This window comes from Anguilla anguilla, chromosome 12, assembly GCF_013347855.1.
Source record: "Anguilla anguilla isolate fAngAng1 chromosome 12, fAngAng1.pri, whole genome shotgun sequence".
Classification (NCBI taxonomy): Eukaryota; Metazoa; Chordata; class Actinopteri; order Anguilliformes; family Anguillidae; genus Anguilla; species Anguilla anguilla.
This window is the reverse complement of record NC_049212.1, coordinates 18,431,306-18,574,887: the sequence shown is the minus strand read 5'-3', so window position 1 is coordinate 18,574,887 and position 143,582 is coordinate 18,431,306. Positions and strand designations below refer to the sequence as shown.

The 143,582-nt window shown below is 41.4% G+C and overlaps 8 protein-coding genes and 2 long non-coding RNA genes across 14 annotated transcripts; 5 read left to right on the top strand and 5 right to left on the bottom strand.

The window, feature by feature from the left end:
- Nucleotides 1-8,625: 8,625 nt before the first annotated feature.
- On the top strand, nucleotides 8,626-12,431 carry LOC118209348 (extracellular calcium-sensing receptor-like). Its single transcript, XM_035384593.1, has 6 exons — nucleotides 8,626-8,862; nucleotides 9,082-9,367; nucleotides 9,686-10,495; nucleotides 10,605-10,832; nucleotides 11,077-11,200; nucleotides 11,362-12,431. Exons 1-6 carry the CDS (start codon nucleotides 8,648-8,650, stop codon nucleotides 12,270-12,272), a joined length of 2,574 nt encoding a protein of 857 aa, XP_035240484.1. The 5' UTR covers nucleotides 8,626-8,647; the 3' UTR covers nucleotides 12,273-12,431.
- Nucleotides 12,432-14,596: 2,165 nt separating this feature from the next.
- Nucleotides 14,597-20,560, bottom strand: LOC118209326 (extracellular calcium-sensing receptor-like). The gene is made up of 6 exons (XM_035384561.1): nucleotides 20,315-20,560; nucleotides 19,783-20,074; nucleotides 18,704-19,525; nucleotides 17,175-17,402; nucleotides 16,275-16,398; nucleotides 14,597-15,774 (listed from the first exon to the last, which is right to left on the bottom strand). Exons 1-6 carry the CDS (start codon nucleotides 20,530-20,532, stop codon nucleotides 14,882-14,884), a joined length of 2,577 nt encoding a protein of 858 aa, XP_035240452.1. The 5' UTR covers nucleotides 20,533-20,560; the 3' UTR covers nucleotides 14,597-14,881.
- Nucleotides 20,561-23,884: 3,324 nt separating this feature from the next.
- On the bottom strand, nucleotides 23,885-29,553 carry LOC118208950 (extracellular calcium-sensing receptor-like). The gene is made up of 6 exons (XM_035383963.1): nucleotides 29,414-29,553; nucleotides 28,847-29,138; nucleotides 27,766-28,587; nucleotides 26,437-26,664; nucleotides 25,935-26,058; nucleotides 23,885-24,867 (listed from the first exon to the last, which is right to left on the bottom strand). Exons 2-6 carry the CDS (start codon nucleotides 29,102-29,104, stop codon nucleotides 23,975-23,977), a joined length of 2,325 nt encoding a protein of 774 aa, XP_035239854.1. The 5' UTR covers nucleotides 29,105-29,138; nucleotides 29,414-29,553; the 3' UTR covers nucleotides 23,885-23,974.
- Nucleotides 29,554-33,213: 3,660 nt separating this feature from the next.
- On the bottom strand, nucleotides 33,214-51,785 carry LOC118209945. Its single transcript, XM_035385676.1, has 13 exons — nucleotides 51,536-51,785; nucleotides 50,975-51,266; nucleotides 49,913-50,734; nucleotides 48,611-48,829; nucleotides 47,648-47,771; nucleotides 46,280-47,163; nucleotides 41,486-41,564; nucleotides 40,939-41,215; nucleotides 40,374-40,665; nucleotides 39,296-40,117; nucleotides 37,561-37,788; nucleotides 35,418-35,541; nucleotides 33,214-34,432 (listed from the first exon to the last, which is right to left on the bottom strand). The coding sequence occupies exons 1-13, from the start codon at nucleotides 51,751-51,753 to the stop codon at nucleotides 33,540-33,542; spliced, it is 5,274 nt and encodes a 1,757-aa protein (XP_035241567.1). The 5' UTR covers nucleotides 51,754-51,785; the 3' UTR covers nucleotides 33,214-33,539.
- A 26,788-nt stretch (nucleotides 51,786-78,573) lies between these two features.
- On the top strand, nucleotides 78,574-95,204 carry LOC118209013 (extracellular calcium-sensing receptor). 2 transcript variants are annotated; one of them, XM_035384095.1, is made up of 9 exons: nucleotides 78,574-80,183; nucleotides 80,428-80,713; nucleotides 81,319-82,170; nucleotides 82,412-82,639; nucleotides 82,973-83,096; nucleotides 83,690-84,162; nucleotides 89,451-89,574; nucleotides 89,708-89,759; nucleotides 94,731-95,204. In XM_035384095.1, the coding sequence occupies exons 1-9, from the start codon at nucleotides 79,963-79,965 to the stop codon at nucleotides 94,771-94,773; spliced, it is 2,403 nt and encodes an 800-aa protein (XP_035239986.1). In that variant the 5' UTR covers nucleotides 78,574-79,962; the 3' UTR covers nucleotides 94,774-95,204. The 2 variants fall into 2 exon arrangements, with proteins under 2 accessions (XP_035239986.1, XP_035239985.1); XM_035384094.1 differs by having other exon boundaries at nucleotides 83,690-84,593; nucleotides 94,731-94,771.
- Nucleotides 95,202-101,585, bottom strand: LOC118209014 (extracellular calcium-sensing receptor-like). Its single transcript, XM_035384096.1, has 6 exons — nucleotides 101,250-101,585; nucleotides 100,644-100,935; nucleotides 99,564-100,382; nucleotides 98,347-98,574; nucleotides 97,013-97,136; nucleotides 95,202-96,473 (listed from the first exon to the last, which is right to left on the bottom strand). Exons 1-6 carry the CDS (start codon nucleotides 101,456-101,458, stop codon nucleotides 95,581-95,583), a joined length of 2,565 nt encoding a protein of 854 aa, XP_035239987.1. The 5' UTR covers nucleotides 101,459-101,585; the 3' UTR covers nucleotides 95,202-95,580.
- LOC118209015 lies at nucleotides 96,348-99,653 on the top strand. Its single transcript, XR_004761661.1, has 3 exons — nucleotides 96,348-96,415; nucleotides 96,952-97,045; nucleotides 99,571-99,653. It is a non-coding gene; the product is annotated as an uncharacterized LOC118209015 (long non-coding RNA).
- A 2,436-nt stretch (nucleotides 101,586-104,021) lies between the features above and the next one.
- Nucleotides 104,022-105,891, top strand: LOC118210322 (sarcoplasmic/endoplasmic reticulum calcium ATPase regulator DWORF-like). Its single transcript, XM_035386408.1, has 4 exons — nucleotides 104,022-104,225; nucleotides 105,291-105,391; nucleotides 105,529-105,586; nucleotides 105,715-105,891. The coding sequence occupies exons 1-2, from the start codon at nucleotides 104,213-104,215 to the stop codon at nucleotides 105,389-105,391; spliced, it is 114 nt and encodes a 37-aa protein (XP_035242299.1). The 5' UTR covers nucleotides 104,022-104,212; the 3' UTR covers nucleotides 105,529-105,586; nucleotides 105,715-105,891.
- A 9,036-nt stretch (nucleotides 105,892-114,927) lies between these two features.
- On the bottom strand, nucleotides 114,928-137,874 carry LOC118210400 (neprilysin-like). 4 transcript variants are annotated; one of them, XM_035386549.1, is made up of 24 exons: nucleotides 137,224-137,874; nucleotides 134,490-134,660; nucleotides 133,745-133,780; nucleotides 133,285-133,446; nucleotides 127,919-127,999; nucleotides 126,723-126,818; nucleotides 126,526-126,644; nucleotides 126,288-126,353; nucleotides 125,081-125,215; nucleotides 124,345-124,446; nucleotides 123,915-124,051; nucleotides 123,533-123,626; nucleotides 123,145-123,273; nucleotides 122,134-122,232; nucleotides 121,849-121,926; nucleotides 121,458-121,561; nucleotides 120,171-120,229; nucleotides 119,763-119,882; nucleotides 118,805-118,938; nucleotides 118,343-118,408; nucleotides 116,989-117,084; nucleotides 116,781-116,857; nucleotides 116,423-116,541; nucleotides 114,928-116,118 (listed from the first exon to the last, which is right to left on the bottom strand). In XM_035386549.1, the coding sequence occupies exons 1-23, from the start codon at nucleotides 137,264-137,266 to the stop codon at nucleotides 116,442-116,444; spliced, it is 2,304 nt and encodes a 767-aa protein (XP_035242440.1). In that variant the 5' UTR covers nucleotides 137,267-137,874; the 3' UTR covers nucleotides 114,928-116,118; nucleotides 116,423-116,441. The 4 variants fall into 4 exon arrangements, with proteins under 4 accessions (XP_035242440.1, XP_035242441.1, XP_035242439.1 ...); XM_035386550.1 differs by having other exon boundaries at nucleotides 114,928-115,512; XM_035386548.1 differs by having other exon boundaries at nucleotides 114,928-116,541; nucleotides 137,224-137,873.
- Nucleotides 135,025-143,108, top strand: LOC118210401. Its single transcript, XR_004761854.1, has 3 exons — nucleotides 135,025-135,153; nucleotides 135,300-135,390; nucleotides 142,989-143,108. It is a non-coding gene; the product is annotated as an uncharacterized LOC118210401 (long non-coding RNA).
- Nucleotides 143,109-143,582: the final 474 nt, after the last annotated feature.

Genomic DNA, 143,582 nt, shown 5'->3' with positions numbered 1-143,582 from the left:
CACAGATCGCTGTTGATTAAAATGTCACCTCAGGCAAGTCCATAATAACATGTCCCAATGGTGGTGTAGCTGAGGTCACACAAAAAAAAAAAAGCACTATGGGGATCCTGGGGCATTTATTTTTATGCCTGACTTGTGACAATAGTGTTAAACACCCACTGCGATGATGTCACCAGAAAAATTATTAGGTTCACATACTTACAATTTAGTTTCTGTTTTCTTCAGATCGGTTATCATTCTAAATGAGAGAAGCTGAAATAGTACATTAGGTTAGGGGTGTCAAAATAAGGTTCTGGAGGGCCACAGTGCCTGCATATATTTGTGATTTTCTTTTAACAAATAGCCAATTAAGGCCTTAAAACTAAGGTGTGTGGATTCTTCAGCAATTGCTGATTTAAATGAATCACGAGTGCTGAAAAACGCAGAAAACCAGGAGACACTGCAGCCCCCCAGTCCGGTTTCTGACAACGCTGTATGGGATTGAATTGTGCATGATCTGTAGGTGTGACTATGTAACAGGGTCACATGCAAAAGTAAATGCAATTTTTTGGAAAAAAGCTTTGCTGGGTTTTAGAACAGACTGAGTTGGGAGACAGAAGGGCAGATGAATTCAACACACCTGTCATATTATTTCTTATTAATATTGCATATATGTTGATGAAATAAAAAGCGTTTAATATAAGTGCATACATTTACCATGACATAACATTTTAAACACAAATTAATTTGAAGTACGTCAGATTGTCTCTTTGGTCTAAATGGCCCTTTTTTACATTTTTCTATAATGTAAAGTATTCTTTGCTGTTTACTTCAAATAATTTTAAAGACAAAAAGTGACATTTCCAAACATTTTGCGACTAGGAAAGGATATTAATGTAAGCCAATCATTTTCATATTAGAAAAATGACGCAGTTCTGTGGATTAAAGGCTTTCCTCTGGACTCAACTAACACTCTTAGGTCTTACCAGCCCAACCTGCAGCACTGTAGACAGCACCGGCAGGATACAGCGGTTTTAAATCATTCAGTTTGGTTACTACACCTGCCAGCACTTAACCTGAGTGGTTGCCAGCCCTGTATAGGCCTTGCGACCTCACCCCGGGGGGAGAGCTGGGCTTCCATCTCACAAGGGCTAACTATGTTATTCTGACTCTCCCTACAGACTCGGACGTGCCCCTCCTCATGACCTGAACCCAGGTCCCAGAGACACACTGTCCGATCCCTGCCTACTCTCGCCACCTTCACAGGCACTTTTTATCTGTGACCAGCAGTTCTATAGCTGTGTCTGTCGGTGGATTTTTTGGTTGGTCGGTCCACAAAAAGTGTCCAACCCCGTAGCGGCCACAGTTTTCCCCAGGAGGCTGAAATTTGGCATGGACGTTGGTCATGACCGGAAGGTACAGCTGAGTAACTTTCAGGCCAATTGACCAAGAGGGGGCGTGGCCTATCACAAAAAGGCTCATAACTGCAGAATGGATTCACAGATTTGCACAAGATTTTATGGAAAGGTTGGTCATGAACCAAAGAAGAGGTCACATGTTTGTGCGAGGGTGTGTGCGTGGATGCATGCACACATGGATGCATGCGCGTGTGCGGTCGCAGATATTGCGGATTTGCACTTGTTCTACACTGTTTGCCTCCTTTGTGCCACGTTCCCGTAGCAGTACACTACAGTGGTGGAGAATGCGGGTGCGGTACTGGCATAGAGCAATAGAAAAGTTAAAGGCTGTGTTATATTACTCTACTTTTTCTGACATTTTCCCATGGGCAGTGGAATGGAGGATCCAGAAGAGTGGGTGGGCCTGCAAGCACCCTTCCTGGCGGGGGACGCACAACAGGTGTACTATGACCTAACTCCAGCCGATGTTCACAACTATGAACATCTGAAATAGAAAATCCTCAGCCACGCTAGCCTGTTGGCCACGGCTGCTGCCCAGCAGTTCCATACCTGGGCATACCAACCTTTGGTGTCCACTTGCAGCTAACTAGCGGCCCTCACCCATCTGGGAAATCGGTGGCTCCAACCGGAGCTGTTGCTGGGGTGGGCCATCGTCGACCAAATCATAGCAGACCGGTTTGCCCATTCGCTCCCCTACGAGGCATCAAACACTTGTGGGGCAGCCAAGCCCAGCAACCTGGTCATGCTGGTGGAACGTGTGGAAAATGCTGGAGATGCTGCAGGTGGGTGCCCTGAATCCCGGCAAAGCGGCGGTGACCGACAGGTCCAATGGTCAGACCCACTGGACCACCACCCTATGCTGGATCGTCCCTGGGCCGCCACCACTGCGCTACCTGGAGCCGTATGCCCACCATGGCAGAGTTCCTCACAGTGTGACTCTTGGCAGACACTCAGCAATGCACCCAAGCCTACAGATCCCAGGACATATGGCACCCCAGGCAGGACACAGTCGGCGGTGCTTGGCCGCTAACCTGGTCAACCCAGACTAACCTAGTTCAGCCGTGCAGTGCCCTGTTACCATCCGGGAGAAGACCGTGAAGGCCCTGCTGGATACTAGGAGTGTTGTGACCCTGGTGCAGCCCCACCTAGTTCCCGTCCAGGCTGGCAGAATGAAGCTTCTCCCTCTAGTGTGCGTCTATGATGATATCTACTGGGTCCCTACGGTGACACTGCCCATCCATCAGCCACTGGGGCATTGGAAGGTCACCACGGGCATGGTCTGAGACCCACCAGTACCCTTAATCCTTGGCAAAATTGTCTGGGGTTCGACCAGCTGTATCGAGCGGCCCAGGCAGCTGGTCGGACTCGACCCCTGCGAGGAAGAAAACCCTGCCGAAGACTAGGACCGAGGAACTGGAACCCTATGGGGTCTGGCTGGGAGAACCGGTGGCCGCCGAGGAGGACACCGCAGGGGACGGTGCGTGGGGGGAAGATGGAGAAGGTGACCCTTTCTAGATCTCTCATCTCTGCACCCTTGGGGTAATTCGCTATTCCCTTCCATATAATGCCTCCCTGTCACAAGCCATGTCTACACTGAGACCCTAATGTTGGAATGACTTGTCATGATAGTTAGGACATCGTAATCATAAACCATCTTCTGACTCAGACTGAAGAACCGAACCTCATCGGGCGTCCAGCAGAGAATGCATTCCCAGAGGCGCTCAAATACAATAAAAGCACTGCAGGCAGAGACAACACAACTGGCCTGATTAAGATAATGAGCAATAACTGGGCAGATTAGCAGTCAACCCCAGCTGGACGTGCCTGTAAATGAGGTCACAGGTTTTGGACAATGACATTAATGGCTGATGACTAAAGTGTGTCACCTCACCTGGCATCACATTTTTTGTAGACATATATTTTATACAACTAGCCTGGCAACACTTATGAATATGCTTAAATTTAATATAAACTAATGCATTGATTATCTCACAAACATAACATTTTTCAGTCCAGTCTATGTGCCCTACAAGCTGAAGTGGCAGTAATGCTTTCCCACATCCCAGCAATGGCATTCTCATACTGGCACAGACATATTTGATGCCTCTCAAAGGCCAACTGCTCTTCCTCATGCCATATCCTCTCCATCACCTTCCTTTCACAGAAGCTTGCTTTCTGGGGCAGAGTTCACACAAGTCAACATGAAACCCTAGGACACAGCTTTAATTTTGAATGTGTGGAGGGGCATGTGTTAAGTTAGTGTATTGTACCTTCCTCTATGAAGAAAAATGTAAGTTTGTTGCTAAAAGCTAATAACATGATCAAATGCACCTCCATCCCCAAGTCACTGAACCCACATCCCCCTCTCCCAGTTTCACGTTCACTAGAGATGAGGGCCCCCACTCAACAACTCACCTCCAACCCCCTCGTCTCCCACTCTCACTCCTGCCCTTGAACTTCTGAGCTGTGAGTGCATACTTTTTCATCAAATGTTTTGTTTTACCAAAGTTATGTTAGTCATTATAAATATATTACATGGGAAACATACTCATATTATGATACCTCAATCATGATGGATGTGCTTTGATATAATTTTGATAGGACAGCAAGATAGGACCTGTCATGAACACACGAGATCTATTTTCCTCCTTCCCAAATGACGTGTTGTTTTGCAGATGATAGCTAAGGGACAGAGGTGCTACAGCCTGTGGCTATGCAATGTTGTTTTTATTCGTGAATAGCTGCACCTGCCCCACTCCAGGGCCAATCCCCCCACCCATATAGACAGTATATTAATTATGATGCAACAACACAGCAGAGGTTGCGTCTCCTGCATACCCATTGCACAGAAGTCATTACTTAAGGGAGAAACAGTTACCTGTCTCCACATGCCAAACGGAGTCTACTGCACCTGAGCACAGCCCCCCTGGTCAATTGGACCCTCCTGCCCATCAAGTCTTTTTACGCTTTACCAGGTTCACAAATTGCTGTTAATTAAAATGTCACTTCAGGCAAACCCATAATTACATATGTCCCAATGGTGGTGTAGCTGAAGTCACATTTAAAAAAAAACACCATGGGGATCCTGGGCTATTTATTTTTATGCCTGACTTGTGACAGTAGTGCTAACCGCCGTATGATGTGATGTCATCAAAAAAAATCCTTTGGTTATTGTACCTCCCACTTGTTCTCTGTTTTCTTCAGATCAGTTTTCATTCTAAATGAGAGACACCCGAATCGTACATGGGTGTCAAAATCAGGTTTTGGAGAGCCATAGTGCCTGCACGTACTTGCGGTTTCCTTCTAATCAACATTTAAGGCCTTCAGACCAAGCTATGTAGATTCTTCAACAATAGCTGACTTCAGTGAAACGCTGGTGCTGAAAAACACTGAAAACCAGCAAACACTACAACCCTCCAGGACCAGAATCTGACATCCATGTATGAAATTGAATGAGACATAACCTTGGCAAGATTATGGAACAGATAATGTTCCACATTATCTTTGTGAACAATTATGTTTATAATTTAATTGTTGTTTTGAAAATAATTCAATAGTTGGCTATCTAGCAAGCAGGGATAACATGCGTGCTTGACAATGGAAAAACAATATGCCCAAAGGGCCATGGAAGGATATTTCAGTTTCAACTGATTAAAAATCAGTCAATAAAAATAAAGATAAAAGTAACTAATATATAGTCATTGTTGGTAACCGTTGTATAAACGGAATAAACCATTCCGGGTTGTCCTGTTTGGGGAAAATAATGTATGGGAGACCAGGGCTGGGTGTGCCCTGAGGTCGGTTGTTCCTTGCTGTTTTCACCCAAGGAAAAACAACCTAAAGTGCTGTAGATCCTTTTTTACTCCTTTTGTAACATCTCCTTCTGGGTCACAACACAAGTGGCAGAACATACAATGAGTATATCCTTCTTTTGGCGAAACGTCCAAATTTACGAGGGTAAATATATATATATATATATATATATATATATATATATATATATTACGTCATTGCTATTTTTCAACGACTATCCTGTGTTTAGTTGTGAATTAATTGTAACATATCTTATTTTAAATGGTAATCTGCGGACTATCAGTAGAGTGTGAGATTGATTGTCAGAGTTTTAAGCACAAACTAAAATAAGTTTTTTTAAAAACTTAGCTGGGAAGACGGGGTCAGTTGTGCTGAGGGCACAACTGACCTCGACTCTATTAAAAGTTTTCACAGCATTGTCACTTAACATACAAGTTTGTTTTAAACAAACTATAATCAGTCTACTAATTTAATGTCTCACAATAAATTCCATTAAATGTTCACGATTGGTGCTGGCTAACTGGCTTTGTTTAAGTCTAATGAACAATTAAAAATATATATATATATTGATATGCAACAAATAGTTTTATTTGAAGCATATTTGTCAGAGCCCGGTAAAGATGCTTGCAGACAGTATGCCAGCAGCAAGTTACTGAGAAGAAACTGAAACCTGACACCACAATATTTTGAATGCAAATTAGTCGTATTCAACGGTTTTTACTGGTAGTGGTAAAAAAAATAAAATAAAGAAAACGTGTCTGAACATGTGCAAGTGCAATGATTTTAAAATGGTAATAAAACACGTTTTGTTTGGGGCACAATTGACCCCACCTATGGGCACAACCGACATATTGTCCACCATATTATTTATTGTTTTAATACACAAAATACACAAAAAAGTCTATCTGTCCACAAAGGAAAACAGTCAGCAATAGGGATGGAGATTTTCAAATATTTCACAGATCAAGGGATGGCATAATGTGCTCAATTTCAAATAAATTTTGTGCCATGGGGAAAAATCTATCTTGGCTGGGCGGCACCACTAGTTGTATAGAAAATACAGGGACACATAACAACGCACATCAGTACCCAAGTTTATTGCGTCAATAAACACGGTTATTGTCAGATATGACACAAATAATTTTATTTTTAATTCACAAATGTTCACCCACAAAACCAATACAAAATGGCTTGGCTGAATTCTGATTGGCTGGGACATTTGCATTATTTCTCAGTAAATGCCTAACTATGACATAGCTCTTGCAAAAGTTCAGAAAAAAATAATTCTAAATGAATGTGCATCGGTCTGACTCAATAGATGAAGTGGAAATTTGTGAGAGCAAGCAAACCAAGTTACAATATTATACTTGCAACAGCGTCAGCTTAATGCCCACGAATAAGTGTATAGAGGGAAGTTAGTCTAGTCACAGCTTGACTATGTTTGTAGTTTAGCATCTGTTTTGAATGTAATTCAGTAGTTGTCTAACAAGCTATTCATCATAAAAAATATGCCGTGAAACCATTTTGACTTAATACCCACCTGATTTTCAACATTAGGTAACCCAGTGAGATATTTTACAAGAAAGAAGCGTTCATTCCTAAGTGGTAGCCTATAGGGCATGAGATATTTGCTAGAATATTTAAGTAGGCTAATGTTTCCTTCGCAATAGAATGGCATATTTTGAAATTCATATTTTCATTACAATTGCCGGACGTAGTAAAACCGTTTTGGTGGGTTTCCATCAGATAGATGCCCCTATGGGATTAATACGAACAAGTGATGTAGCCTACCATGGAACACTGGCAGCACTAGATTCGACAGAGCCCAGGAAGTCCATGGTTTTGGTTCCCCTTTTCAAAACAGAACCATATGGTGGAGCATTGATAAACCTTCTCTTTTTCCACCTAAACTGTCCTCTAAAAGATATTTTTAAAAGCATTTGAGGCAGTAAATAGGCATGCTGACATTGATTGCAGAGGTCTGAGGCAAGGGTGTAGAGCATAAATATGCAATTTTTTTGTCCACAAACTATAAGTAACAGGACACTGAAATTAAGTAACTTTTATCCCAGAATAGGGTTATGCTTGCAACATATCTCATCCTACCATCTTCATCAGAGATGATGAACATGATTGAGATGATTGAGATAAAATATTCTATATCATAATATTACATTTGTTCCCTCTATCTATCCTTCAGTTTAAAATAGGTGATTTGTTTTTCCACTGAATGTGAATAACTACTGTACTTTACACACATTTACACACATTGCATTTATAGTTTGACAATGAATGCCACATTTTGCAACAATTTATTTCTGGCATAAATATGATATGTAATGAATGTAATATCAGCATAAAATTAAAATGATGAAATAATCAGTATTAAACAAGTTCTAATAATTTCAAAAATTGAGCAGTCTAATGAATCTAACAGAAATATGCACTTCCTTGTAAAGTATTATTCTACATGAATTCATAATATTAATGCAAATAAACCCCCTTTTTGTTTCAATTGCATTTCGACAGATCTACAGACTCTGGGAAACAACAACAAAAAGTATTTTTAAAAGTATTATTAAAATATATAATGATTGCTACAAATAGCAAGGAATACTTGCAATATTTAGCCCTCAATTGTCAGTGCAAAATGGAATGAATGGAGCTGTAGATAGGAATGAATTATAACTGCTCTGAGCTCTGTGGGGTCCCAGGGAGGTGCAGGTGCAGTCTCAGGGTAGCATTAGGGGAGATGAGTCACTCATAGGGCTGAAGCAGCAGCGCTGTACTGGCTGTCTCTACAGCAGCCACACATTGCCTGCAGCACTGCTATAATGAGCTGTTCCCAAACATGAGCATCACTTATCACACAAAGCACCCCTTAATGACTCATTAATCCACAGATTTAGTTACACTACTGAGAGTCTTTTTCTGCTCTGTGCAGCAGGCAAGGAGAGAGCCAGCTCTGGACTTGAACGTAAAGCACTCCATTTGTGCATTTAAAAAAATAAAATAAAATGTAATTGCCTCAACTCCATGTTTTTGTGTGACTCCACAAAAATGTTCAATATTTTTAAAAATCTTTCCACTCAGGAAATCACATGACATGTCTGCTGTTAGGATGTCATGTACTCTCAGGTGAATGACCCTGTTTTTTTCGTTAGATGAGAATGGCTCCACTTTGGCCCAGTCAGGCAGAAGCCTTTCATAGTAAAAATAGCACACGTCTCCTTCTATTAGCATCTTGTGTGCAGAAGTGAGTGGATTTTGTTATTGCTATTTGCAGTTACACATCCGACTGCTCCATCTCCACTACCCCCCCCCCCACATCATCCCACCCCAGGGAGTGGGGCTGGGCTCATGGCCATCACTATAAAGAGGAGCTCCTGCAGAGTCTGCTGGGTGAGCAGGGTGGTGGTGATGCACGCTCGGTGAGAATGCGAATTTGGGGCATGTGCGTGCTGTCCTTAGCCCTCCTCTCCGCCTCCCAGCAGCAGCTGCAAACCTGCCATCCCATCTCTGCACAGGACCCCCTCCCAGCCCTGGTGGGGGAGGGTGACATCACTCTCGGGGGGCTCTTCTCCCTCCATGACTCAGTGCTGGAACCTGACCTGTCTTTCACCTCTGAGCCTGACCCCACACGCTGTGCCGAGTGAGTGAGAGACCCTGTCTGCTGTGATTAGGGAACACTCCTCCGGCTCTAGCTTGGGTGTCTGGGTGTCATGTGGTTTCTTTGAGGGTTGAATGAAGGCAGAAATGCATGGATGCGGGTAGTGTGAATAGAAGCTCTTGGCTGCATTTAAGGTACTTTTACTTCCTCCAGGATGTTACATGTATGATCAGTGCACCCTGGTATCTTTCCTGTCCTCAGGTTTAACTTCAGAACCTTCAGGTGGATGCAGACCATGATTTTTGCCATAGAAGAGATCAACAGAGATGGTCATCTGCTCTCAAATGTGACTCTGGGGTACAAGATCTACGACTCCTGTAGCACACCCTTTCATGCCCTCCGGGCAGCTATGATCCTCTTGAGTCAGCAGGATGAGGGCAGCACAGAGCCACACTGCAGGGCACAGCTGCCCGTTGTCATAGGTGACGGTGGCTCCACTCTGTCTCTAGTTGTGGCACGCTTCCTGGGAATTTTTCATGTCCCACAGGTAAGCAACAACCGGTGCTTTTAAAAAGCCTTAGTTCTGATTCTTGCTGTTTTATAAATCTGCATTGTTTTGCCTCACTTCATGTAGCATACAGTCATTTACCCCTGGGTGTAAAAAATTTAGTTCAATTCATGATTTGAAAAGCATGGCACATGCTTTCTGTAAGATAATATAGCCTGTGTTATTTTGACTGTTGACTGTTGAGACTGGTGCCTTGTGCAATTTTGAGGCTGCTTCTGTAAGTTGAGTCTGCTGTTATGTGTGCAATTTTGAGGTGAGGGTGTTGCTGGCTTATCAGGTCTCTTTTAACTTTTCAAGGTGAGCTACTTCTCCAGCTGTGCGTGTCTGAGCAACAAGGATGAGTTCCCTGCCTTTCTGAGGACTATGCCCAGTGACTTCTTCCAGGTCGATGCCCTCGCTCTATTGGTGCGTCACTTTGGCTGGACCTGGGTGGGCTCGGTAGCCGGGGATGATGCCTATGGCCGTCAGGGGGTCCAGATTTTCAACACGGAGGTGAAAAAGCTGGAGGCTTGCGTGGCCTTCAATGAGATCATCCCCAAAAATCATGAGGCAGTTCGGATGTCCCGCATCGTGGAGCGGATCCGGCTCTCAGGGGCCCGGGTTGTGCTAGTGTTCGCCCTGGAGCAGGATGCAGGGGCACTGTTCAGGGAGGTGCTGAGACAGAACCTGACAGGAATCCAGTGGCTGGCCAGTGAGGCCTGGATCACCGCTGCTGTGCTGTCTAGCCCGCGCTTCCACCCCATACTGCAGGGCTCGGTGGGGTTCGCCATCCGCAGGGCCGACATCACAGGGCTGCAGCCTTTCCTGCTGCGCCTGCACCCTTCCACGTTCGAGGATGACCCCTTCTTCCCCGAGTTCTGGGAGGAAACATTTGGGTGCTCCTTAAAAGCAGGCAGGGGTAACAAGCCTCCCTGCACAGGCACAGAGCAGCTTACCAGCACACAGAACATCTACACCGATGTCACACAGCTCAGAATTTCCTACAATGTTTACAAGGCGGTGTATGCCATCGCTCATGCCCTGGACTCCATGTTTAAATGTGAACCAGGCAAGGGCCCTTTCCCTGGCTGGTCTTGTCCTGACACTGCTAATATACAACCGTGGCAGGTAAAGCCACATTTTATCTTTATTTATCATTAATTGTTTCTCATTAAATGTAGGTTTCCCCCACATTTCTGGCAGTGAGTCTCCAAAAACATTCACTCTTTTCTCACAGCTTCTACACTACTTAAAGCAGGTGAAGTTTACCAGCAAGTTTGGAGAGGAGACAAAGTTTGATGAGAATGGTGACCCTGTGGCGATGTACGATCTGATAAACTGGCAGATCACAGTGAATGGAACAGTGGAATTTGTCACCGTGGGTAGATTTGATGGCACACTGTCCCTCAGTAATAAACTAGAAATTTATGAGGAAATCATTGTCTGGAATGGACAACAGAAACAAGTAAGCATCTAAAATTCCTGACAAACACAAAATATACGTTTTCAGTAACCTTTAAAATGTTTTTTCAATTATATATGTGTTTCCTGCAAATGGGTTTTGGTCATATGTGTATGACTGTAAGCAAGGTTTGCAGCTTTTGATGTTTCGGGCTTTCTGGCAGGAATCCATGAAATCTTGTCCTCAGTGGTGTTTTGTGTGCTGCACTACCCTGACTAGCACAGCCCGTATGCGCTCTGTCCTGCAGGTCCCTCAGTCTGTCTGCAGCAAGAGCTGCCTCCCTGGAACCCGCAAAGCCATCAAGCCTCAATTCCCTGCCTGCTGCTTTGACTGTGTTGCTTGCACAGCTGGGGAAATCAGTAATCAGACAGGTGAGAGCTTTCCTTTATCCTCCTCTGAAATACTTCTTTGCAAGCAGGACAGACAGCAGTTGCTGTGGTTGGCTGAATGTAAATGTAAAGCACAATGTCTGAACCCACTGTGCATAGAAAATCTATGCATGTCATCCATTTTTCTTTTTTTTTTCAACCAGATGCCATAGAGTGTCTGAAATGCCTACCGGAGTTCTGGTCCAACACAAGAAGGGACGAGTGTGTTCCAAAGCAGATCGAGTACCTGTCATACAGGGACACGATGGGCATCGCTCTGCTCGCCGTGGCCCTACTGGGTGTGTGCTGCACGGTTGTCGTGGCCTTCATATTTGTCCGCCACAGGACCACGCCGATTGTCAGAGCCAACAACTCCGAGCTGAGCTTCCTGATCCTCTGCTCTCTGGTGCTCTGCTTCCTGTGCGCACTCGCCTTCATCGGCCAGCCCACCACCTGGTCCTGCATGCTGCGCCACAGCATCTTCGGCATCGCCTTTGTCCTCTGCATCTCTTGCATTCTGGGCAAGACCATTGTGGTGCTTATTGCCTTCCGGGCCACCCTCCCAGGAAGCAAGGTCATGCAATTGTTCAGCCCGAAGCGGCAGAGAGCCATCATCTTCTCGTGCACCCTGATGCAGGTGCTCATCTGCAGCCTGTGGCTGGCTTTGTCCCCCCCATCCCCACAGAGGCTGCTGATGCGTGAGAGCGCTCGCATCGTCCTCCTGTGTAACGTGGGCTCAGCCCTGGCATTCTCCCTGGTGTTGGGCTACATTGGCCTTCTCTCCTGCGTCTGCTTCCTGCTGGCCTTTTTAGCCAGGAAACTCCCAGGAAACTTTAACGAGGCCAAGCTCATCACCTTCAGCATGCTCATCTTCTTCGCCGTCTGGATCGCGTTCATCCCCGCCTATGTCAGCTCCCCGGGGAAGTACACCACGGCCACAGAGATTTTCGCCATCTTAGCATCCAGCTTCGGACTACTGGCCTGTCTGTTTTTTCCCAAATGTTACATAATACTGCTCAAACCAGAGAAAAACACCCGGAAGCATCTTATGCCCAAGTCTGAAAAACATTATTAAATGTGTAACTCCTGCATATTAAATATAGGCTTTTTATTCAATATTGCAACGTTGTGAAATATTGACTTTCTCTTACTGAAATACTGATTAGTACTGTCACTGTCATATTCAAAAATAATTTCATATATTTCAGTTTCAGAATAAAATGTTTAAAACCCACATTTATCTAATTTTTGTTTATAATCTGTTTTTTATAATGAAAATTTGTTGCTGCAGTGAAACATGATACCTGTCAGAGAAATATAAAATTTCCCCCATTTGTTTTAGTGAGCACTAATAGTTTGGCAAGTGATGATAATTGTACAAAGGCTGGTAATTATAGCAAGCAATTACAGAATATCTGTGAAATGCATACTAGAATATTACTGCAACAGAACATGTGGATTATGTAGATTATACTATTATGTTACAGGATTTTCAGGATGCGTACACTTCAGGCATAATAAAGTAAATTCACATTTTATGTAACATTCCTAATGTGCAACACTGCCATGAATCCACAGGAGGGGGCAGTTGTACTGACAGAAATTTAACTGAATCAAAGACCAATACAGAATGCAGTCTCCCTTTCTCATTAATACACACAACTTACTGAATTACACCTGTATAAACAAGCCATGTTGCATTGTAAATAATGTGCATCTATTTTTTTTACAGTCCACTTATTACACCCTTACAATTTACCTGAACTCACTCCTAATCCTTTCCACCTTGACTGAAAGCAGACTGACTATGCGTTGTTGTGTCATTCTTGTGTTTACTATGTGCAGTAGTTATTTCCCATATACAATACTGAAAAAATCAATATAAGTACTTCTTTGGTAATAAAACACATGACCAAAGAAGTACTTAGTTAATAATTACAATATTAACTCATTTTAAAAAAAAAAGGACTCTGCTGTAGCGGTAAGAAGAAGGGGGCCCTTGAACAGCCAGAGTGGTGCAGTCAAAAAGTTCAGGTCCTCAGCGTGCTCTAATTTCTCCCCTGTCGGAAGTCAGGTCACCTTCACTGGAGAAGCACTGGGTCCCACAGGGTCAACAAAAAAGCCCAGCTGTTGTTTGCTAATTTAAATCTCATACCACATGAAAACAACATCATGTTTTGGCTTACACAGAAAACCCACACTAATAAACAACCCTGTCCTGTTTTTTTCTATTCATGCTGCATGTCACTTGTTTATTAGCTGACACTACTGCTGTGTTTTGTCTGCTTGTAATGTTTTGTAGTGGTTAAAAAAAAGATCACAAAAAGAACCTTTTGAACTTTTGAACAGTCACTGCTGTTTGATACAAAAGTAAGAGAAAAAGAGAGGTAGCCCGAGTCCACATGTAAAGAAAGGACAAATAATGGTGTATTCTAATTACGCACATTGTTTAGCTCAAAACAGCTAATGCTCTCTCTTTCACACACACAGACGTATAGCTTAGGTATAGCTGTACTTTAAAACAAATGCCTGAAGATGTAATCCGTCCAATTTCGTAAAAACAGGGGTACATGGTGAACAGGTATCTGCTGCCTGTCCATGCCGGTTACAGCTCTGCTAGACATAACGGTCTAGTGTTGTTCTCGTGTTAATTTAGAACTTTAGAATGATTGACTTACTCACACTTGGAGAGTAATTTCTAAACTGGCCTGGTTTAGAAATTAGCATTGTGTCTTCCCATGTTAAGTCTATGGACAGTTCATCGTCATTAAACTCTAAAGTGATTGCAAAGGTAAATCTGTGGATGGCTTCAGACTACATTGTATGGGGAGAGTCATTGCATATCTCCTCCTAGTTTGAGGCAAATTAAAAGTATTCTGTTCCACTAAAGCACTCCCGCCAGTGGTTCACCCTCTTTACTATCTTGGCAGTTTGACTAGACTGTGCTGCTTTGCTCACAATGGGGTATTTCAGTGATAATCAGTGAAGCGATTATTTCCCCTCCAGGAATGATACCATGATGAAGACCCACAAGGCCTCTGATAAAACTATCTGATTAAAGTCCATTGAGAAATGAAAATGTGAATCTCAGAGAGGGACGAGGGGTGGAGGGTTTTGGGGGGGTGGAGTTGTGTCCTGACGGTGACTGAATTTACATGTGTGGGGTGTAATCACAATGATGCTGAGGTGAGTGGGGATCACACTCAGAGAAAACAAAGTTTGTACCCTGCTGTTTCTATTCTGTGATGATAGAATGACAAGGGAAAGAAATGTGAGAAGCTTCCAGGTGAAAAAAAAAGAAAATAATTGATGGTTTGGCTTGTGAAAGATGCTTTATTTTATCAGTTCAGTTTCTGTAATTATTTATTCAATTATTTATTATTGAATATTCAACATTTCATATTGTAATAATTGAATGGTTTATGTGGTTTAGTGATTTCATATTTTTGGTTACAAGACAACTATGTTTAGGGAAGGACAAAGATACACAGGACAATAGAACATCTTCAGATGTATTACTACTCTCTTAATTTTCTGCATTAACTTAATATAGGGTTTTAATGCCTTCCAGCTTCAGCTCTGGAAGGTAAATACTCCAGTAACCCAACATCTAAACAGAAGCAGATAAATATTCTCACTTGAATGTTTCTCACACACACTAATGTAATCTAAGGTTTATGACATTTATTTAGCCATCATCTTTTTCTTGGTATTCTTGTCTGGTCTCAGTAGGATAATATAACACTTGGGAGCAAAGATGCAGAGGAGTAGTCCATAGCTGGAGGCCAGGATGGCGAATATCTCCACAGCGACCGTGTATTTTCCTGGGGAGCTGACATAGGCTGGGACAAAGGTGATCCAGACAGCGCAGAAGATGAGCATGCTGAAGATGATGAACTTGGCTTCATTGAAGTTGTCTGGGAGCTTCCTGGCTAAAAAGGCCAGCAGGAAGCAGATGGCCGCCAGCAGGCCGATGTAGCCCAGGACACAGGCAAATCCAGCCACTGAGCCCACATCACACTTCAGGACGATTCTGGCAGCCCTTCCCTGTATCTCCGCTGGGATGGGTGGTGACAGAACCAGCCACAGCACACAGATGAGCACCTGGACAGAGGTGCAGAGGGAGATGGCCAGTCTCTGCTGCACCGGGCCAAAGTACCGCATGATGTTGCTGCCAGGGACTGAGGCACGGAAGGCCACCAGCACCACCACCGTCCTGCTGAGGACACAGGAAATGCAGAGCACAAAGCTGATCCCAAACAGCGTGTGGCGCAACATACAGGACCAGAGAGAGGGGCGACCAATGAAGGCCAGTGCACACAGGAAGCAGAGAGAGAGTGACAGCAGCAGCAGGAAACTCAGCTCTGCATTGTTGGCCCTAACGAGGGGCGTGTCCTGGTGGAAAAAGAAGGTTGTAATGACACAGCCTGTGAGGACCACCCCAGAAACTGAAAGAGCAGCAAGAATGATCCCCATGGTCTCCTGGAAGGACAGGAACTCCACCTCTTTTGGAATGCAGGTTGTTCGAGCAGCATTCGACCAGAATCGATCTGGGCACTTCAGGCACTCTGTTGAACCTTAAAAATTATGCAAACACACATCTAAGGTACCAACAAAATCCACATGGATGTTTACAATAACATATATTGAGAGGCATTACAAATGGAATTTTTTGTTTTGTTTTATTTTTAGCTTCAGCTATTCAACAAAACCGTGAGAATTTAACAGAAACTGATACAATGGTAATTTTTGTACAATGAAACATGCTTTTCATGGATTTATTGACATAATTGTACTAAATAACAGCAAGACACACAGATGGCCAGTCCTCGCTGACAGGTTGTTAGCACTGTTTCTGAGCACACCACTGCCTGGCTACAGTACATTTCACAAAAAGTTGTCCACCCAGGATAAAACAAATAGACTATAATCAGGTTAAAGTTGCCCTTGTTAAATAAAAATTGCAACCGTAAACATTAAAGCTTCTCAGTATCATATCATCTTTGTTTTGTGCAAGCGTTGAAAATGATGGTGCTTGCTCTTCATCATGGTTAAAAGAGAAAATGGTTAATAGTACCAGTGGTGTTGCTGATCTCTCCTTCTGCACATGGTAAGCAGTCAAAGCAGCAGATGGGCTTTCCTTTCTGCACAGCCTTCCGAGTGCCTGGGGGACAGGGCATGCTGCAGATGGACACAGGCACCTGGATTCATCCAAGACAGCATACAGAGCATCCCTCTAACTTCATTCTAACATACTGTATTCTTGCATGCACAAAATGACCTGTTGACGCTTAACATTCTCAGTATTTTATTTGTGTACCATGTATTTAACATGTGCGCCCCACCATTTCTTAGTAACATCTCACCAATGCAGTGAAAATTCACAAAATCGGTTCAAAAACAATTTTTGTAATGTTACAAATATTTGTAATAGCACTACTGTGCTGTGACATAAACACACACACACACACATACGCACAGCATTTGTCCAGCAGTCTGTCACTATGCCACAATGTGTACTGGACACACCACACTACTAGGCTATATGTGTGTTGCAGGGAACTATTTACTGTTGATTTTGTTATTTCGGGACAGTTCAGGTGTTAATATCTTGTACTAGACCTCTACTAGTCTGTAGAGATGTGTGCTTTATTTGGCCTTTCCTGTTTTTGAAAAATGCAATACTGAACTTTCCCAGAAACCCGCCCCCCTGCTGAGCATGCTTGCACCGTGCAGTGTTGCTGAAAACCTTTAACCCAGAGACCCAGCAGTGTAATGAAAGAGCAATGTTGTCCCTCAGAACCGCCAATGCCGTCTTCATGTGTGTTGTCAGTCAGTGGGCTCTAGGCTGCACTTGTTATTACAGAAATAAAATAACCTATATTTAGAACGTGAATGATAAGTATTCCAGTCCAAAACTTATACAGAAGGCACCCTGGCTAAATTTATGGCATACTGAATTCACAGTTCACTTTACCTCATTCTGGCCACCACCCCAGATGACTCTTTTCTCATCGATGTCAAACTTGCGGGGAGATCTATCCACAGAGTCAAACTGTCCGACCGTGACAAACTCCATCATCCCCTGTGCCCCCACTTGCCAGTTAATGATGTCAAAAGCGGCCAGTGGTTCACCATTTTCATCATAGTGTGTAGCCTCACCCACAGGTGTTGTGAAGTTGATGGTGCGAAGGTAATGGAGAATCTTAACAGAAAGGGAACAGGATTTTCAATGTTTAACAAAATCAAACATGGTGAGATGAAAAATAAAAACTGTTCAATTTAAAATAAATGCCTGGCACTTCAACTGAAATCTTGAAGCGGCAGACTGTACAATGAAATTTATACTGCATAAAAAGCTAACACTAAATACAGAATGCATTGTAATAATTAATATTCATGTCTGTGAAGAGGATACTAAAAACTTTATGCACAAACGTTTACAGCCTTAGAAATAAATCTGAACAATAAATGTGAACCATAAAATGCAAACTAAATGTGATGATAAAATACTTAAACTTAATGTATATTAAAATGTATGTACAGATAATCGATAATGTTACTAGCATAAGTTGTATTGTAATTATTTTTCAATAGTGTTGGATAAAGTCGTAAACAACATCAGTTAATATATCTTTAAACTGCTGGAAATATTTCATAGATAGATTGATGAGACACTGAAAATCAAGCATCCGTTCAGGATGAGCATATACTATTAGGCAAATTAATAACTATATTACACACAAAGACAAACGCACACACAAACAAAACAAAAGCAAGATAATCAAAAATTAATTGCCATTTTATGAATGCAGAAATTGAGTAATACACCAATTTATTAAGTATAATACACAGTTTTATTGTTTTAAACCAAGAATAGTAACCCTCGAAGTAATTTCCCTTGATTAACTGGCAGCAAAACCTATGTCAGACTGAAAAATTAACAAATTCTGGCAAACATGTTATTCAAAGACTACTAAAAGGCCTTTATACATTATGTAGAGTGTTCATAAATGCATCTATTTTGGAAAAACATTTACTCTACTTGTATCCATGAATAATATTAACATGGGCTGTTAAATGCATGATCAGGAATCAACTTGTAAATGGACTGCATTTATATAGCGCTTTTATCCAAAGTGCTTTACAATTGATGCCTCGCATTCACCAGAGCAATTAGGGGTTAGGTGTCTTGCTCAGGGAGGGACATGCCCAGGGCGGGGGATCGAACCGGCAACCCTCCGACTGCCAAACAACCGCTCTTACCTCCTGAGCTATGTCGCCCCCCAGTATATATGAAGTATATATGAAATTATTTACAACTGCTTATTAATTCATGTAACACATTTATTTGTAATTGTAAGTTTTAGGGAAAGTAATGATTATCAAACAGTGAGTATGCTTTTAACAAATCCCTCATTCATAAACTATTAATAGACATTATTTCATTTTGCTCAATGTGCTATCAAATCCTGATACTTGGTATGTTTTGGAGCTTACACATACCTGCCAGGGCTGGAGGTTGGTGACATCTGGACACCCCCCATTTTCAAAGGGGCCATCTCCTGGTTGGCAGGACAGCATGTTCTGAATGGCATGTGCGATGGCATACACAGCCTTGTACACATTGTAAGTGGTCCTCAACTGAGAGACGTCAGTATAAATGTTCTCAACATCGTCCAAGTTCTCAGACCCTGTGCATTGGGGCCTGGCTGAAAGAGAGAGCGTGGGGTCACTTCTCAAAGAGCATCCAAACGTTGTCTCCCAGAATTCCTGCACAAAGGGGTCAGAGGGCAAATCTTTGGGCCGGACCCCAGTGAGAAAAGACCTGAGACCCTGAATGTTTCTCTTCTGCAAGTCAATTGCTATAGTGCCATGCAGTAAGGGCAGGATTGTTGGAGAGGAGTTGATACTGGAGGTACTCCATAACTCTGAGGCAATCCACTGCTTCTCAGTCATGTTCTGTCTCACTACCTCCATAAGCAGGGCATTCATGTCTGTGCAACTGGCAAAAATGATGATGACTTTGGCTGTGGAATGCCTGAGTGTTTCCACAATGCGCGGGATACTCTTCTCCAAGTTGACCTTGGGGATGACCTCAGAAAAGGCCACACACACCTCTGAGTTCTGCAGCTCCTCCAGCAGAAGCTGGACACCAGACCTGCCGTAGTCATCATCTCCCATCACGATGCCCACCCAGGTCCAGCCAAAGAGGCGCAGCATGCGTGCAATGGCCCGGGCCTTAAAAGTGTCGTTTGGTACAGTGCGGAAGAAGGTGGGGTACATTTGGCGGTCTCCAAGGCAAGCGCATGTTGCAGCATAGCTCACCTGGGGAGCACACAGATCACACACCAGCCTGTCAGCTTAATGCTGCTCCTGACACATCCAGTTTATCTCCAGGAAACATTAAACAAAACAAATGCAGCGTCATGCTATATCAATAAAAAAACAGGAGAGACTTATTTGAAAATGCATCTATTCTTAATCACTGTCTCTGAGCACATTGGGCATTAGGAAGAATAGGAGTAATAATGGTTTTCCTTAATGATCACTGATTATTATTGCTGTGCTGTTCCATTGCGCACCATGGGGATGTCGAAGCCTCTCAGTGTACGAGCGATCACAATTGATCCAGAGGAGCGGGTATCACCGACGATGACAGGCACCTTGGGAGTGCGGCCGCACCTAGAGCTCGTAACAACAGGGTCCTTCCCGGTTACCAGCCCCAACGCAGCGCTTAACACTGTCCTCTCTGCGAGACAAGTGTCAGCCAGGGCATACCCCAGGGTGAGATTGGGCAGCAGCTGGGGGTTTCTGTTTATCTCTTCCACTGCAAAGATCATGCTCTGCAGCCAACGGTATGAACGAAATTCAAAACTGAAAGCAAGAGAGAAAGAGAAATGGGAATGAACTGGATGAATGAAAGGCAGCACTAGAAAGTTAGACATTCATATTCACTAATAGATGCTGCCATTATAAACCTATGTAGATGTGAATGTATAAAGACATGCAGAAACAAACACATGCACACACTGTATGTAAATAAAGTATTCACTGGTATATACAAGGAGATATTCACAGAAAGACACAGGAAGATATTCAGAGTTATGTACTCACTTCTGACACTGCAAAGGTGCTGCTCGTTGTGTGAAGTCCAGGTTTGGCTCAGGTGGCTGTAAATGAATAGGAAACAGTCCTCCAATGATCACATCACCCTCCTTATATACACTCTGAGAGTGCATTGTCTCCTGAAGCCTACAGGTGGACTCTGCCAACCCACATATTACTCCAACGTCCATCGACACCCACAGCCATAACCAGGTGTAAACACCCATCTCTTTCAGCAGAGTTGGGAGGGACAGGGATATGTCTGAGCTCTCACACAGAAAAAGAGGGAGGCTTCCTTATGTAGGGTTCAGTCTACCCACTGCGGAAAAAAAACAAAGTAAAAAAGCATGTAATGTAAGTGCAGTAATTGTGTAAACCCTGATGGAGCCCAGTTAATGGTTGGGGCCTCGACGCAAAGGGAAAAAACTAAACCACCTTGTTTTTTATCTGTAGGTAATCATTTCAGAAGACCCTGGAGTCTGGTACTGACACTGACTCTCTAATGTGCTCTGAGTGCTGTTTGTCTTCAACATGTTTTTCCACAGCAGGCCCCTCACCTCTCCACTGCGTTTGCTTACAGAAATTCCTCTTTAAGTGTCTGAGTCATGGATAGGATGGTGAAGTCCAGTAACTGGAAGAGGGATGTCATGAAAACAAACCCAGAAAAATGAGTGTTACAGACATATTAACTGTTCAGTTGGGTTTAACTTAAATGGATTAGGTTCACTAAAATTGGTGTTTTGATGTAAAGGTGTATACCTGAAGGCAAAATGTGTGTGTGTGTGTTTGTTTGTGTGTGTGTGTGTGTGTGCGTGCGTGTGTGTGTGTGTTTGTTTGTGTGTGTGTGTGCCCCATGATAAATCATCGCTCTTAGTCTGAGTACAGTGGGCAGATTGCAGGCAGCGGTGCAGCTCCCACATGGCTACTCAATGGAGAGGGGAGAGAGAGACCCATCTGGAGGGCCCGGTCCTAGACAAATGTTGAGAATGGGCCCTGGACCCCTTCCAGCTGAGCCCTGTCCCACCTGGGACATACATACACTCTTACATGAACACATATCCATACTCTCTGAGATACACACAAACACACACACCCTGACAGGCTGAGACATATACTGTCAGACACTGAGTCTTATACAAACACCTGTACACACTGGGACTTGCACACACATCCTTATACACTGACAACAACTGACACCCTTACGCACTCAGACATAATTGGACATCCTTATCCACTGAGTCAAACACACACATACGTACACATTGAGAGGCACATGTACACAGGGACACACATCCGCTCTTAAAAGACACACCATTATACGCTAAACATATGCACATGGAAACACATGTCCTTATACAGACAAGCATTGAGCTTTACTCGCACACACTGTTCTCGTATCGTATCGTATCGTTCTCCAAATGCTTAAAATTTCCCCAGGACCACTCTCCTGTGTCCCAGACTATTTCTCTCAGTTCTGTTGTCTGTGTCTGTCTTTTTCTGGAACACAGGTGTAGTGTGTTGGAATTTCATGTTGCACACACGCGCTTATCGCGGTGTAGGAAGTCGATTGCAGTGGTGATTGAGCCAACGCTAGTTCCACACGCTCTAGCTATGTACGCTGTATTCCGTTACTTGACTAATCAACACTGCACAATGGCACTGTCCAGTTAAAACCATGAAAAAGATGAGCTGAGCTAAAAAAAAACTAGAGTCAGCCTTGGAATTCATTTTCTTTGGTGGCGTCAGCTGAAGTTCACCAAGGGGATGAAAAGCTAGGCGGAGTTGGCCTGTTCTGTAAGACCTGTAAGTGACGTTACTTTTAGCTAGTTAGTCTACCTTACGTGGCTAGATTAATTAGATACAGCATACATACTATCTAGCTAAAATTACATGTAGCAAACTTCACTAAAAAAGCTGCTAACAACTTTGAAAAGGCTACAGACAACTTCATGAAGAAGTTATTCACTTAACAAGTATATTAGCTAGCTATCTAGACATATGGCCTGCTAACTTATTCCACTCACGATTCCGTGTTTATATCCCAATACTAACTGATTGTCCAGGGGGTATTTCAGGAGGCAGGATTACTGAGTTAGCTGGATAACTGTGTGGAGTAAAACGCAGAACAGCTCTTTTTCAGTCCATGTTCAAGATTTAGGAGGGTTTTGAGTTTGAGTCTTCCTCTCCCATTGCAGCATGCAGTGCTCCTTAGCAACATACCGGTGATATGAAGGCAACTAAATTGTTGCGGAATTCTGTTTATTTTTCATAAATGTGAGAAAGACATGAATAACACTCAATGCTGTGCAGTACACCCTACCCTTGGTGCTTAGCTCCTGACAACTCTGCTGTCGCTTGGAGCTATATATATATATATATATATATATATATATATATATATATATATATACACACATACTCAGGTCCATAAATATTTGGACATTGACAAAGTTATCGTTATTTTAGCTGTCTACCACAGCATATTGGAGTTTAATTAAATAATGAATATGAGCTCAAAGTGCAGACCTTCCGCATTAATTTGCAGGTATTTACATCCAAATCGGGTGAACGGTGTAGGAATTACAGCAATTTTTATATGTGGCCCCCCCTTTTCAATGGACCAAATGTAATTGGACAATTGGCTGCTCAGCTGTTCCATGGCCAGGTGTGTGTTATTCCCTCATTATTTCATTTACAAGTACGCAGATAAAAGGTGTAGAATTGATTTCACGTGTGGCATTTGCATTTACAATCTTAATTATACTGAATATTTGCTATATTTAGCCCTCAATTGTTACTCAGTTCAAAAATGAATTAAAGAAGCTATAGGTACATGTGCACTGTCTATTACAACTCTCCTCAGAGCTCTGTGGGGTCCAAGGGTGGTGCAGGTACAGTTTCAGGGTAGCATTAGGGGAGAGTCACTCAGCAGCCTGAAGTAGCAGCGCTGTACTGGATGTCTCCCTCAGTGGTGACTGTTTCCCTTCTAGGGCTGATACTATGATGAAGACCCACAAGGCCACTGGACAAACTCACACTTCTGTCTGGAGCCTGCAGCGTGGAAATTCTATTAAGAAAAGTCTATTAAGCAATGCAAATGTGAATCTCAGAGAGGGACTGAGAGATGTGATGGTGACTGAATTTAAATGTTGGGGTGGAATCACAATGCTGCTCAGATGAGAGGGGTTCCCACACAAAGCAAAGTTTGCCCTCTGCTCTTTCTGTTCTGTGATGGTAGAATGACAAGGAGAAGAAATGTGACAAAAATGAATTGTTGTTTTGCTTTAGAAAGATGTTTTATTTATATAATTTTAGTTCCTGGAATCATTTTAATTTATTGGATGATATATTATTGAATATTTTACATTTCTTATTTTAATATTTGAATGTTATATAGTTTAATGAATTCACATCTTTTGTTTATAAGACAACTATGTGTGTAAAGAAAAACTAGAACAAAGAAGATAGAGAACAGATTCAAATGTATTACAAAGTGGTGACACATTCATTTTCTGAATTTAGTTAATATGATGATGTAAAATGTCTTGCAGCTTCAGCTCTGGAAGTTGACTGGTCAAGTGATCCAACATCTAAACAAAGCCAGATAAATATTCTAGCCATCTCTTGATGGTTTCTCAGACACATTAATGTAATTACATGTTATGACTTTTATTTGGCCATCATCATCTTCTTGGTATTTTTTTCAGGTCTCAGTAGGATTATATAACACTTGGGAGCAAAGATGCAGAGGAGAAGTCCATAGCTGGAGGCCAGGATGGCGAATATCTCCACAGCGACTGTGTATTTCCCCGGGGAGCTGACATAGGCTGGGACAAAGGTGATCCAGACAGCACAGAAGATGAGCATGCTGAAGGTGATGAACTTAGCTTCATTGAAGTTGTCAGGGAGCTTCCTGGCTAAAAAGGCCAGCAGGAAGCAGATGGCCGCCAGCAGGCCGATGTAGCCCAGGACACAGGCAAATCCAGCCACTGAGCCCACATCACACTCAAGGATGATCTTGGCACTCTGCCCCTGTATCTCGGCTGGGATGGGCGGTGAGAAAACCAGCCACAGCACACAGATGAGCACCTGGACAGAGGTGCAGAGGGAGATGGCCAGTCTCTGCTGCACCGGGCCAAAGTACCGCATGATGTTGCTGCCAGGGACTGAGGCACGGAAGGCCACCAGCACCACCACCGTCCTGCTGAGGACACAGGAAATGCAGAGCACAAAACTGATCCCAAACAGTGTGTGGCGCAACATACAGGACCAGAGAGAGGGGCGACCAATAAAGGCCAGTGCACACAGGAAGCAGAGAAAGAGTGACAGCAGCAGCAGGAAGCTCAACTCTGCATTGTTTGCCCTAACGAGGGGTGTGTCCTGGTGGAAAAAGAATGTGGTAATGACGCAGCCTGTGAGGACCACCCCAGAGACTGAAAGAGCAGCAAGAATGATCCCCATGGTCTCCTGGAAGGACAGGAACTCCACCTCTTTTGGAATGCAGGTTGTTCGAGCAGCATTCGACCAGAATCGATCTGGGCACTTCAGGCACTCTGTTGAACCTTTAAAATTATGCAAACAAACATCTAAGGTAAGACCAACAAAATGCACAAGGAAGTTTGTAATCACATATATTAGGAGACATCAGAAAAAAAAAGGTCAATAAAATTTTGGCTTCAGGTATTCACCAAAACAGTGAGAATTAAACAAAAACTGATACAGTGGAAATGTCTGCACAGTGGAATTAAATTTGGATTTATTCCAGCCATTAACTGAAATAGAGAGCAATAAACAGAAAAAGAAAACCATGGTAATTTGAGCACAATGAAACATGCTTTTCATAAATTTATTGAGGTGTACTACATAACAGCAAGACACACAGATAACCCACTCCAGGCTGACAGGTCATCAGCACAGATATTTTCCCTGCACACTCCTGCCTGGCTACTTGTCACAAGCACCTGTATGAACAGGCATGGGACAGCCAGTTCACCCAGTATGAAAAAAACAGACTGTAATCTGGTCAGTCTGAAAGCCGGCATTCGGTCCACCGAAGAAGCGGATTGGTCTCAGTCATGCCAGCTGGTGGAGAGAGCACACGCACCTCGGTTGCGTTAACTAATCAGCCCAGGTGCTTAAAGGTCTGTTGCTCTGCACAGTGAGACCGGGAGCTCACACTGAGAGTGCAGTTCTTTATTTAATTTCTTTGTTTGGTTTTTGTTTACATATTTAACAGAGCACAAAATCTATGTAAACCGCCACTGGAAAGTGGATGTGCCGTTGTACTTTGTTTTGTCATTATTATTTCAGCTTGTTGTCTTAGTTTTTTGTTTTTGCCTCAAACCTGTGAAGGGGAAGGGTGACAATGTTTGTTTATTTTATTTTGTGTTGGTGTGCTCTCTCTCTCTCCATGTGGCAACCAACAGTGTTTCCCGGAACTCCCGCATCTCCCTCCCAGGAGTGTCATGCTGACGTGTGACACCGCCCTTGTTAAATAGAAATTGCAACCATAAACCTTTGTTGAGACCTTAAAGCTTCTCAGTATCATATCATCTTTGGTTTGTGCAGGTGTTGAAAATTAGGGTGCTTGCTCATCATCATGGTAAAAATAGGGAATGGTTAATAGTACCAGTGGTGTTGCTGATCTCCCCTTCTACACATGGTAAGCAGTCAAAGCAGCAGATGGGCTTTCCTTTCTGCACAGCCTTCCGAGTGCCTGGGGGACAGGACATGCTGCAGACGGACACAGGCACCTGTATGCATCCAAGACAACATACAGAGCATCACTCTAACTCCATGCATCACTCAAAGGCATCTTATACCATCACAGGACATTCTAACATACTGTATTCTTGCGTGCACAAAATGACCTCTTGATGCTTCACATACTCGGTATTTTATTTCAGTGTACCATGTATTTAAAAGTTGCCTGCCCCACCATTTCTTAGTAACATTGCACCAATGCAGTGAAAATCCACAAAATTGGTTCAAACGCATCTGGGAACGAGTGGGAAAATGCTAAGAATCTAGTCCAGATTTAGAAAGTGAATTATGAGTAAGCCAGTCCAAAACTTATGCAGAAGGCTCCCAGTCTAAATTTATGGCATGCTAAATTCACGGTTTGCATTTACCTCATTCTGGCCACTGCCCCAAATGACACTTTTCTCATCGATGTCAAACTTGCTGTTAAATCTGTCCACAGAGTCAAACTGTCCCACCGTGACAAACTCCACTGTCCCCTGTGCCCCCACTTGCCAGTTAATGATGTCATAAGCAGCCGGTGGTTCACCATTTTCATCAAAATGTGTAGCCTCACCCGCAGGTGTGGTGAAGTTGACAGTGCGGAGGTAGTGGAGAATCTTCAAGGATAGAGAACAACAGGTTTCAATAATTATTTTACAAAACTGAACATGGGGTGATGAAAAATTAAAACTTAAATTTAAAATAAATGCTTGACACTTTAAATTGAAAACTTAAAGCTGTAGACTGTACAATGAAATTTAAACTACATAAAAAGCTAACACTAAATACTGAACACTTTGTAATACTGAACATTGAAGTCTGTGAAGAGGATACTAAAAACTATAAACACAAATGTTTACAGCCTTAGAAATAAAAGCAAAGAATAAATGTGATGAAAAATACTTTAAAAAATGCAATACTGTATATTAACAGAAAATCAATAATGTTAATAGCATAAGTAGTATTTGTAATTATTAGTCAATAGTGTTGAATATATATAGAAAGCAGCATAATTTAAGATATCTTTGAACAGCTGGAATTATTTTGTAGATAGATTGATGAGACACTGTGAAAATTAAGCATCAGTTCAGGAAGAGCATATACTATAAGGCATATTAATATGCATGTCACACGTACACACAGAGATGAACACAAGCACACACACAAACAAACACAAGTGAATCAGAAATTATTTGCACATTTTATGAACATAGAAACTGAGTAATACACCAATTTATTAGGACAGTAAAATAGACAGTTGTATTGTTTTAAACCAAGAATAGTAACCCTCTAAGTAATTTTCCTTCATGAACTGGCAGCAAAACCTATGTCAAACTGGAAAGAAATGTCAATAAATTATGGCATGCATGTTATTCAAAAACTACTAAAAAGCCTTTATACACCATGTAGAGTGTTCATAAATGTATAAACTCATGTTGGGAAAAAACATGTATTGTATTTTTTATCCACAGATAATATTAATATGGACTGTTAAATGCATGAAGTATCTATGAATTATTTTCAACTGCTTATAGATACACTAATAAATGTAACATTTATTCGTAATTGTAAGTTTTTGGGAAAGTAATGATTAACAAACAGTGAGTATACTTTTAACACATTCCTTATTCACAAGCCATAAATAGACATTATTATATCGTTTTGGCCAATGTGTTATCGAATCCTGATACATTGTATGTTTTGGAGCTTACTCTTACCTGCCAGGGCTGGAGGTTGGTGACATCTGGACACCCCCCATTTTCAAAGGGGCCATCTCCTGGTTGGCAGGACAACATGTTCTGAATGGCATGTGCGATGGCATAGACAACCTTGTACAGATTGTAAGTGATCCTCAACTGAGAGACGTCAGTATAAATGTTCTCAACATTGTCCAAGTTCTCAGACCCTGTGCATTGGGGCCTTGCTGACAGAGAAAGGGTGGGGTCATTTTTAAAAGAGCATCCGAACATTGTCTCCCAGAATTCCTGCACGAAGGGGTCAGAGGGCAAATATTTGGGCCGCACCCCTGTGAGAAAAGACCTGAGACCCCTAATGTTTCCCTTGTGCAAGACAAATGCAATAGTGCCATGCAGTATGGACAGGATTTCTGGAGATGAATTGATATTTGAGGTACTCCATAACTCTGAGGCAATCCACTGCTTGTCACTGATGTTCTGTCTCACTACCTCCATAAGCAGGGCATTCATGTCTGTGGAAATGGCAAAAGTGATGATGATTTTTGCTGTGGAATGCCTGAGTGTCTCCACAATGCGCGGGATACTTTTCTCCAAGTTGACCTTGGGGATGACCTCAGAAAAGGCCACACACACCTCAGAGTTCTTCAACTCATCCATCAGATGCTGGATTCCAGACCTGCCGTAGTCATCATCTCCCATCAGCACCCCCACCCAGGTCCAGCCAAAGAGGCGCAGCATGCGTGCAATGGCCCGAGCCTTAAAGGCGTCACTTGGTACAATTCGCAAAAATGTGGGGTACTTTTGGCGATCTCCAAGGCAAGCACATGTTGCAGCATAGCTCACCTGGGGAAGCACAAAGATCACACATCAGCCTGTCAGCTTAATGCTTCTGACACATCCAATTTATCAGAAAACAAGAAACAGAAAACAAGCACAGCATCATACAATATTTATTTTTTTAATAACACAGGAGAGTTGTATTTCACAATATTTCCCTCTTTAACCACTCTTTCTGAGTACACTTGGGCATTAGGAAGAATAGGAGACATAATGGTTTTCTTTAATGATCACTGATTTGCTGCGGCGCCGTTCCTTTCCGCACCAAGGGGATTCCGAAGACTCCCAGTGAGCTAGCAATCACGGCGGATCCTGAAGAGCGGGCATCACCGAGGATGACAGGCACCTTGGGAGTGCGGCCGCACCTGGAGCTCGTAACAACAGGGTCCTTCCCGGTTACCAGCCCCAGTGCAGTGCCTAATGTTGTCCTTTCTGTGAGACAAGTGTCAGCCAGGGCATACCCCAGGGTGAGATTGGGCAGCAGCTGGGGGTTTCTGTTTATCTCTTCCACTGTAAAGATCATAGCCTGCAGCCAACGGTATGCACGCAAATAAAAACTGACAGCAAGAGAGAGAGAGAAATGAGAAATAATTGGGTGAATGAAAGACAGCACTAGAAAGCTAGACATTGATATTCACTGAAAATGCTGCCATTATTCCCAAATAAGCCCAAGTAGATGTGAATGTATTACACAGGCATGCAGAAACAAACACTTTCACACACTGTATATAAATAAGGTATTCACAGGTATATACAAGGAGATATTCACAGAAAGAGATAGGTATTCAGACACTATAGGAAGATAGTCACAGGTAAAGACTCATGCACGCACCTCTGACACCGAAAAGGTGCTGCTCGTTGTGTGAAGTCCTGGTTGGGCTCAGGTGGCTGTAAATGAATAGGGAACACTGCTCCAATGATCACATCACCCTCCTTATATACACTCTGAGAGTTCAGAGTCTCCTGAAGCCTACAGGTGGACTCTGCCAACCCACATATTACTCCAACGTCCATCGACACCCACAGCCATAGCAAGTTACGAACACTCATGTCTTTCAGCAGAGTTAGGAGGGACGGAGATATGGGGGAGAAGGTTCTGAGTTCTCTCACTGACACAAAGGGAGGCTTCCTTATGTAGGGCTCAGTCTACGCACTGCGGGGGAAAAAAAAAAACAAAAAAAAAAAAACAAAGTAAAAAAGCAGGTAATGCAAGTGCAATAATTGTGTAAACCCTGATGGAGCCCAGGTAATGGTTGGGGCCTCGACCCAAAGGGAAAAAACTAAACCATCTTGTTTTTTATCTGGAGGTAATTATTTCAGAAGACCCTGGAGTCTGGTACTGACACTGCCTCTCTAATGTGCTCTGAGTGCTGTTTGTCTTCAACACATGGTTTTCCACAGCATGTCTCATGTCACCACTTCATTTTCTTACAAAATTTTTTCTTTAAGTGTCTGAGTCATGGACAGGATGGTGCATCAAAGTAACTGGAAGAGTGATGTGATAAAAAAACAAACCCAGAATGTCACAGCCATATTAACGGTTCAGTTGAGTTGGACTTAAATGGATTAGGTAGCATGCAACAATGGAGCTCTAAATAAAATTGGTGTTTTGGTGTACACCTGAAGGTAAGACGTGTGTGAGAGAGAATGTGTGCGTGTGTGTGTGTGTGTGTGTGTGTGTGTGTGTTTGTTTGTGTGTGTGTGTGCCCCATGATAAATCATCGCTCTTGGTGTGAGTACAGTGGGCAGATTGCAGGCAGCGGTGCAGCTCCCACATGGCTACTCAATGGAGGGGGGATAGAGAGACCCATCTGGAGGGACTGGTTCTAGACGAATGTTGAGAATGGGCCCTGCACCCTTTCCAGCTAAGCCCTGTCCCACCTGGGACATACATACACTCTTACATGTACACATATCCTTTCATTCTGAGACTTTCACAAACACACACACCCTGACAGGCTGAGACATATACTGTCAGACACAAACACCTGTACACGCTGAGATTGGACACACATCCATATACACTGTCAAACACATATACACACACACACACATACATACACACGTACACACTGAGAGGCACATGTTCACAGGGACACACATCCGCTCTTACACAATAAAAGACACACCATTACATGCTAAACATATGCACATGGAAACACATGCCCTTATACAGACGAGAATTGAGATTTACAAGCACACACTTTTCTCCAAATGCCTAAAATCTCCCCTGGACCACTCTCCTGTGTCCTAGATTATTTCTCTAAGTTCTGTTGTCTGTGTGTCTTTCTCTGGAACACAGGAGTCCAGTTTCTGATGGTCCTTCACTGAATGGCATGTTACAGCAGGTGTGGGTGACTAATGGGAAGTCATGAGCGTAATTTGAAATTCCTCCAGCACCATTGATAATGACACCATTTCATCAACACTGTGACAGTTGTATGGTTTCATCAACACTATAACAACAGCACTGCTTCATCAAAACTGTGAAACTCACATGGCCCTTTCAACAATGCAAAAGCACTGACCAATCAATGCTGCACAATTACACTGTCCAGTTAAAATCATGAAAAAGATGAGATGATCTAATTTTTTCTCTTTCACGCAGAAATTATAGTAAAGGTTGTGGGAAATAAACAGAAAATAAAACAAAAGGCATACTATGCAAGATTTTTTATTTGAAACTTCTGGCAGGGCTAGGTTTGTGGGAGAGGTTCAGGGCAATCAGAGCACCATGCCTACTGGTTAAGTAGGCACACGGACCTGGAGTTCTTCAGTAATTAGTCAATGTATTTAAAGTGTGCTTTCTTCCTAGTAGGCGTCTGTGACTGAGGGATTCACAACCTGAGAGAGAGAGGAAGTTACCAACAAGGAAAAATCTGAAAAGTTATGTTGTTGTTAATTTTGGTTATTTTTGTCTTTGTTATTTTAGTCTGTTTTGTCGGTTTATTATTTTTACCCGGATCCTGTAAGGGTGAAAGGCAAAGCTGTTTTATTTAATTTTGTAATGACCGCGTGAGAATGTAATGACCTTTCTCTCCCTCGCTCTTTTAAAATAAACAGAATAGTACGGAATTCTCGCATCTTCCTGTGTCCATCTATTTTGTACAGCAAAGGGGTGTGTTGCGGCGTGTAACAAAAATATTATAAAATAACTATGCTAAGGCATATATATGATGCACTGGCAATCTAACTCTTTATACACTTTAGTGAAATTCGTGCTCCTTTTTCCTGTAAAATGTGTTTGGGACTTTTGTGGGTGTGGCACTTTTTTCTGTGTGGGGAGGGGTGGGTGTCGCTGCAGAGCCTGTGGCTTGGGATCAGATTCCAACAAAGTGTTTGTTGCTATGGCTGGTGCTTAGAAGCCTACGTAGCCAAGCAAAAGACAAGGCTTAAAAATTCAGCCTTGGAATTACTTTTCTTCAGTGGCATCAGCTGAATTTCTCCAAGGGGATGAAAAGCAACAGGGAGTTGGCCTGTTTTCTGGTAGACCTGTAAGTAACAATACTTTTAGCTGGTTAGCCTACCATATGCTAGATGCCCACGGTTGGGTAGCTTTTGTATTGAATTCTGTTCCCCCCCCCCCCCCCCCCCCACCCAAATGAATTAGATACAGCATGCATACTCTTTAGCTAATGTTACATGTAGCCAACTTCACTAACGAAGCTACTAACTTTGAAAAGGCTACAGACAATTTCATGAAAAAGTCATATACTTAACAAGTATATTAGCTAGCTATCATAGACATATGGCCTGCTAATGTTATTTATTCCACTCACGATTCCATGTTTATATCCCAATTCTAACTAAATGTCCAGGGAGTATTTCAGGAAGCAGGGTTGCTGAGTTAACTGAATAACTGTGTGGAATAAAACCAAGAACATCTCTTTTTGAGTCCATGTTCCAGATTTTGGAGTTTTACTCGGTGCAGTTATGAAGCAAACTTCGTAATCCCTCTCAGTCATCACGAAACAGGGCCTAGAATAGCTACTGTAAATACCAAACGAGAAAAAACATAAAATAACGGTACCAGAACTATGGAGTAGCTACCGTCAGTGTACAGATCGTTATAATACTGTCAATTACTGTTACTATCTATATGGAATCATTCATGTTGCCAAAAATGCTATTTTCAATATTTCTGACCACCTCACCTCTTTGCTTGATATTTTGCTTGTAGTGCTTGAGGGTGTGTCCTCAACAGAGGTGTGGGTGGGGTTAAGGACAAAGGAGGTGTGAGTGGGGTTTACAAACACAGAGTCTACAAGGACTGCACAATCCTACAGGGCTGATAAAATGATGAAGGCCCACAAGGCCAATGGACAATGCCCAGGGCTTTTGATAACTCACACTTAATGTCTGGAGCCTGCAGAGTGGAAACTCTACTAATAAAAGTCTATTAAGCAATGCAAATGTGAATCTCAGAGAGGGACTGAGAGATGTGATGGTGACTGAATTTAAATCTGTGGGGTGGAATCACAATGCTGCTCAGGTGAGAAGGGCTCCACATGAAGCAAATTTTGCCCTCTGCTCTTTCTGTTCTGTGATGGTAGAATGACCAGGAAAAGAAATGTGACAAAAATGAATTGTTTTTTTGCTTCAAAGATGTTTTATTTTTATAAGTTACTTCCTGGAATCTTTTGTCATTTATTGCATGATATAGTATTGAAAATTTCACATTTCTTATTTTAATATTTCAATGTTTTATGGTTTAATGATTTCACATTTTTTGTTTACAAGACAACTATGTGTGTAGAGAAAGCTAGAACAAAGAAGATAGAGAACAGATTCAATTGTATAACAAAGTGGTGACACTTTTAGTGCATTTAGTTAATATTGGGATTTTAAATGTCTTGCAGCTTCAGCTCTGGAAGTTGACTGGTCCAGTGATCCAACAACTAAACAAAGCCAGATAAATATGCCATCATGCACATGAATGTAATTATGTTTTATGATTTTTATTTGGCCATCATCTTCTTCTTAGTATTCCTGTCTGGTCTCAGTAGGATTATATAACACTTGGGAGCAAAGATGCAGAGAAGGAGTCCATAGCTTGAGGCCAGGATTGCGAATATCTCCACAGCAACCGTATATTTCCCTGGGGAGCTGACATAGGCTGGGACAAAGGTGATCCAGACAGCGCAGAAGATGAGCATGCTGAAGGTGATGAACTTGGCTTCATTGAAGTTGTCTGGGAGCTTCCTGGCTAAAAAGGCCAGCAGGAAGCAGGTGGCTGCCAGCAGGCCGATGTAGCCCAGGACACAGGCAAATCCAGCCACTGAGCCCACATCACACTCGAGGATGATCCTGGCACTCCGCCCCTGTACCTCAGCTGGGATGGGTGGTGACAGAACCAGCCACAGCACACAGATGAGCACCTGGACAGAGGTGCAGAGGGAGATGGCCAGTCTCTGCTGCACCGGGCCAAAGTACCGCATGATGTTGCTGCCAGGGACTGAGGCACGGAAGGCCACCAGCACCACCACCGTCCTGCTGAGGACACAGGAAATGCAGAGCACAAAGCTGATCCCGAACAGCGTGTGGCGCAACATACAGGACCAGGGGGCGGGGCGACCGATGAAGGCCAGTGCACACAGGAAGCAGAGAGAGAGTGACAGCAGCAGCAGGAAGCTCAGCTCTGCATTGTTTGCCCTAACAAGGGGCGTGTCCCGGTGGAAAAAGAATGTGGTAATGACACAGCCTGTGAGGACCACCCCAGAGACTGAAAGAGCAGCAAGAATGATCCCCATGGTCTCCTGGAAGGACAGGAACTCCACCTCTTTTGGGATGCAGGTTGTTCGAGCAGCATTTGACCAGAATCGATCTGGGCACTTCTGGCACTCTGTTGAACCTTAAAAATTATGCAAACAAACATCTAAGGTAACACCAACACAATTAACAGAGAAGTTTACAAATACATGACCAAACACATACTTTGGATACAAGTCTCAAAATTAGCCTTTTTCATGTTTTCATCTCATGTGAAAGTACAGAATCAGAGCTACAAAAAGAGATACCATTTAATAACAGTATATATTTCTGGAGATATGACTGTGAATGTTGTGTTTTTGCAAAACACATTTTTGAGAATGTTTGATTATGATAGTGTTTAAACCATAATTTTAAAATAATATGGAAAAAACGTATATCACAAGTGTAACCTCTGATTTAGCTCTAAAACGTCATCCTTTTTCATTCTTCCACTTGCCCAATTAACCTGGCTTGACTCCCCCATTATCCTTTAACCTAATCATGTTGACAACTCTCCCCATTGAAATATAACAATACCACTTCCCTGGGTACAAATGCTTGAAGGTTTATGGCTGCCTTCTCTCTCTCTTGCTGCGTTAGGTCACATATATTGAGGGATATTAAAAATCTATGAAGTGATTTTGGCTCCAGTCGTTAACCAAAGCTGTGAACATTAAATGAAACAACACTCATGTATTGTGCACAATGAACATGCCTTAAATGCATTTTTTGCCTTGACTACTAAATAACAGCAAGACACACTGATACCCAGTCCAGGCTGCCAGGTCGTCAGCACAGATATTTTCCCTGTACACCCCTGCCTGGCTACATGTCACAAGCATTTGTATGGACAGGCATGGGACAGCCTGTGTGACATACTAGCCTCCCAGTTCACCCAATATGAAACAAACAGACTATAAGCAGGTCAGTCTGAAAGTTGTCCTTGTGAAATAAAAATTGCAGCTGTAATGATTTGTTGAGACTTTAACGCTTCTCAGTATCATATCATCTCTGTTTTCTGCAAGCATTGAAAATGATGGTGCTTGCTCATCATCATGGTTAAAAGAGAGAATGATTAATAGTACCAGTGGTGTTGGTGATCTCCCCTTCTGCACATGGTAAGCAGTCAAAGCAGCAGATGGGCTTTCCTTTCTGCACAGCCTTTCGAGTGCCTGGGGGACAGGGCATGCTGCAGATGGACACAGGCACCTGGATGCATCCAAGACAGCATACAGAGCATCCCTCTAACTTCATGCCATCACTAAAATCAGTTTACGCCCTCAAAATTAACTTTTCATCATCCTGTATTCTGACATATTAAAATGACCTCTTAACAATTAACAAACTCTGTGTTACATTCCAGAGTACCATGCACTAAAAATATGTACTCAACATCACACACATGCACCATCACTCCTTGAGAATGTCTCACCAATGCATTGACAATTCTGGGTTTTATTCCATACAGCTATTCAGCTAACTCAGTAATCCTGCTTCCTGAAATACCCCCTGGACATTTTGTTAGAATTGGGTTATAAACATGGAATCATGACTGGAACATTAGCAGACCAAAAGTAGGTCCATACTTGGAAAGTGAATGATTTTTTCATGAAGTTATCTGTAGCCCTTTCAAAACTGTTCAAATTAATTTCCCTGATTGAAATAAATGCAGGTGAATAACCAAGTGAATTATGTTGCAACTATAAACAGCATGTCCCATAGGGGGAAGACATCTCGATGGAAGAACAGATTTATATACAAAAGCTACCCAACCTCATAAATCTATCTACTTATGGTAGAGTAACTAGCTAAAAGTAATTTTACTTACAGGTCTGGCAGAAAACAGACCAGCTTCCTGTCGCTTTTCATCCCCTTGGCGAACTTCAGGCAGAGCCACCAAAGAAAAGTAATTCCAAGGTTGACTCTAAACAAGGCTTTTTTAAACAAGCCCTGTCGGCTTGTCTTTTAGCTTTGCTGTATCTAGGCTTCTTAACATCTGCTGTTGCAGCTGCTGACTAGCAACAAACACTTTGTTGGAATCTGATCCCAAGCCACAGCCTCTGTAGCCACACCCACCCCTCCCCACACAGAAAAGAGTGCCATGCTCAGAAAGGTCCTGGACACATTTTAGAATTACATATACAGGTAAATGGAGCACGAATTTGGCTGAGTGTGTAGTGTAAAGACTGAGACTGCCAGTGCATCATATATATGTATTAGCCTAGTTATTTTATAATATTTCCAAATAAAAATATAAATATAAAAAAGTTATGCATAGTATGCCTTTGAAACAGCCAGATATTTTGCTGAATATTAGTTTTAGCATCGATGTAAATCCTGTCAACACAACACAGTAGAAGAATGATAGTCTTAAGACAAATTATGCTAATGTAATTAGTCAATATAGCTCAGTTATATTGGCTAATAGCTAATCGTAGATACACAGTTGAAGCTTTTGTTAAAATACAACGAAAGTAAGTCTGTTGGTCAAGCTAAACGGCTATCTATATCTGCTATTCATATGTAGTTCCACCTAGTTTGCTACATTGGATAAAAAAGCTAATTAAAGCTGGAAGAGCAGGAAACAAATATTTACCAATGAGAAGCAGGCCTATTACATGGCACACAATTTTGTACCTGTGTTCTTGCAATCAACAAAGCCATGTCAAGCAATGACAGTAACAGTGTGTATTCCATTCTTCAAGTAAATGTTCATATTTCCTTCACAAAATCAATAAATAAATCCAAAATGAATATCTCATATTTGTGCTATAATTGTTGAGAAGGCAGATTCAGTAAAGTATTAATTAAATAAACTTTGTGAGAAGCAAAAGGCCTCACGAAAGAACATTTCAATTTTTTGCATGCTTTATCCAGAAATGTAGCTGCTTTTATTCACACTAGAGTCATGGCGGAAGATTTAAGGTCCTTGGTCCTCACTAAAATTGGAGGAACAATCGATGGGGCTTTGTTCACACATGGCGCCAACAGAAAAAAATGCTGGAACATTTATGGCTTAAGATTACACTGGTAACAGCAGCTCAAGGTCATGCCTCTGAACTGACTCAGACAATGCCTTCTTTATGAAAAAAATAAAAATAATCTTATAAATATAAGTATAAATAAAGCCAATTTTATAAAGGTGAGTGATGAGTAGGCCAGTCTAAAAATGATACAGAAGCCTCCCTGGCTAAATTTATGGCATGCTAAATTCACGGTTCACCTTACCTCATTCTGGCCACTGCCCCAGATGACTCTTGTCACATTGATATCAAGCTCGCTGTGAGATCCATCCGCAGAATCAAACTCTCCCACCTTGACAAACTCCACCATCCCCTGTGATCCCACTTGCCAGTTAATGATGTCATAAGCAGCTGGTGGTTCACCATTCTCATCAAAGTGTGTAGCCTCACCCGCAGGTGTGGTGAAGTTGACGGTGTGGAGGTAGTGGAGAATCTTCCACGATTTTCAACAATGTTTAACAAAATTGAACAAAGGGTGATGAAAAATGAAAACTGTTAACAGTGCATGCTTGGAACTTTTAAACAATTAATGCACTACCAAATGCAAATTAAATTGTTAGTAAAACTACCACTAAATACTGAACACACTGTAATACAGAACATTCAAATCTGTAAGGAGAATACTATAAACTTTAAACGCAAACATGAATATTCAAAATTACAACCCTACAAATTATAGCACGTGCTCACGATTGTAACCTTAGAAGTAATCTACATTAAATACATAATTGTGGGTGATCAATACAGCAGAACTAAAGGTTATGAGAAAATACTTAAAATATTTCACTACACATTAGATAATAATAGACAGGATTATAGCAGAAGCACTGTTTGTAATCATTAGTCATTCATGTTAAATTAATCTATTAAGCAACTTTTGTTAAGATATTTGTAAACTGCTGGACATATTTCATGGATAATGATGAGAGACTATGAAGCACAAGTATGACTTCAGGAAAAGAATATATTATCAGGCAGGGGTCTGAAATTCTGGTCCTGGTGAGGCACAAGCCCTGCTGCCTTTTGTTTTCACTTTAAAATCAGAAACAAATTCAGACCCAAGCAACCGGGTAACCAACATATTCTCTGCTAGCCTGACCAAAATTGAAGAAATTTAATTTTTAATCATTGCTGCATGGATTTGCTTCCATTCAGCCCAAAGAGCATTAGTGAGGTCGGCCACTGATTGGGCGATGAGGCTCGGTCCACAGCTGGTTTTGTAATTGATCCCAAACGTGCTGTGTGGGGTTGAGGTCCGGGCTCTGTGCAGACCAGTCAAGTTCTTCCACACCATTCTTCACAAAACCAATTCTATATTGGCCTTACTATGTGCCCTGGGGCATCGTCATTGCTGGAACAGGAAATTACTTTCCCCAAACTGTTGCCACAAAGTTGGAAGCACAGAATCATCTAGAATGTCATTGCATTAAGATTTACCTTCGCTGGAACTAAGGGGCTTTGCCCAAACCATAACACCCTCAGGGCAAGGGGTGTACTCATACTATTGGTCATCTGATGTCATTAATTTGTGTCTGTAACAGTTGTTCAGACAGGCGACAACATAGCTACAGTTCTCAAAGACAATGGTGGCAAACAAAGGTGAATTTGATCTCATTGTGGATTTAATGCAAGTCCCGTTTTAAAGATGGAATAATCAAGAAAAAAAAACAAAACAAATTGAGCTCTATAAACACAGATATTCTATAAACACACAAGGTGCAATGACCTATAAATATCTCTCTCTCACACACACACACCTATGATTTATCAATCGCAAATCCTAATGTTGACTTGATATATGAAATATATTATAAATATATGAATGAATGTTGATTAACACATAATTTTTGCTAAGATATGAAAACATTATTTTATCATTTTTCCAAATTTGTTATTTGATTCTGATACTCCGTATGTTTCTGTGCTTACTCTGTGCTTACCTGCCAGGGCTGGAGGTTGGTGACATCTGGACACTCCCTATTTTCAAAGGGGCCATCTCCTGGTTGGCAGGACAGCATGTTGTGAATGGCATGTGCGATGGCATATACAGCCTTGTACACACTGTAAGTGGCCCTCAACTGGGAGATGTCAGTATAAACGCTCTCAACATTGTCCAAGCTCTCAGACCCTGTGCACTGGGGCCTGGATGACAGAGAAGGGGAGGGGTCATTTTTCAAAGAGCATTCAAACATCGTCTCCCAGAATTCCTGCACGAATGGGTCAGAGGGCATATCCTTGGGCTGAATCGCAGTGAGAAAAGAACTGAAACCCTCAATTTTTCCCTGATGCAAGGCGAATCCTATTGTGCCACTCAGAGAGGGTAGGTTTTGTGGAGAAGCGATAGATATAGAGGTAACCCAGGACTCTGTGGCAATCCACTGCTTGTCAGTGATGTTCTGTCTCACAACTTCCATCAGCAGGGGATGCAAGTCTGGTGCAATGGCAAAAGTGATGATGACTTTGGCTGTGGAATGCTTAAGAATTTCCACAATACGTGGGATAGTCTTCTCCGAGTTGACCTTGGGGATGACCTCAGAAAAGGCCACACACACCTGAGAGTTCTGTAGCTCCTCCAGTAGAAGCTGGATCCCAAACTTTCCATAGTCATCATCTCCCATTACCACCCCCACCCAGGTCCAGCCAAAGAGGCGCAGCATGTGTGCCATTGCCCTGGCCTGAAAGGCATCGCTGGGCACAGTGCGGAAGAAGGTGGGGTACGTTTGGCGGTCTCCAAGGCAAGCGCACGTTGCAAAGTAGCTCACCTGGGGAGCACACAGATTATACACCAGCCTGTCAGGTTAATGCTGCTCCTGACACATCCAGTTTATGCCCAGAAAATAAAAATAAAAACAAACACAGCATCATACAGTATCAATAAAAACACAGGAGAGGCTTGTTTGAAAATGCATCTATTCTTAATCACTATCTTTGAGCACACTTAGGTATTAGGAAGAATAGGATTCATAATGAGTTTCTTTAATGATCACTGATTTGCTGCTGTGCTTTTCCATTGCGCACCATGGGGATCCTGAAAACTCCCAGTGTACGAGCGATCACCATAGATCCTGAAGAGCGGGCATCACCAACGATGACAGGCACCTTGGGAGTGCGGCCGCACCGGGAGCTCGTAACAACAGGGTCCTTCCCGGTTACCAGCCCCAGCGCAGCGCTTAACACCGTCCTCTCTGCGAGACAAGTGTCAGCCAGGGCATACCCCAGGGTGAGATTGGGCAGCAGCTGGGGGTTTCTGTTTATCTCTTCCACTGCAAAGATCATGCTCTGCATGTAATAGTATGCATTTTTTAAAAAGCTGACAGAAAAAAGAGATAGAGAGAAATTTGAAAGACTTAAGTGAAAGACAGAGCTAGAAAATTAGAACTTGATATTTACCTTTATATGTTGGCAAATATTCACAAATAAATGTCTGTACATGATCTGTGAATACACACAGGCACCCACACATACATAGATACATACATACATACAATAAGTAAGGTATTCTTCAGTATTTACAAGCATATATTTTCGAAAAGAGATATCCACACATAGACACAAGAAGATATTCATAGATTTATGCACTCACTTCTGACACTGCAAAGCTGCTGCTCGTTGTGTGAAGTCCACGTTGGGCTCAGGTGGCTGCAAATGAACAGGAAAAAGTCCTCCAATGATAACATCACCCTCCTTATACAAACTCTGAGAGTTCAGAGTCTCCAGAAGCTGGCAGGAGGACCCTGCTAACCCACACACAGTTCCAAGGACCAACAGCACCCACAGCCATAACCAGGTACGAACACCCATCTCCTGCAGGAGCGGGAGGAGGGACAGAGTGACGAGGAAGAGGGGTCTAAGTTCTACCACTGAAAAAGAAGACGCTTCCTTATGTAGGACTCAGTCTACCCATTGCACAAAAACAAAACAAATAAAAAATGCATGTTGTGTAAGTGCAGTAATTGTTTAAACCCTGATGGAGCCCAGTTAATGGTTGGGGCCTCAACCCAATGGGAAAGAACTAAATCACCTTGTTTTTTTATCTGAAGGTAATTATTTAAGAAGACCCTGGAGTCTGGTAATGTCACTCCCTCTCTTTGTGCTTTGAGTGCTGGGGCTTCAACACATTTTCCCCTCACCTCGGCACTGCGTTTCCTTAGAGAATTGCCCCTTTGTTTGAACCACAGACAGGATGGTGCAGTCCAGTTGCTGGAATAACTATGTAATAAAAACAAACCCAGAAAAATGAATGTTACAGATACATTAACTATTCGGTTGAGTTGAGTTTAAATGGCATAATTAACATTGCAACTGGAATTGGAGTTGTAAATGAAATGGGTGTTTTCATGTGAAAGTTGCTGTTTCCATTGTTTCCACAGCTCTGGGGCTTAATAGGTGGCAGTAAGCCAAATATTTTCTAAATGTATGTTGTTTGTTGACCACATGGCACAGTGGCCACCCCCAGTACTGCATTAGAAGTGTTGGAGAATGTGGACACAGTACCCACTGGTAGACAGACATTTTTTTTTCACACCACTTCTGGATATCAGTGAGCTGGCACTCGTCTAAGCCATCCCTATAAAATGTTAAGGCCTATTAGAGAGAATGTGGAAGTCTGCGCACTATACTACCTGGCAGACCTCATGTTTTTTACTTTTCAGGTCCAGGAGGGTCATGGATGGATGACTGTCAGTCAACCTCCGTCCCTAAATGGACCAGGATTGTTACACCGAGGACAATATGGGACCCCAGCCCTGGGCCCTCTGAGAAGAAAAGGCCTGGGATGAGCTGGACGGATCCTCGTATTGTGAGTGCAAGGGTGATGGTGCGCTGTCACTTCAGCCCTTCAGGTATTCCAGCAGCCTGGGAAAATACATGATGAGGGTTATGAATGTTGGAGTTACCCCCAGAGCTGAGAAAAAATGCCACCCGAGCTCCTGCTTGTGTGGGCATGTCTTCACACATGTACAAATACTGTGTACTTGCCTTTAATGAGGAGACTGGAAATGATTAATTAGCTAAATACCTGCATCTCGTGTGAGTAATCTCTGTAGGGAAGTAGAGACCCTGCAACTCATCAGCCAAGAAATATAGATGTAAAAAACATCATGCGCTAGAGTACAGCCACTTTGTCAGAGTGAAGTTTACTACAATTGCAACTTTGTTTAAGTATCTAAATTTTACCTGTATTCATAACTGGGAACCACATGGGAACACAAATACAAATACAAAAAAAATTTTAAAGTTGTGTTGTTGTGTACAATAGACAATAATACATTTGTGGAAAACATTTGGGCACACTTAAGATGTAAGTACATCAAATAAATCACCTTTTACATGAACAGTTACAAGAAAATGTATGTAATTTCCACAAATGTCTAAAAACCCACCGTTTTGGACTCAAACAATCTTTCTGTTTTAAAACAAATTAAAACTTTCACAGGTTTTAAGGCACACATCTTAGTGGTACTTATTTTATTGTAACTGGTCTGTCTCTAGCTTTAGTGGCATTTGATCACCATGTGAATGCATTTTTGTAAGTCACTTTGGCTAAAAGCATCTGCCAAATGACTAAATTGTAAAGTGTAAAGCCCTTGTGTGGTCTAAAGCTGAAACAGCATGAAGAGGCATGTTTTTCTGAGGACATCCAGTATTTAACACTGGACTGTATGTTTGTGGTTCCATTCAGTATTTACTCAATTGTCAATATACAATATAAATATACATTTTTACACATAGATTCATATCTCACACATTTATCTACCCACAATTAAATCAGAAGCACTTTGGGATGAGATCCTTAGTACAGAGTACTGACAGTTGCACAAACCATTTATCTTTTTATGAGAAATTAGAGTTCATACATTTTTACAGGAGAGGATCTCACATGTAGGAGTTAGTGTTTGTCCTGGGGTTACAGTTTTTGCAATGAATATTTCTTATTATCATCTGATTTACATAGTTTAAAAGTGGTTTATGCAACCTGTTCACTTCTCTCTTCTGAAGAAGTAAAACAGGAAGAATAGTCAGAATATTAAGATTATGTCTGTTCAGAACAGCCATCTGTCAGAAAGAATAGGATAGAGGCTGGGATGGGGAAGGATAGGAATATCGCTCTCCTACTCGAGAGCTACTTTCCCTTAATATGACACCTCAGTCATGATGGATGTGTCTTGCTATAATTTAGATAGGACAGCAGTGTAGGACCTGTTATGAATTCATAAGATCTATTTTCCTCCTTCCCAAATGACGTGTTGTGTTTTGCAGATGATAGCTAAGACACTGCAAGAGGTGCTGCAGCCTGTGGCTATGCAGTGTTTTTTTTTTTTAGTGAATAGCTGTGATTGCCTCACTCCAGGGCTAATCCCCCCACCCATACAGACCAGTAGATTAATTATGATGCAACATTAGAATGGAGGTTGTGTCTCCTGCTTGCCCATTGCACAGAAGTCATTACTTCAGAGAGAAACAGTTACTTGTCTCCACATGCCAAATTGGCTCGACAACACCTGAGCCCAGGTCACAAGTAAATTGGACTCCCACTTCACTACCCCTCCCTCCCATCAGGTCTTTTTACGCTTTACCGGGTTCACAGATTGCTGTTAATTAAAATGTCTCTTATGGTAAATCCATAATAGCACATGTCCCACTGGTGGTGTAGCTGAGGTCATAAACAGGACACCATGGGGATCCTGAGCCAGTTATTTATTTATTTATTTTATCTGACTTGTGACAGTAGTGCTAACCCACTGAGATGATGTCACAGGAAAAATCATTTGTTTTCTGTTTTCTTTAGATTAGTTTTTATTCTAAATAAGAGACACCCAAATAGTACTGTAAGTCAGGGGTGTCAAAATTAGGTTCTGGAAGGCCACAGAACATGCATGTACTAGTGGTTGTCTTTTAATCACTCAAGTCATTTAAGGCCTATGTGGATTCTTCAGCAACTGCTGGCTTAAACACTGCAACCCCTCAGCACCGGATTCTGGCACCTGTGTTTATGATTGAAATTTGCATGATCTCTAGGCATGATTGTGGAACAGGGCCACATGCACAAGCAAATGCAATTATTATAATAATTATTTTCAGCTCTGAAAATTATTGCAGTGTTTGACTGAATGAGTTGGGAGACGGAACGGGAGATGAATTCAACACAACTGTGAGGCGTCATGTTATTATTGCTTATCAATTTCACAGCGATGTTGATATAGTAAAAAGGATTAAAATCTTGAACACAAATTAACTTTGAACCACATCAGCTTGGTCACTATGGTCTGAATAGCATTTAATTCCATTTTCTTGCAATGTATAGTATTCTTTGTCATTTCCTTCTAATTGCTTTGAAGATTAAGTGACATTTCCGAACATCTTCCTCCCAGTAAAGGATATTTATGGAAGCCTATTACTACAAATGACACAGTTTAATATCTGTGAAAACATTTGATCTGTGAAAATAAAATACTTAAAATAATGAACTATTTGAATCCACTCTGAAATAAAACCTCTAATTCCTACAATCTTCATTTTACTAACAAGTCTCTCCTTATCAAATGCCTTTTGGAAATACAAGTAAATAATATCATAAGCCTTGTTATAATCAAAACACTTGGTAGCTTCTGCCAATAAACTGTACAGAGCACTACCCTAAGAATATGAATTTGGCACTTTGAGAGAAGGTTTAAATCTTAAACCTGCCCAGTGGTGAGTACATGTTGTCTGAAGTACAGTAGACACAGGGCTGTAGCAGTCGTCAAATATCTGTTCTGATACACCTTGATGGACAGCAGGCTGATGTTAGCCTTAAGGCTGATCAATTTAATTTCCTGTCTTTTGAGACTTTCGGCAAATACAAACATTTCACTTAAAACTTGTGATTCATTTATGAACATAGCTACATGATTAATACAGTGTTTTGAATCAATTTCTCTTTTTTCCATAATTAATGTAAAATGTATTAAATGTACAATAAAATGTGTGCTTCTCAAATGCAGTAAAATATTTGCAATATTTATCCATGAATTCCAGGGAGGTGCTGGTGCAGTCTCAGGGTAGCATTAGGAGAGATGAGTCCCTCAGCGGCGTGAAGCAGCAGCGCTCTACTGGCTGTCTCTACAGCAGCCACACACTGCCTTAATGAGCTGTTCCCAAACATGAGCACCACTTATTACACAAAGCACCCCTTAATGACTCATTAACCTTCAGGTTTAGTAGCACTACTGAGAGTCTTTTTTTCTCCTCTGGGCAGCAGGCAGGAAGAGCTCTGGACTAGAGAATAAAGCACTACCACTGATGCATTTAAACAAAATTAGTTTCCTTCAACTCCACGTTTTTCCATGTGTGAGAGTACAAAAAAAGTTGTGGAGTTATGTCCTGACAGTCACTGAATTTACACATGTGGGGTGAAATCACAATTATGCTGAGGTGAGTGGGGATCACACTCAGAGCAAACAAAGTTTGTCCCCTGCTGTTCCTATCCTGTGATGATAGAATGACGAGGGACAAAAATGTAGAAACTTCCTGGTCGAAAAAAAAATAATTTGATGTTCTGGCTTGTGAAAGATGCTTTATTTTATCAGTTCAGTTTCTGTAATAATGAATCATTTATTCAATGATTTATTATTGAATATTTAACATTTCATAGTATAATAATTTAATGCTTTATGTGGTTTTGTAATTTCGTATTTTTGGATACAAGACAACTTTGTCTAGGGAATGACTAGAGCAAGGATACATAGGACAATAACACCTTCAAAAGTATTACTAATCTCTTAAAACTTAATTATCTGCATTAACTCCAAAATGCCTTCCAGCTTCAGCTTTGGAAGTTAAATAGTCCAGTGACCTAACATCTAAGCAGATAAATATTCTCTCTAGCCATCACTTGAATATTTCTCACACAAATTGATGAAATCTAAGGATTACTTTTATTTGGCCATCATCCTTTTCTTGGTATTCTTGTCTGGTCTCAGTAGGATTATATGACACTTGGGAGCAAAGATGCAGAGAAGGAGTCCATAGCTGGAAGCCAAGATGGCGAATATCTCCACAGCGACAGTGTACTTCCCCGGAGAGCTGATGTAGGCAGGGATGAAAGTGATCCAGACAGCACCAAAGATGAGCATGCTGAAGGTGATTAACTTGGCTTCATTGAAGTTGTCTGGGAGTTTCCTGGCTAAAAAGGCCAGCAGGAAGCAGATGGCCGCCAGCAGGCCAATGTAGCCCAGGACACAGGCAAATCCAGCCACTGAGCCCACATCACACTCAAGGATGATCTTGGCACTCTGCCCCTGTATCTCAGCTGGGATGGGTGGTGAGAGAACCAGCCACAGCACACAGATGAGCACCTGGACAGAGGTGCAGAGGGAGATGGCCAGTCTCTGCTGCACCGGACCAAAGTACCGCATGATGTTGCTGCCAGGGACTGAGGCACGGAAGGCCACCAGCACCACCACTGTCCTGCTGAGGACACAGGAAATGCAGAGCACAAAACTGATCCCAAACAGCGTGTGGCGCAACATACAGGACCAGGGGGTGGGGCGACCAATGAAGGCCAGTGCACACAGGAAGCAGAGAGAGAGTGACAGCAGCAGCATGAAGCTCAACTCTGCATTGTTTGCCCTAACGAGGGGCGTGTCTCGGTGGAAAAAGAAGGTGGTAATGACACAGCCTGTGAGGACCACCCCAGAGACTGAAAGAGCAGCAAGAATGATCCCCATGGTCTCCTGGAAGGACAGGAACTCCACCTCTTTTGGAATGCAGGTTGTTCGAGCAGCATTCGACCAGAATCGATCTGGGCACTTCTGGCACTCTGTTGAACCTTAAAAATTATGCAAACACACATCTAAGCTATTCACGAAAACTGTGAGAATTAAACAGAAACTGATAGAATGATCATTTGCGTACAGTGAAACATGCTTTTCATGAATTTATTGACATATACTAAATAACAGCAAGATATACAGATAACCCAGATAACTGTTTCTGAGCACACCCCTGCCTGGCTACATGTCACAAGCATTTGTATGGACAGGCATGGGACAGCTTGGGTGACATAATGGCCTCCCAGTTCACCCAATTTGAAACAAACAGACTATAACCAGGTCAGTCTGAAAGCCGCCCTTGTTACGTACAAATTGTAACTGTAATCATAACTTGAGACCTTAAAATTTCTCAGTATCATATCGTATTTGCTTTGTACGTACACTTATTGACCTTAACGATTCTTGGTATCTTTGTACAGGTGTTGAAAATCAGGGTGCTTGCTCATCATCATGGTTAAAAGAAGGAATGGTTAACAGTACCAGTGGTGTTGCTGATCTCCCCTTCTGCACATGGTAAGCAGTCAAAGCAGCAGATGGGCTTTCCTTTCTGCACAGCCTTCCGAGTGCCTGGGGGACAGGGAATGCTGCAGACGGACACAGGCACCTGTATGCAACCAAAATTACATCCAGATCTTCATTCTAACTCCGCGCATCACTCAAAATCATCTTATACCATCATAGGACATTTTCACTGTATTCTTGCATGCACAAAATGACCTGTTGACGCTTCACATGCTCAGTATTTTATTTTATGGTACCATACATTTAAACATTTTATGTGTGGCCCACCACCACTTAGTAAAATCTCACCAATTCAGTGAAAATTTACAAAATTGGTTCAAAAACAATTTTTCTAGTGTTACAAATATTTGTAATAGCACTACTGTGCTGTGACAAACACACACACACACACACACACACATAGAGCATTTGTCCAGCAGGTGGCACCATGCCACAGTGTGTACTGGAAACACCTCATTAACAGGCCATATGTATGTGTCACAGGGAACTATTTGCTGCTGATTTTGTTATTTCTGGACATTTCTGATGTTAATATCTCGTACTGGATGCCAGTTGAGGGATTGTACAGCCAGTCTGGAGAGCCGTGTGTGATTTACTTGGCCTTTCCAGTTTTTGCAAAATGCAATACTGAACTTTCCCAGAAACCCGTCCCCCTGCTGAGCGTGCTTGCACCGTGCAGTATTGCTGAAAACCTTTAACTCAGAGACCCAGCAGTGTAAAGAAAGAGCAATGTTGTCCCTCAGAACCGCCAATGCCGTCTTCATGTGTGTCGTCAGTCAGTGGGCTCTAGACTGCACTTGTTATTATAGAAATAAAATAACCCATAATTAGAACGTGAATTATGAGTATGCCAGTCCAAAACATAAACAGAAGGCTCCCTGGCTAAATTTACGGCATGCTAACTTCACAGTTCCCATTTACCTCATTCTGGCCACCGCCCCAGATGACTCTTTTCTCATCGATGTCAAACTTGTGGTCACCAGAGTCAAACTGTCCCACCGTGACAAACTCCACCGTCCCCTGTGCCCCCACTTGCCAGTTAATGATGTCAAAAGAGGCCCGTGGTTCACCATTTTCATCATAGTGTGTAACCTCACCCGCAGGTGTGGTGAAGTTGACAGCACGGAGGTAGTGGAGAATCTTCAAGAATAGAGAACAGGATATTCAACAAATATTTTACAAAATTGAACATGGGGTGATGAAAAATTAAAACTGTTCAATTTAAAATAAATTCTTGCCACTTTAAAATGAAATTTTAAAGTTGCAGCCTGTACAATGAAATTGAAACTACATAAAAAAGCTAACACTAAATACTGAACATGTTGTAATACTGAATTCACGTCTGTGAAGAGGATACTAAAAACTTTAAACACAAACATTTACAGCTTTAGAAATAAATGCAAATTAAAAATGTGAACCATAAAATGCTAACTAAATGTGATGATAAAATACTTAAACATAATAATGTATATTAACAGATAATCATTAACATTATTAGCACAAGTAGTATTGGTAATTATTTGTCAATGGTGCTGAATAAATGGAGTAAACAACATCAGTTATAAAGTTATCTTTAAACTGCCGGAAATATTTCATAGATAGATTGATGTGACACAGTGAAAATCAAGCATCAGTTCAGGAAGAGAATATAATATAAGGGAAATTAATAACTGTCACACACACACAGACAAACACACACAAACAAACACAAGATGATTAGAAATTAATTGCATTTTACGAACAGCAAGTGAATGATACAGCAATTTATTAAAACAGTAAAATATAGGCCTACAGTTTTATTGTTTTAAACCAAGAATAGTAACACTCCAAATAATTTCCCTTGATGAAATGGCAGCAAAACCTATGTCAAACTGAAAAAAATGTCAACAAATTCTGGCATGCATGTTATTCAAAGACTACCAAAAAGCCTTTATACACCATGTAGAGTGTTCATAAATGCATTAACTCATGTTGGGAAAAAACATTTATTGTACTTGTTATCCATAGATAATATGGTATGTTAAATGCATGATCATGAAGTATCTATGAAATTATTTTCAACTGCATATAAATACACTCATTAATGTAACACATTTATTCGTAATTATGAGTTTTTGGGAAAGTAATGATTAACAAACAGTGAGTATGCTTTCAACAAATCCCTTATTCATAAGCTATTAATAGACATCCTGATACATTGTATGTTTCGGTGCTTACTCTTACCTGCCAGGGCTGTAGGCTGGTGACGTCTGGACACGCCCAATTTTCAAAGGGGCCATCTCCTGGTTGGCAGGACAGCATGTTTTGAATGGCCTGTGCGATGGCATACACAGCCTTGTACACATTGTAAGTGGCCCTCAACTGAGAGACGTCAGTATAGATGTTCACAACATTGTCCAAGTTCTCAGACCCTGTGCACTGGGGCCTGACTGACAGAGAGATGGTGGGGTCATTTTTCAAAGAGCATCCGAATATTGTCTCCCAGAATTCCTGCACGAATGGGTCAGAGGGCAAATCTTTGGGCCGGACCCCAGTGAGAAAAGACCTGAGACCCCTAATGTTTCCCTTGCGCAAGTCAACTGCTATAGTGCCATGCAGTAAGGGTAGGATTTTTGGAGAGGAATTGATACTGGAGGTACTCCATAACTCTGAGGCAATCCACTGCTTGTCAGTCATGTTCTGTCTCCCTACCTCCATCAGCAGGGCATTCATGTCTGTGGAAATGGCAAAAGTGACGATGATTTTGGCTGTGGAATGCTTGAGTGTTTCCACAATGCGTGGGATACTTTTCTCCAAGTTGACCTTGGGGATGACCTCAGAAAAGGCCACACACACCTCAGAGTTCTGCAGCTCCTTCAGCAGATGCTGGATCCCAGACTTGCCATAGTCATCATCTCCCATCACTACGCCCACCCAGGTCCAGCCAAAGAGGCGCAGCATGTGTGCAATGGCCCGAGCCTTAAAGGCATCGCTTGGTACAGTGCGCAAAAACGTGGGGTACATTTGGCGGTCTCCAAGGCAAGCGCAAGTTGCAGCATAGCTCACCTGGGGAGCACAAAGATCACACATCAGCCTGTCAGCTTAATGCTTCTGACACATCCAGTTTATCTCCAGAAAACAAAGCATCATACAATATCAATAAAAAACACAGGAGAGGCTTATTTGAAAATGCATCTATTCTTAACCACTCTCACTCTGAGTACATTTGGGCATTAGGAAGAATAGGAGACATAACGGTTTTCTTTAATGATCACTGATTTGCTGCGGCGCTGTTTCTTTCCGCACCAAGGGGATGCCGAAACCTCCCAGTGTACGAGCGACCACGATGGATCCAGAGGAGCGGACATCACCGACGATGACAGGCACCTTGGGAGTGCGGCCGCACCTGGAGCTCGTAACGACAGAGTCCTTCCCGGTTACCAGCCCCAACGCAGCGCTTAACACCGTCCTCTCTGCGAGACAAGTGTCAGCCAGGGCATACCCCAGGGTGAGATTGGGCAGCAGCTGGGGGTTTCTGTTTATCTCTTCCACTGCAAAGATCATGCCCTGCAGCCAACGGTATGCACGGAATTCAAAACTGACAGCAAGAGAGAGAGAAATGGGAAATAATTCGATGAATGAAAGAAATCACTAGAAAGCTAGACATTCATATTCACCGATAGATGCTGCCATTACTCCCAAACAACTTAAGTGTGAATGTATTACGATGACATACAGAAACACATGCACACACTGTATATATATAAAGTATTCACAGGTATATGCAAGGAGATATTCACAGAAAGACACAGGAGGATATTCACACAGTACAGGAAGATATTCACAGGTAAAGACTCGTGCACTCACTTCTGACACTGCAAAGGTGCTGCTCGTTGTGTGAAGTCCAGGTTTGGCTCAGGTGGCTGTAAATGAACTGGAAACAGTCCTCCAATGATCACATCACCCTCCTTATACACACTCTGAGAGGTTAGAGTCTCCAGAAGCCTACAGGTTGACTCTGCCAACCCACATATGACTCCAACGTCCATTAACACCCACAGCCATAGCAAGTTAAGAACACCCATCTCTTTCAGCAGAGTTAGGAGGGACAGAGATATGGGGGAGAGGGGTCTGAGTTCTCTCACTGAAACAAAGGGAAGCTTCCTTATGTAGGGCTCAGTCTACTCACTGCGGGAAAAAACAAAGTAAAAAAGCTTGTAATGTAAGTGCAGTAATTGGGTAAACCCTGATGGAGCATAGTTAATGCTTGGGGCCTCGACCCAAAGGGAAAAAACTAAACCACCTTGTTTTTTATCTGGAGGTAATTATTTCAGAAGACCCTGGAGTCTGGTACTGACACTCCCTCTCTAATGTGCTCTGAGTGCTGTTTGTCTTCAACATGTTTTTCCACAGCAGGCCCCTCAAGTCTCCACCATGTTCCCTTACAGAATTTCCTCTTTAAGTGTCTGAGTCACGGACAGGATGGTGAAGTCCAGTAACTGGAAGAGAGATGTGATAAAAACAACCCCAGAAAAATTAGTGTTATAAACATATTAATTGTTCAGTTGAGTTGAACTTAAATGGATTAGGTAATGTGCAACAATATGAGCTCTCAATAAAATTGGTGTTTCAATGTAAAGGTGTACACTTTGTGTGTGTGTGTGTGTGCGTCCCATGATACACCATCGCTCTTAGCGTGAGTACAGTGGGCAGATTGCAGGCAGCAGTGCAGCTCCCACATGGCTAGGCAATGGAGAGGGGATAGAGAGACCCATCTGGAGGGACCGGTCCTAGACGAATGTTGAGAATGGGCCCTGCACCGCTTACAGCTGAGCCCTGTCCCACCTGGGACATACATACACTCTTACATGAACACATGCCCTTATACTCTGAGATATACACAAACACACACACCCTGACAGGCTGAGACATATACTGTCAGACACAAACACAAACACCTGTACACACTGAGACTTGCACACACATCCTTATACACTGACACCTACAGACACCCTTACACACTCAGACATAATGCTTGTACATCCTTATCCATCCAAACACACATACGTACATACTAAGAGGCACATGTACACAGTTCAGCTTTACATGCACACATTGTTCTCCAAATGCCTAAAATATCCCCTAGGACCACTCTCTGGTGTCCAAGATTATTTCTGTCAGTTTTGTTATGTATATAATTAGTAGGGACAGGGTTAATCTGTGGTCTGTGTGTCTGTCTTTTTCCAGAACAAAGGAATGACACAGTAGTCTAGGTACCTAAACTGGGTACCTAAACGTGAAGTAAACGCAGAGCAACGATGTTAACCTGCTCTGAAAAATCTTTCAAATCGTCTGACAAACTGTGACTTTGCTGGCTAGCTACAGGAAACGGGAACGTATCTATTTTCCCAGGGTCCTAAGTTCTACTGCACCTGATGAAACGTTGTGAACAATTTTTAATAATTTCTTGGAAAATATTATTATTACTGAGGACTTCTGAGCATAGCTAAGCCATTTGTTTGCTGATAGACCTAGCTGACATCGTTATCTGGAGTAAGATAGAAAATCATTGATTTACTGTCTCTGTCTCTATCTACTGAACACAGATAAGATTTAATGTAGAGCTGGGGAACATAGGACCCTGGGAACATAGGACCCTTTGTCATGTTCCCATTATGTGCCATATAAATCTGGGGAACATAGGACCTTGGGAACATAGGAATGACCCCCGGGAAACTCATTGTGACAAAGCCATTGTGGTCTATTGTGGTTTCTAACATTTCTGCAAGTTAAAGTAATAAATAAGTCAGTCAGTATTTTTATAGAAGCATTCGGCAACACTTGACTGTACACTGCATTAGTTAGCTAGCTATATACATAGTCCCTGCTTTTGGAAAAGCTAGCTGGTATGCACGCTAGCAGGGCTGAAATGCAGTGAAGATGTGGTTCGCTAGCTGACTAAATAACTATTAATATTATGTTTCACAAGTTAGCTATGGAGTTGTCCTACTGACTAGCCCCAGCCAGCTAGCTAGACAGTGGAACAGTACTGTAGCTAGCTAACGTTTTTGAACAATCCAAACATTCGGTGGGAGTTGACTGTAACATGTTATATCATGCTAACAGGCTAGCAACAATTTCTGACTGCTTGAAATCCTACTGTCAAGTGTGCATTTTCCATTCTGTTTTATGGCAACTAGCTACTACTAGCTACTGCTGTTTAAAGGCAATGAACTGACTTCCAAAATAAACAGAAATGTGTTTGGTAATTTGATTGTAGTATTAAGCGTGTGCCCTACGGTTTCTAGCTATTTCTACCCAACGTTACCCCGATTCCAAGCAAAATGTATTGTTATGGAAAGGAATTGCCGATAGGAACGGCTAATATAATTCACTTGATTTATCTGCTTGCTTTGCCTTGAATGCCTGCGCGGTGCAAGAGAGAAAGCAAAAAAAAAATTCCATCAATATGTTTTATTCAAATGGAAACAACTGCTGGACTATTATGGACAACACGGGGCGAAATCCTGACAAATGTTCAATTTTAAGAGACTAAAAAGCTGGCAAAGCTAAGGAGCATGGAAAGCCACGTAGAATCACACATTTGCTCTCCTTTGACCTATGTTGTGATAGTACTAGTGTAAGTGATATTTGTGTGGTTTCTTCTTGTGTATAATTAATTTCCACAATGGTCTTCGCACTTTACCTCAATAAAGTATTATCTGACTGAGGAACAACAGATTAGCTGATATTGCTGATGGATGAAGGATGAGGCATCATGTTGCCATGGTAGCAGAAGTCTGTGCAATGTATTCTACATGGGCTGAGGAGCTTTGGAAAACCAGCATCATTACCTCAGCTGGCCCTGGGTCCATGTGTCTTTCAAAAGTTCAGCATCTGAAGTTCATACTATTACAACTGCCCTAAATGGGAGTCCTAACTGCTAAACCTTTAGCTGATTCCACTATGACATACTATTACACGCACTGTTAGCGCACACTTTCACCTAGAGCACCTAATATTCTTGACAATTATATTTACTGTGCATAACACAGAGATGTAATTTATGGGATCAATTCAGGCCTGAAATCTTTACTAAATGCAAAATGGACATGCCCTTCTCAGGACTCTGAAACCGTTTGTTTGCAAGCGCAGCTCTTTAACCCTGTCTTCATGTGACGTGGCAGGTTTGTGTTAGCCCTGGGTACGAGCTGACAGGGGGGAGAACTGCCCTGGGTCCCAGCGCTGTACTCTCATTCTGCACAAGCCTGCTCCCAGCACCTTAAACCCAGCATTACACAAACATCACAATGGTTAAAACAGAAATAAGTATATGCAGTAGAAAGTACTACAGACTGGGCATTCTCTTCAGTATCATCTTTTGCAGGCAATTATCCTCTAAACATTTCATTTTGAAATGGCACTTCAGCAGGAATAATGAGGTTGCAATTTTCCTGCGTCTTCACTTTATGAAATGGGCCTCTATGGTGACCATTATTCAGATATTGTCATCTCCCTGCATGGGTCATGTTGTTAATGAGGAACTGATGTTTCCATCACAAGTTTCTTTCAGATAAATAAATCATTTTCACGCTTTTGACTGACTGTGATGTGGAGTGGGGTGTGACTGTGTTACATTATTACAAAAAAAACAGAAACAAAACAATCCTTTGAGAAAGAGGTCTTCTAGTTTCATATTATTTCTACAACCCAGGAGTTTCTCCATTTGAAAATTTGGTTGTCATAGGCAAAGAATGTTTAATGTTGTGAGGCATTGCATTAACGAACACGATTCATTCATTGTGCCGAGTGTCTTGAAATTAAGAAAGTATCAACTAAAAACAGCCACAGACACCAGGGGTGTAATGGTGACTTTTTTCTTTCATCAAAGCAATGATGGCCTAATTTATGAACCATTTAAAGCATCGTGGCACCCATTTGACTTTGTTGCCAGCAATTATACTAGAGACTTTCACTCAGCTTGGAGTGAAAAATCACTCGAAACTCAGCCATCCCCACTTTACTCTTCATTTTTCTGACAATGCTTGTGGGTTAAATGGACAGTGATTACAGCAGCAGTATTCACTGAACAGCATTTAATTTAGCAGAACCCAATCTTGCATGAAGATCCATTCATCAATGGATATGCCTTGATTTTGTGTATGCTTCCACTCTCTAGTGGTTAATAAACAAATAGCAATCTTTGCATTAACCTGGGATGTAATGAGATATGAGAACCAGAGCTGTCAAGACAAAATGAAACCATTAAATTTGGCAGGTGGGCACAATCCAACAGATTGTCATAAATCAAAATAGCCTATGCACCCATATGCACAAATAATAAATGCTAAAAATAGACCACAATTGAAATAAGCCTTTGAGCTTTATTGTGTTTTTATCCTTTTGCTGATTTCTGTATCTGGGGCATCTCTGGCTGGAGGGGCCACTTGTATTTTAATGATCAATAAATCATTTCAATCAATCAATCAACAGGTATCCACCCACTGATTGCCATTCTTGATTGGCTGAATCAAATTCAAATTCCAGCCAATTACAGCCCAGCAGCCTGTGTAAAAACCCACCTGTCGGCCCACCTGTCAGCCATCTTTGCCATTGATTTGTGTTGTGTGAGTTTGTGCCTGGTTTAGCATTTATTATGTGTGCATGGGCTATTTTGATTTATGTCACATTTTTGCCTGCTGTATTCTTTTCTTTTGTGGTAGATTAGTTAAGTTTGATTTAATTTTAAGATGGTCCTGGTTTTGTTTGTTGTTTTGGCCTTTAAAGGGAAGTAACATAAGTTAAAAGTGACATGGTATGCCAGTTTTGCAAAGTACAGGAGAGTAGTTTTATTTACAAAACGGTGCAACAAAGAAAGAAAAAAAGACTAGGATGAGTCCAGGACAAAACGGCAAACAAAACTAAGATTCCCCATTCATATTAATATGCTTTCACAGTTCTACTAACATTTCTGTAGTCGGCCCTCCTCAGTGAGAAATCAAATGCAAAGATAAAACTTTGGCTTAAATAATTGTGCCTTCACCAGCTTAAAAAAAAAAATTTTTACAAATTCTACATTTACCACAGTAGGTTTTTTTTTCCATTTACCGTCAGCTTGTTTTACATTTACAGGAAGCCTCACATTTACCAGGGGTTTTACATTTACTTTATGTGTTTGTAGGAAAGGCTATGCTGTTCTTTGCATGTGGATGTTCATGAGTTTTAACACATTCTTTCTATCCCCAGCTCTGCAATCAACATAGACAACTAGATGCATCAATCAATCGACACCAAGTAAGACCATAGTTATGTACTTTCCACTGGTTGGATGCCACTGTGCTCAAGACTTCTGCTCTTTTTTTTTTTTTTTTTTTTTTTTTTTGGCTGTGTGGAGATTGTTGCTTATGCTTGGTGAGAGTTGTTGTCAAGAAGTGAAGATAATATTTTTGAAGTTTGGATTCCTGTGAGGAATTTGTGGTGATTTTGGTATAATTTTCTTCTGGTTTATGGCTGTGTTGCTGCTGTGCTGTTCAGAAGTGATTGCTGCTGACTGGACATTGCTGCTGTCTTTGTATTTTCTGGACTGATAATGTAGCGATCTGATGATATTGTGATGTTGTGAATTAATTGTAGCTGTATAGATCTTAGCTGTGTTGTTGCCGAAGCCCTGGTACTGACTTGAGTGTTAGTGGCATTTTAGAGAGAGAGAGTAGTTTAAGTGAGGAGCTAGAAGCATTGCTGCTGCTGTTGCACGGTTGGTGGTGGTGGTGGGTTGTAGGTGGGTCTGCCAGAAGACATCAAAGGTAAGGAGCTGGTTATGTACTTTCACTGGTGGAATGCCGCTGTGCTGAAGTGCTGTGTTTCTTTTGGCTTTTTGGAGGTTGTTGCTTATGTTACACTAGGTGAGGAGTGAAGATTATATTTTTAATTAGGGCAAAATGTGCAGATTATTTTGATTTCCATTTTGGTGCCGTCATTGTTTTTCTGGACTGATTGTCATGATGTGAATTAATTGTAGGTGTATAGATCTTAGCTGTGTGTTGCTGCTTAGCTGTGTGTTGCTGAAGGTTCTGGTGCTGATTTGAGAGTTAGTGGCATTTGAGAGAGTAGTTTAGGTGAGAAGCTAGAAGTAGTGCTGCTGCTGCTGCACGGTTGGTGGTGGTGGTGGGTTGTAGGTGGGTCTGCCAGAAGACATCAAAGGTAAGGAGCTGGTTATGTACTTTCACTGGTGGAATGCCGCTGTGCTGAAATGCTGTGTTTCTTTTGGCTTTTTGGAGGTTGTTGCTTATGTTACACTAGGTGAGGAGTGAAGATTATATTTTTAATTAGGGCAAAATGTGCAGATTATTTTGATTTCCATTTTGGTGCCGTCATTGTTTTTCTGGACTGATTGTCATGATGTGAATTAATTGTAGGTGTATAGATCTTAGCTGTGTGTTGCTGCTTAGCTGTGTGTTGCGGAATGTTCTGGTGCTGATTTGAGAGTTAGTGGCCTTTGAGAGAGTAGTTTAGGTGAGATTGTCATGATGTGAATTAATTGTAGGTGTATAGATCTTAGCTGTGTGTTGCTGCTTAGCTGTGTGTTGCTGAAGGTTCTGGTGCTGATTTGAGAGTTAGTGGCCTTTGAGAGAGTAGTTTAGGTGAGAAGCTAGAAGCAGTGCTGCTGCTGCACGGTTGGTGGTGGTGGTGGTGGGTTGTAGGTGGGTCTGCCAGAAGACATCAAAGGTAAGGAGCTGGTTATGTACTTTCACTGGTGGAATGCCGCTGTGCTGAAATGCTGTGTTTCTTTTGACTTTTTGGAGATTGTTGCTTATGTTACACTAGGTGAGGAGTGAAGATTATATTTTTAATTAGGGCAAAATGTGCAGATTATTTTGATTTACATTTTGGTGCTGTCATTGTTTTTCTGGACTGATCATGCTGTGATGATGATAATATGATGTGAATCAATTGCAGGTGTATAGATCTTAGCTGTGTGTTGCTGAAGGTTCTGGTGCTGATTTGAGAGTTAGTGGCCTTTGAGAGAGTATTTTAGGTGAGAAGCTAGAAGCAGAGCTGCTGCTGCACGATTGGTGGTGGGTTGTAGGTTTCCAGAAGACATCAAAGGTACGGGCATGCTTAAATTTATTTCAAAGCTGGTTTTTGCTGCTGGTTTTTTCAAATGTGTTGATGCTGTTTTTTTTTTTTTTGTTTTTTGTTTTTTCAATGATGCTGATGCAGTGATGGGAAAACTGTGATACTACAGTGTATGTTTTATGGTCTTAAAGAAATATAGGAACTTGGAATTTATTACAATGGTTTCAGGTTTTTTGAGTGAAGGTCTTTGGTTGCTTTTTTGTTGTGCTGGTACGTGTTTTTTAGAGAGAACGTGTGGGGAAAAATGTTACTGGCAGAGTAGCTTGTAGATGCATGCAGATTTTAGCTTTGAGCTTAGAAGGGCTTGGTGGTTATCTGTGTTGCAGATGATTAGATGATTGTCTGTAGTAAATCTGTAAAATAGGATTTGAGTGGTCTGACTGGCTTACTGACTGAGGTTCAGAGTTTGCTTGTCCATGTCCATGGCTATGGTGTCTATAGTGTATGTGCCCTGAGATGGATAGGTGCACCTCTAGCCCAATTCATGTTGGGATAGGCTCCAGTCAACTCCCTCCCCCCATTACCCCCGTCTCTGGTGAGACATGGTGAGTATGAATAGAATGAGACCGATGGTGAGTATGAATAGAATGAGACGGAAGTGGACAAGTTGAGTGGGAGAAATCATCACACTGGAGCTGACCATATCATGGAAATAGATCTGATGAAGATGATGAAAATAAGCTGCTGATGTGCTATTCAGTTGTGGAAGAGATGCTTGAGTGGATGCAGATGGAGGAGAAGAGCTTTGTTATCCTGCTGTAGAAGTGTCTTGTTTTTCGGGTGAACATGACAAGACGGATCATCGCGCTATAGAACTAGGCATGACCTGGCTCGATGCAGAGGTTGGCCTGCACTACATTGAAGGTTTGGACCAGGATCTTGTCAAGGTAGACTGCAGGCTGTTGTTGGAATGTGCTGAAGTATCTGTTCCATTAGCCATTTGAACATTGCTGGGCTGTCTTGGGATGAGCCGTTGCCAGAATAGGGACCTGCTAATAACCACTGGGGGTTGAGTCGGCTGAACCAGTTAACACCTGCTATAATGTCCAGGATGTAGTCAATGCTGGGAAGAGGCTACAAAGCTTTGCAAGTCACTGTGTTCAACTGCCTGTTGTCCACACAGAATTGAAGGGAGATTTTTCTTCCACACCAGCACTGTTAGGGACTCGCAGTGACTCTGGGATGGACAGATCATGGCTGCTGCTAACCTCTCCCAGACCATAGCCTCCGCCTCCTCCCGGCCCTGGGTCTCTCATTGAGACTGGCTGGACTTTGTTCACCGGAAGGGACTACACAAGCTTGGAGAAGACTGTGCTGACAGCATCAGGCCTTGGGTCTCAGGAACACCACCTTTCTCCCCTTTCTGCATCTAGTCATCTGAGTGATGTATTGTCCTTTTCACAGCCATTGTGTCACAGGGTGAGTAGTTGAACCACCTCCCAAGGTTTCTGACTGGCTTCTCTGTTTGTGCTAGAATCCGCTCTCCATCCACTTTGAACCAAGTGATTGTCATCCGCCTTGTCCTTGTGTCTCTTCACTACAAGCCTCCTTGAGTCGCTGAATCTGAAGGTCATTCTGGCTTGGGCAATGGATCTGTCTAGGTCTTCAAACACTGATCTCTCCTCTTTCACTGACTGTAGTGATGGTCATGCTGTCTGTGAAAGTTCATGTCAGTGGTTGCCACACCTTGGATTTTGTCTTAGGCCCTCTACTTGGTCTTTCAGCAGAGTCCACAAGGAAGTAAACAGCAGCTATGATGAACACTGTGCACCTTGTTACTGCCCAGCCTCTACTGTTTGGTAGTATAGTCACATACTGTTACACTCACCCTGAAATAATTAAAAAAAAATAAAATAAAATAAATAAATAAAAATAAAAAATAAAAATCTAATAAAAATAAAAAAATAGTAGAAATAATATAACCGTGATAAAACCCAAACCTTAATAAATGTATTTCAGAAAATTATACTTAAAAAATAATAAATAAAAAAAATAAACTCAAAATAAATAGCAATAAATAAATAGTAATTTAGAATAGTTCAGGATGAGTGTTATAGTGTAGGACTGTACAACCAGAGGCTGGGAGTAGCATGGTTATGGGGTGCACAGTGTCCATCATTGCTGTTTACATCCTTGTGGACTCTTCTGAAAGACCAAGCAGAGGGCCCAAGACAAGATCCAACGTGTGGCAACCACTGACATGAACTTTCACAGACAGCATGACCATCACTACAGTCAGTGAAAGAGGAGAGATCAGTGTTTTAAGACCTGGACAGATCCACTGCCTAAGCCAGAATGACCTTCAGATTCAGCGGCTCAAGGAGGCTGGTACTGAAGAGACACAATGACAAGGCGGATGACAATCACTTGGTTCAAAGTGGATAGAGAGCTGATTCCAGCACAAACAGAGAAGCCAATCAGAAGCCTAGGGAAGTGGTCTGGCTGCTCACTGTGATATGGTGAGTGTAAAGAGGACAACACACTGCACACATAGCTAGGTGCAAAGGGTGGAGAAGTGTGGTGTCCCTGTGTAACCCAAGGTCTAGTGCTGTCAGCATGCACTCCTCACCTAACTCCTAAGCCCATTCCGGCGTAAAAACTCACAGTATCAGCAGTGGAACCAGTGGACAAAATCATTAGCAGCTAACCTCCAAAGATTCCAAAAGCTTCAGCAAAATTGGTCTAAACAGCAGGGGAACAAAATGGCAGATGCCTTTCAGAGGACTGCGACTGCAAGAACTAAGTGAGGTGAGCATCGGTCAAGGTTCACATTGTGGCTCACAGTGATTTTCAGCTGATGAAAAGAAGACTTTACACTAGGCCTTATTCTCCTGGAAGATCCTTTGCAAAGCCCTTAGATGAGGACTGTGGAGTTGGTGAAGGAGCACAAGCAATACAACTGTGATGGAGGTAATGGTGCCATAGGAAGAGAGGTTGGAGGAAGCCAATGAAATAAATCTACTGAGGTGTCTATCACTTAAGGATGAGTGCATGGGGAAGAGCTGGGCATCTAGGTGCTTACCAGTGGACATGGAATAAGAGGCTTCTAAGGACAATGGATGCAGAGGAAACTGGAGCAAAGGCCGCAACATACATGACAATGTGAAAAACAGCTAAACGGGAAGAAGCAAGAGCATTAAACCATATTTGACTGAAGCGTGCAGAGGAGTGGATCAGCTACCTGGATCAGGCCAGGCCATTGATAACAAAGTTGTCCTCCGAAGAGGGGGGTGGTGGTGGTGGGCAAGAAAAACCTTAGAGTCTTTGCCAGTGGAAGTAGACCCAGGTGGTTTCCCAGGTTAGTTACTCTGAAGGTACCTTAGTGTTTTTTTTTTTTTTTTTTTTTTTCTTTCTTTCACCGTGGGTGGCAAGTGAATTCCAATTCAAACAGAAGCCAGTCAGAAGCCTGGGCTAGACCCGCAAAAACAAAGATGTCATCCAAAGAGTGGGAATGGTGGTGTGAATTGTAGCATGGCTGCACACAAGACATTAGCCCCCCGGTGGCTAGCTAGCCACCTTAACTAGCCTTTGCTACACTAATTCCCCCCCCCCCCTGATTGGAGGAGGACAGGCTGAGTACTGATGTGGTATCAGAGGGTGGCTACGGCAGGTGATGAAGACCAGGTGCTAGCAGAATAACCGTAGAAGAACGAACTCAATAGTCGCAGAGAAGAAGCTGCGCTTTGTCGGAGGAGGTTGGATTTCCATACACTGACCATGCCGTTCAGAGCTTTCCATGCGAGCAACTTCCTCACTTTAAGGTCTTGCTCTGACATTGACCCATGAGCCCAAGTATTTGAAGTCATTGACTTCTTTCAGACCAGTGTCTCCCGTTGTCATTAGAGGTGGATGGTCTGGGAGGATGTTATAGGTGATGACCTTGTTTTTCTTGGCATTTAGCCTAAGACTAACCTTGGCGCACACTGTCTCTACTCTGGTCAAGAGCTCCTGTGCCTGCTCCACTCGGTCAGATAGCAGGCTGATGTCATCTGCATAGTCAAGGTCCATTAGCACTACAGCAGGGAGTCGTCTAGACCTCCTAGGTGTAATAGTGAGGCCGAGTTCCTGCTCCCATCCACTGATGGCCTGCCTAAGTGCATAGTCCAGGACTATAATGAAGAGGAAGGGGGTGAGGGTGTCACCTTGCGACACCCCCGTCAGGATGTCAAACTCCTCGCTGTTACTGTCTGGGGTCACCACTTTGGCTCTTGTGTACATGGTCCCTATGGCCCGGAGTAGATTGGGAGGGACACCGTAAGCCTTGAGTATCCTCATCATACCTCTGTGTACAGAGTCAAATGCCTTTTTGAAGTCGATGAAACACAGCACTGCTGTCAGGTTGTTCTTTTTCACTTCCTCGATGATCCTCCTTAAGGCCAAGATCTGGGTCACGGTGGCCCTCCCCTCTCGAAAGCCATTTTGGTTCTCCCTCAAATGGGGGTCGATACTGCACCGTATCCGGTTTAGTATCATGCGGTTGTACATCTTTGCAATGATGCATGTCAGACTAATGCCACGGTAGTTGTCAGGTTTCGAGAGATCTCCAGATTTCGGCACTGGGATGATGTTAGAGAGAGACCACATATCAGGCTTGGTGTTTCTCATCAGAGCAAGGTTGCAAATCTCCAGGATGATGTCGTCAAGATCGCAATTCTTAAAGACCTCTGGGGGAATGCCATCCGGCCCAGCACTTTTCCCCTGCTTCAGATTGGATTTCACTCTGGCAAACTCCCTAACTGTAAAGGGACCATCATCAATATTGAAATCTGTGAGGACTGCAGGTATCTCCCTCAGCTCCATCCACTGTTGGGTGTGTGCCTAGGAGATTCTGGAAGTGAGTGAACCAGGAGGTCACTCTCTCTTCCGGGCTGTTGCGGTCACAGTGCGGAATGAAGAATCATTGCCAGAATCCTGTCTAAGAATGGAAGCTTTTGGTGTAACAGTGACTATGGATGAGAAGCTTAATTGGATGCGTAAGACTGACGAGCTTGCAGTAAAGTTTAGTTCCTCAGAGGTCAGTGCTGATCTTTCTGTCCATTTAGTTCAAGGATGTAAACCGCAGCTATGATGGACACTGTGCACCCTGTCACTGTGCCACCCCCAGCCTCTTGTTTTGTAGTACAATCACACAGTTGTAACCCTCATCCTGAACTTATCGAAGTAGTTCTGTAGGTTAAATATAATAAGAATAATAATAATAATAATAATAATAAAATAAAATTATAAAATAATAATAATAATAAACAAATAATAAATTAATTAAAAATATTCAACTCTAAACCTAGCCCTAATAAAATTAAAATTTAAAAATGATAAAAAAATAAATAGAATCAATAGAAACATAAATAATAATAATAATTAAAGAATAAATAAAATAATTAAACAATTAATAAAAAAAATAAAAAAAGGTTCAGGATAAGGTTACAGTGTGTGACTGGACACGATTACAAGGTGCATACTGTCGATCATAGCTGCATTCTGCATCCTTGTGGGCTCTGCAGAAAGACCAAGCAGAGGAACTAGAACAAAATCCAAAGTGACGCAGCCACCAACATGAACTTTCACGAATGGCATAACCATCACTATGCAGTCAGTGACAGAGGGGAGATGGGTGCTTGAAGACCTGGACATATCCATTACCTGAGCAAGAGTGACCTTCAAGCCCAGAATTTTGAGAATGCTGGTACTGTTAAAAAGGCAACGGCAAGGAGCATGACGACATTTGACTCAAAGTGGGTGGAGAGTAGATTCCAGTTCTCACAGAGAAGCCAGTCAGACGCCTGGGGAAGGCTGCTCACCCTGACACAGTGAGTGTGTAGAGGATGACAGACCGTGCGCCTGACCGAGTGCAGAGGGTGAAGAAAGGTGGTGTGCCTGATCAACCCAGTCTGTGCATCCTTCAGAAAGTATGTGTGATGGCACCAGAACAACTACTGATGAAAGGAACTCTTCTGAGGATAAAACCAGAGGCAATAGTCATTCTGGTGAGCACATTTGAAGGGTAAATATGTAAATTTAATTTTATTAGGAGGTGAGGGTAGGTTTTCAACATTGTTTACCCCCCACCCCCCCAAGCTTTCATTTTTCAGTTGATTTTACTGCAGGAATGGAAACTCCTGCATCACCAGGATCACAGAATTATTTTAGGTAAGACCCTCACATTTTATTTCAGTTTTTATTGTAAGCAGTTACTTGTATTATAGTGGCTGAAATGTTTTACATGTTTGGTTTGAGGTATAATTTAAAATTTGTTAAGTTAAAAACTTTGCTTTGGGTTTGTAGCTGTTGTATGCTAATAGGGTGTGCAGAGGTGCACTAAACAGGGTGCAGTTCTCTCACTCTGCTGTAGGTGCTCTTAATCTCTTCAAAAGTTTCTAGTTTTGCAGTCACCACACACACACACACACACACACACACACACGCACACACACAACTCAAATTAGCATTCATGCAAACCAGGCAGTGCACATACAGTACAGAACTCTCTCCATGGTAAATGCAAGAAGCCCCTGATTTAAGCTCCTATATACAGTAAAGACGTTTATGGAGGATAAAACAGCAGCATTCTGTGGGCGATTTGAACTTTAGGCCTTTTGCAGGCCACAAATAAGGTCAAATTTGAATGCATAGGCCATATGTCCAAAACATGTTAACTTTATATATGTATATATATAACATACACTGAACAATTCGACCTCACACTCTCCAGTCCGTAACTTTGTCAGTGCGCCACCATAATATAACTGTTCAATACGTGAGTTGTCTTGGTCAAATGTGTCTGTGGTTTTAAAGTGGAGCTCCCGTTGAATCCATATAGCCTGGCAATATTGTAGCCGGTTAACTGAACGTGTAGATGGTACATTATAATGCCGTGTATACTTTCGGTGAACGGTGGGTAGATGTGGTGCAAAAGCAATAATTGAGAAGTAATAGACAATTATTAGTGAGGAAAAGCAGGTTAAAGAAACTTGTTCCTGGCTGGGCTTGAACCTAGGACCCTATGATCTATAGACTGTAACATTGACCACTGAGCCATGATTTTGATTGGTTCGTGAAGATGAAGGATTTGCTGGTGTTTGTAAAATGTCCAATGGGGAGACATTTTGTTTGTGGGTTAGGCGGCAGAAAAAAAAAAAAAAAAAAAAAACTCCACTCAAAATCCCCTTAGTTTGGGGCTTTATTGTGTGGACATGCAAAGTTGTTTATGAATTATCTCTGTTGAAATGGTGTCAGAATGTACAGAAATTAATGGTTTTAAGGGCTGAGTGTCTGTGGCTGTTGTGGTTATTTCTGTGGGGAACCCTGAAACGTGCCAAACTCTCGTTGCTGTATAGCTATGGGGCATGCCGCGCCGCCAAGATGTAACTTGGCGGGATGGCATGCCTGCCATCCCAATTTCCAGCCTGGTCTGTGGTTGCTAGGCCGACTGGCTTGCCTGACACTGGGCATTAGACTTTCAAGTCAAATTACATGATTTACATACTCCAAATCAGCATTTGTAAAGGCTAAAAAAAAAGGAATACATCAAATTATGTCCTTTTTGATATGCTGTGTACATGTGAGACATTATTTAATATGTAATGCATAATGTGACTTGCTATATAAGGCGTTGTAATGGATAACCATGCTTAACATATTTATTATACCACTCTTTATAATAGCATTCCTGCTATGAGCATCCCTGCATGATATTCATTATTGGTGAGGGCGTGACAGTGAGGGGACATTGTTATTGCTACGCTGACATTTCTCAGCTAATCACACCATCCATGTCTTCAGCTCCAGCGGGGGTTTTGGTTCCGATTGTGTCTTATGAGTCAAAATGCTATCATTTTCAATTAATTGTTATGGGAGTACCACAGGGATCTGTGCTGGGTCCTCTACTGTTCTCCATGTACACCAAATCTCTTGGTTCAATTATTAATTCACACGGCTTCTCCTATTATTATTATGCAGACGACACTCAACTCTTCTCTTTCCCCCCCCTCTGCCTCACAGGTTGATGATAAAATATCTTCCTGCCTGGCTGACATCTCTACCTGGATGGCCACCCACCACCTGAAGCTCAACCTCAACAAAAATGAGCTGCTGTTCTTCCCATACAAGACCTCCCTACTACATGAGCTGTCAATCACGGTTGATGGCACCACAGTACAGCCTCTCACTCTGCAAAGAGCCTGGGGGTGGTCCTGGATGACCAGCTGGACCTCAAGGAGCACATCAAGGCACCATCACGGTCCTGCAGATTCCTTTTGTACAACATCAAAAGGATTTGACCATACCTGACTACGCACTCCACCCAGCTGCTTGTCCAAGCTATGGTGACCTCCTGCCTTGATTACTGCAACTCTCTCCTGGAAAGCCTGCCAGCTTGTGCCATACAGCCACTACAGATGATTCAAAATGCCGCTGGCCAACTTATTTTCAGCCATCCCGAATTCTCCCACGTCACTCCTCTGCTGCGGTCACTCCACTGGCTACCAGATGCTGCCAGGATCAGGTTCAAATTCCTGACCCTCGCCTACACTGCAGCCAACGGCCCCTATCTACTTGCAGGACATGATTCGATTCTATGCGCCTGCTCGACCACTCCGCTCTGCAGCAGCAAGGGCGCCTTGCACCCCCTCCCACCCGAGTAAAGGGATCATAGAGCTTCTCCACCCTAACTCCCCAGTGGTAGAACGAACTCCCTGTCCCTCTTCAAACCTCTCCCTCACTACCTATGTTCTGCCATGGTCTTCAGACTATACCTAGACAAACTGCCACCACTCTGTGAATTTTACTTTAAATCCCCCCTTTCATGACACTCATGTTACATGTACCCCCATTCCAGAACTTTTTGTAATTTGTATCTGTCCTAATATTGTAGCTTGTTCTTCTCCCTAGTTTGGCTTGGCATAAGTTAGGTCAGAATAGTATTCACTGTTGAACTGAACTGTGTTCCTGGCTAGAAATAGCTGTACGAAATGAGTATCGTACCATTGAACCTGTGTTTTGTAGTTGTCCAATGACCATGATATGCACTTTTGTACGTTGCTTTGCATAAAAGTGTCTGCTAAATAAATGTAACGTAATTGAAAGCAATTGAGTTCTTAAACACTTGACTTAAAATTTAAAAAAAAAAAAAAAAAAAAAATTCTAAAAACCTACTATTAAAAGGGTTAATACGGTCACCTCAAAAGCCACTGAATGAGAAACCTCATTAAACCATTTAGCAAATATAAATACACATGCATTCGCACAAATGTGGAAACAATATTATATTCAAATTATATATGCATGGCTGTGGCAGGATTGTCTCCGTCTTGTCATGCTCCAGAGTGACCTCTTCTGCTCATTTGGGCACCTGTGCACTATCTGTGCCAACTGTGTATGAGGTGAACATTTACTGCTTGAGTTTTACTGCACACGCGCACACACACACACACACACACACACACACACACACACACACACACAGTGTTATGAGCTGTTAAAGCTTCAGCTAATTCTCAACAAGGACACTGCTTTTAAGACCTCATACCTTTGATTAAGAGTTATAATCTGCATTTCATCCATAAATATCTCCTGATGTATAAAAAATGACAAAGTTACTGCAAAAAAAAACAAAGAATGAAATGTTGTAGCACATTTACCACCATCTCCATCACACACACACACACACACACACTGGTCACAGTGAAGTGAAAACTGACATGATTCTCTGATTAACTCTATGTAAAGTATAAATCTGTTTAATCTGTGTGCACATTAAATCAAAAAAGGAGAAAGCACATGTTTAAATAATTATTGGTATCTTGAAATGGATGAAATGTTTCTTAAGTATTTGTTTTTCTTTAGATTCAGTCTTGTTTTGTCACAGGATTAGAAATATCAAATGTCAAATTCTGGAAAAGCAAAAGGTGGAAGAAAATCATTTTGGCTTCTGCAAATGGTGGTATGCAATTGATAAGGTCATGACACACGAGTAGTGTATTTATTTATTTATTTATACAGCGTTTGAGTAAAGCTGAAGCTGTATTGGATCAATCATAGTGCCACACAAATGACTGAAAACCAAGGCATTTATTTTAGGAGCACACAATGGGGATAATGCAGCAGTCTGAAATCAGGTCCACATCCACATCGACCCCGATAAGTGACAATGCATCAGCCAATCAAATTTTGATGTACAGTGATAAGTGCATCCCCAATTCACCGACTCTGTTTCAGCTACCCCTGTTTCATGTGGATTTAATGTGAGTCCCGTTTTCAAGATGGAATAATCAAGAGAAAAAACAAACCAAGTTCTATAAACACAGATATTGAGGTCTTTTTTTTTTTGAGGGTGGGGGGGATTACAAGGAGAAATGACCTGTAAATAACCCTCACTCTCACTCTCACTCTCTTTCTCTCTCATTCAAACACACACACATACACACCTATGATTTATCAATACAAAATCCTAATGTTGACTTGATATTATCATTATATTTGTGACTTTTTGACAAATTAGTGATTTACAAATAGTATGCTTCATTTATAAGCTATTTATTTCTCCTACACGAAAACAAATTCGGCAAAATGATAAAATAATATTTTTTGATTGTGATACTCCATATGTTTCTGTGCTTACTTGTCACCAACCTCCAGCCCTGGCATCTGAACACCCCTCATTTTCAAAGGGGCCATCTCCTGGTTGGCAGGACAGCATGTTGTGAATGGCATGTGAAATGTCATATACAGCCGTGTACACACTAAGTGGCCCTCAAATAGGAGATGTCAGTATAAACACTCTCAACATTGTCCAAGCTCTCAGACCCTGTGCATTGGGGCCTGCCTGACAGAGAAGGGGAGGGGTGATCTTTCAAAGATCATCCAAACAATATCTCCCAGAATTCCTGCATGAATGGGTCAGAGGGCATATCCTTGGGCTCAGTTGTATTTAATGTTATTAAAATTGAAAACATGCCTACAACCGGGCACGATGCATGGCTGAGAAAAATTGAGATAAGCAATCATATTAAAGATCCCATGTTTAAACTATAACATTATGATATGGTGAGGGGACAGTAGTGAATGTCATCCTTCAAAGGCATCCCAAGACATTGTCCTCCTCTCTGCATGTGATCTAGCCTACCTCCTGAATCTTCTGGAGCAGAAATGACAAACATTCTAAGCCCTCAGTAATCACAGTTTTATTCATGTACTGCTATTCATGGCATCATTATGATCATAAAAATCAAGGGTGCAACAACAAATAGCATTATCATGCTCTTAGAACCCAGTATATTTTAGATGTTACAAAGCACCAAAAACTTTTATATAAACACACATGTGCACATACATACCACACCTGTGCATTTTCAATGCCACTGGAATTTCAACCAGAAATGAGTTTGGCTGTATGACACAAAATACATGAGGGTTAGGAGTCCTGGAGTCACCCCACAGAGCTGAGCAGAAAGGCCACCCGAGCTCCTGCTTGTGTGTGCAAGTCTTCACGTGTGTACAAATACTGTGTACTTACCTTTAATGAGGAGACTGGAAATTATTCATTAGATAAATATCTGCAGCCCGTGAGTAATCTCTGTAGGGCAATAGAGTCCCTGCAGCTCAGACACAAACCATTATCAGCCGAGAAATATATATGCACAAAAAATCATTTTGTCAGAGGGCAGTTAACAACAGTTGCTACTAAATTGTACCTGTATTTATCACTGGGAACCCCATGGAAACACAGAAAATGGCAACAAATATTCAAAAAAATATTGAAAGTTGAGTTGTACTGTATAAAATACAACAATATGCAACAATATAACAATATACAGCAAAATTATGATATAAGTACATTAAATAAATCAGAGTTTAAAATGAACCTTCCAAAAAAAGACAAGTAATAATGTTAATAACAGTGGTAAACTGACAGCAACTAAAATATATAAAATTAATAATTAAAATAGAGTAAAATTATAAGGGAATTAAACTGTAAAGAAGGTGACTGATTACAATGAATAGTTGTACCTCAGGTCTGTCTCTTCTGTATCTAAATTGGCGATAACAACTGAAGTGAGTTTGGCTGAATGATTGTGTACATTATCACTGAATTTAAGATTATTAAAAACTGTTCAGAAAGGCATTGACTGACATTCTTTGATCCATCCCTTACAGAAAATTTCAGATGCTGAAGCTTGTGATATTGCATTATGTCCCTTATCCAAACTGTTTCTGAGGATTTGTTGCTGGCTTCCATTGGTGAAAAATTGGTCTTCTGGCTGGAGGGGTGGAAAAGCCATACTGCTGGACTTTATAGCACTTACTGAGGCGTTATTTGGGAGGTGGACCAAAGAGGACCATGAGCGGGTCTGTGTTCTCTTCATTATTTTATGCTATGGTATCTTATGCTATACTCATAAAAATGAGTAGCACTGTACATGCTACATACTTAAATCATTTCTCTACAGCATGAATGATATTTTTCTTTCTGTAATTTCTGGCTTTATGGTCCGGTGCATTCAAAACAATGAATTATTTTAACTGCACGTTTTAAATGACTGTGATGAATGATTTAAATACCAGTCATTCTATCTCTGCTCCAAGTTCATTCAAGTCAATGAAACATCAGTTTGGGGAAGGCCCTTTCCTGTTTCAATGTGACAATGCCCCTGGAGCACACAGCGAGGTCCATATAGAAACAGTTTTGTTGATAACGGGTTGGGAGAACTTGGCCTGCACAGAGCCCTGAAGTGGAGGTTGTTATAGCAGCAAAGGGTGGACTTACTCCATGTTAATGCCCATAATTTTGGATGAGATGTTGAAGGTCAGCTGTCCACATACTTTTGGCCATCTAGTGTATTATATTAGTTTTTCATAATAGAACTTAAATAGTTTCAAAATTTTTGCATAGTGATTTCAAACTGTAATGAGATGAAGCCAGGAGTACCATGCCAATACACTTCATGTCACTATGCCTAGACACAAATAATAATACAAGGCTGTCAACCAATCAGAACTGAGTATTTATTCAATTCATAGTATATATATATATATATATATATATATATATATATATATATATATATAAATATCACATGGCTGAAGAGTGAGAGTTTACTCCATCCATCAGACAAACAGAAAGACATTTGATGCTGTCTGTCAATGGGATCCTCAAGAGTCTATGCCTGAGTCCTGTATTACAATGCCCTCTACTGGCTGTTTTTCACAATTTCTCTAACTCAGGAGATGCCAGCCTTACACCTTGCATATTCTGTTATTTCCTTTGTGAAGGAAATGCCAAAGGAAATTGTGATTTAAAGATGACAAAAGGCTGTAACCAAACATTTTAAGACTCTATAACTGAACATTTTGGTTTTATAATTCTCTAATAATTTCTCAGAAGCAAATATGACCAATGAGATTATGGCTGTACTTGTTACATGAACAGTTACAAAAAGGGTCATTATTCAGATTCGCCACCACAATTTTATTTTTTTTTTTCTTCACAAATGATACTTATGACACAATCAAACCTGTAATGGACCTTAAACATGCATATTCAAAGCAATCAGAAAGGCAGATTCACAAGCTGTTTTCCACGTATGTCTAAAACCTCACCTTTTTAATACTAAAACTCTATCTTTCTGTTTTAAAAATAATTCAAATTTCACAGGTTTTGAGGCACAGATCTTGATGGTATGTATTTTATTGTAACTGGTCTGTCTCTAGCTTTAGTGGCATTTGATCACCATGTGAATACATTTTTCTAAGTCACTTTGGCTAAAAGCATCTGTCAAATGACTGTATTATAAAGTGTAAAGCCCTCGTGTGGTCTAAAGCTGAAACAGCATGAAGAGGCATGTTTTTCTGAGGTAATCCAGTTTTTTAACACTGGACTGAATGTTTGCGGTTCCACTCAGTATTTACTCAATTGTTAATATGCAATATAGATATACATTTTTACAAATAGATTCATATCTCACAGATTTATATATCCACAATTAAATCAGAAGTGCTTTAGGACGTGATCCTTAGTGCAGAGTACTCACAGTTGCACAAAACATATCTTTTTAAGAGAAATTAGAGAATACATGCTTACAGGAGAGAATCTCATGTGTAAAAGGAGTTTGTGTTTGTCCTGGTGTTGAGATTTTTGCAATGAATGTTTCTTATAATTGTCTGATTTACATTGTTTAAAAGTGCTTTCTGTAATCAGTTCACTGCTTCCTTCTGATGAAGCAAGACAGTCAGAATCTTAATATTCTATCTGCTCAGAACAGTCATCTGTCAGAAACCATAACTGGCATGGGGAAGGATAGGAATATCGCTCTCCTACTCGAGAGCTACTTTCCCATGATATGACACCTCAGTCATGATGGGTGTGTCTTGATATAATTTTGATAGGACCTGTTATGATTTCATAAGATCTATTTTCCTCCTTCCCAAATGACGTGTTGTGTTTTGCAAATGATAGCTAAGACACAGTGGTGCTGCAGCCTGCGATTATGCAATGTTGTTTTTTTTTTTAGTGAATAGCTGTGATTGGCTCACTCCAGGGCCAATCCCCCCATACAGGCCAGTAGATTAATTATGATGCAACATTAGAATGGAGGTTGCGTCTCTTGCTTGCCCATTGCACAGAAGTCATTACTTCAGAGAGAAACAGTTACTTGTCTCCACTTGCCAAATTGGCTCGACTACACCTGAGTCCATGCCCCCCAGGTCACAAGTAAATTGGACTTCCACTTCACTACCCCTCCCTCCCATCAGGTCTTTTTACGCTTTACCAGATTCACAGATCGCTGTTAATTAAAATGTCACTTATGGTAAATCCATAATAGCACATGTCCCACTGGTGGTGTAGCTGAGGTCATAAACAGGACACCATGGGGATCCTGGGCCAGTTATTTTTTTGTTTGCCTGACTTGTGACAGTAGTGCTAACCCACTGAGATGATGTCACAGGAAAAATCTTTTGGTTCACGTGCCTCCCACTGTTTTTTTTTTTTTTTTTTTTTTAAATTGGTTTTCATTCTAAATAAGAGACGCCCAAATAGTACAGTAGGTCAGAGGTGTCAAAATCAGGTTCTGGAGGGCCACAGAACATGCATGTACTAGTGGTTTCTTTTTTGTCAACAGTCATTTAAGGCCTTGAGACCAAGCTATGTGTATTATTCTGCAACTGCTTAAATGTTTTTAGTGAAAAACACAAAAAAGCAGCGAACACTGCAACCCCCCAGGACTGGATTCTGACACCCCTGTATGTGATTGAATTTAGCATGATCTCTAGGCATGATTATGGAACAAGGTCACATGCTAAATAAAATGCAATTTCTATAATAATTTAATAATCTCTGAAAATGATTGCAGCTGCAAGGCGTCATCTTATCATTGCTTATTAATATCACAGCGATGTTGATAAAATAAAAGGTATTTTATATTATTTCAACAAATAAAAAGCCATTTTTTGACAAAGTATACAGAAAGGCTATAGAGTTTTAACACTAAAATATTGGGTTTGCCAATGAAGGGAAACCTTGGCATGCATAATATGTGAAGATGGGACAGTGTGAAAAATATATGCTTTGGAAAATTTGTGTGTAATACTGTCTGCCTTTAAATGTGGCTGTAATTATACAGTGTGTTAAATTAGTGAAGGCAGTGGTGGGAATGTGTGGATGGCTGTTTCACATCGCAATAGGATAGACTAATATGAAATGCTCTCTGCACATCATTTTCCACATCATCTGTGATTAGGGTAATGGACTGCTTTCTCACAGACAGCCAGGGTGGGAGTAGGGGTGCAGGGTCAGGAGGGTTGGAAGTAGCGAGGAACAGTGTGGTTATTTGAGTGGTGTGCTGAAGGGGGTACAGGCCACAACCTGCTAGAATGTGGGGGGAGGTAAGCAGAGAATAGGCCAGAAAAGAGGCAAGACAAGATGACAGCCTCCATCCTTACCAGTTGCATACAATGTGACTTTAACAAAGAAGGAGTCCATCCATCCATTATTCATACGAGCATATCCTGGTCAGGGTCACGGGGGGTGCTGGAGCCTATCACAGCGTGCATTGGGCGAGAAGCAGGAATACACCCTAGACAGGCCGCCAATCTATCGCAGGGCACACATTCCATTTACTCACCATTTACTCACACACTCAGTTGCCATGGGCATCTTATAATCTCCAATTAGCCTACCTGCATGTCTTTGGACTGTGAGAGGAAACCGGAGCACTCAGAGGAAACCCATGCGTACACAGGGAGAATATGCAAACTCTACGGAGAATGGCCCTGGTTGGGATTCAAACCTCGGACCTTCTTGCTGTGAGGCGACAGTGCTACCCACTGCACTACCGTACATAATAAACCCTTAAATAAATCCCACTATTTCCTTATTATATACAGCACAGATATGGTGTTCACATTTGTGTTAGGGCACTTTTTATTTATTTAATTATTTATTTTCTTTGGCTGTGCCTCCAGATGAAAATGTAATCTGTACGCCACTTTTCAGGTCAAGTACTGGAGACACAGATTATGAAAAAGCAACCCATAGACTAAAATAATTTTTGCAGGATTGGTCCAAATACAGTCAAACCTTTATGCTATCAGAATTATTTGGAGGATAATATTATAATAATGACATACGAATTCTAAACATGAGTTAAGGGCTTTGGTGCCTGATATTCAAAATGCCCTAATTTCTAGACAAAACAATGATTAAAATTATTTTCAATTAAAGTAATTGTTAATGTACCACTGTAACTATAACAGTAATGTTATGGTAACCTATCTGTGGTGCAGTTTCTCCCTCCTCCTATTCTAGCCTTCTTTTTTTAATGAAGAATTTTACTCCTCTCTGTCAAAAGTGAAATGTTAAGGTTTTCATTAGCTGGGTGAATGCTGATGCTTGCTAAATGCTAGCTAACATTAATCAACATAATGTTGATAACTTTGCAGTCTTCCGAAGGGCAGAGGACATGTTATTTCGAGGAAACAATGCATAACAATGGCAGAACAACTTTTACCAATTTTGAAAAGCTTAAAATATTTCCTTACCTTGCTCAGATATGGTTGCATTACTGTCCTTCAAATGTTTTCTGGTCTTTTCTACATGCACCGGCTATGAGGGGGAGAAGGGGGCAGCTCGTGCAGCAAAATGACAGTTGGCTGTATGTCACTATCCCATTTGAAAGAAAAAATAATGAATACAAAAGTATAGTGTGTTGCTAATAGAAATAAGCAACCAAATACTGAAAAATCTTGTTTTTTCGGTGGGCTGCCCAAATAAATCAATTGCATGGGAAACACTGCCTAACTGTCACGGTTTCAGTTACTCCCTTGTGTTTTGTGTAATGTAGGAGTACTGTATGTCTTTGTGAAGAACCAACATAACACATGAAAATTCAGTTTCTTATTGATGCAAAATTCCATCACATTTAATCTGTGAAAGTTCATTTTTAAAAGTATTTTACTATTTGAATCCACTCTGAAATACCTCCTTTAATTCCTACTGTCTTCATTTTGCTAAACAGTCTCTCGTGTGGTGCTTTATAAAATGCCTTTTGGAAATATAAGTAAATAATATCATAAGCCTTGTTATAATCAAAACACTTTGCAGCTTCTGCCAATATACAGGAATGTACCGAGCACTACCCTAAGATTATGAATTTGGCTCTTTGAGAGAAGCTTTAAATCTTAAGAAACCTACCCAGTTGTGAGTACATGTTGTTTGAAGTACAGTAGACATATACCGAGCCGTTGCAGTTGTCAAATATCTGTGCTGATACACCTTGATGGAGAGCAGGCTGATGTTAGCGTTAGGGCTGATCAGTTTAATTTCCTGTCTTTTGAGGCTTTCGGCAAATGCAAACATTGCAAATGCAAAACTTTTTTTTGTGATTCATTTATGAACAGAGTTTTATTATTAATGCAGTGTTTTGAATCAATTTCTTTTTTAGGCTTAATGAATGTAATGTATTAAATGTACAATCAAATCACAATGTGTGCTTCTTAAATGCAATAAAATATTTGCAATATTTATCCCTGAATTGTCAGTGCAAAACTGAATGAATGGAGCTGTAGGTAGGTGTGCACTATTGCTCCCAGGGAGGCTCAGTTGCAATCTCAGGGTAGCAATAGGGGAGATGAGTCACTCATAGGCCTGAAGCAGCTGCTCTCTCCAGCAGCCACACACTGCCTGCAGCACTGCTATAATGATCTGTTCCCAAACACGAGCATCACTTATCACACAAAGCAATCCTTAATGACTCATTAATCCTCAGGTTTAGTAGCACTACTGAGAGTCTTTCTCCTCTGGGCAGCAGGCAGGAAGAGAAGGGGCTCTGGACTACAAAATAAAGCACTACCACTGGTGCATTTAAATAATATGATAATCCTTCAACTCCATGTTTTTCCATGTGCGAGTACACAAAAACATTAAATATTTTAAAAGGCATCACACAAGCATTTAACTGTAAAAAAATAGCACATGCCACCTATTAGCATCTTGTGTACAGAAGTGAGTGGATTTTGGTATTACTATTTGCTGTTACACATCCGACTGCTCCAACTTTCCTACACCCTCGATGCTGGAACCTCACCTGTCGCCTTCACCTCTGAGCCTGACCCCACACGCTGTACCGAGTGAGTGAGAGATCCTGTCTGCTGTGATTAGGGAACACTCCTCCGGCTCTGGCTCAGGTGTCTGGGTGTCACGTGGTTTATTTGAGGGTTGAATTAAGGCAGAAAGATGTGGAAGTGTACCCTGTGCATGGACGCTCTTGGTTATATTTAAGGTGCCTTTACTTCCTCCATGGTGTTACACGTATGATCAGTGCACCTTGGGATCTCTCCTGTCCTCAGCTTTAACCCTAACTCCATTTAATTCCCAGGGCTCTTTGTAACAAATCCCCCCTGTCTTAAATAAACCAAATTATTTCCAAATTATATACAGTACAGACATGGTTCAAAGCTTGAAATAAAGAGCACATTTGTACCAATATAAGAATCTCCTCAAATACACAAAACCACAGAAGTATCTGAGTGATGAAGAAACGTGTAGTCTTACCCGGTGCTACTGAAACGGGATTCATTTAATGTTATCTCAGTCATCTGACTCCAAAATAATGTTCTAAACTTTCCTCTGTATTAACGGTTAGGCATAGATGGTGGTGACTGCTTTCCACCAGTAGTGTGGCTCTATACGAAGGTCGAAGGCAGGTAGGGGTTCCACTGGCCCCCTGGTCCCCCTTCAAATCCCCTTTGGGATGGTGAGGAAAGTTGGAAAATAGCAAACAGAGAAAGGTGAAGGTGTGTTGGGTTTTTATACAGGATGAAATCTCCAATTTAGGAAGATTTGTTTGAATACATGAAAAATAAGTACAATAGTGATGCACATGTCTAATAGCTCATAAAGCCAATAGCATTATGTCTTACACTGTAATTACAAAAATAACGCAATTAAAAAAAATGAGCAGTCTGATGTAGCGGTAAGAAGAAGGGGGCCCTTGAACAGCCAAAGTGGTGCAGGCAAAAAGTTTAGGTCCTCAGCGTGCTCTGATGTCTCCCCTGTTAGAAGTCAGATTGCCTTCACTGGAGAAGCACTGGGTCCCACAGGGTCAACAAAAAAGCCCAGCTGTTGTTTGCTAATTAAAATCTCATCCCATGTCTTACCACATGAACATCATGTTTTCTCTTACACAGACAACCCACAATAATAAACAACCTTGTTTTTTTTTTTCCATTCATGCTGCATGTCACTGGTGTATTATCTGACGCTACTGCTGTGTTTTGTCTGCTTGTAATGTTTTGTAGTGGTTAAAAAAAGATCACAAAAAGCACCTTTTGAACTTTAAACCTCAGTCACTGTAGTTTGGTATAGAAGTAAGAGAAAAAGAGAGGTAGCCTGAGTTCACATAACACATAATGGTGTATTCTAATTATGCACATGGCCCTGTGGACATATGAGGCCAAGATTCACTTGTATCAGAGTGATAGCAACAGCAAAGTCTGGGGGCCAAAATTAACTTTCCATGATCCAAAACACTCGTCGGTAAAACATGGAGGCAGGGTTGTTATGGTTCGGGTATGTATGGATGCCACTGGTACTGGCTCGCTTGTCATCAATGATGATGTAACTGACAGAAACAGCAGAATGAATTTTGAAGTGTACAGAAGCATCTTATCTGCGGTTCAGGCAAATGCTTCCAAACTCGTTGGATAGCGCAACAACAAAGGAGTTACTGGTAAAGCAACAAAGTAGGTTTTCAAAGCCAAAAATTGGAAAACTCTTGACTGACAAAGTTAGTCACCCGAACCAAATCAAATTGAATATGTGTTTCATATGCTAAAGAAAAAACTTAAGGCAACCGGCCCAAAATAAGGTTGAGCTGAAGATGGCTGCAGTACAGGCATCAGGTTCACCAGAGAGGATACTCAGCATGTGGTGATGTCTGTGGGTCACAGACTTCAATCAGTCATTGCATGTGACAAAGTACTAAACATGACTGCTTTCATTTAGATAGCATTAATATGGCCCAGACGTTATGTTGCCCTGAAATAGGGGGGCTATGTAGAGTGCTGCATGGTTCACTAAATTTCTACATGGTGAAACCAAAGTGTGTAAAATACCCTCCAATACAAGATTTGTAAGTACAGAGGCAAATCAAGAAAAAATGTCTTTGTCCCAAACATTATGGAGCTCAATGTAGCTCTTGCAGTTGCATCAACTAAAATGTAAAGTAAAATTGTGTAGTTAGATTAAATAAGGTAATTCATTGTTTATGGAAATAATCTGAATTGTGGTGCAGTATTAATCAAATTTCATAGGGTAGGCTGTATTTTTGGTTTGCATTTTTCTTTTTTATTGATCAGATAATCTGACCATATGGCATGATCACTGAATTTTTCTTGCGCTGGTCTCACATATTTCACAAGTACTTTCGTGATTATGCCGTCTGTGGGGTAAAGACCACATCTGTGTGCGTGTATACGTCTGTGTTAATGTGTTCACGAGCGCATAAGCGTGTGTGCACATGCTTGTAATGTGAATGCGAATCTGCCTGTGTATTGTATACCTTTACTCTTGATTTCCCTGAAGGTAGAATTCTCATTAATCAGACCCTATAAAATCCCAATGAGGCGCAAACAGTGTGGAGTTGGAGTTTGGAGGCTGGTGAGCTCTGATGGGTTTCCTTTTGGGCTTACTCTCGGCGTTGTGTTTGTGCGCGGCGTTTATGCGAACAGCTAGCGAGCCGGAGGACTGCGCGCGCTGGGATGATCTGGACACCGCCGTGGTCCACAAAGATGGCCACGTGGTTCTGGCAGGCATGTTCCCCATTCACTCCAAAGGTGTGGAGCAGGAGCATGCGTACAAGCAGAGGCCGGGGAGAAGGAAGTGCCGAGGGTAAACCCTCCTTTCCTACTTGCTGCAGTTTGTAATGAGGCAAGAACACTTGCACAGAGCTGTCTGAGCGTGCATGCTGTTCAGCCTTTCGGATAGCAGCATGGCACTGTCTAGACTCGTGACCAGACAAACATGGATTAGAATTGATACCGCATACCAAGCCATGTAATCAACACTAGCTGGTGCATAATGTGATTATGATTATGATGATCGTGATAATGAGTGTGAAGTGAACTATCCGCAGGTTTAATCTCCGTGTGTTCCGGTGGTCCCAAGCGATGATATTCTTCATCGAGGAGATTAACAGGAACCCAGCCCTCCTACCCAACATCACGCTGGGCTACAGATTGTATGACACCTGTGGGCTGGAGCAGCTTTCGGTGAGGACAGCCCTGTCTGTCATCTCGCAGCCCCTCAAGAGCTGGGGAGGGAGGTGCGTGTCTCCCAGCCTGCCCCTCATCATTGGGGACTCGGGCTCCACGCTGTCCATGGCCATCTCCCGTGTACTCAACCTTAACAGCGTCCCTCTGGTGAGAAAAACAAACCTCGCTCCACGGGGCACAAACAAAGACTGAATTTAAAAAATACCAAAAGCTGCATCAGTATTGTACTCCTGGCTCTGATATTGTGGGGGAATTTTATGACTGTATGAGTGCTTAGTTTATCGCTCTGTGATTTACGCTATCACTATTACAAGAACGAGTCAAATAATTTTAAGCATCTTTTTATTCCATTCCATTAAATGAAGAACTGACAGATGATTTTATGTGCATTCATAGTGTTATTGCTCACTTTCTTTACAGCTAGTGCTGCCTGTGAAACTGTAAATCACCACTTTTTCCAGAAAACATCTTAATCCTTCAGACGATCATTGCGGTCCGATGGAGAATATAACTCTCCTCAGTGCAGGCATGCACACAAATGTCTTTGGCATTTATTTTTCTTCCTCTAAAGCAATGTGACATGCTCTTGCTAGAGATTTATTTTTTTATTTGATGATCAGTGTTGACATTTTCACTTTTTTATTTTTTCTCTTATATCATTTATTCATGTTGAATCTATATTTCATTTATGCTGTCATGTCAGACTCAGTATTAAATTGATTTAAATTTGTTTTCAATCTTTCTTGCTGCAGGTGAGCTACTTTGCCTCATGCGCATGTCTGAGTGACAAGCGTCAGTTTCCATATTTTTTCCGCACAATCCCGAGTGACGTGAACCAGGCTGACGCCCTGGCCCGCCTGGTGCGTCACTTTGGGTGGACCTGGGTGGGCACCATGGGGGCAGACGACGACTACGGACGCACGGGCATCGACATGTTCACGGCCGAGGTGACCAAATTGGGCGTGTGCGTGGCTTTCAGGGTGATTATCCCCAAGCTGCCATCCAGCGAAAGCATGCGTGAGATTGTTACGATAATACGTGACTCCACTGCTACGGTGATTGTGGCCTTCGCTATTGAAGAGGACATCCACCCTGTCATTCAAGAGATTGTCCGGCAAAATGTGACAGGGAAGCAGTGGGTGGCAAGCGAAGCCTGGGTCACGTCCACCCTCATCTCTACCCGGGAGAACCTTCCCTTCCTGGATGGGACCATCGGCTTTGCCATCCGCAGGGCGGAGATGCCTGAGTTGAAACAGTTCCTTGAGACCCTCAACCCACTGGCTGAGCCCCACAACCCCTTTGCAAGGGAATTCTGGGAAATGCAGTTTCAGTGTTCCCTGAACACAACAGAACCATTTGCCTCTACCACTGAGTCCACCGCCTATAACAATACCTGCACGGGGGCAGAGAGGATTCAGGACACAGACAGCATCTACAATGACGTGTCCCAGCTCAGGGTCACCTATAACATGCACAAGGCTGTTTACTCCGTGGCTCACGCCTTGCACAACATGCTGATGTGCCAGCATGGGGGAGGAGGCAGGGGAGGGGCCAGGACACTCACCAGCGGCTGTGCAGACATACACACACTGCAGCCGTGGCAGGTAAATTCACAGAGGGAGACTCTGCACAGATTCTCTGCATAAAACAGATGGAGAGTTAAATTATGCCTGAAAATACATGTAGAAAGTATGTATTTACAATTATTCAAAAATGTTATGGTGGTGAAATATTGTAAAATTGATTTTCATAACAATATATCATATAGTATTAAACAGAATAAGAAGTGAAATTGCAGTAAGTGAAATTTTGAGATAAGAAGTAAAATTGCACATGACCTCCTAGATTGTGCAGTACCTGAAGGAGGTGAGCTACACCAACCTCTTTGGGGACGTTGTTCATTTTGATGCGAATGGTGACCCGGTGGGGTCCTATGACATCATCAACTGGCAGAAGAACGGAGATGGTTCGGTGAAGTATGTGACCGTGGGGCGTTTTGACTCCTCCCTGCCGCTCCAGCAACAGTTGGTGTTCAGTCAGAGGGACATCGTGTGGCACGGTGCGCACAGGGAGGTGAGCTGGGAAGGGTACAGTGGTGCTCTGGGAGGGGGGGTGGGGTTGGTAGGAGAATAGAAGTGAGTGATCAGTAGAGAGGGGGTGCACCGAGAGAGGATACAGGGCAGGGAGGCGAGTGGTGAATTTATGAGTGGGACGGCTGTGCTGCCCATACACGCCGTCATTTAGTCTGTGTAATTCTCTGTTCTGTTACCAGCCCCATGTCCTCTTTGGCTCTGACAAAACAGCAAAATGAGATGTAAGTGCTCACAGCACAAAATGACCTTGCCCCCAGAGCTCACCTTCACCGTTGTGCTGTTTTCCCGCATGGCCGTCCTGTTTGTTTGGCAGGTTCCTGTGTCGGTGTGCTCAGAGACCTGCCCCACCGGCTACAGGAAAGCCTCACGCACAGGACAGCCTGTGTGCTGCTATGACTGTGTGCTCTGTGCTGAGGGCACCATCAGCAACTGCACAGGTAAACACAGCCACAGACCTGACCCTTCTAATGGCACAGATAAATAACGTAACACACTAGCATAGGTAAATATAGTCACACACCTGTTCCTACTGACAGCATACATGCATTGCAATTACATGCACATTCAGATATAAAGCCTTGTCTTTGGATGAAATTTGCATACATATATAATTTATGGGCAGTGGGAGGCACTGTCGCCTCACAGCAAAAATTTCTTGGGACTGTATGTACACCGCACAAGTTTTTTAACACTTAACATTTTACTGGGCATTCCTGGTTTGCATCTTGTCCTTTACCCTCTCAAACTTTCTACAACATGCAATTTGGTCATATTTGCCTGCCTTTGGATATTTACACATTATTCAAACAATTTTTTTTTCTTTTTTTCGTTTTTGGCACTTAATAAAAATGACCACCTTTCGCCTGATTTCTTTTGTCCTCCTGTTGACTGACCTACTTGTGCTTCACATAATAACCTTACTCTCTGCACGTTCTACAGCACCAGTTCATTTCAGTCCTGTCCTGAGAACAGTCATAATTGTCCTCAAACGAGCCGTCTCCATATTCAGAAAACTTGTCTCTGTCCTCAGATCAGCCAGAGTGTATTCCATGTCCGGAGGACTTCTGGTCCAATAAGAAACGGGACAGCTGTGTTGTCAAGGAGATAGAGTTCCTGTCCTACACAGAGTCCTTCGGAATGGCACTGGCAGCCATGGCGATCCTGGGTGCCTTATCCACTGCAGCGGTGGCGGCCATTTTCCTGTGGCACAGGCGCAGCCCGATCGTGCGCGCGAACAACTCGGAGCTGAGCTTCCTCCTGCTGCTGTCGCTGACGTGCTGTTTCCTGTGCGTGCTGACCTTCCTGGGCCGGCCCTCGCACTGGGGCTGCCGGCTCCGCCGCACCTCCTTTGGCATCAGCTTCGCCCTCTGCCTCTCTTGCCTGCTCAGCAAGACCCTGGTCGTGCTGATGGCATTCCAGGCTACGCTGCCCGGCAACAGTGTGGCGCGCTGGTTCGGCCCCACTCAGCAGCGACTGGGCGTGCTGGTCTGCGTCGCTGTGCAGGTGGGAATCTGCGGGGTGTGGCTCGCCAGAGCTCCGCCTTACCCGATTAAGAACACCTGGCTGTACAGGGACAGAATCATCCTGGAGTGCCACCTGGGGTCTGTGGTGCTCTTCGGATGTGTTCTGGGCTACATCGGCTGCTTGGCAGGCTTCTGCTGCATCTTGGCCTTCCTTGCTAGGAAATTGCCTGATAATTTTAACGAAGCCAAATTCATCACCTTCAGCATGCTCATATTCTGTGCAGTCTGGATCACCTTCATACCAGCTTATGTCAGCTCACCTGGAAAGTTCACTGTAGCTGTGGAAATATTTGCCATTTTAGCTTCCAGTTTCGGTGTCCTCCTCTGTATCTTTGCTCCAAAGACTTTTATTATCATATTTCAACCCGATAAGAATTCCAAAAGAAACCTCCTTTCCCAAAGATCAGCAAGGTGACACATACTGCTGATCTTATTAGCTTCTCACCTTATCAGATATCTTCCTAAGCATGCTGAGAGTCAACCTATGAAAGATGAAGTATCTTCATTCTGCCAAGTATCTGTAATTTAGAGACCATTTTGATCTCAATGTGCAAACAAACAGGTTCATCCTCTATAGAGAGTAAGGCTAACTTTGATCTTTATGCATTTAGTAATTGTATTTAACTGTATTTGAGGTCACACCTAACATACAGAGAGCTTTTATAAATGCCTGCAGAGATGTATTAATACAGTTTCACCACCTGAGTGTGCTGTTGCACCAGTGTGCTGTCACTGTCTGAACAACCGCTTTGGACATTCAAGGGCCCCAGTTTTCACTACTCTAGGCTTAGTGTTTCTCTCATTTTCCCTTGCAAAACATGTTTGTATGTATCTAATAATGGTACAAAATTCTACTCAGTCATTTGACTTATGTCTTTCCCTGCTGGAACATGGTACAATAAAATCAGAATGCAAGGTTTGTATTATCATATACCATAAAGTAGTCAAAAAGTATAAAATTGCTATTTCTTCTTTATTTACAGCTTACACAAAATATCACTTTGAAATATCAATTTAAAAACACATACAGTGTGGAATGATTTAGTTAGTAATATTGAAAGTACTGTTTCCAACCTGTACATTCTCCACCTACTAGTACTTCTAAAACAAAACATCTCTGTCTAGCAAACTTGGAGCTAAACTAGTCGGCTCCACCCAGACAGGCAGAAAAATATAATTTAGTCTGCATATGACGATAAATGACAGAAAAATATTTGGAGACAATTCTGTTGTTAATTGAAAATTATTCAGCGAAGTATACACCCTACACTTCCTTGATCAAACTTTATTTTATTTGCATGTATAGTTAGTGTACTTCTACTCTTCTAACTTCTTGTATTTTCCATTTGTCCTTTCTCTGTCTTCATTATAACATATTTAGTTGTCACACAAAAATATGAACAAAATGTGCCCTGCTGAACTCTATAACTATGACTTAAGTCTCTGTTTGAAAGAACATGAGGGTACATTTTCCGCTTTTGGACTGAAGAATTATTTTGAAAAACATGAGTTAACAAGGTCTCTGTGCAAAAACTATGACATTCAAGAACTCCCAACAAACCATCATTCAGCAACCTGAACCATACATCTCTTAATACAAGCCTTGCTGACCTTTGCAAACTATACTGTATCTCAAAAAAGAAAAAAGTGAATGCTTTACATCAACAGCATTTCATTCCATCTCAATGCTAGTGTTTATTCAAATAAAAAAGCTAAGACTTTTTTCCCAGAAGAGGCTTAATTCATTTATGAACACACAATCTTTTTTGCAGTTAAAATGGCACTGAGCTGTTTCGATAAGATTCTTTGTTTGGTTTCAGGGAGTAGAGATAGCACTCAATAACATATGTATTAATCTCTGAGGGGCATATTTGACAGCCAGCAGACAGCCTGGGTTCAGTTAGAGAGGTCAGTGAAAAGGGGGTACAGAGCAGCTGGGGGTACACACAGAACGCAGAGAGGAAGGGAATGTTAGGGGGAAACATTTCCTGGATTGCGCAATCAGGAATGTGAAAGTCAAAAGTATCATGTACCCCCTGTAGTCCCATTTATGGGCATGTTCAAATACAGAGGTGGTAGGGAAGTAGAAACCCCTTTCTGAGTTAATGCAGAGGGATTTCTATGGAGGGCATGATGTTCCCATGCTGTATGCTCCCTCAAGACTGAAGTCCCAGATGTCCTCCCCTGCAGCAATTCAATTCAATTCAATTCAATTCAATTCAATTCAATTCAATTCAATTCAATTCAATTCAATTCAATTCAATTCAATTCAATTCAATTCAATTCAATTCAATTCAATTCAATTCAATTCAATTCAATTCAATTCAATTCAATTCAATTCAATTCAATTCAATTCAATTCAATTCAATTCAATTCAATTCAATTCAATTCAATTCAATTCAATTCAATTCAATTCAATTCAATTCAATTCAATTCAATTCAATTCAATTCGCATGGTAAGGGTACACTTACATTGCCAAAGCATACACTCACGTGACTAACATAACAGACAGGCAATAACAATTAACTACAATAAACAGAATAAATATAAAATCCAGACCACAGAAATAAAATTCTACATCTAGAAGATAACATATACAAAATGTCAATGAACTATAATAGCTTTACTTTTTTGATGTCAATGTTACTCCCTGTCCCTCAGTTTGTGGCAAGTGGCAATGTATTGTGCTGCTAAATCCACACATTCCCTTCTTTCTCCCAAAAGGAATGGCAGCTTCTCTGTCTCTGAGAGCGTCTCAAATTGTGGGCAGATTTTTTTCATTTTGAGGAAGAACAGTGACCTTGTTTCTCTGTATTTCTCACATTTCGTGAGGAAATGAAGCTCTGTCTCCACCTCTTCAATGTCACAAAGTGAGCACAACCTGTCCTCTCTGGGCAGCCAGGTCTGCCGGTGTCTACCTGTCTCGATAGCCAGGTTGTGTTCACTGAGTCTATATCTTGTCAATATTTTCCTTGTTTTTAAATCTTTCACTGTGGTCAGGTAATCTGCCACAGTGTACTCTCTTTTTAGGGCCCGATAGCATTCTAATTTGCTTTGTGTTTTTGTTTGTGTGTCCCAATAGGTGATGTAATTTTCTTTATGTTTTGCTATAATTTGGTTGACTCTAATTGTTTGTATGTTGCTGTTTTGACGCTGCTTTGTGTTAGTATACCATCCCACAGAACTCCCAGAATGCAATACTGCACTAGCCCTGCTTACTGTGTGGAAGGCATTGTCCCTCTCATCGCATCAGGCTATTCCCAGGAGAATGGTTTGATGTATTTACTCCCTAAAATGATGCCATACATTCACCCTTCACAGAATGATGCCAGACACAAATTAATTTCCAGAGCTGATGATGTGGCACATCTGAACACATGCGGCACAGTAATGAAGGGAGGCTGCAGTGGTGACATGCAGGCTGGTTTGATTTAAAGAGAAAAAAAGGCAACAATATTTTTGCTCCCACATCTCTAATATAGAGGAGTAATGGCTGTAAAACTGTGAATAGCCCCAGGGGGTGTAGCTCATGAATTCTCACTGAATGGGGGCAGTAAACCAGTACTGAGATGTAGCTGTTCACTACAGGAAGCTGCCAAGGTATAAAAAAGGCCTGGTACACAGTCTTCCTCGATTAAGTTGTTAATACATAGTTTATTTGCCTGTGGTTTGGAGTGTTTCCTGTTTTTATGACCAAATGAAAATGCCAGATGTCACAAAAGAAAGTGTATGATCTATTGATGGAACACATAAGTACATGTGGAGGGCAGAAAAATCTGACAGCCCAAATAGAAGGAAAATATCAGACTGATTTATCATTTGTTCATCAGGAGGATCTCACAGAACGACTGAGTGCCATAGTTCAGAATTTGAATTTTTTATGATGGTCAAATCTTGAAATTTGTAGCCTAGTTTATGTGGTTCTATAGCTCTGGACAGCAGTTTTTCTTTGTTAGTCTTTGTTTGTATTAATAAAGCAAGTGAACTGTAGAAAGGCCTATACGGAAGGTCTAAAAATTAGCTAACGCAAATGAACTGCAGAAGGGAGAAAGGCTGATGTGATATGAACTGAATCGAATTTAACGTGGCTTTATCACTCACAGGTTAGCAGCTAGCTGGCTAATGACAGAGCCTGGTTAGCTACCTTTATAGCTAATACAGCTACACACAAGGCTACTATGAGAACTAATGTACCAGTAACTTGTACGTAAGCATGCGCAAAGTTTAAGTCATGTGATAGAGTATGAAAATATGAACCTCTATTCAGTGTTACATGGAAAAACACAGAATTTCTGTATGTTTGTGCAAATCCTCTAACTCCAGATCTGTTCCTTCCTCAGTGCGTTCTCCTCAGTGGAGAGAGACATTTGAGAGCGTGCCCCGAAAAGAGAAAAATCTATTGCATCACACAGATCTCAGCTGGCATGTCGCAACTTTTGTGAAATGATCCCCAGGGCAATTGCTTTGATTTCATCTGCAAACATGATGGCCAGGTTATTGTTGTGAATGGTTGTACACTCATAGGTGAACAGAAGGTACTACAGAGTGCTGAGTCAGCAGCTTTATGGCACTCTGGTGTTGAGGGCCAAAGTGGATGAAGTGTTACTCCCCATTTTCACCACTGAGGCACGTCTGTCAGGAAATCAAGAATACAATTACAGATGTTGGTGCCCAGGCCTCAATCCCTCAGTTTCAGGACCAGCTTGGCGGGAACACTATTATTGAATGCAGAGCTATAGGCTAGTTAATGAACAGCAGTTTGATGTAGAAGTCCCTCCTGTTTAGGTGATCCAGGGCAGTGCGAAGTGTTAGGGAGATGGCATCATCCACAGAACTGTTTGTCCTGTATGTGAACTGGAGCATGTCCTAGGAGTTGGCGATGATGCTGTTAATGTGTAGATTTTTTAGGCACTTAATGGCTACTGGTGTTCGAGCCATGGGTCAAGAGCTGTTGAGGCCTGTTAACTTGGCTTTCTTAGGGGTAATGGCACAATAGCTGTCTCCTTGAACCACACTGGGAAAACAGACTGTTGCAGTGATGTATTAAGAATGTACATGAACACAGGGGCCAGATGGCCTGCGCAGGTCTGGAGGACCTGGTAGAACCTAGTCTGTGTCTGTTGTGCTTTCAGCCTCCTGAAGTCTTTTTGGTTATTTATGTTTGAGGTTTAAAGTGGTTTTCTGTCATGAATCCGTAAAATCTTCTCAATAGTTTTGTGTGCTGAACTACCCTGACTAGCACAGCCCATATGCGCTCTGTCCTGCAGGTCCCTCAGTCTGTCTGCAGCAAGAGCTGCCTCCCTGGAACCCGCAAAGCCATCAAGCCTCAATTCCCTGCCTGCTGCTTTGACTGTGTTGCTTGCGCAGCTGGGGAAATCAGTAATCAGACAGGTGAGAGCTTTCCTTTATCCTCCTCTGAAATACTTCTTTGCAAGCAGGACAGACAGCAGTTGTTGTGGTTGGCTAAATGTAAATTATTGTGCCCACTGTGCAAAGAAAGTTTTTTTTTAATTTTTTTTTCCAGATGCCATAGTGTCTGAAATACCTACCTGTGTTCTGGTCCAACACAAGAACAGGTGAGTGTGTTACATAATACTATTACATAATACTGCTCAAACCAGAGAAAAACACCAGGAAGCAAATACCCAAGTTCAAAGAACAATATTAAATATAGGCTAATGTTGTGCAATGCTTTCGCTTACTGCAAACCTGATTAGACCAGTACTGTTAACATTAGATTCAACAATTAATTGGTTTGTGAAAAATATATTTCCAACCTGCCTGTATCTCATTTTTGTTTGTAATCTGTTTTTGACAATGAAAATGAGTTGCTGCAGTGCAACATGATACCTGTCAGGGGTATACAAAAATGCCCCCATTTGTTTAGGTGGGCATTAATAGTTTGGCAAGTGATATAAAGTATAGTATATAAGTATATAAAGGCTGCTAATTATAGCAAGCAATTACAGAATATCTGTAAAATGTGTACTAGAATATTACAGCACCTCGCATGATGTATGGAGGTCATATTATGATGTTACATAAAAGGGTTAACACCTTCATACACTAAACACACTTCAAGCATAATAAGGCAAATGTGGATTTTGCTGAACATGTGTTCAGGTTGCTAACAGAATGTGAATCCCATTCCTGCAACACTGTCACTAGACCACATGTGGGGGTGGGGGGGGGATACTGAAAGAAATTAAAGACCAAAACAAAATGCTCTTGCTTCCTTATCAAAACACAGAACTTACAGAGTTACAGTTACAGAAGCATTAATGTAATTAATTAGAAGCTGTCAGCCAATGAATTAGAGATTTTGCATGGCCTATCACATAAATGACCATAACCCAAGGATGGTTCATCCTATTTTCACAAAACTTAACATAGATGCTTGAGAGGTTACAGAACATGTCTAAAGTTATTCCCAAATCTGGGTGCAGGAGGGAACACAACCCTTAAAAATGTGTTTCACAATAATGGGCTGATAGAATTCATGCAATTGGGCACGTTTGGCCCAGGGCCATCTAAGACTCTAAATTTTATGTTTGGTTGAATTTTATAAAAGTGGGCAAGGCCTATCCAATAATAACCTATTTTTCATAAACCATTATGGTATGTTATTGCTTAACAGTTTTTGTGCATGGTATTCTTTTCAACAAGAACTGCACCAAATATTGTCCTAATCGGCAGAATGGTGGCACTATAAACAAAAGTTACGCAGTAGTCCCTGTGTGCATCCTTAGAGGTGAGCTCCCTCTGAAGGTAGTGTTCTAACAGAAAAAGAACCTCAAAACGAATTTGGGACACACTTTGGAGGCAAAAAATTATGAAAATAGTGAAAACGCTGCCTTCAAATGCTGCCTTCTACGGCAGCTGACATCAAATTGGGATATAGCCTACAGCTCTAATACCCATAGTCCAATTCACAACAAATTTGGTCAGCATATTCTTTTGAACAGATTTTGGATATAAAAGATCATGAAAGTCCACCATAATTAACCTTTCACTAATTTTCCTAATATGCAAAACAGTTTTTCCTTCTTGTTTCTTGACCAATTTGCACCAAATGAGATATGTGGCATTAGTGTGGACATTGGGCTATAGCTTTGAGAGCTGTGAGCCAGTGAATTTGAGGTTGGATTTGGCCTATCACCTAAATGGCCAAAACAAATTGACGGTCCATCCAATTTTAATAAAACTTGACAGAGATGTTTGTGAGGTCACCGAGCATACATGCCAAAGTATTTCCAAATTAATCCACAGTGGGTGCCATAAAAATGTGTTTCTCAGTAACGGCCCCATAGAATTTCATGAAATTCAGCACGCATGGCCCAGGGCCCTTGGAGTCTAAATGCATGTCCGCACAACCTATCACATAATAACATATTTCCCATAAACATTAATTGTTCATTAATTGTTTTTAACAGGATTTGTGGCTGGTATAGCTCCTTCAACAAAGCTCCACACCAAATATTGCCTTAATCGGCCACAAGATGGCACTAAAAACCCCTTTCATGTTAAACCATATCTCCAATATCCATAATCCAATTCACAACAAATGTGGTCAGCATATTCCTTGGAATTAAATAAACATGGATGTAAAAGCATGAAAGTCCACCATAATGAACTTTAAGCTTTTTTTTTTTTTTTTTACATAATATATAAAACAGCTTTTTTTTGTTTGTTTGTTTTTGTCATTGTTTTTGTTTTGTTTGATTTGCACCAAAATTTGTACGTAGCATTAGTGTACCCAACATTCTCTGTAAAGTAACCTAAATGTATCAAATAGCTATGTGTTGCTTCTTTACAAATTAACTTTACATCACAAAATATCACAATTGAATAACGCATATGGGATGATTTAGTAGGTAACGTTTAAAATGTATGTAACAAAACATCTCCATCTTGGAAGCTTGGGGCTTAAACAGTCAGCATTGCCCAGCCAGCCGAAACATATTATTTTGTCTGCATATGTAATAGAGATGATCATTGGTAGGAAAAATATGTGGGCACTATTGTACTGTCAACTGAAAATTATTCAGCTGGGTATACACCCTATATTTCCTTGACCAAACTGTATTTTATTCACCTGTACAGTTAGTGTAACTTCTCCGTTGTCTTTCCCATTTAGTTGTCCCACAAAATATGCACTACTGCACTCTATAACTGACTTAAGTTTCCATTTGAAAAAAACATGATGAGGGTACAATTTCTGCTTTTGGAATGAAGAATCATGAAAAAAGCTTGAGTTAACAAGGTCTCTTTACATAAACCATGACATTATAACATTCAGGAACTCCCAAATGATCATCAATCAGCAGCCTGGGCCATACATCTCATAGTACAAGTCTTGTTGACCTATCTGCAAACTATACTGTTTCTCAAAAAAGAAAAAAGTGAATGCTTTGCACGAACAGAATTTTTTTCCATCTCATTGCCAGAGGTTATTCAAACACAACTAAGTTATGGCACTTCTTTTTTTCCAGAAAAGTTTTAATTTAATTAATTTATGAGTACAGCATCATTCTCTTAAAGTTAAAATGATGGACTGAGCTGTTTTGGTAAGATTCTTTGTTTGATTTCAGGGAGTACAGATAACAAATGTATTAATCTCTGAGGAACATATTTGACAGGGCGCTGACAGCCTGGGTTCAGTCAGGGAGGTCAGTGAAAAGGGGGTACAGCGCAGCTGGGGGGACAAGGCAGAACGCAGGGAGGAAGTGAAAGTTATGGGGAAAATATTTCCTGGATTGTTCATTCAGGAATGTGAAAGTCAGGGTTTCATGTACCCCCCCGAAGTTCAGTTTATAGGTATTTTCCAATGCAGAGGAGGTAGGGAAGTCAGGAATAGTTTTAACTCTGTCCTATGTCTCTGGGAAGCATTGTATGGAGGGAAAGATTTCCAATTTATGCCTCCTCTGAGCTAATGCGGGGAGAGAGACTTCCCTTTGGAATGCTGTACCCACACCATTAAAAAGATTTGGGAGCAGCATGCACCCACGAGATGAAGTTACGGATGTCCCCCCACTGCACTATACCATCCCACAGAACTCCCAGAATGCAAGACTGCACTAGCCCTGCTTACTGTGTGGAAGGCATTGTCCCTCTCATCGCATCAGGCTATTCCCAGGAGAATGGTTTAATGTATTTACTCCCTAAAATGATGCCATACATTCACCCTTCACAGAATGATGCCAGACACAAATTCATTTCCAGAGCTGATGATGTGGCACATCTGAACACATGCGGCACAGTAATGAAGGGAGGCTGCAGTGGTGACATGCAGGCTGGTTTGATTTAAAGAGTAGGAAAGGCAACGATCTATTTGCACCCGTACCTCTAATGTACCAGAGTAATGGCTGTTAAACTGTGAATAGCCTCGGGGGGTGTAGCTCATGAATTCTCACTGAATGGGGGGCAGTAAACCAGTTCATTTTCATTGCCCTCTGAGTTCTAAGTGTTCTGCAGAGGAAGCCATCAGGGCAAAAAAAAGGAAAACAAGGCCTGGTTCACAGTTGTACTCCATTAAGCTATTAATACATTGTTTACTCGCCTGCGGTTTTGAGTGTTTCCTGTTCTTATCACCATATGCAAATTCTGGCCAGATGTGACTAATGAAAGCATGTTATCTGTTCACAAGAGTGTTGGCAATCACTGATGTGCATGTTGGAAGGCAAAACAATCAGACAGCACAGATAAAACTGATTTTTTATTTGTTTTTCTGTTAGATCTCAGAATGGCTGATTGCCATTGCAAAGCATGGTCAAATCTTGATATTTGTGGTTTATGTGGTTCTGTAGCTCGGGACAGAGCAGTTTCTCTTAGGTTGTCAGTCTTCATTTGTATTATTATTGTCATTCAGTAGTTCCACCAGACACACATATTATGAAGATCTGCTTCACTTAACTCAAGGCGTATGTTCTGCCCAAACATCAGTCATCCCTCAAATAAAAATCACAGCCCACACCAGGGAGGAGCGTGCCCTCTTCCTGTCAGTGGAAAATAATTTCCTACAGATGTTTGAAAAACGCGACAAATATTTTTTGTTGTTGCACAGCCATTGGCACACACAAACACACACATGTACCAGACCTGGGTCAAATACATTTTTGTTTTGGATTCAAATACTTTTCTGTGCTCAGTTGATCTTGCCTGGTGTAATTGAGCCTGCCAATATGACCAGAAGGCAGGATTTCCACTATTTGAGAATTTGTCATTGGTTACAATACACCAGACACGATCAGTAAAGTGTAGAAAAGTATTTGAATCCAAAACAAATACGTATTTGACCGAGGTCTGACATGTACGCACGCACACATCACGCATGCACACATGCATGCATGCACACACACACACACGCATGCACACACATCCCGGCATTTAAAAGACAGTCTTATGCAGAGCAACCAACTTTTTAAACACTGGTGCAAAATTTCAAAGATGGAAGTGCATAATTCCTCTCTCCCTTTTGTCCTTTCTTTCCCCCTCCTCTTCTTCTTCTTCCACTTTATATCTCCTCTTGTCCTCTCCTGTCTCTGAAGGGCCAGGGAAGAGGTGTGGAACTTCTCAATCTTGGCAGTTTGACTAGACTGGGCTGCTTTGCTCACAATGGGGTATTTCAGAGACATTCAGTGGAGCGATTGTTTCCCCTCCAGGGCTGATACCATGATGAAGACCCACAAGGCCACTGGACAAAGCCCAGGGCTTCTGATAACTCACACTTCTGTCTGCAGCCTGCAGAGTGGAAACTCTGTCTGATAAATGTTCATTGAGAAATTGAAATGTGAACCTCAGAGAGGGACAATGCGGTGTGTTGTGTCCTGATGGTGACTGGATTTACATGTGTGGGGTGGAATCACAGTGCTGCTCAGATGAGAGGGGTTCCCACACTGAGCAAACAAAGTTTGCCCTCTCCTGCTTCTATTCTGTGATGATAGAATGACAAGGAACAGAAATGTGAGATGCTTTATGGTAAAAAAAAAAAAAAAAAAAAGAATTGATATTTTGCTTGAGAAAGATGCTTTATTTTATCAGTTCAGTTTCTGTTATAATGAATAATTTTTTCAGAGATTTATTATTCAATATTTTCCATTATTTTCATGTTATAATAACTGAATTGTTTATGATTTAGCAATTTCATAGTTTTGGTTACAAGGCAATTGTGTGTTGGGAAGGACTAGATCAAGGAAGATACATAGGATGATAAAACTTATTCTAATCTCTTAAACTTAAATTATTGCATTAATACACGGCATTAAAATGCCTTTCAGCTTCAGCTCTGGAAGTTAAGCGGTCTAGTGACCCGACATCTAAACAGAAGCAGATAAATATTTTCTCTAGCCATCACCTGAATATTTCTCACACATTAATGCAATGTAAGGACTATTACTTTTATTTGGCCATTATTTTCTTCTTGGTGTTCTTGTCTGGTCTCAGTAGGATTATATAACACTTGGGAGCAAAGATGCAGAGCAGTAGTCCATAGCCTGAGGCCAGGATTGCAAATATCTCTACAGCGACTGTGTATTTCCCAGGAGAGCTGACATAGGCAGGGACAAAGGTGATCCAGACAGCGCAGAAGATGAGCATGCTGAAGGTGATGAACTTGGCCTCGTTGAAGTTGTCTGGGAGCTTCCTGGCTAAAAAGGCCAGCAGGAAGCAGATGGCTGCCAGCAGGCCAATGTAGCCCAGGACACAGGCAAATCCAGCCCCTGAGCCCACATCACACTTCAGGACGATTCTGGCAGCCCTTCCCTGTATCTCGGCTGGGATGGGCGGTGAGAGAACCAGCCACAGCACACAGATGAGCACCTGGACAGAGGTGCAGAGGGAGATGGCCAGTCTCTGCTGCACCGGGCCAAAGTACCGCATGATGTTGCTGCCAGGGACTGAGGCACGGAAGGCCACCAGCACCACCACCGTCCTGCTGAGGACACAGGAAATGCAGAGCACAAAGCTGATCCCAAACAGCGTGTGGCGCAACATACAGGACCAGGGGGTGGGGCGACCGATGAAGGCCAGTGCACACAGGAAGCAGAGAGAGAGTGACAGCAGCAGCATGAAGCTCAACTCTGCATTGTTTGCCCTAACGAGGGGCGTGTCCCGGTGGAAAAAGAAGGCGGCAAGGACAGTGGTTGTGAGGACCACCCCAGAGACTGAAAGAGCAGCAAGAATGATCCCCATGGTCTCCTGGAAGGACAGGAACTCCACCTCTTTTGGAATGCAGGTTGTTCGAGCAGAATCCGACCAGAATCTATCTGGGCACTTCTGGCACTCTGTTGAGCCTTCAAAATGATGCAAACAAGCATCTACGTTAAGACCAACACAATTCACAAGGACATTTACAATCATACATATTGAGAGGCATTAGAAATGAAAAAATAAAAAATGAAGATTTTTGCTCCAGCCATTCCCCAAAACAGTGAGAATTGAACAGAAAATAAAGCAACAGTAATTTGTTGTGCACAATGAAACATGCTTTTAATGCATTTTTGATCTGTACCTAATAACAGCAAGACACACAGATACCCAGTTCTGGCTGACAGACAGGGTTTCTGTGCACCCCTGCCTGTCTACCTGTCAGAAATATATGTATTCATGGGCATGGGACAGCCTGTGTGATATACTGGTCTTCCTGCTCACCCAATATGTAACAAACAGACTATAAGCAGGTCTGTCTGAAAGTTGTCATTGCTAAGTAAAAATAGCAGCGTGACCATTTGTTGAGACCATAACGTTTCTTGGTATCTTTGCTTTGTGCAGGTGTTGAAAATAATGGTGCTTGCTCATCATCATGGTTAAAAGAGGGAATGGTTAATAGTACCAGTGGTGTTGCTGATCTCCCCTTCTGCACATGGTAAGCAGTCAAAGCAGCAGATGGGCTTTCCTTTCTGCACAGCCTTCCGGGTGCCTGGGGGACAGGGCATGCTGCAGATGGATACAGGCACCTGTATGCATCCAAGACAACATACAGAGCATCGCTCTAACTCCTTGCATCACTCAAAAGCATCTTATACCATCACAGGACATTCTAACAATGACCTCTTGACGCTTCCCATGCTTGGTATTACATGTGCTAAAAATGTTGTGCACTCAATGTCACACACATGCACTGAGTATTTCTAGGTAACATCTCACCACTGCAACGAAAATTCACAGAATTGGTTCAATAGCATCTTTCATAACATCTTGTAATGTTACAATCTTTTGTAATAGCAATATCGTGCCACAACATATAAACACACACACACACACACACACACATGTTCATATTGCTATACTTGTGAGGACTTCCGATTGACTTACATTCATTCCATAACCTCTAACCCTAACCCTAACCCCAACCACTACATGCCTAACCTTAACCCTAACCTTAACCTAATTGTAACCCTAACCCTAACCCTAAGTCCTAACCCTAAAACAGCCTCTAGAACTTGTGGGGACCAGCAAAAGGTCCCCACCTTGCATAATTTTCCTCATCTTTCTATCCTTGTGGGGACATTTGGTTCTCACAATGACAGTAATACATGCCCACACACACGTGCACACAGACACACACAACAGCACTTGACCAGCAGTTTGTCACCATGCCACAGTGTGTATTGGGAACACTTTAGCACAAAGCTATTAGTCTGTCTAACACCAGACTGTTCTTTGCTGCTGATTTTGTTATTTCTGGACAGTGCTGGTGTTATTATCTTGTACTAGCTGCCAGCTGAGGGATTGTACAACCAGTCTGGAGAGATGTGTGCGATTTATTTGGTCAAGTTTTTTGAAAAATGCAAAATCAAACTTTCCCAGAATGCTCCCCTCCCAGTGGGTCTGTTTGCATCATGCAGTGCTGCTGATAGCCTCGACTTAGAGTCCCAGAAGGGTAATGAACGAGCTGGCCTTTACACTGGGAAGAGCAGCTCAAGGTTGGCCCTCAGAACTGCCTCAGACAATGCAGCCAGGGTTTCATCAGCCAGTGGGCCATATACGGCACTCGTTAGCATAGCTCTGTGGGCTTTACAGAGGGAGAAATGCTAAGAATCTGAGTATAAATAACTATAAATAACACCGATTTAGAACATGTGATGATGAGTACGCCAGTCTAAAAATGACACAGAAGGCACCCTGGCTAAATTTATGGCATGCTGAATTCACGGTCCGCTTTACCTCATTCTGGCCACCGCCCCAGACGACTCTTGTCACATTGATGTTAAACTTGCCGTGAGATCCATCCACAGAATCAAACTGTCCCACTCTGACAAACTTCACCGTTCCCTGTGCCCCCACTTGCCAATTAATGATGTCATAAGCGGCTGGTGGCTCACCATTCTTGTCAAAGTGTGTAGCCTCCCCCACAGGTGTGGTAAAGTTGTTGGTGCGGAGGTAGTGGAGAATCTTGGAGGAAAGGCAAGATCAGTATTTTCAACAATGTTCAACAAAATTAAACACAGGATGATGAAAAATGAAAACTTTAATTTGAAGTGAATTCTTGGCACTTTACACTGAAATATTAAAGCTGCATACTATACAATGAAACTTAAACAATAAGTACTGAACACACTGTAGTACTGAACAATCAAATCTGGGACGAGAAAACAAAACACTACAAACACAAATATCAGTGTTTAATGTTAGAATTATGTTATAACTAAGTACATGAAAAATCATTTGTTCAGTATTTCAGGTCTAAAGGCTATTACAAAATACTTTAAATACGTCACTAACAATGTCTATTAAAAGATAATCAACAATAGACATTTTAATAGCATAAGTACTGTTTGTAATTATTTGTCATTGGTGTTGAATGAATGTATTATACAACATCAGTTAAGGTATTGGAAAAATTTCATTAATTATCAATGAGACACCATGAAAAACAAACATCACTTCCAGAAGAGCATATACTATAAGGTATATTAATAACCATGTCACACACTCACACGATGAGTGATACGTCAATTTAGTAAAAAGAGCAAAAAGAGTTTTATTGTTTTAACATTTAAAAATGGTAACTAAGCCATTTCCATTTCAGCAGCAGCGAAGCTTATGTCAAACTGAAAAAAATGTCAACAAATTGCAACATGCATGTTATTCATAGATTATTATTTTTGTGTATACCACTTACCAAAATATTTGGTATATATATAGGCTCTCAATAAATTCTTCATAAAGCATCTATGAAATGATTTGCAAATGCTTATAAATATTTGAATGAATGTTAATAATTTAATTTATTTCTATTTTTATTCAAACAAATTATTTACATACAGTACTTATGCTTTTAACAAATCGCTTATTCATTACATATTCATAGACATTATTTTATAGTTTTGCCCAATTTGTTATTGGATTCTGATACTGTATGTTTCTGTCCTTACTCTTACCTGCCAGGGCTGGAGGTTGGTGACATCTGGACACCCCCCATTTTCAAAGGGGCCATCTCCTGGTTGGCAGGACAGCATGTTGTGAATGGCATGTGCAATGGCATACACAGCCTTGTACACACTGTAAGTGAGTCTTGGCTCATAGACATCAGTATAAATGTTCTCAACATTGTCCAAGTTCTCAGACCCTGTGCACTGGGGCCTGGCAGACTGGAGGCTGGAGTCATTCCTGAAAGAGCATCCGAGCATTGCCTCCCAGAATTCCTGCACAAAGGGGTCAGAGGGCCTATCTTTGGGCTGAAACCCTGTGAGAAAAGACCTGAGACCCTGGATGTATCCCTTGCGCAAGGCAAATCCAATTGTACCACGCAGGAAGGGAAGGATTTTTGGAGAGGAGTTGATACTGGAGGTAATCCAGGACTCTGAGGCAATCCATTGCTTGTCAGTGATGTTTTGGCTCACCACCTCCATAAGAAGGACATACATGTCTGTGGAAATGGCAAAAGTGATGATGACTTTGGCTGTGGAATGCCTGAGTGTCTCCACAATGCGCGGGATACTCTTCTCCAAGTTGACCTTGGGGATGACCTCAGAAAAGGCCACACACACCTCAGAGTTCTGCAGCTCCTCCAGCAGATGTTGGATCCCAGACTTGCCGTAGTCCTCGTCCCCCATGACCACCCCCACCCAGGTCCAGCCAAAGAGGCGCAGCATGTGTGCCATGGCCCTGGCCTGAAAGGCATCGCTGGGCACAGTGCGGAAGAAGGTGGGGTACTTTTGACGGTCTCCAAGGCAAGCACATGTTGCAGAGTAGCTAACCTGGGTAGCACACAGATCACACATCAGCATGTCAGCTTAATGCAGCGTATGACATGTCCAGTTCATATCCATAAAACATCAAACATAAAAATAACACAGGATCATACAACATCAATTAAAAAACCTGAGGAGAGGTATATTTGAAAATGTTTCTATTCTTAACCACTCCCTCTGAACACATTTGGGCATTAGGAAAAATTGGAGTCATAAAGATTTTCCTTAATGATAACTAATGTGCTTCTGTGCTGTTCCATTGCGCACCATGGGGATGCTGAAGACTCCCAGTGTGCGAGCGATCACGATAGATCCTGAAGAGCGGGCATCACCGACGATGACAGGCACCTCGGGAGTGCGGCCGCACCTGGAGCTTGTAACAACAGGGTCCTTCCCGGTTACCAGCCCCAGTGCAGCGCCTAATGTTGTTGTCTCTGCAAGACAAGTGTCAGCCAGGGCATACCCCAGGGTGAGATTGGGCAGCAGCTGGGGGTTTCTGTTTATCTCCTCCACTGCAAAGATCGCGGTCTGCAGCCAACGGTATCCACGCAAATAAAAACTGAGCAAGAGAGAGAGAGAGAAATCTGAAAGACTTGGGTGAATGAAAGACAGTACTAGAAAGCTTTCCAAGAATCTCTTTCCAAGAGATTGATTTTCACTGATGGATAGACGCTGGTATATATTCACAAATACATTCAGGTTGATGGTCTGTGAATGTATTTCTCACACATGCAGAAGCACACACACATGCACACATACACTGTTTTTAAATAAGGTATGCTCAGGTATATACAAACAGATATTAACAGAACGAGATGGGTATTCACACATAGACACTGGAAGATATTCACAGGTAAAGACTCATGCACTCACCTCTGACACCGAAAAGGTGCTGCTCGTTGTGTGAAGTCCAGGTTTGGCTCAGGCGGCTGTAAATGAATAGGGAACACTGCTCCAATGATCACGTCACCCTCCTTATACACACTCTGAGAGTTCAGCGTCTCCTGAAGCCTACAGGTGGACTCAGATATTACTCCAACGTCCATCAACACCCACAGCCATAACCAGGTGTAAACACCCATCTCTTGCAGGAGAGGGAGGAGGAACAGAGAGATGAGGGTCTGAGTTCTCCCACTGAAAAGGAGGGAGGCTTCCTTAAGTAGGGATCAGTCTTCCCTACTGTAGAAAAAAACAAAAACAAAAATAAAAAAATGTGTAATGTGATAATTGTGAGTGTCATAATTGTGTAAACCCTGGTGGAGCCCAGTGAATGGTTGGGGCCTCAGCCCAATGGGAAAGAATTAAACCACCTTGTTTTTTATCTGGAGGTAATTATTTCAGAAGACCCTGGAGTCTGGTACTGACACTCCCTCTCTAATGTGCTCTGAGTGCTGTTTGTCTTCAACACATTTTTCCACAGCAGACCCGTCACCTATCCACTCCACTGTGTTTGAGTCACAAACAGCATGGTGCAGTCCAGTTACTGGAAGTGTGATGTGATAAAAACAAACAAACTCAGGACAAAGAGTGTTAAAGGCATGTTAACTATACACTTGAGTTGAACTTAAATGGCTTAATTAACACGTGCAACAATAGGGGCTCTCAATAAAATTGGTGTTTTGATGTAAAGGTGTATACCTGAAGGCAAGACGTGTCTGCATATGTGTGTGTGTTTGTTTGTGTGTGCGTGTGCGTGTTTATGTATGTGTGTTTGTATATGTGTTTAGTGTGTGTGTGTGTGAGTGTGTATCCCATGATACACCATCACTCTTAGCGTGAGTACAGTGGGCAGATTGCAGGCAGCGGTGCAGCTCCCACATGGCTACTCAATGGAGAGGGGAGAGAGAGACCCATCTGGAGGGACTGGTTCTAGACGAATGTTGAGAATGGGCCCTGGACCCCTTCCAGCTGAGCCCTGTCCCACCTGGGACATACATACACTCTTACATGTACACATATCCTTTCATTCTGAGACTTTCACAAACACACACACCCTGACAGGCTGAGATATATACTGTCAGACACAAACACAAACACCTGTACACACTGAGACTTGCACACACATCCTTATACACTGACACCTACAGACACCCTTACACACTCAGACATAATGCTTGTACATCCTTATCCACTGAGTCAAACACACACAGAGACACACATACACATTGAGAGGCACATGTACTCAGGGACATACATCAATAAACGACACACCATTACACGCTAAACATATGCACACGGAAACACATTATACAGACGAGCATGGAGCCTTACACGCACACACTGTTCTCCAAATACCCTAAATCTCCCCCGGACCACTCTCCTGTGTCACAGACTATTTCTGTCGGTTCTGGGAAGTATATAATTAGTAGGGACAAGGTGGATCTGTGGTCTGTGTGTCTGTCTTTCTCTGGAACACAGGAATGACACAGGAGTCCAGTTTCTGGCTGCCCTTCACTGAATGGCATATGACAGCAGGCACGGGAAACTGATGTAATGACACCACTGAGACAGTTGTATCGCTTCATCAACACTGTGACAACAACACTGCCACATCAACACTGTGAAACCCACATGGCTCTGACCAATCAAAACTGCACAATGGCACTGACCAATCAACACTGCACAATGGCACTGTCCAGTTGAAACCACAGCAAAGACACGCTGCGCTAATTGTTGTTCATCTCTTTTGTGTAACAATTATAGAGAGGAGTGGGCAAAATAAACAGGACTCTGGGATCCATTGGGACAGTATCTGCATAAATACTGACAGCACAGAACATGCCATTAACCTGATAATGGTCCTGAACCTGCGTTTCTGTTTTTGCCATACTAGTAAAATGTAGTACACAGTAAAATACTCAGTGTTAGCTCAACTACATACAGTCCCGATTGGACTCATACAGTGTATGGACTTTGTTAGAGTTGAATTAACACTGGAAATGTTACGGTGTACCACCCATTATTAACAGATAACATTTCTCTTAAATGTGGCTAATGTGCCATTTGTAGAAATATAATCATATGAAATAATTTTTATTTGACCACAGCCTTACCTAAGCCCCTTTTATGTAATTTATATAATCAATGTAATTTTTTTTTTTTTAATCCCCCAATATAATGAAAATGATGTCCTGTTTAGGTCACAGAAACAGTGCAAACACATTAGATGCAATTACATTTAAAAGCAGTCGGCTACTAATTAAACAAGTTGAGGATAATTACCAAAAAGGTCATTTCTCTACCTCCCCTGTTTGCAGATCTGCAGTTTATGTTGCTCAGTGACATGCAGACCAGTCTTATTGGATCAGTTGATTCATATCTGGGACCAGAACAGTGCAGAGAATTTTTCCACTCCAATGTCCAAGTTTCAGGCCACAACCATTTATAATGCCTCCTGGTGACAGGCAACATTCTTTGTCATTGTTCAGCATTCCAGACCAGAAAGGGCACTGCTAATGTTGGAATGGAAGCGGTCCGTACCACAAACCACACCACCATGTTGCCAGATAAGAAGGTTATCTTTTAATGCATTGCAGAGTATGGTTCTCCATACTTTGATCAGTAAATGCTTCAGAACAGCTGTTTGATGGGGGGTGGGGGGGGGGGGGGGGGGGCTAGGGCTTTTTACAGCTGGCCTCACACAACTCCAGGCACCAATGGGACAGGTCTTAGTGCGTACGTGTGTACAACAGCACACCGGGGTGTGAGGATCCATTTTGGGAGAGCAGAGGATTGGTCGCATTCTGGTACACCTCTATTAACGGCGGTGCCTGCCTGGAGGGTTCTTTGGAGCACTCTGACCTGTATCTGAAGATCACTCTGAGGGAAGAGGAGTCATGGGACAGAAAGGTAAGACAGAAACCAGTGATTGTTCTCTTTGGCAGAAATACAGAGGGTGATTTTGAGCCACAGTTAGAGTTAAAGACATGGCAAAAAATGTTTTTCCATCATCAGCAATGTCTACCAAAAAGTTCTCAACATATGCACCTTTCTAGAGACTGGAGGTGACATATTGTTCTTCCAATCCAATGACATAGATCCACTTGCCCACATACTATACAGTATATTTCATTTGATATCATTGGGATTTCAGAGATTCTAAGCCACCAAAAGAGCAGGAAGTGGATTCTTAAATCTCTACTGTTCTGTGACTCCAAAAGCTCTGAACCATAGACTTATTTCTGCAATGGCTGAATATACAATATGTAACTTCCATTATGACATTACATTACAATGCATTACAGTCACTTGGCGCACACTCTTATCCAGCGTATCATACAGAAGCGGAGGACATCTGTGTAACTTTCAGGAATCTGAGAATCTAAGAATCTGTTTAAACATATGCTGATGTGTGCCAACAAGTGTATTTATGTATACGCATTGATATGTGTGTGAGCATGTGTGCATGCTAGATGCTGTTGTTGTTAACCTTATTTGAGAGATCCATCAAACACAATCTCTCACCTCTGCTGATTGAAGGATAACAACACTGTTTATATCTGGGATCTACTGGACTTGCACTGACTCCTCAAACCTCAACAATGGTGAGACAGAGAGGACTTACCTGTGCCAGTCAGTGTGTACGCTCCTTCTGTCACTGAACAAGGCAGCTAAACTGTCGGCTGCATGTGAAGTTGCAGGCATGTTCATGACGTCTGTCTGTATGCTGGTATTTATATGGACAGTTCCATGCGTGTTATGGTATGTGCATTCAAGGGTGTCTGCACTGGTCTGGGGGTGTTAAGGTGTGTCCCAAGTATTTGTAAGTTTAAATGTGCATCTCAGGGGTGTTTAGTGTTCAGGTGTATGTGTACCCATGCTGTCGGTGCTTATTTGTCTGTGCTCAGGTGCGAGTATGGTACAGTCTGTGTTCGCGCTGAGGTAGGTCTGTGATCAGCTGTGTGCTCTCTGCAGCTGCAGGACAGTTGGACGCTTCCCGCCTGATAGTCCCAGTTCTGCTGATGTTGGGCTGGATTGTGGGGTGTGCGGTGGTCGTCTACATTGTCTTTTCCTAGGTAAGAGTGTTACCATTCTGATCTATCCACCCCAGAAAAATATGCATACTTGATTAAAGAATGATACAATTCAGTGTTACATAACATGCAGGTTTAATCACCATATCATGCTTTTCTAATAAGACATATTTTGACAGGTCTGACGAATAATGTTTTTACCAATGTGTCTTCTGAGACTGGACAACCTTCTATAAGGTACAGGAACTCAAAACTGTACGTGACAGTTATTGTGGTCAGTACCACTGCACTTTAGACTCTTTTCAGTGTGTATAGAACTGTAACTGCTACAGATTTTATGCTACATTTCTATATTCCTTTTACAGGGTCCAATGGAAGAGGATGAAGACAGTATGCATGTGTATGTGCATGTTAATGTCCTCACACAAGCAGAGGACTGATTTAAATGTCTCTTGTGTTAAAAGGATCTTCTGGTAGACATAAACCTCATGTGACGTTTGTAACACCAGTTCAAGCAATAAAATTCACATCATTTGTCTGTATTATTTTGAAGAAAGTCTCTATTTAAATATTTTCAAAAGTCTATAGCCAGCTCTTTAACCATTTGGTTTATTTCTATGATTGCCTGTGACATCTGAAGGTCCTTCATGTGAATACATACACATACATGCAAATTCTAACAAAATTATGTATATTTTTTTTAACAGAGTATTTCATTTTTATGTATTTTTCTAAATGGTAGTATTTAATTGAGAAAGCACATAATCAAAACTGATAAGCTTGCAGTCAGTAAGTGATTCTGTGTTTCATGTTTGAAATACTAAAACAAAACAAAACAGATGAGAATGTATGGGCAATTAGCTGGTTCATAAAAGCAAACTATTATTCTTAGAAATTCATATAAATATGTAGCATTATGTCCCTTTTTTCCTCAATAAGGAAAATACCTCTGTTTGGAGACACTTCACAGGCAACAATATGAATATGAATTATGAACTCTATGGTCAGTAAATTGAACATAATGCAATTGGGTTTTAAGTAAGTGCTGCTGCAACCCTGAAGAGGCTTCTCTCGAGTGAACTCTGTTTGATCCACCTGCGGCTCTTTTCCAGTGGTAATTTTGGTAGTGATGCTGAGTACTGCCCAGTGAGTGGTTACAGGCACCTAGGGGGTCAGCCATTTTCAAGACACATTTCAACATCAGGTGTTTTGAGTGATGGGGTTGCCATGGTTACATAAGAGCCGATGGCTTTTCATTTCACGGAGCTACACAATCTTAGTGACAAAAAGCCATGGTAGTGATGCACTGTAAAACCCTGTTACCAAAAAGAGTCTGAAAGTCTGAAAGCTTAATGCAAGTGAAAGTTACCATGAACAGCCTCTCAACAGTAATCTCCTGTACCATTGTCTAACAGAGTCTTTTCCTAATCTTATTTATGCCTCAAAATTATTACGGTGACTATGGCCAGAATGTAATAAATGTATTCTGATGAAGGGCATTATCATACTAAATAGAATAATCATAAATATCTCTTAAATCACTTCCTTTTTTTCATGGAAGAATACATATCTAAGTAGATTCTTTTTATATTGCAAAGAATCGAGCCCACATAAAAAAAAAAAGAAAATTTTAATATCAGAGATGAGGCCAAAAAAGGGTCTATATATAACAAACAGGTTATAAGTTAGTTTCCTACTGAATACATCCATAAATCAGTGTAAAGTTGTATGCATAAGTAAAAATCTGAATTAAAGTTTCATGTACATGAAGGTGTTCATAGAGCCACACAGAAACATCTCATCCAACATAAAATTCTGAAAGAACACTTTCTTAAGAGGCATGTTTACATCAGACACAGACTATTAGTTTAATGCATACAGCAGACCTAAAATTCATCCTGAAAATCTCTTAAAATGGACTTCTTAAAAAGAAATAGTACTAATTGTTTTTTTAAAGTTATTTGTTTCTAAAAAGATTGATTGAAGGCATGATAAATAATTTAATATACATTAATATTGTTAAATAGCATTTATGTTGATAACATTTATAATGTGCATAGTCTGACAATTTAATGTGAAGAGTATATGAAACATATGACTAGGGCCACCGGTTTGTCTCTGTCATGCGACCTGCAGGGTTTTAATCTTGTATGTCAATGGTTTTCCTCCAGGGGTCCCCACAAACACTTCAGCAGCACAGTCAAGTGACTAATCATACAATTGAGTTTCTAATTAAAACATTTATAGAAGCAATTACTTGATCTATTATGGGGGGAGTCCAGAAGGAAACTGACCATGGATGGAATTTGATGTGCTGCAAAAAGCACACCTTTGAGCCAGTGGTCCTCGCTCCTGGGGGCCGCAGGGTCTGCTGGCTTCCGTTGTTGCTCAGCATTTGAGTAGCTCAGCAATTGGTCAGTTAAATCAGTTGATTACACAGTTAATTCAGGTCACCTGGTTTCTTGGGTCTGAATCAGTCCCTGATCTTAAAGGGGGGGGGGGGGGGGGGGGTCTTGAGTGAAGACCATACGTTAATTTGTTGAATCATGAATTTATTTTATTTTATTTAACTTTATTGTGCAAGTTAAATGTTTTATAACTGCTCTCATTTTTTATTTGGGCATGTCCCACTGCCCATGTACTACATTAAAAAAATATTGTTACATGTCCACGGTAGTAAGCCTTGCTTTTAAACATTGTTGGCAATGATCGTCTCTGCTTAATTATTGGCAATTACTTTTTCAACTTAGATTACTGAGGTGGCGCAAACTGGATAATTGAGAAGTGGGCTGACAAAGAGGCCATCACAATTTCTACTTGGTGGGAGACTAAAGACAAACTGGTGGCCTTAATTATCACAGAATGATTGCTTGATGACTGGTTGCATGTATGACTGACTGACAGACTGAAGGTCAACACACGCAAGCTATAGTGCTAAATGGTGTAGAGCAGGGGTGGGCAAAACTGGTCCAGGAGAGTCACATGATCTGCTGGGTTTTGTTGATATTCTCAACTTTATTGATAAATTAAAGCAATTAATTTAATTTGACTCACCTTACCTAGAAAATATTCCACTTATAAAATATACAGAATGTAATTCATAATAATAACAGTAGGGCATGTTACTGTTTTTACTCTGTTTGCTATACTTCAGGTAGAAAATGTGCCCCAACAGCGACCCATAAATCATTTTTTAGATTTTTGTGCCAGCTCTTTGGACAGGTTTTGTGAGTCGATTATGTTCTGTCTACGAAGACATATTTAGTCATTATTTATTTATTTTTTTAAACACAAACATAACACAAGAAGACTCCGAGTGTCATGCACACTTTACATGGGGAAAGTCTGTTATTTTTATGAACCGAAACGGTGGCTTGAGCCACCAGAGCGAGGTCTCTTTCTGCCGAAAGGACTCGTGGCAGTTTGATTTGCGGTTTGCGTCTGTCACAGGAGTTATGACAGGGAAAGTTTCACAGGAAGCCAGCAGCAGTGCTGCCATCAGGTCTCCAGGAATAGCTCCGCTGTATCACTGCTAATATCTCCCCCTGTCAGCTGCAACCGCATTACTGGGAATGAGTCTGGAGTCCAGGACAATCTATGCACATTGTCTCAGGGGTATCCATTATCCGGATGCCATTACAGTGAACACACCAGCATCATCCACAATTACGTGCCCTGGTCTGATGAAATGATATTGCCAGATCCTGCTCAATATAGATTTGTTTACATTGGCGAGTGCAGGATCATACAGGGGAATACTGGCGAGTTTATGCAGAGAGTATAGGGAAATTTATACTTTAAATTTAATGCAAGTAAGTGCACATAAAGGAATTTGTATATGTCCATGCAGAGAAATGTAGAATTCACACGTGGAAGCTCATGTGTGTTTATTCAGGAGAGTGTAAGTGAGTTAGTACAAATCAGATGCTGGAGAGTTCATGAAGATACATATTATTATTATTATTATTATTTTTTGATTGTTCATTGTTTTCGCTTTGCCCACAAAAATATTGAAGATTACTCAATGATTCTTAGGGTCTTTTTTTTTTTTTGCAAGATTCCATTTTAAAATGTGAGTAATTTTTAAATGCAAAATACAAATGCCCAGAAATATATATTGGCTATGGTATGGCAAAATAAAATAGGCTTGTTTAAATTTAGCATATTTTTTTATCATACATTACCACATCCACCTGTAATAATAAAGTTATTAACATAAGTACTTAACAGTGAATTTAATGCCGTATTATTGTCAGAGTAGACAGAGACCAGTTTTAGGGGCAGAAGAAATTAACTATGTCAGGTCACATATGGAATAGTTTATTAAATAACAAATAACATTTTTTGTGATAAAACCATTTGTTGGAAGTATGCAAACATGTTTCAAATGACATCACCTCACAAACCTTGAGTTTTTACAGATGAAAACAGATCTTTCACAAAGTGAAAACACAATTAAAAAAAAAAATTGACACTATTTTTCTCAACATAAATTTCTCATATGATTTTCATCCAGGGAGTTGTTTCACCTTTTAAATTATGTTTGACAAGTGAGTGTTCGACCATGGTCCTCTTGAAATGCAGTACAGCTTTACACTTATGACAGCAACATCATGTAACTTGTTGGCCAAGCATGGCAGAATGTATAATACCACTGTGAACCATACACAGTATTTGAACATAATGTAGTCATTATGAAAATTGCTAACATACACTTTAACATGTGGATGTATGTAATTAAATTATTCCCAGATGGACTGAATTGGATTCTTGCGTGTCCTTGGACTTTAAAGAATGTACAGGTATTGCGCATTGCCACGTACATGTGTTTGTATAGTAAAATGCATAATCCTGAGGGATGCCTTTTCTTCTTCCACTAATAAAATATACAGAATGCAATTTATGATAATAACAGTAGTGCATCTTACTGTTTTTACTCTGTTTGCTATACTTCAGGTAGAAAATGTGCCCCAACACCGACCCTTAAATCATTTTTCAGATTTTTGTGCCAGCTCTTTGGACAGGTTTTGTGAGTCGATAATGTCTTGTTTACAAAGACATATTTACATTTGTAGTTTGCTACCCCAACACAATCTTAACAGCTAGCTCAATCATAAAAATACACTCCGGCTGCACATTAAGATTGCAACAAATACCTAGTGCTGGCAAAAGGTCCAGACATTACATAGCACAAAAATTGGCAGCAGTTTGGAAATCAAAATATATAAAGAATTCAAAATAATAATGTTAGTATTGCCAGCTCATCAGATTGTGGCCCATGTAACTGCAGGCACAATAGTCAGGAAAAAAAGATAATGCATGCCATGGCCACAGGGTGTCATCATTTCACAGAGTTGTTTTAATTTTAAGTGGTGGTTTTGAGGTGCCAATGATACAAATAGTAATCAGTCTGCATACTGAGCAATACATACTATCATAAAATATGCTTCCTTTTGAATATAACTAGCCTGCAATCATGGACATGGTCATTATCCACACTGCTATTCAAACCTGTTCTTGCTGTCATGGCACTAATTCCTTGAATCTGTCACTTGTCTCTGGACTGTTTGTTAGAAAACAATTATCTACACTTAAGAGATACACACAACAACTGGCCTGAATGTCTCTAAGATGGAAGTCAGGTCCACAAGTGATGGGAATGTGTTGTGCTTTCTTCCAAAATGATCTCTCAAAACAGATATATAAAACAAAGGTTTTATAAAAAAAAACAAAAGTTTGAAAATAATCATTTTAGCATTTTGACATTTCTTGCATGTTTAATGATTTCCAAGTCTGTCCAGGACCTTCTGCCTTCAGTAGCCAATTACATTTTGTTGGTCTTCACTTAGGGTGGCACAGTGGTGCGGTGAATAGTACTATCACCACACTGCAAGGACGTACCGAGTTCTCCCCAAATACACAAGTTTCTGACCGGTACTCCAGTTTCCTCCTGCAGTCCAACGACATGCAGTATGCTGGCTGGAGACTCAAAATTTCCTGTCGGTACGAATGTGCACATGAATGTGTGTGGGCCGTGCTATGGATCGGCGACCTATCCATGGTGTACTCCTGCCTCTTGCCCACTGCATGCTGGGATAGGCTCCAGCACCCCTTCCACGACTTGGCCCAGGAGTAAGCAGCTTAGAAAATTGATGGCTGGATGGTCTTTCCTTAGTGGTTGGCCACTTCTTTGAAAAATAATATATCAAAAAATATCAAATATATAATATAGAATATATCCTGAACGCAAAGGAAATCTGTATTTCGGTCCTAAATTATGAAGAATATTGCCTGTTTCCATGTCAGCTCGCACTGTTTTAATGATCTAACATTCATTTCTTTCTGAGGATATTCAGCGCAACAATTCAACTGTGCTCAAGGGTGCTCAAGCTTTGCTGACCAGTGGTGACTCAACTGGGATTTGGACCTACAACCTTTCATTTACCAGCCCAGTTCCCTCTTCATAAATCTCAACTGCCACCCTTAAACCAAAATTGTTCTCAATCCTGTACTCAGACTGCATGCACAGCCCAGAGCACCCCCAGAGCACCCCGAGAGAGGTGTCTGCAGTCACCCAGTGCTAAAGACCCAGTGGGTGACTGTAAGCAGATTGCTGTGGGGTGTTAAATGCTGCAGCTCGTCCAGGACATCCCAGACAGGGGGCGGCCACTCGCCAGGAAATTGGACTCCCATCATATGGGTCATGCTGAGGTAAATCTACAGGCTTGTTAACATAAAAAGGGGCTATGACTGACAGCAAAAAATTTGTAGACAGAAATACTTAAAGAAATATAAACACAAAGGGGGAAGGGATGGAGTCAAGGTTTGATTTCCCTTCACTCAAAAACTGGAAAGTGCTCTGTACCTTGTTAGCATCTATAGACTAGGACCTCGCAGTTGTAGAGGTTACACTTCCTTGCTTTGTTTCTCCTCCTCCTCTCTCTCTCACCCCTCTCTCCTGCTCCATATATGCCTATCCTGCACAGTGCTCGATTGACTCACTCACTCACAAATCAGTACTGCTCATTGGGTTCCCAAAAAATAATTGAATGATAAAATAATAAATTGCAGAACTTCTAGACTCTTTCCAATTTCTGCTGCTCCTCCACCCTCTCAGCATGTGCAGCTATGTTTTGCGCATAACCTCTCTGATCCCATTTGAAAGCAGCTAATTTGATGTGACTTTGTTTAATCCCTCTCTAAGCGCTGTTTTTAAGGGAATCCTTCCTAGGTTGGCTGAGTGACATGAGCGGGTTTTAAACGGTCAGAATTCAGTTTCACATCTCAATGGACTGGCTTTCTTTTTGACAGTTAACTTCTCAACAACTTTCTTTACAGCACTATTCCTAATCTTAAAGTGTCATTTTGCTCTAAATCCAGATGGCTTTTGCTCCAGGTATTAATCTTCTTCACAAAAGATAGATTTTGCAATCGCTGAGTGACTAATGCTGGCAGCATCATCAGGGTGATGGTAAATTCCTTTCAAGCACAAAATAATTTAACCTTTGGATAGCTGATAAAAATGGTTTATTATTGTTATGCGGCAAAGAAGTTATTACGAAAATGGTCACCTCAGCTTGCATAATCAGGATAATGTGGCTGTTATAAAGAAGCATAGATACCTTCCATCTTATACAATGGCTACATTGAGGAGACAGTGCAGGAAAGAAGAGACGTGCTTTCAGAGAGAGAGAGAGGGAGATTTGATATTATTAAGGTCAAAGCGACCCAGAGTTTTCTCAAATTCAGTGATACATCAGCTTTACACTGGCCATCTCTTCACAAAAATGTGTTATAGCCTGTGTGTGTGTATGTGTGTGTTCGTACTACTGTCTTTGTGAGGACCAAATGTACGGGAAGTGAGGACATTTTGCTGGTCCTCACAATTTCAAGAGGCTGTTTTAGGGTTAAGACTTAGGGTTAGAGTTACAGTAGAATTACGTTAAGGTTAGGGTTAGGCATGTAGTGGTTAGGGTTAGGGTTAGAGGTTACTTAATGAATGTAGTCAATGGAAGTCAGTCAAAAGTCCTCACAACTATAGCAATACATATGTGTATGTGTGTGTGTGTGTGTGTGTGTGCAGGGTATGTACACATCTCAACAAAAACATGTTGTAAACTAAAGAAAAAAGCTAAGTGACTCATGCATACAAAACACTGTCCATAAGTCATTAAAACTGCTCTTAAAAGTATTTTAAAATGAGGCCAAGTTACAGCAAACAATATTGGTTATCATAGCTCATAAAAATTAAATGAGCTCCATTCCAAAGCAATACTACCCAATGTTTCCTAAATTATTTGGTCCGACAGTACTATTTCTTTCTAGCTAGGTAGCTAACCTCAACGTCAAGGGGGGAGTGGAATGATACTAGCTGATTTACTGTACTTAAGTTTTAACTATAGTTAATATCACTGGCTAGCTAGCTATTGTTCAGTATGTTTAGTTTTTATTATAAGTTAATAGCACAGATGGTTGCTAGCTAGTGTGGTGTTGTGATGAAACATCTGAAGAGTAGCTAGGTAGATGCTAGTTAAGCAGACAGCAAGTTAGTCATCCACCTAGACTAGCTACACTTCAGTAACGTTAGTTTGATTCTTCATTTTAACTCAACTGTGATGAAGATAGCCATGCAGGTTTAATGAGGCTGTTTTATTCATAGAGCTATCTGGTATGAATAAAACAAACATTGTTATGTAGCTGGCTATACAATGTTTTGGTCAAAGAGTAATAACGTTAACATCAGTCCAAGGTTTTATGGCCTACCTTGAAGTCATGTAGTCATGCAACTTTATTATGTGGGGTTTGTGTGTGAATTGATAACCAATGAATTTAAATGAAATATAAATTAGCTTCCAAAAACATTATACAGCAGTAAAAGCAATATTTCTAGCTTCCACAGAAAACTAAGATGGCTACCACAAGGTTTCTACAACGTCCTTTGTCTGGTGTTCATTAACCTGTAGTTGGCTAGTTTCAAAATGAGATATTGTTATTGGCAGATGTAGCTAAATATCCTATTGTAAGAAGTATAGAGGTACTGGAACATTTGTGATGATATAATCTGCAGGAAAAAGAAGGTAAAAATGCAAAATCCAATAAATTTGAGGCTTTATTGTCTGAACGTTGTTTGTGAATTTTGTATATGCTTATATATCAGGTGGGCTTTGGTAGCAAGCGGGCTGTGCAGGAGGTGTTTAATGCTGACCAGAGTAACGCGGGCTCATGGTTCAAGTTTCAACCCTTACTGCATGCCGTCGCCAAAGTGCCAACAAATGTTTTTTTAATCAGATGGAGGCCAGAGTGGGATATATTTAACACAGCCCAAGGGTAGCAATAAAGATAGGCAGAAAAATATGCCGTGTAAAAGGTATGGGGTGGCAAAACTAACATGGGGGGATGGATGGTGTTGGTGGGTTCTAACCTCAGCCAAATTGCCAAACAGAATATAATAGTTTCACCTGCGCTATACATTTTTTTTTTCAAAGTTTCAGACCTGAGTGGTGATGCTTATTACCTGCTGATCATCTTTTCACTGATGCTTCAAGCACACAGGTGACTCAAAAGGAAAGAGACCATAGTATTGTTTAGAATTTATTAAACAAATGCTCTTTTCTCATTACAAAGTATTTGAGGTAATTCTGTCTCTTTCTGTTGGCAATGTGGTTTGGGATGTGTTCATTGTCTCAAATGTGTGAGAATCTAAGTAAAACAAAAACAGTAGTAGGTATTTTAAAAATGCAGCATACATTTTGAAACAGAAATTTGCTGTGTGATGGTACACAACTCTCATTTAAACAACCTAATTTCTCATTTAATAAAGAAAAATGAAAAGAAAATATACATCTTATACAACTTACAGAAAGTTATGTTAATTTCAAGATTTGTTAAAAAATGCACTTTGATTTGGCTTGTGTAGGGAGTAGTGGGTTATGAGACAGGACATTATTATGTCACAATCATGAATATAATAACAAATATAAGGGAAAACCAGTGAAAGAGACAGGCAATCTTTGGCATTGTCATCTGGTAATGTTGTCTTTTTACACTAACACTCTACAGAACAACTGTGAGCATGTACAGTTTCCCCATCTGGTTTGAAGGGGGAGATCCAGGGATGTCGCACACCCACACCAACCGCTGTGGTTAGGCAAGATGCCACAATCCTGGAGGCACACCATTCACCTTGTGTAAGTTTATGTTATCTGTAGACATATACCTGTGAACTACATTTTAACTTAACTATAAAACACTGACAACATTATTGATTGACGCAGTACTAGAGATTAAAATTTTGATCTTTAAGTATATATAGAAGGAAAAACTGTATTGTGACTTGCAACTACTAAATATTCCTTTGTTTTAATGCTATATAGAAATGAGGCAATTATTTATTACACATGTGGCACCACAAGGCGTGCAACAATGCTTCTGGCACCACATGCCAGAAGGAACACTTTCATATGTGTGTGTGTGTGTGTGTGTGTGTGTGTGTGTTTGTATGTGTAAAAAGTCGCAATACAGTTTTTGAATATTCTGAATTGGGCTCATATATTCCAGTACGTATGAATAAAGCATATTATGCTAATTTATAATGAAAATAAATAAAAATACACACATATCAAAAGACTTGGTGTGCACTGTAATTTCAGTGGCTTTAGTGGATCTACCCCAGAGGAAGTCGAGTTCAGTTCTTGCAGGACCTTGTGTATGTGCTGGGATTTTTCCAATAACTGTTCAACGATCCCGATCATTTCATTGCAATATTAGTCCTGATGGGAAAGATTTTTAAAATATCATTTAGCTCAATAGTTCTGTGAATACACAAATATGCAAAATCATAGCACATTTACCATGGCTGTGTGCACAGGTACACAGAAAAGGACATTTTTTTGTTTGTAATTGAAGAACTAGGAGTCTGGCTATTTCCTATAACAGCACCCCCCTGTATGCACACCACAGTCCTCCAGGAAGTGAGTGTGACAGCCCTAGTCTACCCTGTGGAGAGGCATGGAGTAGTCCTGTCCCTGCCATAGTGGTCTAACAGTCCTAGGAGAGGAGGGAACACCCCCTTACTTCTCTCTCTTATGGTTCATCACCAAACTTGACATGTTTTCTCAGGCACCATGTAGGAGTCTCTCCGGCAGTTGAAAGCTTTGGCAAACTCTGGGAAATTCTGCAGGGAGCCCAGCACCCTGTGAACCAGAGTTGTTTCATCAGAAGTTTGTTTTCCTTAAACTTCGCTCACAGCATTCCCACAAAACCCAAGCACCGAGTTTATCAAAAAACAGTTCAAGTTTGACAGAAAACATAGTAATGTACAGCACCTGGGACACAGTTGTCCTGAAGTCATGTGGTGAATTATCAGCACAAAAGGGATATGAAATACATAATCTATTTTATGCTGAGTGGTTAAAAAGTGAGAAAGACATACCTGAACTTTCCTGGGCTGTGGACATCTGTTTTTATGGAGTTGATGGCATGCTCGGGTCTGTGAGTTCCACACCAAACCTTCGGAAGCACCAAGAGAAAGATAAAAAATTATAAATATAAGAAATAAAAAACTTGGGGCAGATAGGAGACTATCACTGTTCCTCTACTCCCAGTCAACCCCCTCTCTCCGCATCTCACTCTTTTATCACCTGGGCAAAATTGAGGAAGAACAGTTGCTGGTGGTTGAGGTTGATCCCTGGCAGTGGAGCCTCCTCCCCGTGTTTGATCACATAGTTCTGGTAAGCCTGCAGTGTCAAAGACAGTCCCACCATCAGTACACTAAGCAGATTAGCATGAGACCACACATCTAACCAAAAGAAAAAGGCTTTCTTTTCATTGTCTTACATAGACCTGTGTACCTTAATCATCATTTATATTGCTGAATATAGCCATTCTGGCAATTTTGGCAAATGTCACCCAGTGTTAACTTCTATTTAAGAACCAGCCCTGTTTTATCAAAGCATCGTTAAGACCCACAAAGCAGGGAATGACTGAAGAGGGAATGTGTCGATACAGAATGTCTCAGCAGATGCATATGTAAAAATCTATGAAAGCTGAAAAATTGTAAAGATTTGAGGAGTAAAACTGCATTAAGAATGAAACCTGGTGCTGAAACCTGTTTCAATGCACACAGTCCTCATATTCCCAGTGGAAAGAAAAACAGATTGTAGGGCTGCTGGGCCGCTCGACCTGTTAAGGATTGAGCTCAGCAGCCCTGCAGGGTGATGCACACTTGGCGGTATTAGGGAGGGTTCAGTTCACCGGGATCCATGCCCCACCGCTCTAGTGACCTTTACTGGTCGATTAGGCACCTGCGGTCTGCTTGCTGAAAGCTGCACATGAAGTGTCGTCCTCCAGCTCATGTGTGTGCAAAGCTTGGCTTAAGCTGCAGTGGAAAAGAAGCAGCAGGCGACATCATGTGCTTCGGTGGAGAGTGTGTGCATGTCTACCCTTTCCTACAACAGATACTGCAGTCTGAACGCTGCTGTATATGATTGGGCAGCCGAAACTGGTGGCAAAGCATTAAAAAAATAATTACTGGTTCTAGCTGCTCTATAATCAAACATCGTAACCACTTTTCATCGAGTGAAAATACCTGGATGCTATTGGAACTTGTGTGTGCGTGTATCTACGCCATCCCCCCTTCAGAGTTTTTGGTGCACGACTTCATTTATTTTTCCCTCTCTTTCTCTAACACTCTCATATCCTTTACAAACAATTCTTATTACAAGGCCAGTAATCATGTCCAACATCAGGCTCAGCACAGTAAGTGGAGGGGTGACAATTGAGAAACAGGAGAAAAGTATTTTTTTCTGAAAAATCCATTACAGCACTTGCCAATTTCAAGATTTTCTTCACAAAGGCTATTTGTCGCATGGGGTAAAATCCCAATGAATATGGACCTGCTGTATTTCCCGAAAAAGGAACAATTTTCCTGGCTAGATAGCAGAACATGGAGCAGCAACAGTCAATGCTGAAATGCACTGTGATTACATTACTTACTTGATATGACTGACGCATCCCTCCGTTGTCAGCGATGTTCTCTCCTAATGTATTATTTCCACTGAGCTGCTCACACAAAGAGGGTGTGCAGAAAATTAGCGCAAAAAAAAACAGATTTTTTAAATCAAATTTCTGGAAATGACAAACTACTCTGGAGAAAACAATCACTGAAACTGATAGTGGCAGTTTCCAGCATGGAAAAATAAACTGGTGTTAACAAAAAATCAGCCTATAATGAAATTATGTAGCATAAGGTGGCAGGAGAGGCTAGAGGATAATGGGGTTCCAACATTTTATGTATTGGATACATGTGACCATTTTAAAAATCAGCCAAAAATGAAATGAAGAATTTGTTTGAAAACTGTTTGCGTAGAAAAGGTTTGTTGTGCCTGGTACCACACTGATATCTAAAATAATAAAGTGGAATGTTTTCTGCCAAAGGGGAAAACCTGGCACCCTCACATTTTGACCATTAGCCAGGTCCCAGGAGAAGTTTCCATACTGGTAGACCATGCACTTTGAGAGCTCCTGGAACTTCTCAGTCGACCCAGCAGTCCACCAGTCCTTCAGATCACCATCCTTGTCAAAGTTTCTCCCTGATTAAAGAAGAAACTCAGTTTAGTTGGAAAATTCTCAGTGCGAGTTATCACACGACACACTCAGTCACAGAGATATTACAGTATGCCACCATTCTTTGTTGAAAATATGAACAGTACTATTTGAGAAAAAAAAACTCTATTAATTCAGGAATGTGCTGCAGGAAAGGTGGCATCTGAATGCAATAAATACCACTGAGTTTAAGAGTACAATAAGCTTTCGATATCGCATTGGTTAACTCAATTGCTTTAGGTAACTAGCACTTTGCCATTACACCACATGGCAGCTTCAATTCAAACTTTAATTGGGCATAGGAGGAAAATGGAATACATTTTCACTGATCATAATCCTGAAATATTCATCTTTAACCTGTGTATGACAGAATATTGCAGATCACTCGAAATGTGGAATTTTTAGGAATGGATATTGTTGAAGGACGTTTGTAAGCATGCCAAATTACACTTGATTTGAAGGTTGTCTATTAGTTAGATAAACAGTCTAGTCTGACTAGCTGATTTCAACACTTTTGTAGTGAATACAGGCTTTTAAAAAAACTTTTGGAATTAAATAGTGTTTACATTGGAACAAACGCATTATTTCAGTAGTAAAGAGTCAACCCTTCACCTCCACCAACTGGGTCTGTGTTTTTGTTCTTTTTCTCATTTACAGAGAAATTAAATATTCTGCAAATAAAATAATAGAGTGGTGCTCTTCTCAAATATCTCTTGTAAAAGTTGACCGGATTAACATTGTGTTGGAGAAGCTCCAAGTACAACATTAAAATGCATCATGAAGAAAAGATGCTTGGACTGACTTCCCTTACCGTTGTCATCAAAACCATGAGTTATTTCATGGCCTATGACCATGCCGATGCCACCATAGTTGAGAGACTTGGCTTGCCCTTTGCCAAAGAAAGGAGGCTGCAGGATACCAGCAGGAAATACTGCAGAGGAGATCCACACATGCAGTACTGTATTTATGCCAGCTAACTTTCCAAAATCAATTTTACTCCATATAGTTTTTGAGAATGAAGTATCACAGAGTGCTGCAGAGACTACCTTTACATAAACACGAAGCAAGCAAAATATGATATTCACAGAGCATCAGCCAGTGCTTTATAGGTTGGGAAGCCAAACGGAGTGTCAGAAGCAATGAAAAGCTATATTTCAAATATTTCATATGTACCATATAATGGAAGAATGATTGCCATAGACGGTTGAAGTTCTGTTACCTATCTGGTTTCTGTTGGTGGAATAGAAGGCATTTACAACAGCTGCTCCTGAGATCCACCTTGTGTCAGGAACAAAAACCATTCAAAAGAATAACTTTATCAGTGCTCACAAGAAAGCATATACAACATGAAGGTCCTGAATCAATGTAAATGGAGATGTGGTTAGTAAGACATCCATTAAAAATACTTCTTGAGTATTTTTCTATAAATCACAATCTATAAAAAAAAAAACTCTTATTTTTACTCAATTAAATATTTAAGGAAAAACTGTATGTTTTCTGTTACATTTTCAAATGGCCCCTTGTCCTTAGTTCCAAATCCTGTTGTCCTTAGTTACTATTGGTAATAGTAAATCAAGCTTTCATCTTCTGGAGCAACTCTACATTGGAAACAAAGCCACAGGGCTTATCACAGTCAAATTAAGCCAAAAAAAACCTGTTTATCAGGAGACCTTTGAATACATACAGATCACATGACACTATTGTATAATTTTTATTGTTTTCATATGTGGTTAGTTAGTTAGTTGAACTATGGCTAGTTATAGTTTTGATAATCAATAACCTAACATTAGAGTAGATTACAGTTTTGCAAGATAACAAGCAAGAAAAGGCTTTATTTAACTTAATATTAAGTTAATATTTTACATCTTATACATCTGAAACTTCAGAACTGAAAAAAGTGAGCAGACTTAGCAAAGAAACAATGTTTACTAATGGTCAAGATGTTGTCTAGTGGAATGCTCTGTGATCTAATCAAAAGTTTGCACTTTCTTAAATAAACCATAAATGGTTCAGGAAATGGAATAAAAGACTGTCCACTGACTGCCAGCATACCTGTCACTCTTAGTGGCCTATTTGCACAATGTTTTTAACTGGTAAGCGTTTGGTACATTACACAGAAAAATGTGTAATGTAACAAAGAATGGGACAAAAAGTTATCTGTTAAGAGTTGAATTAACTGGGCATTTTACTGTGTAGACTTAAAAATAACACTCTTCATGCTTTAAACCAAAGGTTTGACAGAGGCAAGTGCTTACATTTACTAACAAAGTAACAATACTTTAGAGTAACAATATTTGAGTACAGTTTTTGAGTATTCTATCCAAATTTGTGCAGATAAGAGAAAAGTGCACAAAAATAAAACTGACAGGGAACACAATTAGCTATACTAAGACACACAAATTGATGAGAAAGATCAGGTTACTAGCACCTCAAACACAAAGCAGTCATTATGCCTGAGCTTGATACAAGGCCATTTTGTTTTTCAATAGAGATAAAAGATACATACTCTTCCTTGTTCACTTTCTGTCTCAATTTCTTCAGTGATTTCCTCTGTAAGAACTCAAGATTTTGCAGGATGTTCTCAAAGTACTCCTCCTCATTGTAACTCAACTGAAGAAGAAAAAATGCAAAGAAAAAAAAGAAAAATGTGATTATTGCTATATCTCTGGAGACCCCATGTGTCCTCAGAAATTAGGCCATAAAATAGTGTTCCTGTCAGGACCCCAGCTGTGATGACTCTCCAGGTGACTGTGAGCCACGTGGCCAGGACACAGCTGGGGGGCCCCTCATCATGCTGAGTGGAAGCACTCTCTGTCTTTCACTGTGCAGTCTGTCCTGCTTCACAACCTGCCACCCACCCCTTTTTTACCACCAAACACAGGCTCACTGAAACTCACGTCCTTGTATTCTTTGTCCAAGTAGGCATTGTCCTTGATGTTTTCCGAATAGCCGATCCTCTCTCGAATGGCCCACGCCTGCAGTGAGAAAGAAGACAGAAGGCTGACAAAATCTTTAAAAACACTTTTTAAAAATTAGAAGATGGAACTACACCGGACTTTTTGTGAAATTTACATGAAGCCACAGTACATGCCCTGACTGGTCACTTCACTCACTGAAAACAAACAAAAACAGATATATTTAGATGTTTGATTCAAACCCCAAGAAGCAGAGATAGATCTCACCTTTTCTTCAGCAGCTTTTCTGGTCTCTGCATCCATCCAGTTGAGGTCATCCAAATTTTTCACAAAGACTTCCCTGATCTCAGCAATCATTTCATTCATCTGGGACAGAGAGCATTTAAGCATCTAAGCATTTATCAGTGAAAATATTAATGCTATAGGTCAAAAAACTTCAATTCACAGAAGCCCTGAAGTATCAGTCACACAACACCGGCGCACTGAAATTTGAATCACTACCACACTTAAGCACAGATATTGTGTGGCTTTTTATCTTGTCTTGATATTGTGAATCTTCTACTGTCCTAAAAATACTTTTTGTACAGGGATATGTCCTGTACTATTGTTTACCGGGCATAAGATATCTGCGCAACACTTATGCTAAAAGACCCCCTCACACGGTTTGACAACAGCGAGCAGCAAGCTGCGTTATCCACAGGGACCTGCTGTACTTGCTGCATTTCACATGTATCCCAGTTACCAATCTCTCAGCATGCCTCAGTCTAAAACAGAATTTTTTTTATATCGCCTTTCATTTCTGCACACTGTGTTTTATTGCTATTTGACCTTAAATGAAAAGATTATGAGGAATAGTTTAGATAAAAAAATTGAATGGCAAAAATGCATTTAATTCCCTTGGCCAACAGTAACAGGCAAGATATTCATGCAGTTAACAGTGGTAGGGGGCATCGTGAAAGTTAATCAGTGATATGAGGCCATTACACACACACGCACACGCACATGCACACACACACACACACACACAAACGCGTGTGCGCGAGCCGCATGGTGCATGGCTGGAAGTGAGCTCCTGCGTGCTGCTGTTGCGCGCAGTGCTAGTTAGAAGCTGTGATTTATGGCCTGTTCAAATTTCCTTTTAACGACATGTGGTGAGGGGAGACCCCTTGTCCAGCATGGACCTGCACTCCTGCTGCATGCCTACATGTACACACGTACACCCACACTCTCTCTCTCACACACATACATTCATATACACAACCGCAGGACTGAATTCACCATTTCCTTGCTCTCTCCAGCGAAGGCCTCTTCCACATACAGCCTTCCTACTGCCTTTTCCAGGTTGTTGTTGACGTAATTGGCACACTGACGCCACACAGCAGTTTCTGATGTCGTACCATAGATGGCCTAAAAGGGAAGGGGAAGGGTATCTGTGAACATAGTTAAAGCAAGCAAAGGAATCTGAAAGACATTAACTGAGCATTTAGCATGCATGTTCAGCAGGAAGTCTGCACAGGGTGAAAGCTGGGGAGAACCCCCCAATCAAATCAAATCAAATCGAACCAGATGAAGATTCTGAGATGACCAGTTTATTGAGGCTAACATTAGTCAACTAATATTTAACCTACTCCAAAAAATGTTGGAAAGGTGAGATCGTCCACGGTACCTTTCGGAAGGCTTTTTTTGTGTTTTTGTATGCTCTGCTGAGACCAACCACCATATTCATCACGTATCGCCAGACCAAGTAGTTCTGTATATCTCTGTGAACAAGGGAGAAGAGTGGGTGACTACTCACACCTATTCCTGTCTACAACCTGCCCACTCCATGCCCTCATTCACTGTTCATATGTTAGTTGGTCGCTTCCTAGCATAGTAGTGTAGCTGGAGCAGTGTCATTGCAAGGTGCTTAACCTGAATTGGTTCACTAAATTGTACTGACAATGTGCAAAAGAAGTGCGCTACATAAGCCGCCATAGTTAAGAAAATGTCTGCCGAGTAAATAAACAGTAAACAACAGTAAAAGTTAGAAACAGTGTGGAAAAATGTACCTTGGGCTGTATTCTGCAAGGATGGGATTCAGCCTCAATAAATAGTTTGGGGCATACACAATCACCTGCTCATCTTCGGTCACTGTGATGTTCACTGTTTTCATGATATTATTTGTGAAACGGGTCCAGTTAAATTCCTGCCAGGCACAAAGAGAGGCTTTTTTCTCCAATGATCAATGCAAACACACAAAGCTACTCAGGCTAGTTATGGCCAAGACAAAAAAGGAAGTGCATATTTTAAAATATATGGAAACAGGACTGAAATGTGTGGAATAAAAGGTGAGCAGCTTATTTGGTCATGATTTGCCAAGCCTGCAAAAGGCATATTACAAAAGCAGAAATAATAAAACCTTTTATTGAATGACATCATTCATTTAACTTTAAATTTTATCAATAAAGCATGGAGCTACACAAACAAAAAATCTCTTACTTTTGAATCGATCTGTAAGGTGAAGTTCTCATTGAGAACACGCAATTGCATTTTGTTGTAGAGAAAAACGGGATTGTTCCTGTCATCGGGTGTGTCTGTGGCCTGCAATAAATAAACGGTTAGGACAACATCGGTCTCTCTTACCAAGACGCACAACCCTCACAGAAAGAATGAGATTCCATCTTAGATTTCAATCTAGCGGCACATTCTGCATGGGATAAACATTTTGGAACGCTATCATGGCGTTCCAAAGTCCTGCTCAATGTCAGTGATCGGTGCAAGGTGACGCAAACACACTCAGAGCCAACTTAAAATGTCTCTGCCTCACAGACTGGCTCCACATCTCATTCCAAAGACCCTTGGTCAGCCCAAGTGCTCTGGACAAAACAACACCCAACACAATGGGTACGCTGTGTGCCAGCATGACGAGAGAAAGGGTTGTGGGTCCTTACTTATGTCCAAAAGCAACAAACCAATGTACTCCCTCAAAAACCAACAGGCTGTAAAAGTCAAACTATGACTGTCGTTATTGAATCCTAAAAAAATGGTTGGGCAATAATGAAAATAATAAAAACACAATTTTTTTTTTTTTTTTTTTTTTTTTGCTAGTTACAGTTTTGAGGCTTGAGGGTACAGAGGCTAAAAGCAACAACTGGAACTGGAAACATAAAACCGTGCCCACAGAGTTGTTGGGAAGGAAACAGCGCTTTGGCCCAGAGTCTGCTGTGACACTTACGTTAGCGAGCTCCTTCTCCAGCTGCATCACTCGAGTCACCTCCTGCGCGATCAGGGTCTCGTTGACACTTAGGCCTCGGTCCGTCCGGATCAGCCAGGCCACATTGAACATGAACTCTTGGTATGCCTTGCATGCCTGTGCAAACGGGAGGGAGGCCAGCTGTGAGAGAGTCCCATGGAACAGGACTGGACATATTTTGCCTGCAAGCTTTCCACGTACAAACTCGTGTACACACATAATCAATGCAAGATATCCTGTACGGAGAGAGGTGAGGGGGAATTTTTTACAGCATTGGTGAATATTCAACTGACGAAAACACCATGAGGGAACATTTTTTTTCTGATCCTTTGGGACATTTTGGAATGATAAATATTCGCACTGCAGTCACGAACTCCCTTGAGCATCTCTGCTCCCCATTAATAACCAGACAGGACACCCCAATGGGGGGAGGGGGGGTAGTGCTAAATGCTAATTTATTTAATAAGTGCAGCCCCTCCCATTAGAGAATCGTTTCCAAATCTTTCCTCTTAACCGGTGCATAATAGACTGAAACAGGAGATAGGATGTCAACTGCAAAGGGTACATCTGGTTTGGGTTGTGGTTAGACTGCACCAGACAGTCTGCCTTGTTTCTATTTTTTAATGATTTATTTTGTATCTGGAAAGTATTATACATCAAAAGAGGAAGGCAGAAAAATGCAAATAATACATTAGAACAATATCTGCTCTGAGGCTTGGATGTTCATGCTGCAAGATGAGAAACCAAGCAATCAGGGATCAGATCCTTTCAAAGATTTTTTCCATTCGAGGGACTGAACTTTAAAAGAGTTGCATGTGTACAACTGGGATTTCTGTCTCATTATTTAAGATTTTGTTTTTGTGATCAGAACCACAGGGAAATTGAGAATTAAAAAAACATCTCAATCATGAAAAAATAATCTGTTGTGGATTTGGGTATTCCTGTCAGATGTCCGTTGAGAAATGTTTACTTCCAGTATCCCACAGTTTCCAGGATTCTGTTTGTGTGCATGTGAGTGTGTGCGTGTGTGCCCAATAACAGTACAGATATAACTGGAAAATAACCGAAAGCGGAAAGTCACACACTGAACACTGTTACAATGCATGCAAAAAGCGTATGTGACTGGGCGGTGTAGATTTCAGTATGGCCCCGCTCAGTTGTGTGGGAGGTGATGCAAAGTAAGCCCTACCTCTTCATAGGGCCCTGTGCACATATAGTAATCCCGGGAGGAGAGGCCTAGTGAAGGTTGGTCAAACTGCAGAGGGGACAAAACCATGAATTTTCCTTTGAAGAACAGCTGCTTCCATCAGCAGTAGCATGGAAATACTAAAAGTTATCATTTACATATAACTCTGGATTTGGTGAATGGTGTAAATGTCCAAAGGATATATAAAGCTGCACCAGGTGCACTGTGTTTTCACACTTACATGGATAATATGGGAATTGGAGTCTCTGTCATCGGCTCCGATGTAAAAATTAAGAAGGATTTGCATTCTATATTTCTCATTTAGCCTTGCTATGGAGTCTTCTGCCGCCCATGTCTGGCCTGTGGAGGGGAGGGAAAAATGGTCAGATCAGCAGGCTTAGCCATGGTGCATGTGCTCCGTGCTCTGTTGCATCTCACCATAATCAACCTCCCAGTTGTCCACAGCCATTGGCCACTCGAAGATATCTGGCAGCATGTTGTGTAAAGGAGTCCCGCCTCTTTTTTCAATTGTACCTGCCAGAAAGGCAAAAAAAGAAAGTGTTTTGTTACCTCGAATGGGGTGTTCTTCTGGGTCCGATTTGCTCGTATTGGCAACCCCCGTTCTCGTAGAGAAAGTTTCTTTCGAAAACATCTCCAACTAGAAGTGTGCACTCAGTAGAGTGCAGATCTTCGCCAGGTGTGTTAGCTTTGTCGATGCAACAATAGAGGCTACACAATCAATGCAACCAGACCAATACAATATTACAAGTTTTTACCACTTGTAATATTGTATTGGTCTGGTTGCATTGATTGTGTAGCCTCTATTGTTGCATCAGCAAAGCTAACATGTGCCACTGAAAATCCCAAAAACGCCGATTCAGTGATGTAACGCTAAAGGTGGTGACATGTTAACTAATTTCATTCATATCAGCCACGATGTGTTAGAGCTAACGTTGACGTTATAGTCTGGCACTTTTGTTTCAAATCTGGACAGGAACAATCTGGACAGGAACAATTCCAAAAGACCAGCGATGTAAAATATCAATTTCAACGTGAAAATGGCAACAAAATAATTGCCACAGATTCAAACATTAGCGTACCCCATTAGTTGGCAGATTATTTAGTTGACATTTTAACGTTGAAATTGACATTTTACATCGCTTGTCTTTCATTCCAAATGGAAGCAGTTGTTGATCACTTGCGGCCCCTACCGGCAGGTTAGGAGGAGTGAGGAGTTAGCACTCAATTTATTTCAATGGACAATGATGGAAATTAATTAAAATAAAATACTTGTCATTGCAAAATATTCTAGAATTCAGGTCCTTGGTCTGCTGTCAGCATGCACAAGTATATGCTGATCGGCCCAGTAGTATGCGAGATTAGCTGCGGACAGATACATAAACACACACACGCGACCAAACGCATAATCCCCTCCAGGCTCTTGCCTGGAGGAGATAACAAACCATTACTTCATTAAGGCCTATTTATTTATTCAATTCATGCTTCATCATGGCAGAATGGAATGGAATCAAAAAAATCAAGAACCAGTTGCGCAGACTCCTAGGTGTAAGGATGAGGCTGGGCGGTGGTGGTGGTGGAGGTAGTGGGTGTGTCAGTGTATTTGATAAACTCACTTTCATTTGTGCAGGATTTGTACAGCGTCTTGGCTTTCATCAAGGCACTGCTGTCACTTGAGCCTTGCCTCTCAAGAACACCTGGAACAAAAATGACATCAAGATAGTGACAGCAAACAAAAAATGGAGCTGGACAGCTTCCCACATTGAAGGCTTTTGGTGTTTCCATAATGGTGTGAGGTGCATTTTTCTACTTTGGATGCACTCATACACTTAGAAGGAAAGTTGTATGGCGATTGTTGCTTAATAGTACTCAGTGATCAACCATGTAAAAACATTTCTTTCTCTGTCCACAGAGCATGAGAAGTCACACAATGGTTTGAGCGGCATGACATGCATGTTATCCATGTCCGGGTCTTCTCAGGCACCATTACTGAACCCAGTCAAGCATGTATGGAACATTCTGGAATGATGCCTGATGCACTGTTACACCCTTCCATCAACTACCCATGAGCTTACATAATTTGTCACGTCGTATTCTAACTGCAGAATTCCAGATGCTAATATATTTTGTGCCTTGGTGCATGCAGGCTGTACATGGCAGACTTGATAGCCCTGTTACATGACTTAACATTGGTGTCTGAATTTTTACAAGCACTGCCTGGCTGTGTTGGCAGATGTAACGTTTCTGTTAAAACAGTCAGTGAGGAGCCACACTCCTGGTAAAAATGGGCCGCTACACCTATTGCAAGTCATGTTTTATGGTGACAGGTTTCAGTGCTATCTATTCAGGTTATAGGACCACCTAAGTTAAGGAGTATAAGTAGAAAATAAGAAAATTATCCAAATCCTTCTTTCTGGATGTCCAATTGCACTTTAAAAATCTCTCTTTCTCTCTAATGATTTTTCTAGGATGTAAGTGCCAGTTTAATATTAATTAAGGCCAAATGGGCACCTCCTGCAGAGGGCAGGGATCACGTGTGTGATTGGATTACGGACTGCCTGCAGTCAGAGCAGCAGGAGCTGCTCGGGCTTCAAACCGCTCCCTTGGATTTGGAGTGCTCTTTGCCCCTCACACTGCACCTAAATGATGTTGTTTTGGATGTAGGGTTCAATGATTGTTAATTCCTTTTCCAGGAAAAATGTGATGTCTCTGCCACCTGCTGCTATCCTTAAAAAGGAAACGGTCAGAGAAATAAACTTTACCGCAGCAGTGCTATGTAGGGTCTTTCGGTCCAACAGAATTATTTCATGTAACAATTAGTACAGGCTTCTGAGAATATATACTGGGATTTATTGTCCTTTTTATTGTCTTTTCAGCATGACATTAAGTTAAGTATTGAATATCTGTACTGAAGTATGTAGCTGATCCTGAAACCCAGAGACCCATGAACCAAGGTAACCTTAGAAAGACTCTCCCCCTTTAAGGAAAGGTAGCTACTGCACCACTTAAGAGCCACAATTGCATGGCTATGACTATGAGTGTAAATGAAGGAGTTCATCCTACACATCCTATTCTGCATCATGCAGGCAGTGGGCCTTATTGTTGATACAACCTCTTTTCAAACGTAAGTACACTTCACAGCCAACTGCGTACTGGAACACACAGCTTTCTTCATAAAACCAGAATGACTTTTCTCATTCCGGGACAGACTTTTTACAGACCCATGGCATCTGGGCAGACGTGCAATTATTTTATAATGGATTTCACACACGAAAGCAGAGTTGAACCAAACGTATGATATAAAGATTTATACGCAGACTGTGATGTCATGTCTGATGGTTTTCAGACCCAGTGACACAGCTGCATGTCCCTTCCCAACCCCGGATGTATCAACACGGGTGGAGGTTATTTATTTCTTCCTCTGCTTTGCATCTCGGAGAGATTATGCAAACAAGCTTGATATGCCCCTCGCTGTCAGTCGGATCTGCACTGGCAAAGCCTCCCACTGATGCAGCTGCTCCACTCCGTCGCACTTCAGTCACAACCAGTTTGCCACACTGCACAGAAACAGGCGCTGTGTGACATTTCTGATTCTCTGAGGTTAAATGGAATATTCCTTTCATCTGCAGTTCTCACATAGCTCACATACATGATATATACAGTATATACTGTATATATATATATATATATATAGTTGTTGCACACATTAAATGATGTTTGGAATTGTTTCACTTAAACAGTGTGCATATAAATATATAATTTGTGGTTTTATTAATGTTAATGGAAACTACTTGTTGCATTTATTGAATAATAAACATTTTTTTCTGCTTCCACCAACAATAACACATAATCTTAGACACGACACTAAATCTGCAAGATATATGGCAAAGAAGAAGGTGTTAAGATTAGATGTGCAAGGCCGAGTAAACATATTTGCGACAAGGGTATTCCCTGCGAGAAATTGCAAAGAAGCTTAAGATTTTTAGGTGCAGTGTTGGGTACACACTCCGAAGGATCTAGCTGATGGGCAGCAATGTTAACAGGAAAATTGTTTGAGAACTGGAGTCTTTTCTTCTTGTTAGCAGAATATAGCAAGGTCTTTTTGCAGAAGCACATCCTTTTAGACTAGCAGAGTTTAGTTGCCATTTTACTGTAGTCAGGGGAACTGGTTTCTCTCTAGCTGCACTGAGTTCTTCCTGCAGTTGTGGTGCGGTTTTATGATGGTTTCCCTTGCTAGACAACACAAAATATTTGTCTTCAGTCTCTTGATCTTTCTGGTCTTCTCCTGTTAACATTACTGCCCATCAGCTAGAACCTTCTGAGTGTGTACAGAGCACTGCATCTGGAAATCTTAAACTTTTCTTAAGCTATTTCTAACTTCTTTGCCCCATTTCTTGCTAATTTAGCACCCATTTAGCACCCTAACTACTTTGGTGCAAGCCTTTGCATGCAATGACTGCTTGCAGTCTGTGACCCATAGGCATCTAATTGTCTTCTCTGTCGATACTCTGCCAAGCCAGTACTGCAGCCATCTTCAGATCCTGCTTGCTTTGGAGACTAGTTGCCATAGGTTTCTTCTTCAGCAAATGAAATGCATGGTCAGTTGGATTCAGATTGGGCTTGGTCAGTAAAGAATATTCCAGTTTTTGGCTTCAAAAAAGTCCTTTGTTGTGTTAGCAGTATGTTTGGGATCACTGTCTTTCTGTAGGATGAAGTGCCATCCAATGAGTTTGAACTTGAGCAGATAAGATGCTTCTGTATACTTCGGGGGGGGGGGGGGGGGGCTATTTTGTTTTGGCCTCCACCCTTGCCATCATTCTGATACAAGTGAATCTTGGTCTCACCTGTCCACAAGACCTTATTCCAGAACTTTTCTCTTTTAGGTACTTCTTAAACTGTAACCAAGCCATCCTGTTTCTTGATTAGTATCTTGCAGTGTAGCCTCTGTATGTCAGTTTGTGAAGTCTTCTGCAGACAGTAGTCACTGACACATCCACACCTCCTGAAGAGTGCCTCTGATTGGTAGGCCAGGTGTTTGGGGTTTTGTTTCATTATGGCGAGAATTCTTCGGTCATCAACTGTAGAGGTCTTCTTTGGCCTACCATGCCCTTCACGATTACTGAGCTCACCAGTGCTGTCTTTCTTCTTAAATATGTTCCAAACCACATTCATTTTTATAAGTCAAAGTTTTAGCATATGGCTCTGACTGTTTTTTTCTCAGCCTCATAATAACTTCATTGACTTTAACAGACACTGAAGTTACAAGCCTAGAATCAAGACTAGATACAGAAAGCTCTCCTATCTTACCTGCACTACGGAATTCACCTGACTAATCAGGGACACCATCTGTCCCAAATGTTATGGTGCCCTGAAATGGGGGGGGGGCTATGTATAAAAAGTTCTGTCATTTCTACATGGTGAAACCAACATGCAAAAAAATACTTTAATACAAGCTGAGAATCTGCACTTTAACCACATGTGAATTGTTTGATTACAAAGCTCTGTGCAGCACAGAGCAAAATCAAGAAAGAAATGTCCTTGCCTATATATATATATATATATATATATATATATATATATGTATATATATAATACAGTGTATGTGATGAGATGCAGGACTGTGCTCTACACTATTGTATGGATAACTTCACACTTCACTGTACTTCATGAATATGGTGTGTTCTTTCTTTGATAGATCACACTTAGTTCGAAACACCTGGGCCTTGGGCCAGGAACAGTGTATCAGATATAGCAGACAAACAAATTTAAGCCAACAGGTCAGCTTCATGTACCTATGCATGAACATACATACACACCCACGCACACGCACACACAAACACATCATGCACAGCTTTGTGCTAAACATAACCATGACAAAACAATTTTGATCTTGCACCAGCAAGTTTACATGGCCCAGAGCAAGATGCTCCCCACACTTTTGGCAGGGTTTGGTTGTTTTGCTATATTTAATTTGTTATGTTTGTTCTCTATTGAATTTGATAGAATGTGTTATTCTCAGTAACCTGGCCATCACTGAATGAATGCATGACAGCGATGAAATTAAAGGGCTCACTTCATAATAGAAGCCCTGAATATTATCCATTTTCAAGAAAGTATTATGTTGACTAAGTGCTATAGAACTTAGGACACTTAGCTTGGCACAGAGAATACTGGCTTCTTTCTACAATCCTTCAAGCCTGCCTTTTTACACATATGGTGTCCAAGGATTCCACTCTGGCATGGGTTATGCTAATAGAGAGTGTTTCCTACAGAAAAGTGCTGAATAAAAATGACTTCATGAATGTAATTATATCAGAAGGAAGTCTCTGAAGAAGAAGTAACAGTCTCCTTTGATGGAGGGTGACAGTCCTTCAAATTTCCACTCATTTAAAGTGCACAGCAGTGTTAACAACACCACCACCCCTGGAACCTCACCTAATCATTAATGTTTAACCCCCTTAATGGAACAGAAAGCCCTTCTGCTAAAGTCTGCTTAGTCAGACTTCCTGGACTCCACTGTCCTTTCTAAAAAAACCCAGAACATGAGGCCTGTGCAGAACTGAACATGTTGATCCCCCCCTGCAACAGGATCCCCACAGACAGTAAATCAGGTGCCACTGTGGGACTAATGAGTCTCTCAGTTCTATCATGTCCACCAGGGCTACAGGGCCTTCCGGATACCTCGACCTAAGTGCTGAGCAGGGTTAAGCCAGACACTGCCCCCTCCTCCCCTTATTGCCCCCCACCATCAATCCCAGCATGCTTGACTCGAAGTGTGAGAACACATAGCAATGCGCATGTTTGTTTTTTGCTTATGCACATTGCTCATCTGCAACAAAAAATAAATGAATAAAAATGTATTCATTAATAAAGAGGATGTTTCTCTGGCAAAATCCAGTGTAAATATTTTACCACTGCTGTGCCAGTCTTTGACCTACACTCAGTCAATGTTTCATCTACATGAAATCAATGTTTCACTGACCTTTCAGCACAACTTCCAGCTCGTCCCTCAGGATGTCGAAGGTGCTGTACCGGGAGCTGGTCTCTGGGATTATGTTCCTTTTCAGCCAGCCCCCGCAAGCATACTGGTAGAAGTTATCACATGGATTAACGCTGGGGTCCATGTTTGAAATGATGCGGGAAGCTGTAACAGCACCGGGATTAAAAGCCCTATTAGGCTCAGCTAGTCAGAAGAACATTAACCCCATATGAGTCTGGCAAGTGTCCAAACAGAGGTGCTACAGCCAGATTGTGAAATTTTTTTGGATTATTCAGTAAACAAAGTCAGAGTCCAGTTAAAATCTTTGAATTGCTAGATGCCATAAATGGGTTTAAAAGCATTTATTTGGGATAATAACCATTATGCAGCAAGTGAATTGCAAAAGATTATTAGAATCGGTGATTGATGTTAATATCATTGACATTGATGTCATTCAACTCACCTGATTGGGTGCAATCTGCGCTTGTGCAAACAGCATCTGTGAAGAAAACCACAAACACCTTCAGCCATGTGTTTCACATCAGCCCATGTTAAAATATTCACCACCACATACCACTCACTCTGCACTGCATTTGAAAGTGCAGTCACCAAGGAATGCTGTGGAAACCACACTCAAATCTGTCTCCTGGGGCACCAATGATATAAAGCTGCGCAGGATTTTAAACAAGCACAATATTGTGGGGGAAATCATTCCTTTTATAACAGGGTTATCAGCAGACAGAGCAAAGACTCGCCAGCCATTCTCACTGCTTGTTTTTTTTTTGGAGGGAAATGAGATGCAGTTATTTCTCCTCTTTCTCCTTATTATCCTGAGGTGCCATGCCTCCTAACCACCCCCCCCCCCCCCCCCCCCAACACACACACACACACACACACACACTCACACACTCACATTCCCATGGAGAAATCCTTGTGTGCTTGTGTTCTGCCTGGAATAGCTTATTAAACATTTATTGAGTGTCATAATTACAGTCAATGCAGTCAATGCAAGGGCCTGTTTATGTTTGTCATCCGCTGCAGCCTCCAAGGGCCGCTGGATCTGTTTTTGGGATCTCAACTGAAGGTACACCAACAGTGTTGATATTACTGCATCCCACTACTGGCTGTCATAAATTGCCATTTTTTTTTGTCTCATTATCATCAAAATCTAATTATGATTCATTAAATAAGCACACACTTCCACTTACCATGCCGTTGTGTTGCAAACAGTACAATCAAAGCAACCAGTACAATAAAGAGGAGTGACACAATAGTTATAAGTCCAATCTCCAGGGATGTCCATCGCAGCTTCTTGGCAGACTTGGGAGTGTTGTTCTCTGCCATAGTCTGTCCTTCAAGTGCAGCCTGTGTTAAGTCACCTGAATAACACAACAAAAAATTTTCAATGAAAAAGTATTGTCAAAAATATGTCCCTTTATAACGGACGACTTTGACATCACTGGGGGAAAAAACCATAAAAAAGGGTATTTGATGCATAAAAATGTCCAAACTTTAAGTCCAGAGTACGTGCGAGTTATTTTAGATACCTTCCCTGCCTCGTCTGAGCCGTGTCTGTCACTGAATAGATAAAGGAGATCAGCAAAGTTCCCAGTGCACTGTTTAGTTTATCTTGCAGAGCAATTAATCCTTGATCCTTGGCAGTGAAGCAGACTGACTGTATTTACGGCAGGCCTTTCGAGCACTCATTAAGATGAAAGACCCAACCTGAGGACAAAGTCTTAAATTCCCCTTTGAAGCAGACAGGGAGACAGAGAGAGAGAGAGACACTTCTCACAGAAGTGGCTTCAGCCTGTATCTGTCCATTCTGAAGACGCGGATGACATTCTCTGCCAGGGGGCTTCCCCTGAGTGAGTGAGTGAGTGTGTGTGTGTGTGTGTGTGTTTGGGGGGGGGGGGGGGGGGGGGGGGCAAGACGAAGGCTTCTGATTTGTACATTACATTACATTACATTACATTTGTAATGAGATTCTTATGGTGTATTTTTCTAATGTGTTTCAGAACCCTCATACCCTTGGGCTTCAGGAGCCAGAAAGTCAGGTGAAGAATGACTCACTCCATTTGATTACATTTTGCAAGAAATATGCCATAGGTAATTACCGTGTGTGTGTATGTGCATGCGTGTGTGTGTGAGTGTGTGCGTGCTTGCGTGTATGTGTTCCAATGGAACCTGTTACAGAATGTGTTTGTGCTTTTAAAAAAAATGGTTGTTATCCTTTATTTCATAAAAGTACGTTGGACACACAGTTATTATATCCATGTGTTCAGAGACTAGACACTACAGGCTATTTTTGATTACACGTGCTGTTCTTCTTGCTGTACATTGCAAAACAGTAGCTTACAGAGGTAGAAGAACTTATTAGGCAAATTTGTTAATACCTAGGCCTATAAGAAGACAGTAAAATAAGTCCTGCCTCTGAGCTGTTTCTTCAGTAGTCATGTCCTTTATACAACAGAAATGGTTAATCAATGTAGCTTCATGTTACTAAACCACTTAGGTTTTGCAATTTATTATATTATAAATGTATTGATTTTTTTATTTATTTTTTTTACGCGGTGCAACCAGTTTTTCCCCCAGGGTTAAATGGCATGACATCACTTGGGAGCCAATCTAAGCCTGAACAGACCCATGTTCCCGCTATCATCCGTGTCATATTGCCATTCCTTTCACTAGCGTATGATTGATATTCACAGAAAGACAGCGATAGCGTTAACTGACACGCTCCGGCGTGTCAAAGCTAGCTGACAGTCACGCGCCTCGTTGAGAGTCCAGAGGAGGCTCCTTTACAATACTATTCTCACAGCAGCTCTGGTGCCGACTACGGCCAGGAGTTGTTTCACATGGCAGGGGACCGTAGTCTATTCAAAGGCCAAGAGAGGAATGACGCTTTGAGAGTGAAGTAACAGCGCAAACGGGGAACGGTCTGCGTCACTTATGTTGAGAACAGCTAGTGCTATAAAATAATGAAAATAGTTTTGAATTCCAATTACCTACAGCATATCTGAGCTCTTTTAAGTTTAGTTTTTCCTACAAGACACTCGTATAGAATCTTATGCATATTTTGTTGCAGTGTCTGCAATAACAAACGAAACAACATCCTCTTAGATTTGTTGATGTTGCCACACTGGAGCGTTTACAGCTCTTAATTCGATTGTGCGACTTGTAGCGCTCGGTTGGACGAGCGAAATCCCCCAAAACTCAGAAAACAATTTCAAACAGCGATCAGGCACTAAGCTTGTGTAAAGTTACTAAGAAATACAAAGCTTGCATGTTAAGTTCCTCAGAAACATTGGATGCATTGAGAATGTCCAGCTGATGATAAAAGACATAAAAGGTAGGCTATAAAATCTCCAATTACGGGACAGTGCGTTTATGAAATACTTAAAAGAGAATGAAATGAAGCAGGAAAAACTGTTAATCCCCGTTCATATTTCATTGCATATATACATTTGAAACGTAATTTCTGTGCTATTATATGGTGACCGTTAGCAATTTTTAAAAATTGTTATTCCATGTCATGAAAAAGGAGATATATACATCAATATCTATAGATATATTTCTATATGTAAATAATTCAGATTATTAACATTTATCAATGCAGGTTGATAAGGTCTGAGCAATATCGATGAACTATTCGGCTATAATGACCGCTGTATGCTATAACAGCTGCACTGTTTCTATTAGAAATAGGGTTACATTCTTCAAATTGCTTATAGGGGGGTACCGTGCATTATATGAATAGATTAATGAAAGAGGTGATCGGGCAACATTATTGCATTGATAGTATTTCAACGTAGTTGCAAATAAATGCATTATAAATAATTCAATGCACGCAACCGGTGCACAGTCCAAACAAGATCGCTAGCTATAGATATGCACATTACAGTACTAAAAACCTGTGTTTTCCAGGCGGGACTGACTTACCAGGTGTCTCTGGAAATTTTCGCTCGATGATGTAAATGGGCATCACCGACCAATCAAACAGTCATCAAATCCATAAAAGAACAACCTTCTTGGGTAAGCGCTGAACAACCTGGAAAATCGATAGCGAAAAAGGTACTCTGCTTCGGTTCTTGCTGGTTTTAAAAAAATGCGTTCCCCTCTGTAGCCTACTAGAAACGGAGGGTCTTTTTCTACCTGTTAACGGCACGACACCATCATCAATCCCTTAATACTGAAGTGCCGCTGATTCAGTATAGGCTTACTGTGTGCCAAAATAACCGACAAACAGCACGCAAAACTAAAACGAACAGCATACAAATAATTATCTAGCCGAGGAAGTACTTAAATGGCTCTAGTACCCGACGTTGACTATCTTAAAAGCCGGCGTTTAGTAGCCTACAGATCTTGTCAGTGACGCTCAAGCCGCCTCAGTGGTCTCGTAAGGAGTGCGCTGACAGTCAATCCTAAATAGCTCGGGAATGGATTTTGCCTCAAGTAAATGCCGTGGTTTATTCTAACACCCTGGCGCAGATGATCCTGTGGAGGTAGGATTTACTAGGTGCATGACACCAACTTGTGCTCGGTGTTGTGGACGGAATAGTTGTAGTCACCCCACCACCCTCTGGTTTTACATTAGGCTAATATTGTGATACTCGCCGTCAAATCGCGGACTCAAAAATTAACTAAGCTCTTCCGAAGTTGGCCGCTTGTGTTAGTGATGGAGATAAATCACTGTTGCGGAAGCTCAAGAGCAGCAATTGTCAAATGGTATGTTAGCATTGGCAGGCTGTTTGAACTTGTAGTAGGATTTAATAGGACAGGAATTTTACAGGCTCCATTTAAAGCGGAATGCATGCGCATGGTAATAGCTGCATATATGAGCGTGATTTATTCATTTATTTCCCCTGGAACTGTAGCTTATATTTTTATAATAAAATTACATGTCTTGGTCTGTTTTGCAATTTTCTACATCCTGTAATTTACAACATCCTTTAATACACCCTGATATTATCAAACCAACCAGCTTTATTAGCATTTTTGTAGAATTTTTTGTAGGCTACATCATATTTTCTTTAATTCTCTTTGGAAAAAATTGGCACAGAAGAGAAGCTGCCAAAATTGTAATAACTTATTGAAAGGTTTACAGCATTCCACATTTCATACCCTCAATTCAACAAAGATTTTTCTGTATTTGGCGGTTTTATTGAATGCAGGTTCTTCCCAAAATATATTATTATTAATAATAATAATAATAATAATAATAATAATAATAGCAGTAGTAGAAGTAGTTTTGGATGGTAGTTCTTGCAAAGAACACCAAAGAGCAGCATTTTAAGTCATCTAAGGATAGAGTGTGCATGTATTAATGACTGATTTTCTCACAAAAATCATCTAAGCTAAACTGTCTTCTGCACTCTAGTTCCTGAATTTTTCATTTAAAAAATAATGCATTTTTTAATTGTAAACCATTTGAGAATAGTGTTGAAAAGCATAAAAAATGGGAATAGTGTTGAAAAGTGTTAACAAAAAAAAAAAAAAAACATTACATCCAGGCATCCCTCCTGCGTCTCTTGGACACTTTTTTTTTTTAATCATCAATTCAATAGTTATACATGTAAGGGAAACATGTCATGGCTTACAGAAATGATATATTTACAGAAAAACTGGAAAATAGTGGAATAACTGAGGAACTATCAAACAAAGTTGTATGAATTTGGGTACATTTTTGAATGATAACATGTCTGGGACTAAAAAGGTGGCATATAAGGGATAAGATTAAGAAGATTAAGAAGGATTAAGAATGTGTTATGGATGAGTGAGATATGACCTGTGGAAATACAGTGACTTGAATTTGGGCTGACATATTCAGTTCACCTAAAATTTGAAGGATTCGTATACATTCTTATATATATATATATATATATATATATATATATATATATATATATATAAGATAACAGTAATAAACTGTTTTGAGCACTGGCATAGCTAAATTCTGATGATTATTTTGTATATAGTTATTGTTTTAGTGTGGTTTGTCATGTTTATTTGAAGTGCATTTCTTACTCAAGGCTATAAAAATCAATATTATAAATTCAAAAGTTTTCCATCTTGATGTGTGCATGTTTTATCAATAAATTTAGTAAAATTTCAATATGCTTTTCAGTTTTTTGTCCATTTGCCATAATACAATCTCTGTACTTAAAGTAATGATATGCAAGGCCTGATGAGAAAAAAAAAAAGAAAAGCAAAAATCTGAGGGCCCCCCAAAATGGGGAAAGTAGGCCCCAGACTTCTCAGTGTTAAACAGCAGGGCCCAATCATGTGCCACCTTGCTGCCATCATACCTCGTGTGGCAGTAGCTGGCCGTCCATATCAAAATAGTCCTACATCTTTCAGTTTTTCTCTTCTTTTGACCTGAGGAAATCCAGACTGGCCCCCCGCACAGACAAATCACATTTCAAGAAAGGCCTGCAACAACACCCCAGATGGGTTCCATTTGGAATTAAATCCTGGCTTTGCTCTAAGTGATCATTACACTAATGGCAAACCTCTCTCTCTCTCTCTCTCTCTCTCTCTATCTCTTTCTTTCTTTCTTTCTTTCTTTCTTTCTTTCTTTTCAGAATTTAATTTCCTTCACTGTGAGTAATCCAGCACATTTCATTCTCTTGTTAAAAATTTATTTTTAATAGCACCGTCCTCCCGGGAGTGCTGGCTTTATCTTTTGGCTGTGTGTCACCCCTTAGTGCACTGGCATCAGTCCACCCTCTTGGGGCTGTTGGGGGCTTCACAGGGAGGCTTCTCAAAGTGCAATAGTATCCTATTACAATTAGCTGCCTGTGGTTCGAAAGCATAGCTGCTGCTTTTCCTGAAACGTCGTGAAACAGGCCTACCTGCAGCATAAATGAATCTGTGTTGAGGCCTGCTATCCATGTTACATCACTCCCCGGCACAAATGAAAAATGACTATATTTATTTTAGTGCCACAAGAATCCACAGACCAGAGGATCATGGGGTCAGGCCCCAGATGTGACCACTGCCACTGTACCACAAGGCACTTCACCTGATTTTCTTAAGTTTCCATGTGACTGAGGGGACTATCGGTATTAATTTTGGCAGGTTTAGAGGATGCCCTCAGTGAACCATGCCAAATCAAAGACCATGATACACTATGTTACTTTATGATGACTAGAACAGGCCTTGGTCTCTATCTGTATCAAATCTCCTGGCTGTGTTGCCTGCCTCCAGGACTTGAGATTACCACCCCTGATGTAGACACTACTACCACGGAGAACATTCCTCCTGTAACTTTCCACCCTAGTACTGAGCTGGGTTGCCATATCAGTATCTCAGAGAGTGGTTTTATGTCTTCATGAGCCTGAACCCAGCAAGTTATTTTATTCATTTGATTTAATATCCCACAGTTCATAATGTTTGTGTATATATTCTTTGTTTTTGGTTTATTTGCTGCAACTTTATGATAATTATAGATGTTTAAACAAAAGGTGTGTTATAGCAGCAGTGAAAATACATGCTGCTATAATACATTCTTCATAAAATGCATGCCTATGATGTACATATTTGCAGTATCCCAGTCAATAACTTAAAGAATTCAGCTGGTACTTGTTTTTTTTTTTCCTTTACAGTGCAGATTTCTGACAGACAGTGCGGTAAACATCATTATCTTGTTTCCTTGGTGATGAGGATGGACAAACATGATAATGACTATAATATTTGGAGACCTGAACACACAGGGCTGCTTGGTACCAGTAAAAAAAGCTGTTCTAAAAAATAAATTGTTGAAAAATCTTTAGTTCTTTCTTAGTTTGCAGTTATATTTTATTATTGATTTATATTGGTGTAATATTGGTAGATGACTCCAAAGGTTGTGTGTGTGTGGTTATTGGTTGAAGGTTTGGGTGGGAGTAAGGGGTGGTTATAATTTAAATGACAGGGGTGGAGTGAACAAACTCACCTGTGTAGCAGGTGTAACATATGCGGAGAAAAGGAATTCCGCTGACAGGCCATTTGTTTGATGTGCCTCTTCTCCTTATAAGGTATCGCAATCAAACTGTCCCAAACTAGAACCTTCTCACCTTAATTCTTAGCCCCAGGGGTATCGGTATTGTATGGTGTGATGCTTTTTTTTATGATTCTCATCAAACAAAAGTATCATTCTATACCACCATACCTTACCTATTAAAACTGTCCCATACTGGGCATTACTCTAAAATAGTGGACTGTAATTTCATACTGCATCAGATAATTCATTAAAATGAGGAAATATCAGCATTCAAACTACTCCTTTTATAATTTTAACTTCAGATCTAAATTTTATTGTACTGTATTTCTGCTCTGCTGTGGCATGTATCATTTGGCCAGCAGCCATACCACCATTTACTCTGCTCCTGCCGACTGCCTGAAGCTAAGCAAGTGTGGGCTTGGTTAGTACTTGAATGGGAGACCACCAGGGAATACTGAGTTGCTGCTGGAAGTGGTGTTGGTGGGCCAGCAGGGGGCAATCTTCCCTCTGGTCAAATAAGCCCCAATGCCCCAGTGCAGTGACGGGGACACTGTGCTGTAGGAGATGCTGTCTTTCGGATGAGACCTTAAACCGAGGTCCTGACTCACTGTGGTCATTAAAGATCCCATGACACTTATCGCAAAGAGTAGGGGGTTCCCCGGTGTCCTGGCTAAAATCCAAGATCTGGCTCTCGCAAAAAAACTTGCCACCTAATCATCCCCTGATTTAATTGGCTAAAAAAATGTTCTCTCCCTTCAGTGGAGCTGCTCAGTGGCCAACAATAGAAGATTGTGGTTGTACTGAGCAGCTCCCAGGTGTGAATGTGTATGAGTGTGAAGCAGGGCGTTCCTGAAAAAGAGCATCCATGCTCAGCGAACCTACCCTGGGTAAATAAAGGTTAAATAAATAAAATAAAATAAAAAATGGTATTTACATGGTTTCAAACAGGATGCATGAAGTGGTTAACTCAGCGTATTGTTTAGTTCTCACTGTTTTCATTATCCACTCCTATTGGATTGTATCCCCAAGGGAGAATGTTTCTCAGGGATCAGGTTCTCTTCTTTCCCTTCATTCTTTTCACAGAGGATTTTGCCAATTCGATAATTTATTTTAACCTATCTCTTCTGCTAACCTTTGCTTAAATTAATAAAACCAAATTCAGTCATAGGGAAATGCTAAATTCATAATATTATATTTTTTTGTGTCGTCGCTACTACTCCACATTTCAGATAAACGTATCTTTACTTAATGTGTTCCTGCTGTTGTTAGTTAGAGAACATAGTTGTGCGTTAGTTCAGATAATCTCTCTTTAATTTGTTTCAGTTGTCCCAGCTGTTGCTGTTGCTAGTTAGAGAACATAGTTGTGCGTTAGTTCAGATAATCTCTCTTTAATTTATTTCAGTTGTTAGTTAGAGAACATAGTTTTGCGTTAGTTCAGATAATCTCTCTTTAATTTGTCTCAGCTGTTGCTAGTTAGAGAACATAGTTGTGCGTTAGTTAAACAGTGTATGCAGTCACGTCCTATTCTGCCCTAACGAGCTCAATGCAATTATGTAATTGCCACCCCGTATTTTTAACTCCAGCTGAGCCTGCCATAGCCTTGTCGTTAGTTTGCCCTGTGTTTCACCCCGATTCCCTTGTGCGCGTTGCCTCGCTCCAGACGGGCCATCGACCGCAGGCGCAACTATCTAACCTGGTCTACCCACCCCTGTCCACTTCTCAGGAACTGTTGTGGGGGGACCATGGAACTGACAATCAGCTGTCCAGAAGGCTGACTTCATTACTGCCTTTGCCAAGACAAAGTCTCTTGACTTCTGGCTCTCACAGAAACCTGGATCACTCCCAACAACACCGCCACCCCAGCTGGACTGTCTGCGGGATACTCATTCTCGCACACCCCCAGGGCCTGTGGCCGAGGCGGGGGCACTGGTTTGCTCATTTCCCTGTCCTGGAAGTTCTGCATCCTCCCCAGTCCTAATCTTAATCCCTCCACCTTTGAATTTCATGCAGTTACTGTAACTCATCTTACACAACTCCAGATTGTTGTTCTGTACTCCTCCAGTTCCACTCGGCTGCTTCCTGGATGAGCTGGACACTCTCCTGAGCTCCCTCCCTGAGGATGGCACTCCTGCTATTCTACTGGGAGACTTCAGCCTCCCACCAGAGACCTCCCAACTATCCAGGGTTGCCTCACTCTTCCAGTCTTTTGCCCTCTCCCAGTCTTCTCCCTCCACACACACGGCTGGTAACCAACTACACCTTGTATTCACCAGAAGCTGCTCCATTCCCCAACTCACAGTGACACCCCTCTATGTCT

Excerpts from the sequence above, each read along its gene's own strand:
- LOC118209348 (XM_035384593.1), top strand. The coding sequence starts at position 8,648 with ATGCGAATTTGGGGCATGTGCGTGCTGTCCTTAGCCCTCCTCTCCGCC. Across the intron at positions 9,368-9,685 it reads GAATTTTTCATGTCCCACAG|GTGAGCTACTTCTCCAGCTG; the intron begins GTAAGCAACAAC and ends TAACTTTTCAAG. Across the intron at positions 10,833-11,076 it reads GGAATGGACAACAGAAACAA|GTCCCTCAGTCTGTCTGCAG; the intron begins GTAAGCATCTAA and ends TCTGTCCTGCAG.
- LOC118209326 (XM_035384561.1), bottom strand. The coding sequence starts at position 20,532 with ATGGGTGTTTACACCTGGTTATGGCTGTGGGTGTCGATGGACGTTGGA. Across the intron at positions 19,526-19,782 it reads GAGGCTTCGACATCCCCATG|GTGAGCTATGCTGCAACATG; the intron begins GTGCGCAATGGA and ends TGTGCTCCCCAG. Across the intron at positions 17,403-18,703 it reads CCAACCTCCAGCCCTGGCAG|ATTCTCCATTACCTTCGCAC; the intron begins GTATGTGTAAGC and ends CTTTCTGTTAAG.
- LOC118208950 (XM_035383963.1), bottom strand. The coding sequence starts at position 29,104 with ATGATCTTTACAGTGGAAGAGATAAACAGAAACCCCCAGCTGCTGCCC. Across the intron at positions 28,588-28,846 it reads GAGTCTTCGGAATCCCCTTG|GTGAGCTATGCTGCAACATG; the intron begins GTGCGGAAAGGA and ends GTGCTTCCCCAG. Across the intron at positions 24,868-25,934 it reads GGAGATCAGCAACACCACTG|GTTCAACAGAGTGCCTGAAG; the intron begins GTACTATTAACC and ends ATAATTTTAAAG.
- LOC118209945 (XM_035385676.1), bottom strand. The coding sequence starts at position 51,753 with ATGGGTGTTCTTAACTTGCTATGGCTGTGGGTGTTAATGGACGTTGGA. Across the intron at positions 47,772-48,610 it reads GGGGCGGTGGCCAGAATGAG|GTGCCTGTGTCCGTCTGCAG; the intron begins GTAAATGGGAAC and ends GGTTGCATACAG. Across the intron at positions 40,118-40,373 it reads GAGTTTTCAGGATCCCCATG|GTGAGCTACTTTGCAACGTG; the intron begins GTGCGCAATGGA and ends TGTGCTCCCCAG.
- LOC118209013 (XM_035384094.1), top strand. The coding sequence starts at position 79,963 with ATGGGTTTCCTTTTGGGCTTACTCTCGGCGTTGTGTTTGTGCGCGGCG. Across the intron at positions 80,714-81,318 it reads ACCTTAACAGCGTCCCTCTG|GTGAGCTACTTTGCCTCATG; the intron begins GTGAGAAAAACA and ends TTCTTGCTGCAG. Across the intron at positions 82,171-82,411 it reads ACACACTGCAGCCGTGGCAG|ATTGTGCAGTACCTGAAGGA; the intron begins GTAAATTCACAG and ends ATGACCTCCTAG.
- LOC118209014 (XM_035384096.1), bottom strand. The coding sequence starts at position 101,458 with ATGGGTGTTTACACCTGGTTATGGCTGTGGGTGTTGATGGACGTTGGA. Across the intron at positions 98,575-99,563 it reads CCAACCTCCAGCCCTGGCAG|ATTCTCCACTACCTCCGCAC; the intron begins GTAAGAGTAAGG and ends CTTTCCTCCAAG. Across the intron at positions 96,474-97,012 it reads GGAGATCAGCAACACCACTG|GCTCAACAGAGTGCCAGAAG; the intron begins GTACTATTAACC and ends ATCATTTTGAAG.
- LOC118210400 (XM_035386549.1), bottom strand. The coding sequence starts at position 137,266 with ATGCCCATTTACATCATCGAGCGAAAATTTCCAGAGACACCTG. Across the intron at positions 123,627-123,914 it reads CTTGCAGAATACAGCCCAAG|AGATATACAGAACTACTTGG; the intron begins GTACATTTTTCC and ends CCTTGTTCACAG. Across the intron at positions 117,085-118,342 it reads GGATGCGTCAGTCATATCAA|GCTTACCAGAACTATGTGAT; the intron begins GTAAGTAATGTA and ends TTGACACTGCAG.